Source organism: Bicyclus anynana, chromosome 15 (genome assembly GCF_947172395.1).
Source record: "Bicyclus anynana chromosome 15, ilBicAnyn1.1, whole genome shotgun sequence".
Classification (NCBI taxonomy): Eukaryota; Metazoa; Arthropoda; class Insecta; order Lepidoptera; family Nymphalidae; genus Bicyclus; species Bicyclus anynana.
The window spans coordinates 5,900,183-6,044,361 of NC_069097.1; the positions used below are offsets into that span (position 1 = coordinate 5,900,183).

General features: G+C 36.0%; 9 protein-coding genes across 13 annotated transcripts; 4 read left to right on the forward strand and 5 right to left on the reverse strand.

Annotated features, from left to right (window-relative positions):
- Positions 1-23,232: 23,232 nt before the first annotated feature.
- Positions 23,233-24,842, reverse strand: LOC112044710 (uncharacterized). The gene has a single exon (XM_024080634.2). The coding sequence runs from the start codon at positions 24,299-24,301 to the stop codon at positions 23,324-23,326; it is 978 nt and encodes a 325-aa protein (XP_023936402.2). The 5' UTR covers positions 24,302-24,842; the 3' UTR covers positions 23,233-23,323.
- Positions 24,843-26,740: 1,898 nt separating this feature from the next.
- Positions 26,741-28,345, reverse strand: LOC112044709 (uncharacterized). The gene has a single exon (XM_024080633.2). The coding sequence runs from the start codon at positions 28,052-28,054 to the stop codon at positions 27,077-27,079; it is 978 nt and encodes a 325-aa protein (XP_023936401.1). The 5' UTR covers positions 28,055-28,345; the 3' UTR covers positions 26,741-27,076.
- Positions 28,346-40,777: 12,432 nt separating this feature from the next.
- LOC112044724 (juvenile hormone esterase) lies at positions 40,778-44,071 on the forward strand. Its single transcript, XM_024080668.2, has 3 exons — positions 40,778-41,137; positions 41,917-43,208; positions 43,854-44,071. The coding sequence occupies exons 1-3, from the start codon at positions 41,009-41,011 to the stop codon at positions 44,005-44,007; spliced, it is 1,575 nt and encodes a 524-aa protein (XP_023936436.2). The 5' UTR covers positions 40,778-41,008; the 3' UTR covers positions 44,008-44,071.
- On the reverse strand, positions 44,015-48,977 carry LOC112044719 (juvenile hormone esterase). 4 transcript variants are annotated; one of them, XM_052885696.1, is made up of 4 exons: positions 48,943-48,977; positions 48,344-48,482; positions 46,696-47,981; positions 44,015-46,065 (listed from the first exon to the last, which is right to left on the reverse strand). In XM_052885696.1, the coding sequence occupies exons 2-4, from the start codon at positions 48,473-48,475 to the stop codon at positions 45,903-45,905; spliced, it is 1,581 nt and encodes a 526-aa protein (XP_052741656.1). In that variant the 5' UTR covers positions 48,476-48,482; positions 48,943-48,977; the 3' UTR covers positions 44,015-45,902. The 4 variants fall into 4 exon arrangements, with proteins under 4 accessions (XP_052741656.1, XP_052741655.1, XP_052741654.1 ...); XM_052885695.1 differs by lacking the exon at positions 48,943-48,977 and adding an exon at positions 48,626-48,935; XM_052885694.1 differs by lacking the exon at positions 48,943-48,977 and adding an exon at positions 48,621-48,934.
- Positions 48,978-56,847: 7,870 nt separating this feature from the next.
- Positions 56,848-57,446, forward strand: LOC112044716 (10 kDa heat shock protein, mitochondrial). Its single transcript, XM_024080654.2, has one exon. The coding sequence runs from the start codon at positions 56,991-56,993 to the stop codon at positions 57,300-57,302; it is 312 nt and encodes a 103-aa protein (XP_023936422.1). The 5' UTR covers positions 56,848-56,990; the 3' UTR covers positions 57,303-57,446.
- Positions 57,447-59,018: 1,572 nt separating this feature from the next.
- LOC112044714 (glucose-fructose oxidoreductase domain-containing protein 1) lies at positions 59,019-60,771 on the reverse strand. The gene has a single exon (XM_024080651.2). The coding sequence runs from the start codon at positions 60,605-60,607 to the stop codon at positions 59,402-59,404; it is 1,206 nt and encodes a 401-aa protein (XP_023936419.2). The 5' UTR covers positions 60,608-60,771; the 3' UTR covers positions 59,019-59,401.
- A 7,147-nt stretch (positions 60,772-67,918) lies between these two features.
- Positions 67,919-76,879, forward strand: LOC112044715 (transcription factor 21). Its single transcript, XM_024080652.2, has 4 exons — positions 67,919-68,244; positions 70,736-70,823; positions 71,436-71,583; positions 75,264-76,879. Exons 1-4 carry the CDS (start codon positions 68,154-68,156, stop codon positions 75,549-75,551), a joined length of 615 nt encoding a protein of 204 aa, XP_023936420.2. The 5' UTR covers positions 67,919-68,153; the 3' UTR covers positions 75,552-76,879.
- Positions 76,880-79,363: 2,484 nt separating this feature from the next.
- On the reverse strand, positions 79,364-120,903 carry LOC112044725 (arf-GAP with dual PH domain-containing protein 1). Of its 2 annotated transcripts, XM_052885722.1 has the most exons (8): positions 120,715-120,903; positions 102,032-102,257; positions 99,619-99,792; positions 92,717-92,809; positions 89,350-89,526; positions 88,169-88,404; positions 87,555-87,749; positions 79,364-86,844 (listed from the first exon to the last, which is right to left on the reverse strand). In XM_052885722.1, the coding sequence occupies exons 1-8, from the start codon at positions 120,794-120,796 to the stop codon at positions 86,780-86,782; spliced, it is 1,248 nt and encodes a 415-aa protein (XP_052741682.1). In that variant the 5' UTR covers positions 120,797-120,903; the 3' UTR covers positions 79,364-86,779. The 2 variants fall into 2 exon arrangements, with proteins under 2 accessions (XP_052741682.1, XP_052741683.1); XM_052885723.1 differs by lacking the exon at positions 92,717-92,809 and having other exon boundaries at positions 120,715-120,902.
- Positions 120,904-125,042: 4,139 nt separating this feature from the next.
- LOC112044721 (WW domain-binding protein 11) lies at positions 125,043-142,463 on the forward strand. The gene is made up of 11 exons (XM_024080663.2): positions 125,043-125,271; positions 125,998-126,123; positions 126,706-126,803; positions 127,209-127,355; positions 128,407-128,520; positions 130,016-130,177; positions 131,006-131,334; positions 132,220-132,374; positions 133,823-133,969; positions 141,550-141,744; positions 142,205-142,463. Exons 1-11 carry the CDS (start codon positions 125,208-125,210, stop codon positions 142,414-142,416), a joined length of 1,749 nt encoding a protein of 582 aa, XP_023936431.2. The 5' UTR covers positions 125,043-125,207; the 3' UTR covers positions 142,417-142,463.
- The last annotated feature ends 1,716 nt before the right edge of the window (positions 142,464-144,179 follow it).

The window sequence follows — 144,179 nt, forward strand, 5'->3', positions numbered from 1 at the left end:
ATGCTTGTTAGCCACAAAGAAGGAAGGAAAACAGGAGGGTTTCCTGCATCCAATAGAAAAGGAAAGCATACCATTGGATACGATTCATTTAGACCACGTAGGACCGTTAACCGTCACCAGTAAGCAGTATAATTATATATTGGCCATAGTAGATGCCTTCACCAAGTTTGTATGGTTATTCCCAACTAAGTCTACGTCAAGCAGAGAGACTCTAAATAAATTGGAAATCTACCAGCAGGTTTTTGGAAATCCACGAAGAATTATAACTGACAAAGGTACAGCGTTCACCAGCCACGAGTTCACTGATTATTGTAAGGCAGAGAATATACAACACCTAACAATTACAACAGGAGTTCCTAGAGGCAATGGACAGGTGGAAAGAATTAATAAAATTATTATTCCATTATTAACGAAGTTGTGTATAGAAAATCCTAACCAGTGGTATAGACATGTAAGTCGAGTACAAAGAGCTATCAACAGTACGTTTCAGAGGAGTATAAATACAACTCCATTTGAACTTTTAATTGGCACAAGAATGAGAACAAAAGAAGACTTAAAATTACAAGAATTATTACAGGAAGAAGGAATAAAAATATATGGTGAAAATAGGGAAGAACTTAGAAAACAAGCTAAGGAACAAATACTTAAAATCCAGGAAGAAAATACAAGGAATTTTAATAAGAAGAGAAAAGAAAGTTTTAAATATAATATTGGAGATATTGTTGCTACGAGGAGGACTCAGTTTGGCTCTGGTTTGAAATTAAAACCAAAATACTTAGGACCATATAAAGTGATAAAAGTCAAGAGAAATGATCGGTATGACTTAGAAAAGATAGATAGTTCATCAGAAGGCCCTATTAAGACTTCTAGTGCAGCTGATTATATGAAAAGATGGCCTCAAGGTGAAGATATTCTAGAATAGGTAAATATTAATTGATTTTCATGAAAGGTGATGAATGAAATACAGATTTTCATATTTTAATATTTCTTTATTAGTTGTTATGCTTTGTAGGTACTTATCTACATTAAGAGGTACAATGTAAATTTTAGTATACAGTTTAAAAGTCTTGGTTAACTTACTGTATTTGAAATGGCAAGTAGATTTTCTCTTATATGATTTCTTTTAAGTACAATTTACCAGTTAAAGTTGTTCAGTATTTGTTAAGGTTGTAACACTTGGTACATGAGATTTCACATTGTGTAACCTATGTTTACTGTGTAATATGATGTTAAAGTAACCTAATGTCTTAAAGAATAATTTTGTAAAGGCTGTTTACCTGAAACTTTCATGTATCTTTTGATTGTACTATATTAGTTGTTTAGATGTTAATATTAAATATTGTATGGAGTGCTATGGTGAATGAAAGATGATGATTTTGTATTGAATGATGAAACATAATGAAAGAGACATGTCTGAGGACAGACATGATCAGGATGGCCGATTGTAGGATTGGAGAACGGAACGTAGCATGGAGAGAGCGAGCAAGTGTGTGTGTGTGAGAGGGATGCAAGAGAGGTTTGGAAGATGGCGGATTACAAGCGAACGACGACAGAGTGCTGTGCATAATTAAAATTAAAATAAAGTGCTTAAGACGAAGATATATCCCGTATTTCTTTAAACCAATATCCCACATTAATAATTTATTTATTTTACATGATATAAATTCATGGTTATTTTACTCTTAACAATTGTGACGTCACGTTATGATTTATATTGTTTTTAATTTCTCAACTTTGTGTTTCGATATTTTAATATTATTTTACGATCGTTATAAATATCCTCTAAATAATTAATGTGTTTTAGATAAAATTATAACGTTTGGTTTGTATAATAATACTCCGGAACTATTATTAAAACGTACCTAATTGTATTGTTAACATATTCGTGCTACCAACAGAGGGCACTAACTTTGCAAATATTATAAAATAGAGGGTTGTTTAGCAGATTCATTCATATACTACCATCAGCGTGTAATATAAACATTATAGCGGAAGCTATGCTGATATTGTTATCGAATAAATTTGTGTACAGTGAAACTATTATTTTACTTCTCCCACCTTCTGTTATACTATTTCAAATTGATCGTTATAAAGTCTCGCTTTAAATCCAAATCTTTATGATATTTTTTTAATAGTAATTTGATGGTTCACCTGATGGTAAGATGGTATTCCCATCTCTTATAAACAGAGCAAGACTTCATAGGACATGTACCTAAGGGATGTTAGACCTGTAGGTACCCATTTAAGTGAATAACATACTCGTATACCCAGTGGCGCGCACAAAGTTCTTAACTAGGGTAGGCACTATATGTACAAAATTGAAAATTCCTCCTCCAATACAGGTTCGTAATGTATTCTCAGGGTATGCATTGCGTTTATGCTTCCATGAAGTGCACGCCACTGCGTATACCTATACTTGTAAATAAAAGATAGGTACATAGTGTGTGTAAAACTAATTCTTATTACGAATATACACTATGTCATGTTTCTGCATACGAAGAAAAAAGCTTTTTCGTCGCAATCGTCAATGCAATTAACATCAAAGTAGGTACCAACAGTTTCTTAAATTAAAAGGTGAATTGTAGGTACCTAAGTCGCCTTAAAGTTAAATGCTAATTGGGTAGGCACGGAAAAGAATCTCTAAACTTAATCAAATTCAAAGTTTAGAATAAAGCAACTAACGAGCATTTTCATGTAAAAGCTACAATTTAACAGATGCTATCTAAATGTTTAGTGACTTGACATATTTCTCAATTCGAGTCTGTAGCTGGGGCAAATTAAAATACTTCTAAGGTATGACAAAACAAATTGAACCAAGTAATATACTCGAAGAATGTGACACTTCCATAGTCGAAAGTGTACTGTCGACCAAATTGTAGGAAATCAATTACTTATATATGCATTCAATAATAAGTTCTAATGCCTTTATTTTAAGAGTTATTTTAGAATTATCATATAGACTCAGGATGTTTGGATGGTTAAAACTATGTGAAGGCTTGTACTTAAATAATGTCACAAGTCACAGGTGTCTACGGTATAGAGACTTCTCGTAGCGACTGTTTTAAATCGATATTCATTAAAATATTTCTTTTTAACACTAAATTGGATGTCAGAATATTCAAATAACTTTATGTTATCCAGTGATTTAAATATAATTAAATGTAAGAAGTGGGAATGGGTTGGTGATTAAAAGATGATTGTTTGAAAATTTAAAATACTAGCGGACGCCCGCGACTTCGTCCGCGTGGAATTCAGTTTTTCACAAACCCCGCGGGAACCATGGATTTTTCCGGAATGAAAAGTAGCCTATGTGTTAATCCAGAGTAAAATCTATTTCCATTCCAAATTTCAGTCAAATCGCTTCAGTAGCCGCAACACTTTCACACTTACACACAAATTTTCGCTTTTATAATATGAGTGTGATATTTCACTATGTTAAGTACATTTTCATTTTATTATAATAAGAAAGAAAAGAAAATATAATACAATAGATACAAAAAAATTACAAAACTAGGGTTTTTATTAAGGTAGGGTTAGGGTTTAGGGTAGGGGTAGGGCTAGTTACGCCATATAATAACTAGTCTGTTATCCGCAATTTCTTTTGCATGGAATTAAAAAATATATAATGTATAAGTTTAAGTTACTCCTTGACTTATCGTCGTCTTTATCAACCCATATACGGCTCACTGCTGAGCTCGAGTCTCCTCTCAGAATGAGAGAGGTTAGGCCAATAGTCCACCACGCTGGCCCAATGCGGATTGGCAGACTTCACACACACAGAGAATTGAGAAAATTCTCAGGTGTGCAGGTTTCCTCACGATGTTTTCCTTCACCATTTGAGACACGTGATATTAAATTTCTTAATTTGCAATAATTCACTATTGCTTCTTATTTATTAGGGTAGTTGACTCGTATCAAAAATATAAACAATATTAATTTCGTGCAGTACATTGAATAAGGGTCCGAAATATATCAATATCAATTAATAAAAGAGAAGGATGTCTTAGATAAAACTTAATTTAGGATTTGTTATAGTGACGTCATGAAACAGTTGAAATATATGCTATCATGGCCGACAGGCGTTTTGACTTGTATAATCAAAAACATATTTAAAAAATGAAATGTTCATGTAGTCACGTCTCAAACAGACAGTCTAATAACTATACAATAATAATAGTCTATTATCTAACTAACTAATAATCTAGTAGAATGATAATGACTTGTTGTTAATTTGAGACCATTTAAAAAAAAGTGTCAACTAGCCTATTAGACTCGTAATTTGTATCCTATGACTTTTACTCTTAAATGTGAGTATAAAATATTATAACATCATTAATAAGAGCTGGTAACACTGATCTGTCACTAGTAGTCGGCACATGCTCGCTTCAATTATAAAAAATGCCCAAAAAGATATAAATGTGATATGTAAGTGGACAAAATATTAAACTTTCTCTTTAACAGTCATTTTTAATGAGAGAAGTGTTTTTATGGACACCATTAAATTTCAAGTTATATCTTAACTTTGTTGCTGTTGTATATTAATTTTAATTATGTTTAAATGGCTTTGCATCTTTGTCTCTTATTAATTAAAGACATGAAACCATTCAGAAAAGCGATAAATATACACGAAAGTTGACGTCAATAAAATACGACTAATTTAATCTTAATTATTACCGTTGCATAGTGTTGTAACAATTTTATGTTATCAATGAATTTGTTTACACTAATATTATAATAAAAGATTTTTGGTTTGTTAGTTTGTTGCGAATAGGCTACTGGACTTTTGCTACATGTTAGAGCTAATACAGGGTGATTCGGTCTTTAGTGCGGATATTTTTTTTCGTGGTTCTGTATCATTAATAGAATATAAATCTACAAACAGTTCGATATATTTTATGTAATTTTTTTTTTAATTTATGTCTCTAAAATAACAAAATAATGTACATATTATTACTAAACAAGATATATTCAGCTTAAAAGTGATCTGGTGACGTTCTTTAGGTATCAAACGAAAATAAAATAAACGCACAATAGGGTGACCCTAAAATTCTGTTCAAAAGTAAATAACTTTAGCTAACGATAATTTTGTTATTTTTGAGTTAAAAAAAAAAAGAAAAAATACGTGATCATTAAATTTTGTTTATGTACAAAATATAAAAATATCCGCACTAAAAAAATTTTCTTCCTGTATAAAAGCTTAATCTTAGGGTTCCTTAGTCCACAAGGAACCCTTATAGTTTCGCCGCGTCCAACTGTCCGTCCATGATTTAGCTCAGAGATATATTAGTTATTACTACTAGAAAGCTGTAATTTAGCACGAGTATGTAAAAGTCGACACCTTTTGAGGTTCCTTCCCTACATGTAAAGTGAGAATGATTTATTTCTCGTCTATCCCATAATGTGGGGAATCGTTGGATAGGTCTTAAAAAATATTGTGGGTGTGACACCGTTGCTAAGTGCTAATTTAATCTACGAAACCCTATACTGAGCGTGACCCGACACGCACTTTTTTAATATGTTTATTAATTTATTTTTTTAATTATTTCTCGTATTATACGAACAATAAAACACGTGAATTATACTAACGAGCGGCCATTACACGGGGCCGAGCGATAAGCATCACACTCTCAGGTGTAAGGGTAATTAAGCTAATCTTCACCTTTGACACTGGATTTTCGAGAAACACGATTTGTAACGGGAGGCACACACTGATGTGGTTAAGGTTTATATTTAATTGTACCTATATTAAAAGAATAATTAGTTCCTAATCATCATCATCATCATCATTATCAGCCAATGCACGTCCACTGCTTAACACAGTAAGAACAATTCTCACTCTTCCTCTTGTGAACTTTTTTGGGATAAAAAGTAACCTATGTGTTAATCCAGACTATAATCTATCACTACTTTAATTTTTAGGCGATTCGGTTCAGTAGCCGAGGCGTGAAAGAGTAACAAACACTCATACCATCAAAATCATAAGGTTTTCGTAAATCTCGTGAATCCAAAGATTTTTTCGGGATAAAAAGTAGCCTATGTGTTAAAGAGTAACAAATATCCAAATATGAAACAACCATACAAACTTTTGCGTTTATAATATTAGTAGGATCTTTTGTTTTAATGGATAGATAAATAAAATACATTCATAATTTAATTTACCGATCAAGTCACTGGTGTGTACAAGTAGAAGAACGGCACGAACGAGACATTATTTTGGAGACCTTAGAACTACAACGGTTATCGTCAACAAAATCCGTCTCGCCTAATAGCCTGGCTTCACCGACTTATCGAAGCGTCGTTTGTATAATTACATGCGAGGTAGACATTTCCAACAATTAAAACTTGAGTTATTCTTACGGCTTCCTCGACACCGTGGCAAAGGTACATAGATAGATGGCTTTTACATTTTAATTGATTTTATTTGTTTGATGCTTTCAAATAGATATTTTATACAATACAATTACTGGCATACAAAATCGGACGAATTCTACGACGTCTGAGTCTTTACAAAAAAAACAAAAAAAAAAAAAATTCGACGAATTGATAACCTCCTCCTTTTTTGAAGTCGCTTAAAAATAAAAAAAGAAAATGTCTTTTTTATCAATTCGTCGAATTTTTTTTTTGTTTTTTTATGTATGTTCACCGATTATTTAAAGACGCCTGAACCGATTAGAAAAATTCTTTTTTCGTTTGAGAGGGTATGCTTTCCAGTTGGTTCCATAGTAATCACGTATATGTAGTTGATATGTATGTTAAGCAGTAGGTAGTTAATATAAATAGGCACGTAGTATTGTAAATTTAAGCAAATAAAAACTAATTTACTAGTCTGCAAAATTATTTTTTTTTTTTATATCTGTTATCGCCGCGTTGGCCGCTTTTTTTACATGTTTTTAATAAATAGTGTAGGAAATAGCAGTCTGTGATGGATATGACGTCGCTCGATCTCGTGTTGGCAGTTGGCTTCAGTGTGCTCGTGGCGTTCGAGCCGTCCACATCCCTTGTTGTGTAATTATTTATGGGTTACTTGGGATAGGCGGGGAGAGTGACTTGAGTGGAAAAGGGGAGTATTTCATCAGTCAAAGGATCCTTTAACCCTACACACATCGTTCACAAGTGCGTGACTCCACTCAAGGTCATTCTCTGCCATTCTAGGGTCTTATTTTGGTTACAGTTTTATTTGTTAATTAAGTTGTCCTGACAAGTGCTGTGAATCATAACCTTTGTTCGACATTAGTTTTCTTATATTTGTAATCACTTTTGTGTCTGATAATCGTTAAATATTATTGTAAAATTAAACAAATAAAAACTAATTTAATAGTCTGCAAAAATAAATTTAAAAAAATTTGTATCGTTAAATAATGTTCGCTTCTCTGTATCAAATGTTTTAAATGCTACACCTTAATGCTGTTAAAGACAATTTATTACAAGCTTTTATCTGTTCGCATCCTGTCACGCAACTCAAACTCGTTGGAGAACATTTAAAATACACGATATGATACTTGTAGATGCAAGGAAATGTTTATATGTATAAAGTGGATATGACCTCTGCCTCCGATTCCTTTTCAGTGCTAAGGGTTCATTTACACGAGCAGCAACTGCTATCGACGACTCGGCAGTTGTGACGGCTGTCGCCGACTGCAGTCAACAGCAGACAACGGCAGTCAACTACAGTCGGCTCACTGCTGAGTTCGAGTCTCCTCTCAGACTAAGAGGGGTTAGGCCAAATAGTCCACCACGCTAGCCCAATGCGGATTGGCAGACTTCACACATGCATGTATAGGTTTCCTATGATGTTTTTCCTTTACCGTTTGAGACACTTGATATTTAATTTCTTAAAATGCACTTAACTGAAAAGTTGGAGGTGCATGTACTGGACCGGATTCGAACCTACACCCTCCGGAGTGAGAGGCAAGGTTATATCCGACTAGTGGATCGCCGATCCGGCCGATACGGCTCTCGTTTCATCATCACAACAAAAATTCATCGCTGTCATCCAATTTAAGGACTATTACAAGGCTAGACATTATAAGAGAGGGAAAATGAACCTGAGACCCACCACGATGCTAAAATACAGTTCGGCTTAGGGTGATAATGTTTGATTATTTAACTATCACTATCTAATATTATTGATAATAATCATCGGGGCTCTGTGTGCTCTCCGAGGTAACGTAACACCTGAGAGTTTTGCTGGCTTAGAATTATTAGTGACAATTTCTTGGAAGAAAGCAAAGCTTTCCTTAGCAATATTTCAAAGCCCGCAACAGATCTGAACCTCTCCTTAACACCTCGTGACCCGAAGTCGCATAGGCTAACCACTGGACTATCGAAGCAGTAATTATTCACAATAATTTAAATTCGAAAATAGAATGTTTATTAGAAGTTGAACGCTAAACCTAACCTCAATATACACAAGTACGTAACGTATAACGATGCAAGTGCAGGTGTTTATAATCTCAGCGAGGAATGCAGCGGCAGGTGACAGGACGAGAGTTCTCCGGCGTTAGAGCTCAAATCACGTCTATAAACCGCAGGACTATGACCACCCATAGACTTACGAAGTATAGTCACATAGAATATTCATTTATTCAATACTAGCGGACGGCATGGCTTCGTTTTCATGGACAACTTCAGAGCCGATTATTGCAGAATACATTAAGTTATTTAAAATCGTTTATAAGTGACCTTTAAAATAGACGAAAAAACCAAAAAACGCTGCCGCACTAGCCAAGTGGCACGTCGATTCTCTTTCTACGATCGCTAACGCTTCGAAAACTAGAAAGATGTATGGGAATGACATTTGCTATCGACAGGTTACGTGATCATGATCTGTCATTCCCATACATTTTTCCACTTGAGATTTCCACATGCGGATTTGAGAGCCAACAAACTTAAAAAGTCTGATGCCCAAGATTGGGCAAAGTGGGCGAGATTATGCCGGAAAGCAGACCATACATAGTGGGACCACGCTATGAAGAAGAAGAAGAAGAAGGTCAATAAGTGGTGTCGCACAATTTTCACATTACACAGAAGTCTGGAAGATGGTTTGGAATGAAAACACCTAGGTAGGTGTTTTCATTCCAAACCATCTTAAATTATCAACAGACCATGGTGAGTAGGTACTCACCATGGTCTGTTGATAATTTTAGTCAACTTGCAAAAAGCTTGTCAAGACTCAAGTTCGTTCGATATGCTGGCGACGAGGGAAAGACTGCGCGGGTGTGAAATCGAGCGTGGATCAATCGTGGGTCATCATCGCTACACGCCCCCCGGCCCGCGCGGACCATCAGGAGTGTTACGAACGAATTTGCCAAGCTTATACTTACACGAACTTTGAGCAGTATGATTATGGTGAGTAAATATTTTGTTCTCGGGCCCAGACTATGAATATTATGTATTCTGTGTCTATGCTAATTGCAACATGAATGAAATTAGCGATATTTCATGAATTTTGTCTGCATTGACTCACGTCCAATTTATTACCGACTACCGTCGCTTACTCGTCTGCGTTTCTTCAGCATTTAAATCTCTTTTACTTACTAATCTTCTAAACTACGAGTATAATATACTATGCACAAAAATTAAGGGAGCAGAAAAAAAAACAAAGTTTCAATTCAATCCAGCCAACCGTTTTTTTTTTCCCACTTGATCGAATTTTTGAAAAAATTAAAGGAGCAAGAATTTCGCTCTGAAAATGTCATAATTTTTATCAAAAATGAAAAAAAAATTTTCTTTTCACACTTAACGTCAGTGGTTTCCGCAATATTTTTGATTGGGCGCTTGATTTTCCAAAAAACGACAAAAAGCCCTTTTTTGGATGCTTTTTCAAATTCATGTAATGATTGAAAAAAAAATTTTTTTTTCAAAATTCAATTGCCAATCCTTGTAAAGAATTTATTTAAGTTTTTAAAACCAACCTCAAAATTTCTGTGCGATCATTGGTTGCTGAGATATTGGTAATCAAAGACAAAATGATCTTTTTCCATTCAAACATCGATATCTCAGCGAGAAATGCTCGTATCGAGATTTAAAAAAAACTAAATTAAATCTGAATAAACAAGCTATCCGGTCCATATGGAGGTTGAGTCGAAAAAATTTTTTCCACGTCCGTATATTAAAAAAAAAAAACCAAAAAAATTTCGAAAATTTATTTTCGGTGGTTTTCTTATGATTACTCGAAAAATATTTTCAAAAAAAAATTTTCAAACTCAGATCCAAAAACTAAACACTTAGAGCTACAATTTGCTTTTTTTTTTTTTGCTGTACGACCATTTTTGTATAAGTTAATGCCTGTTGAAAATCCCCCAAAAATTTGTATTTTTTTTCTGCTCCCTTAATTTTTGTGCATAGCATATATTTCCACCATATATGGTGGTTCCATCTACCCCAGGAATCCCTTATCACCGATTGTTCTTGAATTCATAGTTGTTACATCTAAAGATGAATTCATAAGAGCATTGATTTTCAAGAAAAGAGTTCATCTCGCAGTGAATTTATTTATGCCAACATTGGAAGCATTCTTATCATCAAGCATATTTTCTTTCTGTTACTATTTTTCGAGCTGAAGTGGCAATGGGCGGGGCACATAGTCCGAAGAGCCGATGGACGTTGGGGTCCCAAAGTGCTGGAATGGCGACCCCGCACTAGTAAGCGCAGTGTTGGCCGACCCCCCACCAGGTGGACTGACGACATCAAGCGAGTCGCAGGGATTCGCTGGATGCAGCTGGCTCAGTATCGTGATGTTTGGAAGTCCCTACAAAAGGCCTATGTCCTGCAGTGGACGGCTAATATGATGATGATGATGATGACTATTTTTCGTAGGCAAGAAAGTTTCATAGGCAGTATTTCTAAGTCTATGGCAAGTGTAATAGCGTAATTCTAGACGACTACATATATATGGTATGGTAAGTAGCTAGTAACAGGATTAAAAAGTGTCGCGACAGGTGGCCAGCGGGCGGCGGTGTTAGAAAATCGTTAGAACTAAGATAGACGTACACTACGCTTCCTCCACCTTGCTTTGCTTTTAATTTATAATGCTCCACAGACTTGTTTATGGATAGAAAAAATGTACTCATACAGAACATAATCATTTTAATTGGACGTGATATTTTTATCTGTATACATATGGATGTTTTGTTTCATTTGTTATTGTTTGAATAGAAGTCGGGGCCTGTGTAGTCAGGTGTCTTCCATTTTTTTAATTATCTCGAAATTTGTTGTTTTTTGATTAATGGTTAAGTTAGTCATCTTAGTATCTTCAAAACCAAGTGTTTATTGGTATCTTATTCTTGCTATCCTAATGAATTTTCTAGATTACCTGTATTTTCTAATCTTCCTTTAATAGGCTTTTTTTAATATGTTCCTCATATCTTATGATTTTGTATCACGTATAATATGTCGCAGCTTTATAATCTATAATCGTCAGCTAGTACTACTATATTTGCTTTAATACTTACCTTTAAACCAAAGTGTTGATTTGTTGTCGAATTTTCTAAAGAAAAGCACCTAAATAAAAGATTATAGACACGTAAGTTAAGTAGGAGGTTTGGCTGTCTGCCATCTATACTAGTCTATACTAGTATTATAAAGATGAAGAGTTTGTTTGTTTGTTTGTTTGTTTGATTGAACGCGCTAATCTCAGGAACTACTGGTCTGATTTGAAAAATTCTTTCAGTGTTAGATAGCCCATTTATCGAGGAAGGCTATAGGCTATTTTATCCCCGTATTCCTAAGGGAACGAGAACCACGCGGATGAAACCGCGGAGGCCTCTACTAGTTCACAAATAAAATTACAACACTGGAGAGTGGAAGTTGTTTGAGGTATTTTCTAACAATTCACATAAATAACTTTCAAAGGTTTCTTGTTAAAGCAGCCGATGTATGGGCTTCCATAACTTTCCTAACATCATCGTTTATTCAAATGGCCATATTTATTTAAGCGCATCGACATTAATGCTGATAGACGCGTGAAATAAACGATTTGATGAGGACTAACAATGGCTTTTATGTATATCGGCTGTGATTTCCGTTACTTAATGTCAATAGATAAATGAGTGTTGTATTCTATGTGGGCGCCTTGCACCTGCTGGCAAACGCAGGGCTGTGTTCTCGTGGAAAACTTTCTCCAATCATCAACTTTGGAAGAAACATATTGTTTTTTTTTTATTCTTTACAAGTTACTGACTACAATCTCACCTGATGATGCAATCCAAGATGGAAGTGGACTAACTTGTTGGGAGGAGGATGAAAATCCACACCCCATTCGGTTTCTACACGACATCGTACCGGAACGCTAAATCGCTTGGCTGTACGTCTTTGTCGGTAGGGTGGTAACTAGCCACGGTCGAAGCCTCCCACCAGCCGGACCTAGACCAATTAAGAAAATCTCAATCGGCCCAGCCGGGGATCGAACCCAGGACCTCCGTTTTGTAAATCCACCGAGCATACCATTGCGCCACGGAGGCCGTCAAACCGGTGTGGGTTAGAATCCAGTCCTCCAACTTTTCAGTTGTGTGCATTTAAAAAATTAAATATCTCGGGTCTCTAACGGTGAAGGAAAACATCGTGAGGAAACCTGCATACCAGAGAATTTTCTTAATTCTCTGCATGTGTGAAGTCTGCCAATCCGCATTAGGCCAGCGTGGTGAACTATTGGCCTAACCCCTCTCATTCTGAGAGGAGACTCGATCAGAGCAGTGAACCGAATATGGGTTGATAACGACGACAACGAGGAACGAACGGAGTCGCGGGCGTCGGCTACTTTAATATAATAAAGATTTTTGCAGCCAGGTAGGTCCTAGCAGGGTATATGTACAGCTTTTCAAAGCCTAGCAGCCCTAGAGGCACAATAATTACAGAATAGTCTCTCTAACACGATTCTAATAGGAAACGCATAATAGCTGCCCCGGGGCCGCCACCTGCCTCACTTCTCCAATCACGGGCCGCATTGAGCGCCGCATGATCGTACAAAATACAAATAGATATGTCGGTGCTTGATTGTGCAAGCCGAATAGTGAAAGACCTAGGATTTACCAAGTAGGTATGGCCATAAACGAAAAAAAAGTAATATCAAAAAATTAAAACTACTGAAAAATCATTCCCAACAAAATATAGGCATGCCGACTGCCTACGGAAAAACCTTCCCTTAAAATGTGTGAAATTAGAAAATATTTGCATCCGAAATTGTTGTGTAAAGTATTCAATAAATATAGTTTAAATCAACGTATACGTAATATATTCTAATGTATGTAATACGTATTCTTATACAACAACGTATTATGTGGTAGGTACTTAGCTAATGTTCAGAGGATTATTTTTTAATTTTTTTTTATTCTTTACAAGTTAGCCCTTGACTACAATCTCACCTAATGGTAAGTGATGATGCAGTCTAAAATGGAAACGGGCTAACTTGTTAGGAGGAGGATGAAAATCCACACCCCTTTTCGGTTTCTACACGACATCGTAACGGAACGCTAAATCGCTTGGCGGTACGTCTTTGCCGGTAGGGTGGTAACTAGCCATGGCCGAATCCTCCCACCAGCCAGACCTGGACCAATTTAGAAAATCTCAATCGGCCCAGCCGGGGATTGAACCCAGGACCTCCGTCTTGTAAGTCCACCGCGCATACCACTGCGCCACAGAGGTCGTCAGAAGAGTACCTAAAGATATAATGTGTAACCGTGGTCAAATGCCACTTTGCTGTACACTTATGATTTCTTAAACATACCTACTCATAAAAAATTAAATACCTTTGAAGGCGTTTTTATTATTATCATTCTTAACATTATAGAGACTAAAGTCTATGTGTAAGTAAGAGTGTGTATGTTTGATACTCTTCGAGTCGTAATGGATTAAGACATGGGTTTTCTAGTCCAGAAAAAATTGCGTTATGTGTAAAACAGAATTTCAAACGAATAGAGTCGAGACTATTTATCTGTATAAATTAAAATCAGCCAACGTATCGGGTATGAACATTGTAAGCAAAAATCCAGCAACTACTAGATACTAATTTTCTTGTAAATCCTAACTTAGCTGAGAGATCACTATTGTATAGTTCTTATAAAAACAGTAGCTGAGTAGATTGTATGGCGCTTAAAACGCAAAATCTTAGTAGAATCCACTGTCAGATTAGTAAAAATAAATTGTTTATTTCAGTATCATTAATCAGTAACAAATAATAAAAGGCTAGAGTCAATAGATAGAAATAAAATAAAAATCCTGTATAAATAAAGTAAAATATAGTCATCCGCAATCAAGTCAGCTAATTATACGGGAAGTCGCAAACACGACGCAAAAACTGCATTAACGCTAGCTATACGAGTAGCTGTAAACTAGATCGTACTCATTAGATGTAGAAAATGGAATATGAACACCTGCTGCAGGAAAATGATAATTTTCTTGAACCTGCCTCTCTACTTTCCACTGACGTTAATTTGATCAATTAACACCGCAACTTTATTCCAGAAAAGTATCAAGTGGTATTATAAACATCATCATCATATCAGTCCACTGCAAGACACAAACCTTTTGTAGGGATCTCCAAACATCATGATCCTGAGCCACCTGCACCCAGCGAATCTTTGCAACTCGCTTGATTTCGTCAGTCCACCTGGTGGGGCGTCAACCAGCACTGCGCTTTCTAGTGCTGGGTCACCATTCCAGTACCTTAGGACCCCAACGTCTCGTCTCGTCGTCTAATAATTAAGAGATAGGGATAATATATACCAAAAAAATATAATATATAAACCACACATATACTGGAAAAGACAAAAAGAATTGAGCATACTCTAGTCCTGTCACTCTGTGACATTCGTAATCTTGTTGCTCAGCAAAACCTTCAATTAAACACAAGACCAGAGTAAATGGTGACAAGACTTGCTAGGAATGTCGTATATAGTTTGGTTTATTATCACCTTTCTCGGAAATCCGCTGTTAAATATTTACATTTAATCTACAAATCTCATGTTGTCACATAGAATATTACCATAATCATGCATTAAAACATCTTATTTGCAACTAATGTAAATAATATCATTAGCGGTGACTGGTGGTCAAGAACCTTGGTTTATATGTATGAACACGGTTAGGTAGGACGAGTACAACATATTTACTCTACTTTATCTTTTTAATTCACGTATACACAGGGTGCTCCTATAGTTTAAAACTCCACACAGATCAAGCAACAAAAGTCAATGGTACCTAATAGTTTGTACAGTGTAGAAGTATATTATTATTATTACAAACACTTACGTGATATGAAGAACTGATACTAATTCGGAATAGGTACATGGCATAGCTACCCGCGAGTCTCCTTTTATGAGATAAGATCGCGCTTGACCACGAATTCACCTTATAATGAGGGTATGCATCTCCCATGTCTAGACTCCATAAGATATAGATATAGAATGCACCTATACAGACTCATTCTATTTTCCAAAAATTTATCTCGTTAGAGCATTCTAGACCCATCGAAACCATAGGAACAGTAATCAAAGCTTTGTTATTAATGATAAATAACGACTATTAAGTAAACTTCCACCTTAGTCCTTGGTTTGTTACCACTGGGTTAGCATAGAAAAGTTTGTATTAGAAGTGAGCAAGACGACAGTCCGACGGAGAATTATGTATTCGTAGGTTCTTTAGATATTTTGGACGAGTAGGGAATCCGCTTAACCTATTAAAAACCTTAATACTATTAAAAATAGAAAAAAAAACTACTTAACTTATTTTTTTTTTCAAATAGGCTTTCATACGCACTTTTGAAACGTCAAGTTTAACTATTTGTAAATATTCTACCACCGGTTCGGATGGCAATTTCTGCTAATGATGACGATTAGTAAAACAGGAGCACGCTGTATAAAGCTAAGACGGGCCACCTGTGCACACTGCGCCGTTCTCACCACGCCCCCGCGGCCGCGTCAATATTGACACTGATTAAATCAATCCACTATCTCCCAAACCTGTCCGCAGAGGAAGTGCACCTACGCGCTTTCATGTAAAATTCCTAGATTAAGTAATGTTCAAATTCTTTAAAACGTAGTGTAAGTTACTCTACGTTATATAAGCACTAGCGGATGCCCGCGACTTCGTCCGCGTGGAATTTAGTTTTTCACAAATCCCTCGGAAACCATGGATTTTTCCGGGATGAAAAGAGTAAAATATATTTCCATTCCAAATTTCAGCTAAATCGCTTCAGTAGTAGCGGCGTTATAGAGTAACAAACATCCAAACATCTAAACATACATCCAAACATCCATACAAACTTTCGCATTTATAAGGATAGTAGGATGTTATTTCTTCTATGAGTTACCTAATTGACCGTCAGCTGTTACCAGAGGCGTAGTTACCCATGGGCTAAGCGGTGCAATGCCCCAGGGCTCTCGAGCTCAGGGGGCCCTCGATCTTTACCAGAAAATCTCGATTGATCGAATTGAACTTTCGATAATTTTTCCCATTTTCTAAATAAATATGACAGGTTGCAACCTGACTTTAATTATAGCAACAAAATAGACCTTTTATTTTTTTATGCAATATAGGCCAGCGCTTGACTACAATTAAGCCTAATAGTAGGCATGCGGTCTAAGTCGGAGCGCGCTTACCTAGAAGATGCCTATTCACTCTTGCTTTAAAGGTGTTCAAATTATAAGTGTCAGGAAGGGCATTCGTTTAATGCCCTTCCGACGTTCCCTCAATAACTATCATCCAGACATATTCATTGTGATTTATGTCGTTATTGTTTAATATTTTTATTAGGTATCTATCATGCAGCACCCGAAAAAGAGCTGAAGGCTCAACATTTTTAAAGTATTTGTATATTTTTACTTGATAAAACATAACCAGTTTAGAGGAGCCCCATTTTTTTATTTGTACCAGGGCCTTAGTTACCTAGCTTCGCCACTGGCTGCTACTAAGTATCAAGACGTGTAATTAGTTTTAAGTTTTCAATGTGTTGTGTTAACAAATAAAATATTTTCTATTCTATTCTATTCTAAAATAACCTTAAGCCTTTGATGCCATTAGGTTTATCTGAAAATTAGTGAATATCACCGCCCTTGTTTTACCACCAGAGGAGGCGCGGCCTTGCTGGAAATTGAACTTCGTAGAATTTGTTCACTCCTAAAAATTTTAAATTAGGAAAAAACATACTATAGGAAACTGGTTTCACAGACGGAAGCAAAATTTCTTGTATAGTAATAGTTGGTAAAACAGGGAGATGCTTTCTGATGCCGACCTACTTGTTAATTTTCCAACGAATATGTAGGAATCCGCGCCGTATAAATTTCTAGAGCAAAGGCACGTCTTTTCAATTCAACTTATTGTTTTGAAATCATTCCATTTAATTTTTACATGTAAAAATAATTTCTGATAGACAAACTGATACTTACAAGATCTGAAGAGGCAATATTAGGCTACAAAATTACCAATTTCGATTATTCGAGCTTTTTCTATAGAGGCTAAGGCTAAAACTATCAAACACACAATACATTGTTTTTTTAATTACCTAAAATCATGGACCTAATAAGACTAACATAAAATCCTTGCCTAAAATAGAAAGCTATATTTTAAAACTAGCGGACGCCCGCGACTTCGTCCGCGTGAAACTCGATGTAAACTTTCAACTACCTCTACCCTACCCCTACCCTACCCCTACCCAATAAGTATAAAAAAGTAAAAAGTATCCTATGTCCTTCTCCTGGCTCTAAACTACCTCCCTGCCAGTTTCCAAATAAATCGGTTCAGCCGTTCTTGAGTTATAAGTGGAGTAACTGACACGACTTTCTTTTATATATATAGATTTGAATAAAGAACGCCTTTAAAATTCTAAATAGTACCTAGTTAATCATGACTACTTTGCTGCAAGCGGTTGAGTCGTGTCAATCAAATAAATAAAAGTTATAGCACTAATCGGTGTTGGCGCCGCTATTAAAATTCTTATATTTGTGGGAAATTTGAATAACTGGTTTTCTATCGTTTCATTTTATACGTACTTTATGACTGTTAATTCTTGCGACATTATAAGGTAAGTAGTAGTCTGCGAAGGTAGTAGGTAGGCTACCTACCTACCTACTACCTACTACCTTCGCAGAGTAAACGTATGGATAGAAACACTTGTTACGGCTTATTTATAAATTTGAACAATTGAGGTTTCTTAATTGGTCCAGGTCTGGTTGGAGGCTTCGGCCGTGGCTAGTTACCACCCTACCGGCAAAGACGTACCGCCAAGCTATTTAGCGTTCCGGTACGATGCCGTGTAGAACCCGAAAGGAGTGTGGGTTTTCATCCTCCTCCTGACAAGTTAGCCCGCTTCCATCTTAGATTGCAACATCACTTACCATCAGGTGAGATTGTAGTCAAGGGCTAACTTGTAAAGAATAAAAAAAATGAAAAATAATAATATTAGTATAGACTAGCCGACGCCCAACGGTTTCACCCACCTAGCTCCTGTTCCCATGGGAATACGGAGATAAAATATAAAACCATTACACTTACAAATAACGTGGTTTTCAATTGGTAAAAGAATTTTCAAAATCGTTTCAGTAGATCCAGAGATTACCCCCTAACAGCCCCACAAACTCAAAAACACACAAACTCACAAACTTTACCTCTTTATATTATCACTATTATTGAACCTATTAGTAATAGGTATTATCGTATTAGTATAATATATTACTGCAGAGCTGTGATAGCCCAGTGGATTTGACCTCTGCCTCCGATTCCGGAGGGTGCGGGTTCGAATCCGGTCCGGGCCATGCACCTCCAACTTTTCAGTTGTGTGCATTTTAAGATATTAAATATCACGTGTCTCAATCGGTGAAGGAAAAACATCGTGAGGAAACCTACATACCAAAGAATTATTTTAATTCTCTGCGTGTGTGAAGTCTGCCAATCCGCATTGGGCCAGCGTGGTGGACTATTGGCCTAACCCCTCTCATTCTGAGAGGAGACTCGAGCTCAGCAGTGAGCCGAATATGGGTTGACGACGACGACGACGACGATATTACTGCAGATATCTAAAAGATATAAACTAAGAGTGTCTTTACCTAAATGGGTTCTCATAAACCTGTATTTGGCAACCTAACATATGATTTCTTATTTTACTAGCCCGAAGAAAATATAAAAGAATTATAATATTTAGATGATTTGACCTTTGTTACCTACTATCTCCCTCAAAGCCTCTTTAATCCAAACTTCGTAGCTTTTGAAATAATAAACACTATCACAGATTCCGCGATTTACAAAATTAACTTTATACTCGTAATAACCATTCTCGCAGTCAGGTAAAAATAAACTACCTATGCAATTATACATACGAGTAAATAAAACGCACTTTGTCGGTGTATGCAAAATGAATATAAAATCGCCGTATATGGATATTAGGTCTATTTAACTTAACCTCTTAAGTAATATCAATATTTTACCTCCTCATAAATATGCATATATTATGTAGGTACGTATATAAATATGACTGACATCATCACACACACATATTAATTATTAATAACTACTTAAGTACAAAAAGGTAAAGTCTCGCACGCGCTAAGCGTCTATAATGATGGTACAAAATGCGCCTTGATTATCATACGAACCCTCTATTTGTTAAGAGTGAGCAATATGTAATTTGGTGGTTACAAATGGTTCTGGATCTCAGATTCTGGAAAAGTTAGGAACCTGATATTTGGGTAAATGATATTTCAAAGTGTTAGCTTCGTTATGACTATACAAAATACACAATTTATAAAACTTTTCTCGAAAGTTTATTTTTTTGAAAAATACATGTTTTGCTCACATTTTGCTTTCAATCTCAGGAAAAGCAAACTTATTTTCTTAAATTTTTGTTTTGTATGTAAAATTAGGTATATATCTTGAACATGGCCATTTTGTTTTTCGTTATGTTGTTTAATTTACTTGCAATTAGGTAGAAATGGTTATGGCGCTCACGTCATAAAATTTGCGTCGCGCGTCAATCGCTCCGTGCTTTTCACTCACGTGAAAGTCATAATTCGGCGTCTCGTTTGCGCTTCAAATTTTATCCATATCGTACCGACGCGCTGCGCGCTCTTAAATGCTAATGTATTTTTTTTTTGTTGTCCCTTTCAGTGGATCGTTTGTTTTTGTAGCACTTCGTGTATAGTCAATGATGCATGAATATAACACAAATAAATATAAATGGCCCAATTACCTATACTAAAATTATTATATTTTAGTCCTGTATACCCTGTACAGTCCTACTAAAATATTTAAACTTTAATTTAATTGTATTGATTCAATACCTATCGAATTTCAAAATTCAGTTTTAGGGCACAGACACGCCCTAAGTCTTGTTGCATATCGAATAAGTTTACAAAAGTACCAATAAGTATGTGTTAGATAAATCCCTATATTCTTTGGTTACGCTATAAGTTTACCCGACTTCTTTTTGAAGTGATAACTTCTTATAGTAGGGTAAACCGCGTCGTAACGTAACGCGTTACGGCGCCGTTCTGTCTGACTTCCCTTCCTCTCACGCATACAGCAGCAGGTTTAAGTTATCACTTCGTTTTTTGTTTTGTAGTGCTTCGTAGAGAGATGGAAAATTGTGAAGAAAATTGGAAAAACTCATAGGAGTTTGTAGATCCACCAAGCTGTTCAAATGCGGGTTATTGGTATTGGTGGTGTTGTGGTGGCTGGAATGGCGACCCCACCAGGTGGATTGACGACCTCAAACTAACCTAACTACTAACTAACCTCGTTTTGTCGACCATGCAGGACTGTAACTCAGTACCAGCAGGACCCTGCAGGACTGTAACTCAGTACCTCGTGTTACAAAACCACAAAGCCTAACCACGGAACCAACAAGGCAGACCCACCGCTCCTACAAGTATTTCTCAGTTCTTTTTCTCAGAAGTAGTCAGAAATCTATAAGTAGTTTGCCAACGCCTCCTAAGAGATATCATTTATTTGCACGAGTGACACGCTAACCTCCTCGGAGGCGATCGAGGCACGATCTCAAACAAACACTGATCACTACAAATAAGGGGAAAACGCTATTATAGTGATGTATTTACTTAGTATCACAAATAATAGGAAGAACTTTGCTATTGCAAATGTTTTGATGTGATAAGGAGAAGTACATATAATAGGTATGTCAAAGGATTTTCACGTTCTGTAGTGAGTGACTTGAGCACAAGTCTTCTGTTAATATGCCTCAAAGTCATTGTTAAAAGTATGTTACATATTAGAAGAGGTAATAACGTAATAACTTTTCAATATCAAAGAACTACTTTTCAATTGAAAGATAAACTTTGCAATGTCTGGCTCGGCACTATCAGAAGTCAGGTCACAGCTCCTAGAGATTTAAAATAATTCACGTGACAAGACAGTGTCATACTCTTAAGTCTTAACTGTACCTATATTCTTTTGCGCAAATGATCAGCCTGGCTTTCCAGCGTAGAAATGCACTTGCCACTATTCCACGTGGGCATGATTTGTACAGTTATTATGTATGTTATGTAATGAAAAAAAAAACCTACAATTAATATTTTTCTCATCTACACTAATATTATAAAGCTGAAGAGTTTGTTTGTTTGATTGAACGCGCTAATCTCAGGAACTAGTGGTCCGATTTGAAAAATTCTTTCAGTGTTAGATAGCCCATTTATCGAGGAAGACTATAAGCTTAAATTATCCCTATATACCTACGGGAACGGGAACCATGCGGGTGAAACCGCGCAGCGTCAGCTAGTCCTCCATAAAATCAAATTGCCCTCGTCTAGGCAACATGTTGGCGACGCTGTTGAGTAATTGCACGGAGACCCCGGCGACTCAAGATCGACTGAGGAAATCCTTATTACGAGCTATTGGTTACCTACGATTGTTACAAACAATATCGGTACAGTTCTATACACATGCCCATTCAAGTGTTATCTTAAAACAGTAGTTAGTTCAATTGTAAATAATAAACACTTAAGACACGTCACAGATAGGTTATTATTATCTCGCAGTTAATTATCAAACAATGTAAGTATTCATAAGTTGTTTATTTTCTTGAGTGGATGTGTTGTAGTGTCAAATTGATAGTTACAACAGAGCAGCTTGTTTCTTGGAAACATCCCACATCCTTCCCAATCACATCGTCCCCGCCACTTAACGGAACAAACGGACCGATTAAGCTTTTTGCGCCACTTCCCTAGAGCGGTTAAAAAACTATATCGGACGAATTGGCATCGTTCGCCAAAAATTCTAAACGGACAATAAAAATCAAACTGGACAATAGAGTTTGCTCACACATGCTACTAATTATTTTGAATTATTTTTCAATAGCAATAATACTAATATTTATAAATCTGTAAGAACTTAGATACAGGATACAGAAGGCAGTTATTCTTGAGACGAAGAATATTGCGAGGAGGAACACTCTGACAACCAGTTGCTTGGGCATTTAAATGCCCCGAAATGTTATGGCTGATTTTTTTACATTGTTAATAACTAAAAATGGGTATTTTTAGATTGAATAAGTAAAAAGGATGAGATGAAAAACTATTGATTGAAACCCTTGAAAAGAAAATGCTTTACTGCCTTTAAATTATTGCTAAAACCTTTCCTGGAAACTTTGCCTTTAAATTAATAATGAAAACTTCATCCAAATCGCATCATACTCGTATTAATTCACATACGAGCTAAATTCAGAGTACTTTTTGAACTCCCTTGAAAAGTACGCTTAAAAGTTAAACTTGTTGATATTGTCGTCTAAAAGTTCGCGGGTGTACGTAGACTCCATAATACTAACCTAACAACCAAAGATTTTTTAATAATTGGCAACAGCTGCAGCGGCAGAATAGATGAGGTGTTTTTTGCCAATTCTATATGGACATATCCATAATGGCTTGTTGTGAAATCAATGACTCCAAATTACAGTTTCGAAAGTCGTTAGTCGCCGGCGCTCAATGGTTTGCCGACGTTTTCAATAAAACGCAATAAAATCCGAAAGATGGTCAATTGGTCATGTTTTTTATGTGCGATCGTGCACGTTGGATTTAATAGACCATATCATGTTATGGAACTGTGATTAGTAATAGTTCCGATATCCATTAGAGTAGGTATTTTTGACCCTGATAAAGTAATTCTGGATACTATTCAGGTGAATTTGGATTGAATATTCTTGAAGAACTCCTAATCTACATGTATACGAAGTTTTACGGGGTTTTATAAGGAGTTAACTTCTTTATGGGATACTATGAGATACAAGAATACAAGACATGATTAAGAAGGTATGTTTTTATTATGCTTATTATATAAAATACCAATATTTCCAAGACAACTAATAGAAGTTATCCTTCTTTATGTAATCTTATTTCAGATCATCAGGAATAGGAGTGTATTTCAACCCAGTGTCGTTGAGTAACGTCACAACCCAAGCGTCCTCAGGCAGCACACCTGACTTCAACAACTTCACAGCCGCAGCCACGTTTGCACCGCTCGTGTAACCCACAAACAAACCTTCCTTCTCACCAATCAGTTGCTTATATTCTACAGCCTCCTCATCTGTAATACTAAAGGTTCCATCCAAATGGTCGTAGTCAAATAAATCAGGCACCAGTCCATATCCCGAACCTTGCAACAAATGTAAAGGTTTCGTAATCGCTTCGCCTTTAATAGGCTCTGATCCAACCGGCTCCACTACATAACACAATACTTCTGGGTGTACTACCTTCAAAAACTTCGCAGTCCCCGCAAAAGTACCTGCTGTACCCACTGTATCTAAGAAAGCATCCACACGATGTCCAGTCTGCCTCCAAATCTCAGGACCGGTGCTCAAGTAATGTGAACCGGAATTCATTTTGTTGCAGAATTGATTCGTATAGTACGCCCCTGTTTCCTCAGTTATTCTAACAGCTTCCGCTTCAGCAGCGAGTGCATCTGCCAGGGTAACGTTACCATACGTACCTTCAACTTGAGGTACCCTGATGCAATTGGCGCCGAGCGCTTCCATGTGTATAGCTCTTTGCACACTGTTTCCTTTCGGCATCGTGACGGTTAACGGATGACCTAAAACAGCACACACTACTGCGAGACCACATCCCTGGTTTCCCGATGTAACTTCTATGACTGGGTGTCCTGGTTTCAATTTTCCCTCGTCCCGGGCGGCATTTATCATGTATAACGATGACCGGTCTTTGACTGATCCTCCGGGATTCATGAATTCACATTTAGCCAGAATTCTACCGGGTCCTGGCCATAATCGGTCGAATGCAACTAGAGGTGTATTTCCGATGAGGTTTAATGCAGATGAGCAGATGTCAGTATTCTTTTCACTTGAATGAGCCATGTTGATGTGATTTCTTCTCGTCTTGATAAATTGAACGCGGTCTATTTTCTACTGCAGCTATTGATCATTGACATGACTCTTTTATGCACTAGACGTCCACACATCTGCTATTTACAAATCGTTGTTATTGTAGTGCATCATTGTTCATGTTGCATGCATCAAAGACTAATATAAGCTAACAGCTTATATGTATATACCTACTATGAATATTATCTAATGTTATTTATTTTAAGTATCTATTGAGGTAAGTCCGGGGCAGTTGGTCATAGTATTTTTAATAAAAAAATATTACAAGTCTAAGTAAGAAATATTTTTTTCTAATTTTGAATTTGAACCTAATGGACATAAAGCTAATAATTTCTAATAAGATCAACTTAAAAAATATTGTTTTTTAATCTTTTTCGAAATGTCTACCAGTAATGGTAAAATGGTCAGAACTTTATTCTATCCCTAAAATTAGTTTTTTTGATATATTTCCTATTACGAGTGTGGTTAAGCTAAATACAATAGTTTATTCAATATAACCTCAAAGTTCATTAATTTGTAGTTAAATTAATTTTTACATCATTGTAAAGGTGAAAATTTAAGTGGTAAATTTAAAAACAAAACTGAGGTTTTTATTTTTTTAATTCTCTACAAGTTACCCGTTGACACAGTATCTTTACTCTGCCGTTGACTACAATCTCACCTGATCCTGACCTGATCACCTGTAAGTGATGATGCAATCTAAGATGAAGGCGGGCTAACTTGTTACGAGGAGAATGAAAATCCACACCCCTTTCGATTTCTACACGACATCGTACCGGAACGCTAAATCACTTGGCGGTACGTCCTTGCCGGTAGGGTGGTAACTAGCCACGGTAACAGCGGATCCTTGAAATATTTCAATCACTATAGTTCTTTAGGGTCATCTAGCCCAAACTCACCCTTACTATTATCAGTATTATTCAGACGATATTATATCGATATCACGTTATCAGATAATATGAATTACATACCACTTTATCAATACCTAGATACTGAACAACCTCGTAAGTCTAGTGGCATAAGTCTGTATAGTTCATGTAGTTTCAGGTTCAAGAATACATTAAAAGCAAAACTATTATATCAGCTGTAAAGCCGTTAGCGCTGCAGGCATGTGAGATTACATGATACTTGATCGTCTGTGGATGATATTAGGTAAATAAAGACTGCGTTTTTATTCAAGAGTTTTTGAAATTGATAGTATTTCAATTCATGCATTGTAGCTATAGATTTAATAATTAAACTCGGTCATTGTCCAGACATAATAATAAACCCACCAATCCGCGTTGAAATAACATTGTGAGCATAAGCTAAATAACCTCTCGTGGAATAAATCCATGCATTAGTAATTACCCATAATTATGTATTAAGTTACTTGTGATGAGTAGTTAGTTTTGTTAATTTCATTGTAGATTTAATTTTGTATATTATTATTTTTTTTTAATCATTATTAATATATCTTTTGGAAATTACCAATATTCCCCTTTCTCCTCCAATAAACCGTAAGTCCGGCATTGAGACTAAGTGCGGACTTATTGAGTCTTAATTAGCAAATACACAAGATTAAAATGATTTTTATTAATCGTTCCTTGTCAATACCACCTTAGGTACCTATATGTCCCAATAGCTTGACAGAAAGGGGGCTGGACTCATCACAGAGAGGTCGTGATTTGATTCCTGCCCGCCAGACTGAAAAGACTATGTTAGACTTAGAAGTGGATACGACAATAGTACCCACTCCTAACACAGTCTTTTTCCTGCTATTTTGAGGAGAATAGTCATTATAAAATGACTAATTTAATTTGTAAGACAAACAAGGTTGTGAAGCTTTAAAACGATTTATATTTATTTTCTGTGTATATTTTCAAAGATTATAGAAGCACACTCTTGCATATTATTTTTGTAACTCAACTATTTTTTTTTTTTTACAATCAAAGATTTTGCGCGGAATCTATAAAAAGTATAGCCACACGAAGTCGCAGGCAGTATCCAGTAAAAAGTGTAAAGTAAACAAATATATAGTCTAATATTTCTATCTAAGTATACTAATATTATAAAGAGTTTGTTTGTTTGTTTGAACGCGCTAATCTCAACTACTGGGCCAATTTGAAAAATTATTTCAGTGTTAGATAGCCCATTTATCGAGCTATAGGTTATACAATATCTCCCTATTCCTATGGGAACGGAAACCAGGTGATACCGCGCGGCGTCAGCTAGTTGTCAATAAAGGTCAATGTGGTACCACTAATTTGGTGAATAACCTTAAAACTTAGAGCATTACTGGATACAATAACAAAAAAAATAACAGGTAGGTAAAAGGTATAGGTACATTTTACATTTCTAGCCTCGTTGCCTAAACTATTCAGATCCACGGAAAACGGGGATAGGTAAACATAGTTAAATAATAATACTAAGTGTTGATAATAAAGAATAAAATATTTAATAATACCTAAGTCATTACATCAAGAGAGTTAACAAATAACTAGTTTATAAAAATAATTTGCTTCTGTACATCTTACATAGGGAGGTATAAAAAGTAACGATATATTTTTTAATTATATTTGTAATAAATTGTGCTACTTAAAAATCTTAGGTATATGTAAAAAAATAAAATAACTACTATATAATCTTCGAGCATTAAATAATTAATTAATTATTATTGTTAATTATTGTAATAGAAAACAAAACACATTTAATTTCTGGGTTGTATACAAAGAGTATTACCTATTATATTTTACTTTTTTTTTTAATTTACGTGAGCTCCTCGGGAACCGGTGTGTATTTCAAACCAGTATCATTGAGGATGGTCACGACCCACGCATCCTTAGGCAGCTTCCCAGACTCTAGCAGCTTTACAGCAGCTGCTACGTTGGCTCCACTGGTGTAACCCACGTATAGGCCTTCCTTCTCACCAATCAGCTTTTTGTATTGTAATGATTCCTCATCAGTTACGCTCAGTGTCCCATCCATATGATCGAACTCGAATAAGTTAGGCACGCACCCGTAACCCGAACCTTGCAGCAAATGCAACGGCTTCGTTATCGGCTCACCCTTGATTGGCTCAGAACCACTCGGCTCAACAACATAGCACAACGTATCAGGATTCTTCTCTTTTAAGAATTTAGATGTTCCCGCAAACGTACCAGCTGTGCCGACAGTAGCAACGAATGCATCTACTCGCTGTCCGGTTTGTCTCCAAATCTCTGGGCCAGTGCCGTGATAATGTGACGCTGAATTCATTCCATTGTTGAACTGGTTCACGTAAAACGCGCCTGTCTCCTCGGCTATTTCCAAGCCCTTCTTTTCCGCTTGCTGGACGTCCGCTAATGTCACGTTTCCGTACGTGCCCTCAACTTGAGGCACTCTGACACACTTAGCGCCGAGCGCTTCCATGTGTATGGCTCGTTGTACACTGTTGCCTTTCGACATGGTCAGAGTTATGGGGTGGCCGAGCACAGCGCACACGACAGCGAGACCGCATCCCTGGTTTCCTGACGTGACTTCCAAAACGGAGCCGCCCGGTTGCAGTTGTCCACTTTCACGAGCGTTCTGTATCATGTAAAGTGAGGAGCGGTCTTTGATCGACGCTCCCGGGTTCATGAACTCACATTTTGCAAGGATACGTCCCGGTCCGGGCCACAGTCTGTCGAGAGCGAGGAGTGGTGTGTTGCCGATGAGCTCTAAAGCCGACGAATAGATTTCGGTCTTCACTTCACTAGGCTGAGCCATGTTGTGGCGAGTTATTACAGATGTGTCGTAATCGATACTAAAGCGTGTAGACGATTGTATGACTTTTAAACCATTACAAATTCAAGGCGGTGTGGAACAAGCGCACGGTCTAGTCGCGGTCGGAGCCGAGCCGAGTGCAAGGCGAGTGTGTCATGATTAAAAATATTACGTCAACCATTCATTACATTTAAAACTTGTGGCCACTTAATGAGATGACACGCAGATTGTTTGATATCTATATAAGTATCTGCCTAGTAACAAGAGGTCTTTGTACAAATAATGCCATATGTATATATAGAATAATTAATTATTCATTATCTTTCTTCCATATCATAATAATCAGCTTAATTTTATGTAGGTACTAGGATAGAATACTATAATTAGTATTGTATAAATTATAAATTTTTAATAAAGGTTTCAATAATAAAAAAACAATTTGTGTAAACATTTTAAAACATTTCGCGGTGTAAGCCCCCAATCGCACGAGAGTTTTTTTAACGGACGTTAAAAAAGCGTTCAAATACAACAAATGACAACAAGACAGCTTTTTTTTGACGGCCTCCGTGGTGCAGTGGTATGCGCGGTGGGTTATCAAAACGGAGGTCCTGGGTTCGATCCCCAGCTGGGCAGATTGAGATTTTCTTAATTGGTCCAGGTCTGGCTGGTGGGAGGCTTCGGCCGTGGCTAGTTAGGTACCACCCTCCCGGCAAAGATTTCGTGTAGAAATCGAAAGGAGTGTGGATTTTCATCCTCCTTCTAACAAGTTAGCCCGCTTCCATCTTAGACTGCATCATCACTTACCATCAGGTGAGATTGTAGTCAAGGGCTAACCTTGTAAAGAATAAAAAAAAAGTATTGCATTTTCAATTTTGGGCGTTGGGACTATAAATATACCTACTGGAAAATAGACCTTCATACGAATGAGGATTAACCGACTTCGGTTAAAAACAATTAATTTCTCAATTGTTATATTTTAAAAGTGGGTTAATAAAATAACTACAACTGTTAGTTATATCTGATAAGGATTACGAAGATACAAAATTCTTATCTACATGATCCCCAGCCAGGCCACTTTTGACGTTCTGCCAAGTCTCCGTCCCGGTCATTATCACCAACACGTGATATAATTGTTACGTATAAGTTGATCATCATGATGTACTATACTATCAACCCATATTCGGCTCACTGCTGAGCTTGAGTCTCCTCACAGAATGAAAGGGGTTAGGCCAATAGTCCACCACGCTAGCCCGATGCGGATTGGCAGACTTCACACACGCAGAGAATTAAGAAAATTCTCTGGTATACAGGTTTCCTCACGACGTTTTCCTTCACCGTTTGAAACACGTGATATTTAATTTCTTAAACAGCACACAACTGAAAAATTTAAGGTGCATCCCCGGAACGAATTCGAACCCACACCCTCCGGAATCGGAGGCAGAGGTCATATCCACTGCCCACTGGGCTATCACGGCTTCCATGTACTATACTATGATCATCTTTTTACGTCACATGACGGTCGGAATAATAAAATGGTCGACTTTATACTCGTATTAAGTCGGAAACCATGGCTTATAACAGATTTTTTTTTTTGAGGGCTATGAAAAATAATTCATTCGCTATGAAAAATATTTATATACAGTGACGTCAAATTGAGGGATATTTATTAAACCTCATGTGCCTGTAGATTCACAGAAATGCTCGTTTCGTTTGTAATCGTCGTGGTAGTAGGTATATAACAAACCAAAAAAATCCATACTCCCAATTTTTTTTAAGTAGTTACCTAATTTTAAAATAATCGGCGGACCTTCTAGAAACATAGCCTTCGTAGGACATACAAAAAAAGGTCTAGAAATTACCTACAATTTGCCGGCCTAACTCGTCCTATGTCAATCAACCGAAAAGTCACCGTATTTTTTCGAATTTTCGAGTACATTTTACTTATACACGGGGCGATTTTGATTGACATATGTTGTTTAACGGGCATTATCATATTTAAAAATAGATGCCCTTGAGAAGAAGATCTTTTGATAGTATCGCTTGCAAACGTACGTTGTCCTCTGACGCAGCATAATTCGACGTGCAAAACCAAATACTTTGCACACGATAATAATGGTTTCTAAGAATAAGTACCAAAGATTTTATGATAGAGATATGTCACTTGAGAAACTGAGGCAAACAAAAGCGTCTTAATTTCATTGAGTCGCATAGTAAACATGAACAACGAAAGTTATTTAAACAAATAATACCTAAATGTTGTGTACAAAGTCCAGTTGTGTTTTCAGGTAGGTACTTACTATAAAAACTGTATATACATAAATATATAATAGAATTAAATACATAATTGTGCATGTATGTGCTCTGGGAGCCTGATGCTGGATCCTGGATGCTGGCGGCTCGAGATCGTTGTGCTTGGAGGTCCATGCAATGCAGTGGACGTCTATCGGCTGATAAGGAAGGAAGGAAGGTGCTCAATGGAAAAACTAAATTCGGATAAATTTTTGCGGTGATTTTGTAGGTACGTAACATATCTATCAGTATAAAATATCGTGGATAGGTAGGGACTTAACAGTACACTACTAGGTACTCATATAACACTCGTTGGTCCAGTGATTAGAGTTATGTGATTTTTGAACACGAGGTCCTGGGTTCGAATTCTGGATCGGGCTTTGTAATTCTGAGATTTTCTTTCTACGCCCGCATTTGGGAACTTGTTAGTATACACCCCTTATAGAGCACAGTCCACAATCTTTGACAGTTCACAATCTCGCGACTCGCGAGATAGATTATAATCTAATGGTATTAATAATTTTACGGTGACATATAAAAATCTAATCTAAGTGGTAAGTGATTTATGGAACGTAAAATAGATTGTAGTAACTAGGAAGAGATACCCGTATATCACGATCGAATACAAAAAAAACAGATTTACCATTAATATTTATACTAATATTATAAAGCTGAAGAGTTTGTTTGTTTGTTTGATTGAACGCGCTAATCTCAGGAACTACTGGTCCGATTTGAAAAATTCCTTCACTGTTAGATAGCCCATTTATCGAGGAAGGCTATAGGCTATATATTATCCCCGTATTCCTACGGGAGCGGGAACCACGCGTGTGAAACCGCGCGGCGTCAGCTAGTCTATTGATATACAGACTTTCAACTTAACTACCACAAGTCTGTTTTTAGCAAAATGATAAATTCGCGGCATGTCTTTGAATGTATTTTTCAGGAAACTACAAATATTATGAGGTTTTTAAACCTTAGTGTAAATCTAAACTACAAATTGATGATAGATAACGTAGGTATAGCATTATACGTAGGGACACCATGATTTTCATAGGATATTACAAAGTTGTCTTTTTTTATTCTTTACAAGTTAGCCCTTGACTACAATCTCACCTGATGGTAAGTGATGATGCAGTCTAAGATGGAAGCGGGCTAACTTGTTAGGAGGAGGATGAAAATCCACATCCCTTTCAGTTTCTACACAACATCGTGCCGGAACGCTAAATCGCTTGGCGGTACGTCTTTGTCGGTAGGGTAGTAACTAGCCACGGCCAAACCTCCCACCAGCCATAACTGGACAAATTAAGAAAATCTCAATCTGCCCAGCCGGGGATCGAACCCAGGACCTCCGTCTTGTAAATCCACCGCGTATACCACTGCGCCACGGAGGCCGTCAATCTCAATGTCTGTTTTCCAAACCGCACAAATTCTATATTATAGCTAGCTTAAATATTGAAAAGTGGTTAAGTCCATAATCCAATTCAACCTGTATATTTAGGTCTTTAGCTATAAAATTGCCGATTTGTATGAAAAAATTTAAACGTTATTTTTGAAGGCCTCCATTGCGCAGTGGTGTGCGCGGTGGATTTACAAGACGGTGGTCCAGGGTTCGATCCCCAGCTGGGCCGATTAAGGATTTCTTAAATGGTCCAGGTATTACCACCCTACCAAACAATTTCATAAAAAACAATTTCATTTTAAAAACATGGAATTTTTGTTATTGTATCAAACTGTTGTATCAAACTGTGTTGACTTTAGCAATGATATTTGACTTTAGACGATTCCGCAGTCGATTTTTTCTTATTTTGGAAGTTCGTAATGAATTGCCATTTATAACTATTACCATTAGCATGTGTATCTCTAGGCGTTCAAAGGAACTGTGATTTAGAATCATTAGCAAGTCTATCTGAGCATCTACCGAGTCATCGCGCAGTGTTCGTATTTCATAAGCGTAGGGTCCGAGGTGCGAATGCCATATACAAACAGTAGCTGTTTATTAATAAATAATTCATTAACAATCGCTAGTTAATTGATTGACATTTATTCAAATCGCTGTATCTGCTGATTAAGAACTAAAATCGTGGGAAGAATTAACGACGAGCGCTGACAAGCTCCTGTGGCCAAGTGACACGTCGATTCGCTTTCTACGATCGCTAACGCTTCGAAAACTAGAAAATGTGTGGGAATGACATTTGCTATCACGAGATCACGTTATCAAGCGTTTGCGATCGAAGAAAGAGAATTGACAGTACAATTATGTACTATCAGAGGCGGATTATCAGTAAGGCAAACTAGGCACGTGCCTAGGGGCGTGTAGTTACAAGGGGCGCGCGAGCCCAGAATTTTTGAATAAATAAAGTAAATGACATATCGACGATTAAGAACTAAATGCTGATCTATAATCTAAATCTGTAATGATATATTCATAACACACCATCATCTATCAAAATACTTTAAGGCCTATTTAACAGAGCAAAGAGGAATCATGAATTTCGATGTTCGTTCTGTCGTCCCTTTTGATTTCTTCAGTAGTAACGTCATATTTCATTCGCGCATTAGCGCAAGTTTGATGGTACAATGTCATCGTAATTGCAAGAACAGTTAAAATTTATAGTATTTTCAATTTTGATGGCCATTTATGGCCGGTACAGGAGCCCCGATAAAGTGATTGTCTAGGGTGCTCTGGACCTTTAATCCGCCACTGTGTACTATGTATATTTACGGATGCGACTTAAAAATGGGACCTACGTTACAGAATAGTAGTATTGCTATTTATCTATATCTATATCTATACTTATAATAAAACTGGTCAAATTCTCTATATCTATACATTATTTCACAATTTGAGATTTTACCACATTTTACTTATACCATTTGTAACACCAAACGTTACCGTGGCATAAGGTACTACAGCGCCATCTAGAACTTATAATGTAACAACAATAAACTGTAACAGGTACATTTTGTACATTCTGTACATTGAAGATATTTTGATTTTTGTCGGGGGGCATTATATAATCAATACTGAAGCTAAAAATTATTTTTTTTAGTTTTTGTCTGTCTGTCTGTCCGTGTTTTTTTGTTATGCTCATTGAGTAAATAAAAAATAATTAATTAAGTTTAAAGTATATTCAAGATTTCCATATATTTCTTATTTATACCCGTCTACGACTAAACCAAAAGGAACGGTCGTCATCAACCCATATTCGGCTCACTGTTGAGCTCGAGTCTCCTCTCACAATGAGAGGGATAAGGCCAATAGTCCACCACGCTGGCCCAATGCGGATTGGCAGACTTCACACACGCAGAGAATTAAGATAATTCTCTGGTATGCAGGTTTCCTCACGATGTTTTCCTTCACCGATTGAGACACGTGATATTTAATTTCTTAAAATGCACACAACTGAAAACTTGGAGGTGCATGCCCCGGACCGGATTCGAACCCACACCCTCCGAAATCGGAGGCAGAGGCCATATCCACTGGGCTATCACGGCTCTTACCTAAAAAAAAAGGAACGGTAGGTACTACCTATTATTACTATAGCCCTATTTATGTTATATTTGTAATGTCTTTCCTACAGTATGGCCTAAAATAATGAGCCAAGTTTAAAGATTGATGTACCTACTAGGTATATTAAAAAACAATTTTGGCGTCCAGAACAGTTTCCAGTGTTCTAAATAATATTTATTTCTGTATTGTTATTATAATAGGTAGTACTTAGTAAAACTGAACAGTTTGATAAAATAGATCAAAGATAAGCACAGATTACAATGACGAAACCTTGACAGCGACAAGAGAAGAGAAGAGTCCACTGGTGGTTCTCGATTGACACTCATCTTCATTGTCCTTCCGAAGTACTTATCCATATTCCCAAAAATGGAGGGTGGAAGTTTGTATTTTCCGCAATTTTCAAGGTAGAAAGCTAAATTGATATGCAGATTAATTGAGAGTAAAAAAACCGTGCATCATTTTTTTTTTTTTGGAAAATACGCCCCAACCCACTAAAAGAGGGGGTGTTTATATGGGACTTTCGCAGTTTTCAAGGTAGGAAGCTAAAATCGGTACACAGACTTTTTGTTATCCCGAATTTAGTGCGTGCGGAGCCGCGGGCAAAAGCTAGTATAACATATAGTTGAGATAATCGTACGATAGCCCCCACAACTGATGAAATACTTGATACAGCAAATATAGATGTCACCCTCGCGCGATTACTGCGCAAGTAGAATTCCAATGTTTAACATTACCATCCGAAATGCACTAAACGATACTCGCCTACGGACCAAATTGCTCTATACCATTTTAAGATAACAACAAGGAAAATTAAACTTTGTTGCTATGACAATACGAGCTAGTTTTAATTGTGTCGCGATAAATCTCGTGGTACATTTACAATTGAATACCCACCAGATGTCAATACGCAGCCGGTCCATTGTTAACAAATATGGGTACAATTGTGCACAATGCTTTACATTATTGTATTTAGCGAAGGCAAGTAGCCTGAACGAGCCAAATGTCAGCTATTTGATAATTGGGGTATCCGAAGAGCAAAATATGGCGCGCAAGTGCAAAGTGTCACTACAATATCACATTTGTTCACTTATCCACTTTATTGCCGTGTAATCGGACGCAATGTGTCACACTTTGAAGTGTTTTCCAATTGGTAACTAATTTTTGAAACTGCAGCTTGAAGCATGTTTTGTAATTTTTGATACCTTACTGCTGCCAAAATTTTCGTAAAATATTACGAAACAAATACCTAATTGAATTTTGGATGTTTCTAGGTTAAACAGTTGTTCTGAGTAAAGTAGAATAATTTTGTCACATCATTATAATTAAATAAATAAGATAGTGAAATAAATAAATTATAATATATTAGATAAATAATAAATCTATATAGGTGATTATGTATCTATTTTCGTGATTTTTGCGATAAAACGAAATTCGTTGGTGGTTAGGTTTCTATATTTAATAATTCTAATAGTAATAGCAACGGCAACGCATTGATTAATGGCTAAACCCAACTACGAGGAGTTTTTTTTCTTTACAAGTTAGCCCTTGACTACAATCTCACCTGATGGTAAGTGATGATGCAGTCTAAGATGGAAGCGGGCTAACTTGTTAGGAGGAGGATGAAAATCCACACCCCTTTTCGGTTTCTACACGACATCGTACCAGGACGCTAAATCGCTTGGCTGTACGTCTTTGTCGGTTTCCAACTGAGATACCTTATACCTTTCTGGAGCCCTAAACAGTACGTTTCTTCAGGGTTTATTTATAATCTCAAATAACTACGCATTCTTTTCTTCCTTACGGGGAGAAAAAATACTCGCATAGCAGTAAACTACAAAATATCATCATCATCATCATTTTCAACCCATATTCGGCTCACTGCTGAACAGGAATTTCCTCTCAGAATGAGAGGGGTTAGGCCAATTAGTCCACCACGCTGGCCCAATGCGGATTGGCAGACTTCACACACGCAGATTATTAAGAAAACTCTCAGTTATGCAGGTTTAATCACGATGTTTTTCCTTCACCGTTTGAGACACGTGATATTTAATTTCTTAAAATGCACCACGACTGTATTATCATAATATCATATCATTTCGTTGAAAACACAATGTTAGATGATTGCAAAACCGAAAATACGATGAGAAACGATGTAGTGACTGATTGTATGAATGGTACACCGAGTTACATAACAACCCTGCTGAATTGAAGAATGTCAAACTGGCGCGTTCTGTGATTGTCAGAACGCAAGGTCAAACGCAATGCAACATGCGTCAACATGCCCGAGGCTTTAACCCATAATGCCCATAATAACCAAAATGGTTTTCCCACGCGTGCACCTGACGCCGCACAATGGCACCGTTCCACGCCCGCATTCCGCCTTCATCTCGCCTTTACTGCCTTTACACCTAACACAACCCACTTACAATTTACCTACTACATGCTATGCAAACTTTATATTTGCCAGGTAAAAGCTAAGTTGTGATTATGTTTTTTCTGTCAGTATGTCTTTTATAAATCCGTGATAGCCCAGTGGAAATGACCTTCGCCTCCGATTCCGGAGGGTGTGGGTTCTAATCCGGTCCGGGGCATGCACCTCCAACTTTACAGTTGTGTGCATTTTAAGAAATAAAATATCACGTGTCTCAAACGGTGAAGGAAAATATCGTGAGGAAACATGCATACCAGAGAATTTTCTTAATTCTCTGCGTGTGTGAAGTCTGCCAATCCGCATTGGGCCAGCGTGGTGGACTATTAGCCTAACCCCTCTCATTCTGAGAGGAGACTCGAGCTCAGTAGTGAGCCGAATATGGGTTGATATCGACGATGTCTTTTATCAATACTCTGTAATAGTTATTTTTAGTGTATTCACAGAGTGATCAGAGAGAGTCTTTACAAACGGCGTGCTGGAGCCGTTGCATGCAACCCACAAAAAATAAACAAAAAATTAACAAATTGAACCGAACTGGAAATCGAACCCGTTATAAAATACATCTGCGAGAAAGGTTATATAGATGGGTACAAATTAAAACTCGGCATTAGTAACACATTTAAGTTAACCATCTATCTCGGCGTCAAACAATAACAACAAAAAAAGAGAAAGGGAGAGCGTTCGGCTCGCTCTGTGGCTCTGTGGGAATCAAATCACGACGCGTTCAGCATCACATCGCCGTGAAAGGATCTTAGGACACATTTGTATACAGGGTGACGTTATTTTTGTAAGCTTTTTTATCTATATATAGTTATAATGAATCTGTAGAGAGGGTCAATTCTAAATATATTTGCAAAATAACTATCAGGGGGTGATACTGATGCAACAAAAATCCGTAAAATGTTTGTTTATCTGTCTGTCTGTATGTTCGTTATAGAAACAGAAACTATTTGATGGATTTTAACAAAACTTGGTATAATTATTCTTTATACTCCTGGGCAGGTTATAGTATACTTTTCATCACGCTACGATTAATAGGAGCATAGCAGTGAAGGAAAATGTTTGGAAAACGGGAGAAGTTATTCCATTTTTACAGCGATACTACTTAAGGGCTGGATTAAAGAGGTCTAAGGGCAGACGAAGTCGCGGGCGTCCGCTAGTTTTCTAATAAAAAGATATTTAATGAAGTTTTCATTGCCTACGTAAATGCACATTTTCACCGAAGTATAAAAATATATTACGAGTAGAAATGTGTTTCAAATCTCAAATGAAAGCCTCATCTCAAATAAGAGTGCATTCGAAATATTCACTGACGATGTTTTGTATAAATTGACATTGTAAATTACGAATTCGTCTTTATCTCTGTTGTTGTCTAATTCGTTATTACCATGTTTGGCAGTAATAGGTAGAAAATAAATCGAAACGCTGTTGAGTTGAGTTTGACGACCTCCGTGGCGCAGTAGTAAGCGCGTGGATTTACAAGACGGAGGTCCTGGGTTTGATTCCCGGCTGGGCCGATTGAGGTTTTCTTAATTGGTCTGGCTGGAGGCTTAGGCCGTGGCTAGTTACCACCCTACCGACAAAGACGTACCGTGTAGAAACCGAAATGAGTGTGGATTTTCATCCTCCTCCAAACAAGTTATTCCGCTTCATCTGAGACTGCATCATCACTTACCATTAGGTGAGATTGTAGTCAAGGGCTAACTTGTAAAGAATAAAAAAATATATATAAAAAGATAATTACAGAATAGCGCAACAGTAAAACACCCTGTATATCTCCGTGGGCAGCGGCCAGGTACGGATGCACCTGAGTATTTCACGCCGCGACTGGCCGGCGCCGCGCCGTCACCGCCGCAGACGCGCTCCGACATCATTACTGTACACTCTGTGGCGTGCACAGGGGTTTTAACTAGGTAGGCAGTTCGAATCATCAACAACATCATCTTTATCAGTCTACTAGCTGACGCCGCGCGGTTTCACCCGCGTGGTTCCCGTCGGAATACGGGAATAATATATATCCTATTGCCTTCCTTGATAAATTGCCTTCCTTGATATCTAAAACTGAAAGATTTTTCAAATCGGACCTTTAGTTCCTAAGATAAGCGCGTTCAAACAAACAAACGAACTCTTCAGCTTTATACCTAATATTACTATAGATAAACAAATGCAGGTTGGTGGGATTAGGGTTTTAATGTTAAATTAGTTGTAACAGCCACTGTCGGATATTATTCTTTTATATATAATTATACCTAGCCGTGATATATAGTGGATATGACCTCTGCCTGATTCCGGAGTGTGGGTTCAAATCTGGTCCGGGACATGCACCTCCAACTTTTCAGTTGTGTGTATTTTATTACGAAATTAAATATCACGTGTCTCGAACAGTGAAGGAAAAACATCGTGAGGAAACCTGCATACCAGAGAATTTTCTAAAGAGCGCGCAGCGTGTCGGTACGATATGGATAAAATTCGAAGCGCAAGCGAGACGCAGAATTATGACTTTCACGTGAGTGAAAAGCACGGAGCGATTGACGCGCGACGCAAATTTTATGACGTGAGCGAAAAAACTATTTTTTACCATTTCATCATTTACATAACGAAAAACAAAATGGCCATGTTCAAGATATATACCAAATTTTCTATACAAAACAAAAATTTAAGAAAATAAGTTTGCTTTTCCTGAGATTGAATGCAAAATGTGAGCAAAACATGTATTTTTCAAAAAAATAAACTATCGAGAAAAGTTTTACAAATTGTGTATTTTGTATAGTCATAACGAAGCTAACACTTTGAAATATCATTTACCCAAATATCAGGCTCCTAACTTTTCCAGAATCTGAGATCCAGAACCATTTGTAACCACCAAATTACATATTGCACACTCTTGAAGTGAAGTCTGCCAATCCGCAATAGGCCAGCGTGGTGGACTATTGGCCTAACCTTTCCTAGACCTTTCATTCTGAGAGGAGACTCGAGCTCAGCAGTGAGCCGAATGTGGGTTGACAGTTTAACGTGCGTGGTGGGTTTAAACTCCATATCGCCTCTCGTAAAGGGAGGCCAAGGCCCTGTAAGTATTGGGCCGTTAATTAAGATAGTCTGATGAAAGACCTAATTAAGATAGTCTATTTTTGTTTATCAAAATCGAAAAATACAAAAGTCACTTTAAAGTAGGTATCGCACCGACATTTTGGGCTTGATGCATGAACGCGTCTAAATCATTACAGCAAATAATACAAACAGGTAAAACATATACAAAATCACTGCCGGAAATTGATGAATGACAACACTGTAACTAGTGCCTTCGACCATTTTGTTTTCATTTTAAGGTAGTTGAAAAACTGTTAGACAAGCCATCAGATTATTATGACCTTGTATTAAAAACTGTAAAAAAATCTTATTACTAGGTATCAGGTATGTTTTAGTATGACCTTATATCAAAAACTTTTCTCATTACTAAGGTATTAGGTATGTTGTGGAATGAAACTTGGAATACAATATGGTCTCTTCCAGATTTCGGTCTCTCTTCGCCAAATACCTATGCATTATTTTAGAACATTTTTCAAATAGATTATAGTGAGTTATCCTTAAAATATTTATCCTCAGCTGTCGTAGACTTATTTTAAGAACTTATCTTAAGCTAGTTGGTTCATATCAAATTTAATATAAACATTAACTTCCTAAAGTTCTTGGAATAAGGGTCCAAAATAAAGCATTTAATATACTTTAATCAAAAAATACTAAGTTAGTTAGTAAAAATACTAGTAAGCGCAGTGTTGGCCGACCCCCCACCAGGTGGACTGACGACATCAAGCGAGTCGCAGGGATTCGCTGGATGCAGATGGCTCAGTATCGTGATGTTTGGAAGTCCCTACAAAAGGCCTATGTCCTGCAGTGGACGTCCATCGGCTGATATGATGAATCAAAAAATAGTAAAAGATTACTTTAGAAACTCAAATTAAAAAAGGTTGCATATTAAAACGGTAAAGCAGCTAGCCGCTCCTGCATTTTATTGTAGCGCTGAGTACTGGAATACCGAGGTCAAAGAAACGTAAAAATCTATATCTATCTACTTATAATATCTGTAGAGAGGTCAATTCTGTACATGAAATATAACAAACAGGTGGTAATTAGTGATCGATATTGATGCTAAAAATGCAATCAGTAAAATTTTTGTATGTCTGTATGTTCGATAAAGAAAAAAAACTACTTGACGGATTTTAACGAAACTTGGTACAATTATTCTTCATACGCCTGGGCAAGTTATAGTATACTTTTCATCACGCTACGATCAATAGCAGCAGAGCAGTGAAGGAAAATGTTGAGATAACGGGAGAAATTAATCCATTTTTACAGCGATACTACTAAAAGGACTGGATTAAAGAGGTCTAACGAAGGGCGAACGAAGTCGCGGGCGTCCGCTAGTTCATCTTAAAAGGCCTTACTTCACAGCTTATGTAAAATTTTAACAATAACCACAGCGACCTCTAATACTGGTTCGCAGAGCGTCCGCAGACTGCTCTGGGACCATATACGAGTAGTTAATCACGAAAGGCCAAGTCATTAAATATCATACGTACATTTTCCTTATCTACACTCTACAGTGTAGGTATCTATTGTAGCTAGATATCGCATTGAGTTATTAGATTAATTACTATCTGTCCTTATTGTAATATTATAACTCCATTTAATTAGTCTATTTGTATAATTTAACGATAAATAATAAACAATGGCAAAAGTGACTATAAGCGAAGGTACGTTACGAGGATCAAAGGTGACAACAGATAGCGGTGTTGAATATTATGAGTTCTTGTGTGTGCCGTATGCAAAGCCGCCGGTGGGAGACTTGAGATTTAAGGTGAGTACAAAACAGTTTGTACCTTTTTAACCGACTTCAAAAAAAGGAGGAGCTTCCCAAATCGCTCGTATGTTTTTTATTTATTTTAGTTAGGTACCTCATAACTTCGTCATTTCTTAAACAATTTTGTAAATTCTTTTTTTGTTTGAAAGAGTATACTTTCAGATGTTTCCCATTTAATTTTCATGAAAATCGATTCGGTAGTTTTGTGTTAAAATGAAAATAACAAAGCTGCCCTGTGGCCCTTTCGTTAACTATGCTAGGACACACTAAAAAGAGAAAAATGAATTTTTTTTAGCTAAAAATCCAACTAACTTCAAAATCACAAAAATAAACTAAAAAGCGAAGAATGGTATCATATGTGCTACCTTCTGATAATTTTGAAGGCGGTGCCCAGAGTGATGCACCTCAATTCAAGCCGATTAAATCATAAAGTTTTAGGATTTAGAAAGATTTTAGAGAGAGATTAGAGTTCTTTCAGAAACGGCTATAACTAATACGTCTACATATGTTTTCTGTGACTTCAGTGGCTTGACACCGCCTTCTCCGTTATTAGAAGATAGCACTTACGATCTTATTTTTCGCTTTTTAGTTGATTTTTGTGATTTTGAATTTTCCTGAATTGCTGACTTGTTTTGGAATAAAATCTAAGTACGTGTGACGTCATGTCTAGACAGAACGCTAGGCTGTTAGAACTGATTCTACAATGATCTTTATAATTTTATATTTGCTAAACATTATTGCAAATATATACTGAAAATTAGGCATTTCTTTTTCAGAGCCCTCAGCCTGTAGAACCTTGGGATGGTGAACTAGATGTAACGTCTATTGACGAAAATAAAGTTTGCTGCCAAGCAGATATGAAGCTAAATACCCAATGTGGTAGTGAAGATTGTCTTTACCTCAATGTATTTACACCAACACTGCAAAGCACTGATACAAAACCCCTGCCAGTAATGTTTTTCATTCACGGAGGCGGCTTCCTTGTCAGCAATGGCATCATCAAAGAAGACTTAGGTCCGGACTACCTTATAGAAAATGGCGTCGTCGTTGTGACTATAAATTACAGATTGGGTGTGTTTGGCTTTTTGCAATTGGGTATACCAGAAGCTGCTGGAAATATGGGTCTAAAAGACCAAGTGCAGGCATTAAAATGGGTACAAAACAACATAGATAAGTTTGGTGGAGATCGTAACAATGTAACAATATTCGGCATAAGCGCTGGGTCAGCTGCAGTAGAGTACTTAATGCTGTCGCCATTAGCAAAAGGGCTTTTCCACAAAACGATTCATCAGTCAGGGTCTACACTCAATCAATGGACAATAAATTTTGAGCCGAAGAAACTAATTCTAAAGTTGATCGATGCGATGGGATATACAGGAAATACTGATGACGATAAAGCCATATACGAGTATCTGCTGTCAAGTCCTAGCTCCCTAATTGTGGAGGAGTGTTTCAAATTGTTGCGCAAAATTGGAAATATTTTCTTTGGATTCGTTCCCACTATTGAAAAAGATTTTGGAAATAACGATGCATTCCTGACCGAGTCTCCTTACAAAATATTAAAGGAAGGCAGATTCAATCACGTGCCAGTGATAAAAGGATTTTGCAGCAGAGAAGGTTATCTAACACATGTTCTTTACCCGAATACCGTTCGTAATTTGGTTGACAACAAAAGCTTTTTTCAAAATTGGGTCTACGAGATTGAACCTAGCGACAAGCAGAAATGGGAGTCTGAGTTTTTGAAAGCTTACACTGAAAATATACAACCAGACGATGAGTGGGACAAATTCGCAATAGATTTCTTTAGTGATTTCGACTTTGTAGCTGGAACTTGGTTGAGTGGCGAAATGATGGCCGATTTTGGTTTACCAGTATACATTTACGAATTTTGTTACGAGGGAAATATTAACTTTTTCAAGCATTTTTTCGGCATGAAAAGAAACGGCATGGCTCATGGTGATGACATAGCTTATTTCTTCAAACATTCAATAACGAAATTCGCTGAAGAAAAGGATATTGCAGTAAGGACTAAGCTAACGAAACTGTGGACTAACTTTGCGAAAACAAGGTAGGTAATTTGCAGTTAGTAACTAGGTAGGTGTTTTGGTACCTACTCAGTAAATTCTGTGAAGATCTACGAAGATAATTCTCACGAACAGGTACATGCGATGATATTCACGTTATCAATTCTTACATCTTTTGATAACAGAAATGAGTTACACAATTAGGTACTTACCTACCTACTCGTATCTAAATAAAAAAATCCATATTCACAAAATTGAAAAAGTATAAATAGAAAGAGGTCGGAAATGGCGATAATAATATGACTAAACTAATGAACTAAAAACAAATTACACACAGTTAAAGTTATTGGAAAATGCAGGCGCTATTTTTTAACCTGTCTAAAATTGAGTTTCATTTAGATGATCTTTTTCCTTTTATAGGTGTTTAATAAAAACGATACTAAAAATGTAAGATTTGACTGCTTGTTTGCTTTGAATAAGCTCTGAAACTACTGCACCGATTTGAAAAATTCTTCCACTGTTGGGAAGCTATACTATCCCCTAGTGTTATAGGCTATATTTAAACCCCGTATTCCTATGGGAACGGAAACTACGCAGTTAAAACCGCGCCTACTTATTTCGATTAAGAGAAATCAGGGAAGGCTATAAGTAGTGTAGGGGTAATTATCTGTAATTCATCTTGTTTTCAGCATTCCAACTTCTGATGATATTCCGAAGTGGCCAGCGTTCACCAAAAACTCCCCAGACTACATTAGCATCAATGAAGACATAACAATCAAGTCCAATTATGAACCGAAAAAAATGGCGATATTCAGGGAAATCTTTGAAAAGTATCAGAAATGAAACAAAGTTAAATTTTAATGAGTTTTTATATTGGTATAAATAAATATATTAATTTATCATCACATTTACGAAACATTTTATTTTAATTTATTCCATAGACACTGACTTGGTTTGTATAATTTATAAATAGGTACTTCATCTTACACAAAATGATTAAACACAAGTACTTACATGCAAGTATGATGAAAACATCAAATATAACATATTATGGATTTAAATTCTTATTGTAATATAATACTTTTATGTATAAACACAAAGGTACACAAAAACGTAATTAAATTGGTTTGTATATAAGCAATATTAAAGGCTGAGAACTTTGTTATTCATATATGTATAGATTTTGATTTAATCAATAACCTTATACTTAAATGATCCAAAAAAAATAATTAATTCGATTATTATTAAACAATATTTAAATAAATATAATACAAATGTCAAATTCGGACGATTTTAGTACCTACTGGCAGTTTTTTATAGAATTTTTCATTATAAAGTAGGTAAAAAAGTGAAATTTCAATAAGTTTTTATATTGGTATAAATGAATATAATAATTTATCATCACATTTATGAAACATTTATTCGATAGATATTAAATTCGTTTGTATAATTTATTTGAATATCTTAAATAGGATAGGTACTTGGTCTCACACAAATTAAATATATTCAATTACGATGAAAACATCAAATATGACATAATTTTATGGATTTAAATTACTTACAGTAATATAATATTTTTATGGGTAAACACAAAGCTACACAAAAAAATAATTTAATTGTATATAGTTGTAGAAGTTATAATTAAAGTTAAAATAAATGGCAAGTTTGGTTAAGGAATTTTAAAAGCTTAGAACTTTATTATTCATTTATAGATTTTGATTTAATCAATAACCTTTTAAATGATACATAAAAATAATTAATTAAATTACTATTATTCAATGGTTAATGTATAATCTAATTAAATATAATATAAATGGCAAATTCAGGCAATTTTGGCAATAACAGTTTTTTATAGAAGCTTACATTATAAGGTAGGTATTAGCATTAAATCACAAGTAATTCCATAATTTAATCAGTAAAATTTAAAGCTTAGAACTTGGTTATTCCTTGAAGCATTTTGATTTTTAACCTTTTAAAATGATACAAGAAAAATTCTTGATACCACTGAGATTGGATTTAACTAAACCCACTGAACAATAAATGCATAAAAGCAATAATCTCTTGGGAAGAAAATGTCCTCTTAAATGTGCAGAATTGGCACACCTATGACATAGATACTTTTGCATGACAATGACAAAATAATTTGGGCATGCCAATATTATAATTACATGTAAAAACTTGGCTTAAAAATATATAATGTAATGTTTCAAATAAATAAATAGCATGCACCTACCTCGTAGATACAAAAATGCACTGAATATTCTGAGAACTCATTATCTGCCTATTAAAATTTGTTTGTTAATTTTGTACAATTTGTATCTATAGTGCCTACCCTAATTAAAAACCTTGTGCACAGGACTCATGGTCAAGTTGAAATTTTTGTTATACATAAAACGGAGGTGTTATTAACAAAAGTTCATTACCTCTATATTTTTTTTAAAAGAAAAAATATTTGCCATATCTTTTAAATATGACCAATTTTCCCCTCTAAATAGTCGGGAAAGACTGTATTAGGAGTAGGTACGACAATAGACCAACATGGCGGGTATCAAACCACCACCCCTCAGTGATGAGTCTGACAGCTCTTACCGTTGAGCTATTGAGGTATTGCATATTACATTAAAATTATTTATTAATAATTATTATAGTTACTAGTAAATATTTTTGTATGAACAGATAGTATACAGTATACACAATTATGCAATATATATATTACCTCTGTGTGCCTCTAGACGAATTCAATAACATTTCTCATATAGTTCCTTGAACAATTTTGTCCTGTCCGTATCAGTATCATAATTCATAGTCAGCTTGTCATCAATCACCAAACGAGCCATGCCAGTCTTTGCAATTGGCTCCCATGTTGTTGTTATAACATTATCAATTTTTGGAGTTGGATCACTACAACAAAGTACAACAAAGTAAATAGGTATTTTAATTAGTTATACAATATATCGATATGATAATGATGATAATAAATAATAATTATAATGTTAGTTTTTTCTGAGAAATACTTGGAAAATTTTACAGTCTACCTACACTATAATTACATATTGATAAAGTCAAATAAAAAAATAAAAAAATTTATAATACTGTAGTGATTAGAATATAGAAAACATCAATGGGAAACATGCACCTTTTGAATTCCTATTCTTAAAGAATTTTAAGAAAAATAAAAATGCTATAAAATCGTTGACCTCTTATAAAAAAAGGACACACAATCATGTAGAAAATTTCACTTAAAAACTAGCCAATTTAGCTTTGACAGTTTTAGAATTATTGGTAAAGAAAATTATCCCAAAGGCCTCGAAATATAGTCCAATATTCAATGAAATCCCTAATTCAGAGCAAATTCAGCCTTAAGGATTAAGTTTAAGGTTGAACTTGAAAATGCGACTACTTGAATTGAGTGCTAAGTAGTTGTGTTTGGCGCTCATTGAGTGGGGACGTTTTTTGGTTGCTGATTGTGCATCCACTTTTTAATAGGAGATTGATGTATAAAATGTACTAAAACATTGCATTTTAACTTACCCAAATGTAGCAAAGTTAGTCCACATTTGACACATCCTGTCTCTCACCAACTTGTCTGTGTCAGACAGATTTCCCTTGAGCAAGTCACTCTTTACAAGATAGCCTCCATCATCTCCATGACAAGCGCCTTCTCTATCAATCTTCAGTTTCTTTTTCAAGTAATTCAAATTCCCATCATACTTGAATTCATAGAAATACACAGGAGAATTGTTTTTAGCAATCAATGAAGTGGCAACATAAACGCCACCTAGGAAGTCGAGATCAGTAAAATAATCAATTGCAAATGAATCCTGTTCATCATATTCTGTATTCCCTTCTAGATAAACCGTTTTGAACTTGGATTCATATTCAATCTTCTGCTTGTCGTCAAGATTGAAGGGAAGCAAGTCAACAAACTTCTTATCTTTTTCAATTTTTTCGAATAATTCACTATATGGCAGCATTAAAAGACCTTCACGAGTACAAAAGCCACTGATGAATGGCACTTTATTGAATTCCCCTTGTGCCAACAATTCATAAGTCGATTTTGTAAAAAATGGCTCCCAATCACCCTGTTTTTCAATAGAAGGCACAAATCCAAAGTGTAGTCCTCCTTTAACCTTTTCAGATGCTAGAACCATCATGGCGGTAGATATAAGGTCTTCTATAGACATTGTTTTCAAAAACGTAAGTAGGTCCTGATTGTCTGTTATAACTTTTTTCTTTATTACGGGGATCATTGTGGCATATTCTTTAATATTGTTGTTTTGTGCCCAAGGTAGTAATGATGAGCCTGATTGTGCAATAGCTTTATGAAACAGTCCTTTGGCCATAGGTGCAAGCATTAAATATTCTACTGATGCACCACCGGCACTTATGCCAAAAATAGTCACATTATTGGGGTCACCATTGAAGTTCTTGATATTTTGTTGCACCCACTTCAACGCCTGCACCTGATCTTTCAATCCCATATTACCAGGCGCCTCCTTGCAGTCTAGATTCAGAAAACCAAGGACTCCAAGTCTATAATTAAGACTTACGACAACAACATTTTTTTCAATTAGATAGTCTGGCCCATGGATGGTGTCATCAGTTCCATTTCCATACACAAAACCACCCCCATGGGAGAAAACCATCACAGGGAGTAAAGAAGCATCTGCTTGAGGTAGGCTTGGTGTATAAACATTCAAATATAAGCAATCTTCATCTCCTATAACTTTCAATGACTCTCTATCAAACTGGGCACAAATGTTACACTCTTTAGTGGCATCTCTTACTCCTTCCCAAGGCTCAGGTGGCTCAGGTGCCTAAAACAACATCAAAAGTACTTTCAAAAACCTAAGATATTATATATTAAAATATATACAACATTTGACAAAAGAATATCTATCTACAGCTTTTCTTGATGAGTACTGTTTACCAACAAACAAATTAAAAATGTGGGTATAAATCTCTAGTCATGTCACACCTACACATAAATATAATTAAGTTGTTCTTATATGAATGAAAATAAATTTGATTAATTAGCTTAGAACAATTAGTTAATATATTTTATTTAACATTTTCTACACATAACATACATAATTTAAAATAAATAAATGAAGTAATAAAGTCAACTGATTCAATACATTTGATTAACCTTGATTGAGCAAAGCTTAATAATACTTACAGTGAATCTTAACTCGTTGATCGGCGGTTTAGCATATGGAACACCCTTAAAGGATACATATTGCGTTCCATTAGAAGTTTCACGAACATTTCCTGATAACTTTCCTTCTGTTACGGCCACTATCGGGTTCATGGTCTCTCTGGTAATAAACATATGAATCCAAAAATTATCGTATAGAAGTAAAACAGAAGATAAAATCTACAAAACTAGCAGAAACAAACTGAAAGTAACGTAAGTTTAATTAAAACAAACATTTATATAACAAAAACTACTACACCTTACGTGAACACGGAAAAACAACTACTGAGTTGTGCAGTTGTGCTTGTGAGTGTGACTCCAACTTGTCAGGTATACCGTATAACAAATACAATATTAGTTACAGCACGTTACAGCTATGGACTTTGGAGTTTTGTAGAACTATATCACAATCATTAGTGCTCTGTGATCATACTCATAGTAATTTGAATTGTAGTGAGGTACATTTAAAATAGAGGTATGATAATCATATGACCATTAAGGCGCTACTACTTAATTGGAAATTACATTAGTGCAATGCAAATTAAATTGCAAATTACAGTAATTTCACTACGAGTACATACATACAGCCCAATACAGCTGACCGGTCAGATGTCAATTGTCAATGTCATTGTCAGATAGTCAGATGTCAATGTCAACTTGTCAATAATTTTTTTTTTTGACTATGAATAGTGTTGTCAGTAGCAATATATTTTTCTTTTTGAGCAAAAGTAAATTTGCCAGTTTGTACATTACCATTTCACGGTTTATCCCTTTGACCCTTTGACAATATAAGAGTATCTATTTTATCCATTGATCGATTTTAATGAATTTTGGTATATAGCACAGAACATAGAGTAGGATTAATATAGGGGTATAATATTAATACAGAATGAGTCCGTACAAGCCTCAGTCCTAGTCAGGACTACTTTAGCATTTTGATCGAGTAGCATACTAAACTACTTGCTACCACCCAAAAATCGTTCGTACTCGACTAAGATACATAATTAGTCCGAACTAGGCATCACGGTGAGTCCGGTCCGGTGAATGCCATAAAAAAACAAACGTGAGGCGTCTCCTTGTCCTTGACATCCGCATAAACAAACTTATTTTTTTAGTTTTTGTGAACAGTCTTTAATAGTAGATTGTTATACAAGGGGCTAAAAAGGCCCATTATATACGAGGTATTTTTAGGGCCCTAGATGTAAGGCGAGGGCCGCCCAAATAGAAACCGAGTTTATAATGGGTTTAGCCCCACGTGTTACACTCTGCTTTTCTCTACGATTGCGAGAAAATAAAATAGTTTAGTACAATATTCAATGATTTATTTCAATTGAAAAGTCTACAATTTTGGATATTAAGGGAGATGCTTGTACCCAGTAAAATAATTTCCGACTACTGTGAAGATGAATAATGAGTATGTGAGGTAAACGTGGGAGATAATAGTTTAAAAAACCTCCTTTCGTAAGTGAATCCATTCGTTGTTGTTTTCTCCACTTATTAAATTTTTCGTAGGTAAGTACCTATTTAAGTAAATGCGTCTCGACTTTGATGGTAACAGATTGAAAATTGCATCCATCTCCAAATTAGGATCACCATTTTCACTAGATGAAGACAATAATAACAATTATTGTTGAAAAATATGTAAGTTACGGTCACAAATTTACAATTATTCAATCCAATTGTTTTTTAAATTCTCGTTTTTTTAATTTTATTTTTTTCACATGAGAAAAAGGCAAAAGTACACCGTAAAGAATGTCCCATGTCTTCAAATCTCGCTCTATTCGCCACTCAATAAAAATTAAATAAAAAAATGAACGCATTCCACAGACAAGAACGCTGCATTTCATTCTAGTTTAAACTTTTTTATTTATTTTCAAAACAATCAGGGCCTTACCTATAATGATTCTATTTTCGAATAAAACCGATTTTTGAAAAATCTTAAATTACATTATTACCTACCTAACTGCAAGACGGGTTATATTTTTCGCGCGTATCTCGTATGTATGTATGTATGCATGTAGATAATATGTATGTACCTAGGTATGTATCTAACATTCTTTATTACCTCGTAATTTCCAAACCACTGAACGGATTTACGAAATTAAAATATCGTTACATTTGTCTTAATAACCCAAATGTTCTTAACTTCTTAGATAGGTGAAATTAACGACAACTGTTAGACGAGACTCGAGGTGATATTTTTTTTTTTCGAATATTGCGTATCAAATTCAAAACCTCATAAAGAGGATTTCAAAAATCGCTATACAAAATACGCGAGGCGGATGACTAGGTGCGGGATAGGCAAGGGTTTTTTTTTAATTATTGACTTGTTACAAATGTAACTTGAAAATAAGTAGTTTCTATAATTTTTTTAACACCTTCAGATTTTATTTTCGTGACAAAAAGTATCCTATAAGTATAACTTTCTTCGTAATATTATGGTCTTTAATCGCGCTAAGTTTTATTTAAATTCATTCAGTAGTTCCAGCGTGATGCCTGGTCAACAAAATCACGGACAGACAGACAAAAAATAAAAAAAATAATATTTTTTTGGCATCAGTCATCTAAAAAATTTCAAAATATTTTCAATGTTCAGAATTCGACTTATTAGTTTCATTATTAAGTATAGATTAACAGATATACCTTTTAGTACTTAATGATAATTTATAGAGATCTCGTTTTGCTTCTAAAATTACATTAATATAAAAGTTTCGTATAATAGTATCTAGTTAAGGAGAAAGCTCATTAAATGATAATCTTAGAATGTCCTAGAAGCGACACACATAGTCATTTCTCATTTTATTGTACTAAAGTCTACTATGCATTGTTTAAATCTCTATTTTTAATAAGTCCATAGCTATTGCAAGTAGTGGGTACACCTTCTAGATATGAGAGTAGATAATGTTTATGATGATAATAATTATATCGTCTATATTTCACTTAATTCAATTTTTAACTTAGCAATTAGGCAAAGTCCATAAAATTATTATTTAAGTTACGCATGTCTAACAAAAAACATCTACTTTTTGCTACAAACAAATTCCAATCCATTGTTTCACGTATAATTAGAGCGGTACTAAACGATTCCAAATTCAAATCCCGGTGCGTTGGATGAGATAGCCGGATGCGCACCTGTGTGCCTTTCTGTCGTGAGAACCAACCACGATCTCTTTCCATGTGAAGACAATTTTACCGATACGTTTGCATTATACAATGGTACTCAAATCTCAACTCTAATACTAATGTCATAAAGACAACGTTAAATCTGTATGAGTAGGCGGGGAAGTCGTATACAACATATAAAGCTGTATCAGGTGTTTTGCGGTGTTTGTTGTGTTATTTTGTACGCTTTGAACATCCGCGTAAGTCTATTATTGCAACTTTTTACTCTAAACAGTGACCATGATTTGAGGTTTCTTTTAAGATAAAAGAGACACTACATCCAAGTCAAGCTACATCGATAGCTATTAATAAACATACTACATACGAGAGAGGAAGGGGAATATTAGTCTTATTTAAAAAAATAATTTATGATAGGTAAATAAAAAATACATTGGCCTGGAGACTTAAAAAGCTTTTTAACAAAAAAATTAAAACGAGTTGAAAATCACAACAATAGGTAAACTGAAAAGCGAAAAATAACATCGTATGTGCTACCTTCTGATCACACTGCAGGCGGTTTTAAAATCATAAACTAAAACTCAAAATTCATTTAAGTATTTAAATTAAGTAGGTATAGTTTACATGGTCAAGAGCTAACTTCTAAAGAATAGAAAAAACACTACCAACTTCCCAACTGGAGAATTTTTACTGAAAATATCTTAGAAGACAGAAAAGTTCAGTAAGCATTCCATGAATCGAAGCCACAGAAGCTAAGTACTGGACTAACGTGTTGGCTTTATTAAATACCTAAGTATAAACTGCTAAAGATTGATCATTTCGTCACTTGATATGTCAAAAACCGCTAGATGTAGGTACAACGATGGATAGTTGTAGTTTATACTTAGTAGACGTCCGCTTAGAACGGATTTTATGGCAGGGTCAGACTATAGAGGTCTAACGGCAGACGAAGTCGGTAAGAAGGCGCTAGTAAATTATAATAGTCTCATTAAAACCTACAGCATATGACTCCTACAGCCGAACACGTGATATGTTTGCAAAATTCGGCATCGCGGCCGTGTGAACCCGATCACAGAGCCTTTTTACTACATAAAAGCCTTCTTAAATGCCATTGAATTCTTTTTTAGATTCAAAATACCTTTTCTGTGTAGCTCTCTTTATATTAAGACATTAGCTTTTTATGAAATATTTTATGTGATAAAAGAAACCGCTTATAATATAGAATCATTCATTGAGGAATAGTTTTTGTCATAAGGGTTTTGATCATACATACACGTTACATCGAATTTGTGATTATTCGAATCTTGGACTAAAGCTATTGATTTTCCCATCGACTTTCACAATTACTATTTCTATTCATTAATGGAAGCGGAAAATCAGCGCTGTGCACTATGCATAGCACAAGGCTGAGTTTGTGGCCAGTTGCCATATAGCTAGGCGAGAAGTAGTTATTTATTTTATTATTCAATTAAATTTTCCAAACATGGGAACACCCCAGAGTAACCAGAGTGAGTCTTTAAAACTGCGTGCTGAAGCCGGTGAAACCTACAAAAAATTCACGCGTCTTCTTGATATCAGCGTAAACAAATTTTTTTATAATTTGTATTTCAAAATTTAACAATAACAACAATAACGTAAATTAGTCAATAATTACCAATAAAAAAATACTCCATCTTATTTCTTTAGTTTTTGAGAACAGTTTTTAAAACATTTAACAACATAAGACGCTATTTTTCTAGAATAATATTGAAAATTAAATTACTGATGCAACGCTTCGTGTCGTACTGACTCGGGAATGTATTCGTTTTTGAATTTTGTATTTGTGACGGGTACGACACTGTCGTGTTCCGTGCGCTCAATCTGCCTATTATTGATTAATCTATCGTGAACACATATTATTATCTATAGAGACTGTATGTATGTAATGTACATGGTTATGTACAGTAGGTATGTATGTATAGATTAAAATTAGATAAGGGAGGAACATAAAGTCGTTTTTTTTTAAATATATTATTTAATCAAAGTTTCTAACATTGTTATCTTGCACTTTTCCATTTTATAGGTTCATTGTTCTATTTACTAAAAAAACATTCGGACGGCAATCAATAAAATCTTTGAACGTGCTTTAGACTGCTTCATCAGGCTTGAATGTTTTACCTTTTAATATGCTATCTAAATTTCGAAACAAAATGGTAATTTAATGGAGCAAGGTCCGTGGAGTATGCCTGCAAAGAAGCGCAGAAGGTTCCTACACTTAGCTGATCTGATAGACATAGACATGGCACCTATCTATAAGTTTCTACGTACAGGTACGCTTCATAAACGGGAAATCGAAATATGAGGATGGCAAGATCAAAATCAGCATCGATGGTAAGTTTGTCTTACCATCAGCGGACCAGAGCAGACCTAATTTAGAAAATAAATAATAATCCATTGCTCCGTGTCAAACTGGTACATCTACTGACTACGCTACGCCAAAGAGGTCGAACCATTAATTTTTATGCGATATTCGTGGCAAGTAAACTTTAGAGGCCAATTACTTTTGTATTCACAAGTTGTCAAAGCGAGAACAATAGCTGCAGTGCTTTAATGTGCCGCGCTCGAGCGAAGCGCCGTACGAGTTATAGAGTAGATAGGTAGGTAAGGTACATAGGGACTCGACTTATAGGGAAGGGAATGTTTTAATCATAAGACTAATAACCTATAGACCTGCAACACGTACCTAACAATTTTTCACTCCAATCGTAAACACTTCTGTGACTATGTTAGCGTAAAGCTAATTACAGTCGCCGACACGCACACGAGCGTACTTATCGATGCGTCAAGGGCTCCCATTTCGGGGCACATATAACTGCTTACGAATCCTGCGACTACACACTATCTATGTGTTATAAACCTATGGTTCAAACTAGCGGATGCTCGCGACCTCGTCTGCGTTGAATGCGGTTTTTTTAATTTTTTCCCTCGTTAATGCCCAGCAAAATGATAGACTAAAGCGGTAAAGCTTTTAAAAGCTTAAAACCTTATCGATTGGTCATAAATGTCATATAGAAATCTACATTATTTTCAGATAACTTTCTTTCCTTATTTCCGATCTTAATAAAAACAAGTCGCGAGCAATCGGAAAATCGTATGAAAATCCGTTAAATACCTACCTACCTAATAATCAAAGATGTGCGTGAAAATAATATCACACACACACACACACACGATTTTTACTCTCGTAGTTTATAGGTGTATAACAACGTGTAGAACAGTAAATGATAAAGATTATAAGTCATTCTTTGCAATAATTATCGTCAACAACATTTTATGTGGATGCCAGCCAGTGGGAAGTATGAGGAAGGCTGAAGATCGAACATATCGATATTTTGTTCAAAGGTTACAACGACCCTAGTTGAGATAGTCGAGACTCGAGCGTGGTCGAGCCGCTCGCGTGAGTTGTCCTCTGCGGTGGTGTGGGTTAGCGTTGAGTAGGACATACAAGAGGCAGGACATTTGTCCCGTACATGACGTCACAATGTAAGAGCGGCTCAACATTTAAAAATGTACTACTTCACATTTTCTGTCGCGGTAGTTGCTTTACCCGTACGCGAGAGAAAGCGAGACACTATAGTATGCGCATTATCATCTGAGTCGTCCGGTCATAGAAGTCAAAAAAGATAGGAATGTGCAGCGCGCCTACCTGCGCACCCTAATTATCGATAAACGGCTACCTGCGCACGTGCTAATGATGAGTCAATAATGATTTGGACGATTCTGATTGGTCGGTTTCTAATGTAATTGCATTGCGTATTTTTTTTGCTATAAATGTGTTTACTGCAATTAAATAAATACATTCATGTGTTACTCGTTGCGCACTATGGATACTAATATATAATAAATTTGGCAGAAGACGAAGATTCTGATGATGAAGACTCAGATGAAGATTAATTTTATTTAGTTAATAATTATATAATATGAAATATGTATTATATTAAATCAAATATTGTTAATTTTTTTAATTTTGTGAACAAGATACGATAATAAACTTTACTTATCGATAATATGTCTTTCATTGTTACACCCTTCACTAGACGGCTCCATAAGACCCATAAGTGCAAGCGAGATAGATATAGAGAAATGATTTATGGCCCTAAGACTCAGTTGTTAATGCTATTAGTATAGTACAAAAGTCGAATGGGACGTCATTCTGTGGTCCTGTCATATAATTTTGTACTATATCCCATAACGCGACGGAAATAGTAGGTATACGATGCGTTTAGAAATATTATTTTTTGAATTTGGATTTATTCAATTGACATTTTATAAAAATAAAAATTACTTAATAATTTAAAACTGAAATATAATAACCAAGGTGAATCGATCTATTTTATATAGGTTAAAAATAAGTTTGGCATTTAATATCAGTATGTAAGACAAACTATTACTAACATAGAATACTTGTACCGAATCGTAAATCTATGATTACTAAGCTATATTATTGTACTAGTACAAACATGACATTTGTACACGTTGCTTCAAACAAAGTTCAAATATGACATTTGTATTCGTTACTTCAAAATTCAAATGTAGTGCCAAGCTTCAGTACGCCTCGCCTCATTTGAAGTGGGACATTGTACTGCCTCGGTACAAAAAAGAGGCAACACTTACAAACTCTTTTTCAAGTCATGTCCTACCCAACACTAGTGTGGGTGAATGCTGCGCGCGCAGGTGTGTCTGAGACTGGCCGGCGCCGGCGCACATTCCTGCGATGGTCACGGGCTCACGGCGCGGCGCCCATTGACGATTGCGGACGCGATTGCAAAGCCACGATGCCGACCTCAACAATAAAGAGTATCTATATAGTTATATCTCTACAATAAGTTCCATAATTACCTACGCATAATAAAGAAAAGGGTACCTAGTGTTAGTGACTTATTGGTTTACCTGAGACGTCTAAACAGAACCCATTAAATAAACCATTTGGAAAAATAATTCGGCTCGGCAGTCCGTTGAAGATACCATGCATGATTAGTCTATATTGATATTCATAATTTTATAAAGATAAAGAAAAGATAAGTTATTTCTGCAGAAATCTTTACTTTGAGTACTAGTAGCGACATCTATTGAGATATTTTTCATTTAGTAAAACAACGCCATCTTAAAACATTTTGCAGTAACATTTTCTTGGATAAATTTTCTTAGCTACTAGACACTAGATGGCGCTGCGATTGAAATTTTTATAAAGGAAAACCTGCAGCAAAAAAATAATTAAAAAAATTTAAAATTGAATAAAATAAACTTCTATTCAAAGATTTATTATAATTTTAATTATTTTTGACTCAAATCAACAAATTATAAATAAAAATGTATTAAAATGTGGCAACACCACAAACACATGGCAGGAATTCCAGTTTGACCGGCGTACAAATTACGAATATTCTAGATTTTAACTCAAAAGTCACAAAATAAAATCTCTATTCATTTGTTATAAGTTTCGTGCTGATAGAAGATAAAACTCCTAAAAATGTCCAACGTAGTGAAACAGTTAATTCCCTTGCTGGACAGAGTACTCATCAAACGAGCGGAAGCAATCACGAAAACTGCAGGAGGCATTGTGATTCCAGAAAAAGCACAATCTAAGGTGCTCCACGGAGAAGTTGTGGCTGTGGGTACCGGCTCAAGAAAAGACAACGGAGACTTCATCCCCATCCTCGTAAAGGTGGGAGACAGAGTCTTGCTACCCGAGTATGGCGGCACCAAAGTTAGCTTAGAAAATGATGAAAAGGAATACCATCTCTTTAGAGAATCTGATATTTTAGCGAAGATTGAGAATTAATTTTAGTGTTAGTTTTAATTTCCCGCGGTTCGAATTATTGGTTAATTAGTTATTGTAGTGTCTGAACATGATGTGATTGTGTAATATGTTCATTGCTGTGGAACATGATGTTGTCTTTGCATTTATTATAACGATGTTATAAAACTGGTTGTATTCATTGTTACCTCTATACCTTACACACTAACAACTTACACTGAATAACAATGATGCAATGTTATAGGTTATCTTGAAATTGCACTTTGCACTTAACTATAAATGAAACCACTATTGCAAATCAATTTTTGTTATATGTAAAAGAAGAGATGGCTGGATTGTGTGAAAGAGAACATGTGTGTAAAGGGAGTGGATGATGAGTTGACGAGCAATAGAGATTAATGGAAAAGTATGACATAGTTTTCCGACTAGTGGGATAAGGGAATGGAGATGATGATCTCAAGACAACTTTAATTTCATTGCAGCATGCGACTATTAACTATACAGTTTATTAGGTACAATATTATTTTTAGGTTACAACTTAGAGCTTAGTTATTAATTTTATCAAAAATTCTTATAGTAATTTTATATCATTATTATATACAGAATAAAACTCATATTGTTATTTAAAAATTATATGTACTTCGTTTTACTTATATGTACTTTTTATATGTACTTTATATGTACTTTTTATATGTACTTTGTTTTACTCTGGATCCAATCCAAAATATTTAGGCAGCACTTGGCGCGCTACATGCCACAAGTTGTCATATGATTACATGTCAAAGAAATGAAAGAGGAACAATCTAGAATTTTAAATCTACTTTTAGATTTACATACAGTTCCCAAACATAGTGATTATATTCTTTCATAGTTCGCTGTGAAAGTAAAATGGGTAATATGTTTCAGATTTGAGGTCCTGATGTAACTTTTAATCTATTTAATATATGCACCCAACAATGTTGCAAAGGGCTGTTCAGGGCAATACCTATATTTTCTCAAAGCAATTTAATATTATTGTAGACTTTGGTATAGATGATGTCAGAAGGCTCCCAAAGGGGAATGAGTACCAGCCTATACGTCTGCCCAGGGTACCTATATACCCTGTTTAAGATTATGTGGAAATGATAATGATGTATAAATAAGGATCTGGTTAAATAATTGGCCTAATGAATGAAGAATAATGAATATTTTTACCCTTTCTAAGGCAAAACGTTTGTCGGTGTATAAAAGCAGTAAAGTAACATTTGAAACTGTATTTTTTTTAATTATATTTTTTTCTATTACCAACAAACTTAACAAACAAGAAAATGAACAAACAAATCAATCATAAGTAACAAAAAACAAAGTAATCATAATCAAACAATAACAGGGAGGTCCTGGATGCGGGCAACTCTTGACTGTGTTGTTTGTAAGTACATTAAAGGCCTACTTTTAGCAGTAACATCATGATAATGATAATATGTTCACATAAATAAATATCCAATATTAACAGAAGCCTGTCACTTTGTCCACCCTCAATCCTTCCTTATACCGGCCCTGGCGCAAAATCCATTCTCAGCAGACTTCTACTAACTACAAACTACCTCCCTGCCAAATTTCATCTCTGTATGTCAAGTAAATGTACTTTTAGTAACAGCAAATGCAAAGCAAATGTTTTTTTATGTATTGTTATTATTGTGATTACTCAAAACTATTTTATGGATTACTGATGTAGGATATATTTTCAGATAAATAATAAAATAGGAAGTATTAAGGCATTTTACTCTCATTTGTTTAAGGCATTTATTAATATAGCTTTAATTAATACTGATTAAACTAATTGATCACTTCAATCATTCTTTTGCACTTGTAACAGTAATAAACCTGACAGTGATATTTACAAACAATTACATCACAACTGGCCTAGATTCTCTACTGATATTTTAAATAAAAACTGACATAAAATACAATGTTCCAGTTTTTAAGGAATGCAATTAGTAAAACTTATTTATGCATTAAAAATGATTTACACAACTTGTCTTATAAACTAGGAATGTTATAAAATGAATTATATTTATGTACTAATTTGTATAAGCTAAAATATAAAAGGTACATAATAATGGCATTTTAATACACTAATGAGATTACTGCAGAGATATCGCTGTTCGTCTCACTGCAGCAGACAGTGCTGGATTAGGATCAGGTGGTTCAGTTAATAATTGTACTGTTTTCCAACAGCCATCTTCATTAGACTGTCGCAATGCTTCCATTGTCGCTTGGACTCGTTGTCCATCTTCAAATGTTGCTGCGGCTTTAACTGGCTCCTTTATCCAGTCCATTTGTTCCTTTACAGGTAAGAAGGCCTCTTTAAGTGCACTTATCATCTTGCAAAGCCCTTTAATATATGGCTTGGGTATTACACTTGACGCGCAACTTAAGTCCTCAATATCTACATAAATTACTTCTTCTTTTTCATGAGGCCTTTTCCCTTCTTCTTCTATTATACTTTTAGGGTTTGATTTATGTAATCTGCCATGTAGATCACCACCTCGAACAACTAAGTAGCCATTTTTACTACACACATAGATTTCTTGATTGAAACATGGCCCCGGCAAATGGTTGTTCAATGTTGCAGTCACTAACAATCCTTTGTCCATCTGTAATTGGAAAGTGCAGAAGTCTGGTGCTGTAATCTTTCTGATACCATTAACTTTAGATGTCTCCTCTACAAATGTTCTTAGGACACCATGCACTTTCATGACTTTCTGGCCACTGAGATAGGAAACCAAGTCTATAACATGGCTGCCAACCAATGTTAGTGTACCACCACCCATGGTGTCATCACACAACCAATTAAAGGTTTCACCCAGTAATGATCCCATTTGTACTCGAACATCTATCAATGTCAGCTCGTTTGGATTGCCGAGGTAACTATCTAGGATACATTTTCGCATGTGACTAAATGCGGGCAGGAACCTGAGGGAATGATTAATTATTGATATAAGGGTGGGATAGTATTGTGCAGCTCGCACCATTTTCAATGCCTCCGCCTGGCACAAACCTGCAGGCTTATCGCACACAACATGTTTACCAATACCGAGGGCTTTCACAGATATTTGAGCGTGTAAATTCGGTGCACACACAATGAAGACCAAGTTAACGTTTTTCTTCAACAAGACATCATCAATTTTGTTAGTGAAAAATGGTATTTTGAGCTCTTTTGCAGTGTTTTCAGCTTCCTGTAGAGTCACACCCCATATTGCTTCCACTGGGAATCCTTTTTCCCTCAAGAACGGCACCAAAACTTTAGCTACAGAGCCAGTCCCGAATACACCGATACCGGGCAGCATTTTTATTAAATAACTTCCATCTACAACTGGCACATGTTAAAAAAGATTTGCTGATTATATTACCTCATTTATTTTAAGCTTTGTTTTAATATTATTTCATGATTAGTAAACAAAATTAATATTGGCTACAATAAATATTACAGTGGAGAACTCAATGGAGTTCAATTTCAAACTTCAATGTCATTGATGTCAATTGTCATTATTTGTCAATTTGTCACGATTGTCACTGTCTAGTGTCATTTGTCAATAAATAAAATTAAAAAAAAAGAAACGTCAATTTAACATTGACAGCTAGTCTGACAGTCACTTATTTTTAAATTCTTATAGTAAAACTAGCGGACGCCCGCGACTTCGTCCGCGTAAATTTCGATGTCAACTTTACTACTACCCCTACCCTACCACTACCCCAACCCTACCCTACCCGATCCCTACATCTACCCTACCCCTACCCCCACCCTATCCCTACCCTACCCCAAACCTACCCCCATCCTACCCCTACCCTTGCCGTACCCTATCCCTTTCCTACCCCTATCCCACCCGTACCCCTATCTCACGCCTATCCTACCCCTACCCTACCACTTCCCTATCCTACCCGTACCTCTACCCTACCACTACCCTACCTCTACCCCTACCCTACCACTACCCTAAACCCGGCCCTAAACCTACCCTACCCCTACACTACCCCTACGCTTCCCTACCCGTACCCTACCCTACCCTGTAACTTCTCTATCTTACTCCTACCCTTAGCAAAATCGGTCCAGTCCTTCGAGAGTGGTGGTATGACCAAGAGAAATAGAGACTTCTATGCTAATAATATAAAGAGGTAAAGTTCGTGTGGTTGTAGGAAGTAATCTCTGGATCTACTGGACCGATTTGGAAAATTGTTTTACCAATAGAAAGCTACGTTATTTGCAAGTGTCATAAGCTATGTTTGATCCCCATAAATCTTATCTCCATAATATCCTTGTGATTATTAAATAATTTATTTTAATAAGGATTAAAGTTTAGTTGTATAAATAATGACGTAAACCTAAGTATATAAAATTAATCATTTTTAAAACATAAAAGGTACTATATCTGCTAATATATAGAAGATAGATATATGGTGTCGCGGACTTTTTTGTAGAACTTTTAAAGATACATAAAGCCTCCATACATTAATTTCAATTTTACACAATGGTTAAGGCAGCGCATGCGAATAAGTCTGCTTAAGAGGATTTTCAGTCCGACCTGTATGACAAAAACTGTGATAACTCGGCTAATATATATGATACCAATATAAAATATAGCCTATAGCACTCCCCGATAATGTAGCATTCTACTGGTGAAAGAATTTTTAAAATCGGACCAGTAATTCCGAAGATTACCCCATTTAAAAAATGTGACAAACTTACAAACTTACAAACTTTACCTCTTTATAATATTAGTATAGATATAGATATAGATATAGATGTACCATAGATACGAGTTGTACATAGAAAAGAGAGAAGAACGTGTAATATTTCGTTCAATAATATTTATCAAATACTATAGGTATATATTTTTATCTATACTAATATTATAAAGAGGTAAAGTTGTAAGTTTGTCACATTTTTTAAATGGGGTAATCTTCGGAACTACTGGTCCGATTTTAAAAATTCTTTCACCAGTAGAATGCTACATTATCGGGGAGTGCTATAGGCTATGTTTTATATTGGTGTCATATATATTAGCCGAGTTATCACAGTTTTTGTCATACAGGTCGGACTGAAAATCCTCTTAAACAGACTTATTCGCATGCGCTGCCTTAACTATTGTGTAAAATTTAAATTAATGTATGGAGACTTTATGTATCTTTAAAAGTTCTACAAAAAAGTGCGCGACACCATATATCTATCTTCTATATATTAGCAGATATAGTACCTTTTGTGTTTTAAAAATTATTAATTTTATATACTTAGGTTTACGTCATTATTTATACAACTAAACTTTAATCCTTATTAAAATAAATTATTTAATAATCACAAGGATATTATGGAGATAAGATTTGCCCTTTACAGTATGTTAATTACTAAAATAGTTTCGGAGATAATACAAAATTTCTAAAAGTCGCAGAAATTCCGCTATATGACGCCCCGCGCTTTCATTTACGTAGTTCCCGTTCCCGTGTGAATATGGGGATCAAACATAGCCTATGACACTCGCAAATAACGTAGCTTTCTATTGGTAAAACAATTTTCCAAATCGGTCCAGTAGATCCAGAGATTACCTCCTACAACCACACGAACTTTACCTCTTTATATTATTAGCATAGAAGTCTCTATTTCTCTTGGTCATACCACCACTCTCGAAGGACTGGACCGATTTTGCTAAGGGTAGGAGTAAGATAGAGAAGTTACAGGGTAGGGTAGGGTACGGGTAGGGAAGCGTAGGGGTAGTGTAGGGGTAGGGTAGGTTTAGGGCCGGGTTTAGGGTTGTGGTAGGGTAGGGGTAGAGGTAGGGTAGTGGTAGGGTAGAGGTACGGGTAGGATAGGGAAGTGGTAGGGTAGGGGTAGGATAGGCGTGAGATAGGGGTACGGGTGGAATAGGGGTAGGAAAGGTATAGGGTACGGGAAGGGTATAGGGTATAGGTTAGGATGGGGGTAGGGGTAGGTTTGGGGTAGGGTAGGGTTGGGGTAGTGGTAGGGTAGAGGTAGGGTAGGGGTAGTAGTAAAGTTGACATCGAAATTTACGCGGACGAAGTCGCGGGCGTCCGCTAGTATTTAATAGAATATTAGGAATCGGCCTTTTCCTTCCAACAAAGCGAAAAACCAGGTGCTGTAGTAAGTAATCTATATTCTTGGAAGAGGGTAGTTTGAACAATATTAGATGACGTACTTCGTTCCGACAATATACGATATTGTCGGAACGAAGTACGTGCTCTGAGCTCGTGGTAGGGCTTAGATAGTAGGGCTCCTCCTAGATGATGTTGATGGATTTCGTGCGGTGTACCTACCTGGTAATTTCTCGTGCGTCTGAAATCTGCGGAATCTGTTCCCAATAAATCATACTTTACAAATATTATTAATGATTTTACAGAATGCCCAGTAACGTTTAATTTGTCGGTATTAGTAATAGAGCTCTGTAAGTGGAATAAAGAATAATATTTGTTGAAACAACATCCAGGCCTCGTAAGTCACCGGTGGCGTTAGCGCTTAAAACGAATCACCTCGCAGGCCGTAGCTCGCGCCGTGATATCAGCCACCTGGAACAGTAGGGTTGGCACATTGATGAAATCACGGAACTCTCTTTCGACATTTTTTTCGTCATTTTTGGTTTTAAAAAATCTGTAACAAACAAACACACATAAACTGCACATTCCTTACTTATTTTGAAACTAGCGAACGCTCGCGACTTGATCCGCGTGGAATTCAGTTTTTCACAAATCCCGCGGGAACGATGGATTTTTCCGGGATGAAAAGTAGCCTATGTGTTAATCCAGAGTAAAATCTATTTCCATTCCAAATTTCGGCCAAATCGCTTCAGTAGCCGCAGCGTAAAAGAGGAACAAACATACTTACACACTTACACAGTACACACTTATACACAAACTTTCGTCTTTAGTGTGATTATGATGTTGACTGAAAATAAGAAATATGTTAGATATTAATCAGTGTTTGAAAATTTGAAAAATAATAGACTTTAATAGAGGTCAGAGTAAATGTTAGATAAAGTTTCTTATGTCTTTCTATTGCTGAAGCGTTAGCTTTACCATTTATGTTATGTGAATTAAATCATTAAATAGGTACTTTATTTTGCAACAAATACCTACTTACTTTCTATCAGAATCGTCTATCAGAAAGCTTTGAGGCTCCCCTTCGTTACGATACGACGAAATAGAGACCGATATACATCCGGTTCGACCGCCATTGGTCGATTATGCTCTTCACGAGATATTTCGTGGCCCGCTCAGACCAATTAGAAAAGATAGAAGGACCTGTATCGCACTCATAGTCACGAACAAAATTGTCTGTCATTTTCTGAGGAAAACGAGCTTAGATTTGGTATATATCTTAAACTAAACTAGAAGATTTTGCCCGTTTTTTACACAATTCAATTACACAAAAAGGTATTTTTATGGAGCTCTTTAACCGACGAACACGATTGAAACTATTTAACATCGATTCTATAGAGACAGTTTTTATAATCGCATTAGATCATTGATCATATACTTTGACAGAAAAGTAACGTCTAGCGAGGCAGGTCCTATACAATAATTGGTCTGAGGTGGCACGCATGGTATAATGGTATGGTAGGCCTACTGCAACTTCTTTTTGTCGTCATTTCATGCATTTTGCCTGTGGACACATTACGAAGCTCAGTATATGAGGGGTATGGTATTCTACTTATTACCAGATGGGTCATCTGCTTGGTCCATAATTTTTTTCTTTACAACATTAAAAATAAATCTTCTCATGGTGTACCTATACCGCATAGGTCAAAATGCATAAACGAATCAATTGCATTTTTACTTATTCTGATCATGTTAAACAATAAACTTATTACTGTCTTATTTATATCTACAGCTAGTATGTACCTGTTTATGGACAATATAAAAATGGTCCATTAGATTTGGTTGCTAAAATTTCCCAATAGGTGCCAACCCTAAATGAATCCTATTTGAAGCAATCCGTCTTACATCTCAGTTGAAAGCGGCGGCACTTGATCACTTCCACAATTAGGAATAGGTACCCATCTCAGGAAGCCGTGATAGCCCAGTGGATATGACCTCTGCCTCCGATTCCGGAGGGTGTGGGTTCGAATCCGGTCCGGGGCATGCACCTCCAACTTTTCAGTTGTGTGCATTTTAAGTAATTAAATATCACGTGTTTCAAACGGTGAAGGAAAACATCGTGAGGAAACCTAGTAAATTAATTTAAAAATTGTATTTAATTAAGTTAAGTTTTCTTCTTTATGCTATTGTTTTAAAATTGTATACTATTTTATTAATTTTAAATTAGGTAATAATTAATTTTGACATTTAATCCTTCCTATAAATTTGACATATTATAATTAGTTAAGTGTTGACATATAATTATATAAATGTTATGTGCGCCTATTGTTTATATGCATATCAGAACTCTTTAATATGTGTTATCTTATGTTTTAACGTTTAATATGTGTATTGTTGGCGTGCTTTATATAAATAAATAAATAAATAAACCTGCATACAAGAGAATTTTCCCAATTCTTTGCGTGTGTGAAGTCTGTTAATCTGCATTGGGCCAGCGTGGTGGACTATTGGCCTAACCCCTCTCATTCTGAGAGGAGACTCGAGCTCAGCAGTGAGCCGAATATGGGTTGATAATGGTGGTGGTACCTATCTCAAACAAGAGCTCAGAGCAATTTATTTTAAATTCTTATTGCATACAAAACAAAGAAACACATAAATAAAAGAGAAGCTTAAAAGTACCAATCAAAAAAAAAATCATTCATAAGCAGGTAACTGTCTAATAATTTTAGTTAATTAAAGCATCTCTGATAGTAGTAGTGCTAGTTACTCTACTGTAGGTACCTACCCGGTTCAACTGCGAGGTTGGACAAAATCCACGCTTTTCGAGTGTGGATTGGTAGTTCCTGAGATAAGCGCGTTCAAGCAAATATACAACCAAACAAACTCTTCAGATTTATAATATAAGTAGGTATAAATTACATAATAATTTGGAAAATGGAGGCAATCCGAGGCAAGAGCCCCAACCGTTTTCCAAATTCTGGGGCCTGGGATCTTCAATGAAGAAAAAAGACTATTATTTCTTCTCCCCTCCAATTATATAATTATAATTATATATTGGGTTTAGTGGTATATAAGTTACTAACACATTCTATTTTTATTTTTACTAACATAATAGCCTATTGAAGCTTGAAATAAAGTATTATTATTATTAATAGTCTGAAAAATTATGTTAGGACAGCGGGTTAAATATAATTAAAATTATCGGTTAAATAGTCCATCTGACGGGGTTTGAACCCATGGTTTCTCGACGTTTCGGCCTCTATATCGTTGAGCTATTGAGTCCTATTAATTCTGATATGGAAATAGTTGTAGATTTTTTTTACTCAGTCTTAGTTCGTAGGGGATGTTTAGCACGTGTTGTTCACAAAGTATTGGGTGTCGCGGTCGGAAGCGAGACCCAAAGGGCGCGCTGTCTGTCTTTTTATTTCCCACTTTAGCTAATTGTTTACTTAAACCACGGTCTTGAAAAAGTTAAAATTAAAAAAAAGTATTAACATCATTAATGCGCAAATAGATCATACGCTCTTCTCAGAGCGTATGATCTATTTGTTTCTATCCATTAATGATGCTGTTATCATAAAACGTATAGGTACTTAATACCTGATTTTGTATTTACTTTAAAGTCTAACATACTAGCATTTATACTTACAGGGTATCCAATAATAATTTGAATATTTAGGTCGATACCTAAGGTATATTTAACCATTTATATCACGTGCGCTTTTCTTAATTTGTAGCCTAAGTTACTCCTAAATCTGCCATCTGAAAGTTCCGTTAAAATCAGTCCAGTTTCATAGATTAACCGGAACAAATAGGCAGAAGGACAATTTTAAAACTTGATGTTTTCAAGAAGTACTGCGTAGGTTTATACTTTCATATTGTCGTTATCAACCATAATCGGCTCACTGCTGAGCTCGAGTCTCCTCTCATAATGAGAGGGTTTAGGCCAATATTCCACCATGCTGACCCAATGCGGATTGGCAGATTTCACACACGCAGATGTGATATTTAATTTATTAAAATGCACACAACTAAAACGTTAGAGGTGCCCCGGACCGGATTCGAACCCTGACCCTCTAAAATCGGAGGTAGAGGTCATTTCCACTGGGCTATCACGGCAATTTCATATGCATTCAGTTAATGCTGTTATTTTAACATCAAATAGTCAAATACAAGTAGATGCTTCAATTTTCTTCAGTTTTATGATTAAAAATACCTACCTACAGATATACAAAGTTTATAGCACTTGTCAACTTGATTGACCACTTTATTCATGCATAAATTAACTGCGTACCCTAAGCAAATCAGAATAGCATTATAATGAACCAATTTTGTACAATAAATAGTTATACCTACCTATCTAACAAAATAACTATTTTCCATTTTCTACAATTTGTGTGTATAGTGCCTACCCTAACTAAAAATTATGTGCACGCCACTGTCTACGCATTATTTATGTATCCCACCGTTTATTCCCCATTTGTCCGCCGGTAATCCTGAAACATACAGGAGGGGCGTGCGCAAACGCCGCCCAACCGCGCCCGCCTTCAGATCGCATTCTGAAGACAAACGTCATTAGACATGACACAGGTCCCGTATACTGTACCCCTAATGTGGTTTACTTAAAAATTCGGCTTATAAAATTAAAAAAAAATAATTATTTAATTTTCATGAAAAATATTTTTAGTTAATTAAAAAAAAATAATTTTTTTTTATTTTTTTTTTAAATTATTATGAAATTGGGTTTAATGAATAGTGTTGTTAATGTGAATGTGTTAGTGATATTTGTGCAATATGCCGAGAAAGCGTAGATCCTCGCCCGTAGAGAAAAGGGATGAGACGGAGGACGATGATTTTCTGTTTGACGATACTCAGTCCAGTTCTGGTAAGTTGAGCGGAAAAATAATTACCTACAAACAGTGGCGTAAACAAGGTTTAAAACGAGGGTAGGTATTAAACGTATACATTAAACATTATGGGAGACGAAATATCTTAACATTCCATGGATTCACCGTTCGGTTGCCGGGTCCATCGTGAGAAAAACCCCGATCAGATCCCCTGACTTGTGACTTGTGACGTCCTTGACAGTTAATTAATACCATTTGCAATCCAGGATCGCATATATGAGGCTACTGTCTCCAAATCCCATCCATTGTTCTTTATTTAAAATATTCCGTGAAAATATTTACATGAACTCATTTGATGGAGTATGTGGAAAATGGAAAACGAAGTCCCTCGCCGAATTTGTCTCTTTATACCTATTCAAAAGCCCAGGAAATTCGTGATCAAGGTTTTCATGTAAATACATATCTTTTTTTTTATTCTTCATAAGTTGAATCTCACCTGATGATAAGTGATGATGCAATCTAAGATGAAATCGGCCTGACTTGTTAGGAGGATGGTGAAAATCCACACCCCTTTCAGTTTCTACACGACATCGTACCGGAACGCTAAATCGCTTGGCGGTACGTCTTTGCCGGTAGGGTGGTAACTAGCCACAGCCGAAGCCTCCCACTAGCCAGACCTATTAAGAAAATCTCAATCTGCCCAGCCGGGGATCGAACCCAGGACCTCCGTTTTGTAAATCCACCGCGCATACCACTGCGCCACGGAGGCCGTCGAAATTCCTTCTTCAGGATCGTAATAAGTCCTCCTGGTAGGCAATGTATTTTAGTATTTATGAAGTGCACACCAGTGCCTACATATATCCATCCATTGTTTTTCCTTTATTTTATTTCGTAAAAAGACTACCCATATTCGGCCCACTGTTGAGCACGAGTCTCCTCTCAATGTAATACCTACATAACCCCTTTTATTGTAGTCAGTAAAAAGCCCCGAAAAGTCCCTCGCTTTGTTTTTTTTAATGCATAATAAACTCCAATATGTAAAGGTTTTGTGGTAATTGGCTGAAAGATGACGATCATTGTTGAATGTTGAAAATATCATGCCGGCTAAGAACTTTATACTTAATGGCATTTATACAGGGTGCGCGGGAGTAGGTATTTCCCATAACTTCAAGATGTTGACGAGTCCACTTATAGGTGACGAACTGCATAGCTAATAAACTAAAAAATAAAAACTGTTTTATATTTTCATACAAAGTAATTCAAATAATTCCGACTATCCATGTAACTCACGCCTACAACTATGCTTGCATTTTAAAATACGTAAAACTTGGCTACGTTATAATTATAAGGATGCGTATATGAGACACATCTTAAGATCTATTTACAAAAGAAATATTATATACCCCGTAAATATTAATTTTAGAACACATGTTCTTTGAACATTTTTAATTAATTTTCGGTAAAGAATATAACTCTAGAGTTATAAAAAAAAACATACATACAGCCGAACGTAGAACCTCCTCCTTTTTGAAAGTCGGTTTATAAATACTCCCGAGCATCCTGTATAATGGCATGCGTTTGGTTTATTTCCACAATACCTACACTTTTTTATTATCAAATACATAATAATAATAAAAATGAAGTGTCTGAGACAAACAGTGTCCGTATGTGGTTTCAAAATAAATGTTTTATTTGCACGATGCTAGAACACACAAACATTTTTTTTATTTTTGCCGATAAGTCTTTCTGTCTGTATGGACATCTCTGAGATGGCTAAACCGATGGCTGGGTCTGGCCCATGACAGGTCCCTCCTCATAAGGGGAGAGAACAACTCTGGTCCAATGCGGGTTGGAAGGCTTAGTGTAGGTTTGATGTTTGACTATGTATAATTAGGTCACTATCAGATTTCATTGACAAAAACTCTAGCAGAGACCGACTGCTTAACTTAACTTGTTAACTTAACTTGGCTATCCGAAGCACGATAATGTGATATTGCTATCATCATAATTATCAAACCATATTCGGCTCACTGCTGAGCTCGAGTCTCCTCTCAAAATAAGAAGGGTTAGGTCAATATGTCCACCATGCTGACCCAATGCGGTTTGGCAGACTTCACACATGCAGAGAATTAGGAAAAGTCTCTAGTATGCAGATTTCCTCACGATGTTTTCCCTTCGCCGTTTGAGACACGTGATATTTAATTTCTTAAAATGCACACAAACGAAAAGTTGGAGGTGCATGTCCCGGACCGGATTCGAACACACCCTCCGGAATAGGAGGCAGAGGACATATCTACTAATTTCCATCACCGGGTGAGAATTTCTACTTACAATTTCTTGGGAGAAAGAAAGCAAATATTTCATAGCCCGACCCACAAGTTCAATCCAGAACCTCATGATTTGAAGTCATTTTGGCTAACCACCTGTAACAGGACCGTTGGTCCTTACAGGTGGTTAGCCAACAGGACCGTTGGTCCTGTTGCAGTTCTATGTGTATAACTTTAGCACCCTCTTTCCCAATGGTAACAGGTAGAAGTGGACACGAGCCTCAACACAGGAACGCCGCAAACGCCCGGGAACGAGCACGTATGAGGGTACTCTCGAAGGCCTTTTGCAGGTATGATAAACCTTTTCCCCAAAACACGACGTAGGTTTAATTTGTTATAAAAGTATAAATATACTGCTGGATAAGATCAAAAACAAAAATAAAGGCTCGTGTTCTAACTCAGTTGGGAAAATTGTCCAAAATCCGTATTAGAAACGACAATCACCCATCTGTTGACTCTATTTTTTTGTATCAAAAGTACATTAAAAATACTATTGCGAGTTGGTTACCTCTACTACAGGCCAAAATTAATGATAGTTAATTAATGATTATTAGTTATGCCAGGAAATATATATTATATTTTTAACGTACTGAATTTGATATAAAACAATTTTCATCCAATAAACAGATGGGTAAAGGTTGTTTCTAATACAGATCTTCTACTATGAAGTTCAGTTCTTCGAAGTCATATCAATCAATATATTAATAATTTATCCATTATACAAAATGCCTAGCTGAAAACATATACGAATATTAAACGAGTAATAAGAACAAAAGCGATCGGATCCGTAACATTTAAAATACTTATTTATCTGACTCAGAAATATGATAAAAGCTCTTGTCAAAATACAAATAAAGTGCTATTATTTTTAACACAATAAAATAACACGTAACGAATTTCAGGCTGAAAACCACTTTGCCATGGGTGCCGGCGGACACCAAGCTGTCAAAACTGGACACGCTACGGCTGGCAGCGTCATACATAGCGCATCTTAGAGCGCTGCTACACGAGCCGCGGTCCGCGCATACTCCTCCACACCCGTTGAACCTTGTAAGTAATTAGTAATGTCTGTTGAGCATGTGAGGCTAAGACAAAGCATTGAGGGTAGGTACATACTATAAGAAATTGTCAGAAAGGTCTCGCTGCGACTGGCAGCGTCATACATAGCGCATCTTAGAGCGCTGCTACACGAGCCGCGGTCCGCGCATCCTCCTTCACACCTGTTGAACCTTGTAAGTAATTAGTAATGTTTGTTGAGTATGTGAGGCTAAAACAAAGCATTGAGGGTAGGTACATACTCTAAGAAATTGTCAGAAAGGTCACGCTGCGATTGGCAACGTCATAGCACACCTTAGAGGGTTGCAACACGAGCTGCGTTCCGCACGTTCACCTTCACACTTATTAAAACTTGTAAGTACATTAGATATAATAATATGGGACACTTATATTATACATCCACGCCCAATAAACCTACTTAAATAGTAGATAAGGAATTATCAATACTACTCGTAGTCTCATTGCGGCTGGAAAGCCGACTGGCAAAGGTTGTGACTGGCAAGGTAATACACAACACATCTCATGCTAGCCACTCATCAATCACCATCCAATAATGTTTATTGAAGACATTACAATATTGCATAAAAAAAATCATACATCAGTAGGTACATTATTTAGCCTCTACATGGCTAAATAATGTACCTACTGATGTATGATTTTTTTTTAACAAAAGTAATTATTTTTTAAATATAATAAATCCTTCCGTATAAATATTTCCTAACCGATAGAGTCATTATGACATTACAAAGGGACATACCTGACGTTAAATGTACTTGTAAACTAAGCCTACTTGAAATAAATTAATTTGGATTTTTTTAATTTTAAACGGTTACGTCTACTCGTAGTAAAAAAAGGTCAGAGACTCTTTATTATATCAAATTAATTCAATATCATTTTCATCAAAAGCAGCACGTTGTTTTTCATCACAAGCAAGCAGTTGGCAATGCCATCCATTATAAAGCGTGCAAGCATCATTGACGTACAATCTACGCCTTAACTACGGGGGTCGACTTTTAAATCCCACAAACCATAACTTTAAACCACAGGATCACCAAATCACAAAGTTGTTGACAATTTATTCCCCGTCACACTTGTCATCGCGTTAATTCGTCCGTGACACGAGCGGTTCAGGAAATAAAGCCATGTGCTCACTTAGTACGATATTAATCTACGGTTTCTAATGATGGGACCAATTAGTTTTATTGATGGATACGCTTATTATCCTGCTTCTTATTAACTGACTTCAAAAAAGGAGGTGGTTCTCAATTTAATGCGTATTTTTCATGTTAGTTACCTCATTACTTCGTCATTTATTAACCAAATTTTGAAAATTGTTTAACAAATAAATTCAACCGACTTCAAAGATGCTTTACCGTAAAACGTGAAAAATAACATCGTGCCTATGTCTTTTCTATTGATCGGTTTGAAGGCGGTGCCAAAAAACAAAATAAACTGATAGGTACGATGTTATTCGCTTTTCAGAGTAATGCATATTTGAAGTACGTTCGATTTTACTGTATACAAGTTATTATCCAGAATAACTCTATCTGCTAAGATTTGTAAAAAAGATAATTTAACGCGAAAAGAGTCGCGGGCGTCCACTAGTCTATGAATATATTTGAACTTCGCTAAGTAAGCTTTCCATGACCGCAATGAATCAGTCGCATATTTGCCAAAAGCCTCACGACGTCTGCGTAACTCATAGCTGTCATCGGCGGATTAGGAACGTTCCACGAAGGTCTACGTTTGACAAATGGGGTAAAGGCCTGACGCTTCAAACGGGGGATGATTTTAGAAGGATTTATAGTTGTTTGTCCATTATAATTTACTTCTCGTTGCCTGGTTGATTGGTACGGTGGTATTTCGGCTATCGATAATGTCTGGAGAGTACTTCAAACATGCAATAATGCTATGCCTATTAGGACATCGAACCTATATGAGTATTGGAGAGTGAATTATCTATTTTGTAAAACCTGGTTAAACACATGGAGTTTGTGCACTTAAGTATATTTACTAGGTAATACTTTACCGAGATGAAAGTGGTGTTGTAAAGGGGTCATTTACCACTAGAAAGACACATTATTTGTGAGTGTTATAGGCTATATTTTATCCCCGTATACTCGCTTGTACGGGTTTATTGCGAGAAAACTCTAAAAAGGCTAAAAAGTAAAAAAGGTATAAGTTCCTGACCGTTAGTAAGATTTTTTTTGAATCAAAAACTACTACTACTAAACTAGGAACGTACTTTGTACTACAAATCTGTCAGTTAAGCCAACCCAACCAACCAACCAAAAAAGCTAATAGTATAAACGCAAAAGTTCTACAATTCTACAATAAAAGTAGATAAATTAATTTATACGAAACATGCACAGAACAATGAATGTCCAGAACACAGAGGTAATGGTCCAGAATGAGTCTTTACAAGCAACGTGGTGAAGCCAGTGAAACCCATAAAACCCAAACGTCACGCGTCTAATTGACATCCGCATATAGAATTTTTTTTTTTATAATTTGTATTTCAAAATTTAACACTAACAAAAAATACGTAAATTAATATAATAATCAATAATTATCACCAATAAATAAATACTTCATCTTATTTCTTTAGTTTTTGAGATCACTTTTTAAAATATTTAAAAATATAAGACGCCATTTTTCTTGAATAATATTGAAAAATACTGATGCGACGCTTGGTGTCGTACTGACTCGAGAATGTATTCGTTTGTATGAATTTTGTATTTGGAACGGCTACGACGCCGTCGTGTTCCGTGCGCTCTATCTATCCATTATTATTTAATCTGTGAAAACATGAAATTAATATTGTTTGTTTATTTAGTTACATAAATACAAGTCTTATCCGCGACGTCTTGGGGGTTCCGGTGGCAAATCCTCAAAAAACAAACCCAACTTTTTTACACCCTTAAAGCAAGAGGTTAAGCCTTTTGAAACCAAAATAAACACATTGGATATTCGGAATCGGGCAAGGATAGTAACAAAAAGTGTTCAACAATAAACAAGTTTACGCTTTATACGAGCGCTGACCAAAAGTTTGCAGCTGTTTGGAGTATAAATAAAGTTTATCTCCGGACGTTTGAGAGATGATCCAGTTTCATTGTTTCCCGCGATGCGCGTTTGTTTCAACAGTAATTGTACTTTTTTTTTTAAATAAAGAATATTTGCCATATCTTTTAAATATGACCAATATTCCCTTTCCCGTCCAACTAGCCGGGAAATACTGTATTAGGAGTGGGTACGACAATAGTCCAACGGGGCGGGGATCGAACCACCACCGCTCGGAGATGAGTCCGACCGCTCTTACCGTTAAGCTATTGAGGCTCTTTACTGTAGGTATCTGAGACACAGTCTGTTTAGATGATATTAAAATCTGACTACTAAAAAATATGACATTCTTATCCGAAATTAACTTATAGTTTAAAGAGGTAAGATTATTTTTTTTTGTTTGTTTGTTACTGATTCAAACATACTTCGTACTATAGAAATCAATATTAAAAGTCTAAGTCAATTAATTTATTTCAAGTAGGCTTAGTTTTCAAGCACTTTTGAAACGACAAGCTGTTTTAATAATTTTGGTAGGTAATGGCGAAAACTTAGCTAGCCCTCCCAATATCACGAATTCCATACTGTAAATTGTAATTAGATTTTCTTCTTTCCAGGCTTGGCCATTCGCTTTCCAACATGGCGGTTCTCTAAGCTGCAGTATATCGCAGCGGTGGAGTCTCAATCAGCAAAACTCCGACTCGCCGAGACACCAACCGCCGCAGAGGGAGACCCAGAACTGCGACACATACGGACAGGACTATTCCGAAAACGATTATGACGACAGAAACTATGACGACACGAACGAGCAATGCAACCCAGTGCAATACACGAACTACGGTTACAAAGAGAATTATTATGAAATGAGAAACTTGTATTCAGCCGACGGACTGATGAATGTGTGATTTTTTTTTTTTTATTCTTAAGTATCTATTTTTGGGAATGAAATGCGTGGGAATAAACTACTTTCAGCTTCAAAAGTGGATTTAAAAAATAAGAAAACCAATATCGAACAAATATTTGTCAGGACAACTTAATTTAACAAATCAACTGTAACCAAAATGAGACCATAGAACGGCAGAGAATGAGTGGAGTCACGCACTTGTGAACCTTGTGTGTAGGGTTAAAGGCGCCTTTGACTGTTAACAAACACTCCCCTTTTCCACTCAAGTCAGTCTCCCCGCCTATCCCAAGTAACCCATAAAGAAATACACGACAAGAAATGTGGACCGTACGACGAGCACCTTATCTCGCAAGTCGTTCCCGCCAACCGATCGCTACCCCTCTCTAAATCCCTACTCTTTACGGACACAAGTCGCGCCACCTAGCGTCGGCACGAGCCAACACCAGATCGAGCGACGTCATATCCGTCTCAGACTACTATTTCCTACATTACCTACTCGTATGTTTGCATAGGTACCGTGCGCCATTCTTCGATGATTCTGAAATTATAAAAATCGATAAAAAATATTCTAAGTAATAAAACTTGTCATTATCTATACTAATATTATAAAGCTGAAGAGTTTGTTTGTTTGTTTGATTGAACGCGCTGATCTCAGGAACTACTGGTCCGATTTGAAAAAATATTTCAGTGTTAGATGCCACGCGGTTGAAACCGCGCGGCATCTACTAGTCATCGATATTATCCGATGGGCTTTGACTACTGGACATAGGCTTATTGTAAGGACCTATAGTGTATAGATATAATAGCTTGGCAACTTCGTTCGTAACACTCCTGATAATCCGCGCGGGCCGGGGGGAGTGTAGCGATGAATGAAACCCCACGACTGATGCACCTCACTTCTCGCACGCACGATTTCACACCCACGTCTTTCCCCCCGTCGACCGCATATCATGTGAGTGTCATCAACGAACTTGCCAGACTATAGTATAGGTATACCTAAATTCATCGTCAAAAATAAAATTTTGAAATAGGTACGCCATTATTTTCAATTTTATAGCTTTTGATGTTATTGGTCCTATAAATTAGTAAATTAATAGGTTCTATTGGTTCTATAATTACGTTCTATTGGATAAAGGCTTGATTGCACTATTGTAAAAGAATGCCTTAAAGTTAATAGGTACTTATGATTAAGACTAGTTAGTAAGATAATTAGTAATTACTAATTACTGTTAGGAATTTTTTACTTATATTTAAGAAGACTTATTATATAAATATTTATAGAGAATTATATAAAAGTGTGTACGACAACAAACCAAATAAATACAATAAAATAAATAAATACAAGTTTAATTTATTACAATTTTTGACGTGACAACGTCTTATACAGGAAGAAATTTTTTCAAGTACGGATATTTTTATATTTTGTACATAAACAAAATTTAATGAACACGTATTTTTTCTTTTTTTTTTAACTCAACAATAACAAAGTTATCGTTAGCTAAAGTTTAAACATTTAAACAGAATTTGAGGGTCACCCTATCGCTGTACTAAGTAATAGCACAGTAATAGGCAACTACAAAATCAGCTGGTAGGTACTAGGTTAGCGAGCGCCCGCGCCGAGGGCCGTTGACCTTTCTACGTTTATTTTTGTACCTATTATTTTTTATAATAATTAAAGGTCGTCACTTTTGAGTTGAGTATCGATTTTCCCTTCATACTTTATTGGGCTTAGGACCATCAATAATGCGTAGTAATAATAAAAATTATAAACTTTCGATTGGAATAATGAAATACAAATGATGATTATTATTACGCAAACTTTTGCATTAAAGGATGATTCGACTTAAATGCGCAAGCGACGGCAGATTGTCTGTCACTGGTCGCCCATCGGCAATTCGGCAGGCGTCCTCAGGGATTTTTCGATCCCCTCACCCCTGCCACCCCCGTCAGCCGAAGCCGAAGCGATATGACTACTGCCGGTATTTCTTTGTCGGCGTCTTACAAAGTGCCGCCAGCAGTTGCGCAGTTTGTTTAGGAATGTGTCCATTATTTTGTTATTTCTGAGACATAAATTGAAAAAAAAAATTACATAAAATGTATCGAACTGTTTGTAGATTTATGTTCTATTAATGATACAGAACCACGAAAAAAAATGTCCGCACTAAAGTCCGAATCACCCTGTAGTTTGATGAAGCCGGTTGTAAAATTGAAAAAAGATGACGTCATGCGTCGTTCTAGGGTACCAACTATTTTTACAAGAAATAAAGTATATTCTGGTCTATGATCATTGTATGAACATTATTAACCAGTGTTTTAGAAAAACGAACAGTATTTTATTTATTTAATTCTTATGACGTTGTCACTATACCTAGTCAGTAAACCGACTTTACTAATAACCGATTTTTTAAATAAAACTTTATCTTAGTCACCCTCAAACCAATTATTATAGAAGGACCTGTATCGCACTCAGAGTCACAAACAAAATTTTCTGTCATTTTATGAGGAAAACGATCTTAGATTTGGTCTTATACTAAACTAGATGTTTTTGTCCGTTTTTTACACCATTCAACTACACATAAAAGTATTTTTACGGAGCCCTTTAACCGACGAACACGATTAGGTACAACTATTTAACATCGATTCTATAGAGACAGCTTTTATAATCGCATTAGATCATTGATCATATACTTTGACAGAAAAGTAACATCTAGCGAGGCAGGTCCTATACAATAGTTGGTCTGATTAGTCACCTGATACTGATTTATAAAAACGACAAACGGAACGTCAGTCGTCAACCTTTTGATCTAAGATGAAAGCAGCGTTTAAGTGGTAACCCAACACCCCAACACTCCCCGACACGGCGACCTGACAAAACAAACAGATCCGCAAAAATATGTTCACTAATTTCACACGTTTACGACATTTTAAATCAAAATTTATTTTATACGTCCGCATCAAACACGAGGGTTTCGAAGTTTTTAGTCATCATCATTATCAACCCATAATCGGCTCCCTGCTGAGCTCGAGTCTCCTCTCAGAAGAGGGGTTAGGCCAAAAGTCCACCATGCTTGCCCAATGCGGATTGGCAGACTTCACACACGCATAGAATTAAGAATATTCCCTGGTATGCAGGTTTCCTCATGATGTTTTCCTTCACCGTTTGAGACACGTGATATTTAAATTTTTAACATGCACACAACTGAAAAGTTAGAGGTGCATGCCCCGGATTCGAACCCACACCCTCCGGAGTCGGAGGCAGAGTTCATATACACTGGGCTATCACGGCTCAATGTATACAAATACATACAAAAATACTAGCAGTTGGCCCGAGGTTTCACCCGCTTAGTTCCCATTACTGTGAGAATATAGATTAAAAATAGCCTATGCCACTCACAAATGAAGTGGCTAGTGGTTAAAGAATGTTCGAAATCGGTATAGTAAATTAAGAGATTACCACAACACAAACTTTACCTCTTTATAACATTAGTATAGATTTTCATACAAACTATCATCCCCTCTTTACCTTATGGACCCTATATGCAGGTACCTATTAGTGCCAATAGTTTAGACAGTGTGCTAATCTGGGCTGAATCGATTTTTATAAGACTTTCATTGATAATATAGAAGAGGTTATTGAGTGTTGCCCAATAAAAATATAGGCTACTTTATCTTGGAATTCTTGTGAGATCACAATTATCGTGGAATAAACCGTGTTTATTATTTTTGTATGACAGAAATGTCTATGGCAGAACTTATTCCGGGTCAGTATCTATGAAACACTATTGGTATGAGGAACATGAAATAAAAGAAATCTTTTAGCCGGTGAAAAGTTTTATTAATCCTAGTTAAATAGTCAATTACAGTATGTATTATGCCTGGGCACACTAAAATGATATTTACAACAAAAATAATAATAGAAATTTAACTTAAGCGAGGCAACGTTTTGGTAATTTGTTTAAATAATTATACTAAATCACTACTTTACTCATAACTAAAACTATAACTAATCTCTATAGGCCTTAATAATACAAGCGCAGTAGAGATGTCAAAAAAACTTGTGATTTATAAGTAATGTAATTTTTGGAGTTTACTCCTTAAGAATCGATTTGTCAAATACATATAGCCCCCGGTATGAAAAAAATATGGGCAGTAAAATAACGATAAGCGAATGACATATTCTGCGCACCTTTCACCGTGCGCTGCCGTCGCTTTTCAGGCGTAGATATTGAGACGTACATAGTGTATACTGCAAAGCAACATACACCTATTTAGACAGTCGATCTGAATGAGTTAACTCCATTCGTGCGTCGGATCTGACACACACTTTTTTTGGTAATTCGTCCACTCAATTACATGACCGTTATGTTTCTTTTTTAATCATTCGGAAAGTTAGCTTTTGACAGCGAATGCACCTGACGTGCGAGTGCAGATGGTATTGGCAATTTGGAAGAACTATGGTTTATTTAAATTGGCCTTGATTGGTTTGTACACAACAGTTAGTAGAAAAAAAAATCCCTACTTTCATTCTCTTTAATTTAGAGCTCGGGTTGAGGGTTTCTCGAACTTTCGGCTTTACGAACCCCTGTTAAAATTTCCAAGTGACAGCGAACCCCTTACTAACTAATGAAACCCCAAAAAGTAAAAAATAAAGTTGATTGTTGAAGAAAAAAAGGTCTTGTGAAAGTGTCTTTGATTTTTGTCGCAAATGTTAGGAGTAATTTTGGATAATTTTAACCATGATTCTGACTCGGTACCAAATATCAAGCCACGATTACATAAATCTTGTCGCGAAATGCCGTCAAATGGCGAACCCCTAGGGGTTCGCGTACCCCAGTTTGAGAAACCCTGATTCAGAGTGATTTTAGACTCGATTCGAGTGAATCTATTATTATGAAGTAAAAAACTGCATACATTTCAAGATGGCTTAACTTACATGATTTTATCGGAATATAACCGACTATTCTACCGATGCGGGTTTTCGTGATCTTCTTCTTACGGCCAGTTTCTTCATCGCAAGTAACAGTCAAAGTAACGTCATAAATCAAAAGTGACGGTCTTATTCACTGAAAAATAAAGTCTTCTTTACTACTTACTACTTTTACTGTTACTTTAGCTTTGAGAAGAGCACATGAAGAAAGTGGCTGTTAATGTGCCAAATGCATAAGATACAAAATAGACTCCGCGCAACAAAAGAAGTCCCGCGGCTTAAACCTGAACTAAAATTGACAGCGCCTTACACAAATGTCAAGAAGACTGCCATTACCAAATGACAATGAGCGCCATTAAGACATTAGCGCTGCGTGCACGGGACTTGTTTTGCGGCGCGGAGTCTACCAGAAGTTTCGCCAGTGGCGTAGCGTGAGTTTTCGTCGCCAGGGACAAACTGTAAATTCTCTGTCTGGGGGCAGGGGCTGCCCTCTTTCCAATTAACCTTATCATCATTAACAACCCATATTCGGCTCACTGTTGATCACGAGTCTCCTCTCAGAACGAGAGGGGGTCAATTGACAAAATCGTTTGCCGCCGCCCCGTTTCGTATGCCGCCTGGGGCAAATGCCCCTTTTGCCCCCCAAATCGCTACGCCACCGCGTTTTTTTTTAAATTCATGACAATTACTCATGACAATTTAGATATTATTGTATGGTTGATTTATTATATTACTCTACTAAAGTCAATATGTGTTATTATAGTGGCAGTAATATAATTTAATTATATTAATTAATTTATACTAAGATTTATACTATAATAAATAAGTAATAACTATCCATTACATTGATTACTATCATCAGCCTAATTGATATCCCACCTCTGGGCAAACTTAAAGCAAAGTGATGTAGAGTGAAGATTCCACCACCCTACTCCATTTTGGGTTGGCGGATATAAACTAATAATAATTATTAATATTTTTTTCTCGGTTTGTGATGGATTTCGTGTACATTACAAGTTACAACAGTTTACAAGTAGTCATTGAGACGATTTGTAGTCAATTCTACTAATAGGTATAAAAAGTGTTTAACATTCATACAGTATTATACTTCTCATCAAAAAAATCAAAACAGCCCACCTGAATATTACTTGCGAGCTGTTTCGGTTTTCTTTTGTTGAGAAGTATTTTTTAAATATTTATTAATTTATTTAATTCTTACGCAGTCGCGTTTTTAATTCAAAATTTAAAACAATATATCATTAATTTAATCAAACTTTTTGTAAGTAGTAAGTATAAATTAATGTATAAATAACATTTTAAAAAGAATATTAGATGCAGGTATTTAATTACACTTATATCTTGACGGTTTCGCTTTGTTTTTCAAGTGTGTATATCCTTAATAAATAAATTACTTATTAATACCCAAAACATAAATAAACAGTAAACAGAGCTATTACAATTAAATAATATGTATTTGCGACGCTCTATGAAGGTCATCATGACGACTGATAATGTTACATAGTGGTAGAAGTGGCGTAATCATTAAAACAATTTAGCTAAAAAAAAAGTTATCAACTAACTACGAGTAACCCTATTCAAAATATTGGCTCTCAATTTATAAAGATCGCAAAAAGTCGTATATATCGAATATACGACTTTTGCCTGCTTTTACGTCTATTGACCTCAAACAGATTCGACTTCACTATAGAATAGTGTACAGAATAATAAGCAGTTTTATCTTTAAAAATGGGTACTGATTATATAAATCATTATTTTTATTGACACGTCCATGCTGACAACAAAGTTCGGAATTTATAATTTCCTAGAACATAACCGTCAACTGTTTCATAACTTAATTCGCGGCAAAAACATCAAAACGGCCTTCATAGAGTGTCACAGTAATTGATATTTATTGCGTGGCTTATTGAAATGTAAGGCTTACATTTTCAAGAAAGTTCTAGACGAGTACCATGGTTTCGATATTCTAAATAAAATCTTTAATTAATCGTCTCATAATAAATACTTTGTAAAAATAAATAAACGGTCATACATATTTGAAAAAGAGGTCTTTACAATTGAACTTTTATAAAAGTTTCATCAATTAAATTAAAAAAAAATTCATTTGTCTATATGTTACAATAAATTCTCGTATTTATCGGAAACAGTCATTAACAGGAAAACGTTACTTATCTTTTGTTGTTTTAATTTATATTATATATGATTTTTTTTGGAATTACCACAAATCCATAAGGAAAACCTATACGATATACGATATTTTGACATCAAAGCCATTAAATAATAAATAGTTTCGATATAGTGGATAAGCCCGTAATAATCAAAATAAAATAGTGATATGACGTAGGTACCCACATATATCAATAGTTTTACATACATACACAAATATTTAGTTAATATGTCTAATTGTATATCATATGACATCATACATAAATACGTTACCCCCTAAACAATCGTCACATGTTGTAGCGTTTGGAATAGGTCCCGCAAGAAAATTAGCTTATTAAGAAATATATTTTAATAAATATACTAAATTTGCCTATACATGCTTACAGCACTGTACCACAATGTGCTTGCAACAAGCATAACTTAGTATTTGCATTAATTTAATTGATTTAATCATCGAAATTAATCGCAACTAATTTTTAATTAAATTTACTGAAACAAGCAACTTATTATTTTTATTAGTACTTTAAGACAGAAAGTATTAAAATACTTTATTAGCTTTGGGGTAGTTAAGCAAATGGGGGTATTACGAAATAGTAGTGTAAGAAAAGGTAGTCCGAGACTGATATGACGACACTCGACTATCGCGTGTTGCCTCGTCCCGACGCTAGGTGTCGCGAGTTGTTTCCGTGAAGATATTAGAGTGGGGGCACTCGAGCTAGAGATCGCTTGCCGTTTCAGTGTTGCAGTGGCGGTCTTTCAGTCAACATCTCTTGTGGAGTAATCCTTTTCGGGTTACTCTGAATTAGGCAAAGAATCTCTCTCTCTCAAGCAGTGAATTCTGTTTTATTTTGTTTACATCTTAAATTGATTTGGCGATTAAATTGTTCTGCTAAGAAGTTCCACATTGGTGTTTTAAATCCACACTCCTGAGTTTGCTAAATGTAGATTATAAAACGGTGGCACTAAAGCCAAACCGAGGTTTATATTGCAGATATGAGATTTTTAAAACCAAGTAATGCACATGTTTATACTATGTTTTAATGCAATAGGTAACTATGAAACATTTAAGCAAAAGAAAACTGTTACTTGGTTATGTGAATGAAAATCAATCATTTATTTTTGCAAGAAATAAAATGTAAAGAATACAGAGTTACCCAGTCCCATAAAGGAAAACCAATAAAATGACCTGACTTGAAAAGTTGCCACAAAAATTATAATCGAATGATTTAGTATTCCCCTGAGTATTCGGATTTTCGTAATTACCCCAACGCACCTAACTCAAGTCAATTTTATTCCCTTTGTGTTAAATTTCATTGGATGTTCTTTGTTGTATCAAATAGTTTAAAATTCCTGTAATACGAATTATCCGTATCTTATTATTGCTCCCTGTAGATTTACCGAAATCGAAGACTGTTTTAAATATAATTTTCCTATTAATAAATAATAATATACAAGCACATTGCTCTTCATAAAGTGCAGTTTGACCTTAGAGGCTTACACACTACTTATTATTAAATTATTATTATTCACTTATGGCTTACAAAGTAATTTGCATGATAATTTCGCCAAGTTTTTGCTAAGTGCTATACACATCGATCCCGTTAGATTTTACTTAATTATATTGAAAAAGGTCCTAAAATGTCAGCTAGTCGCGTCTGTCACTGCTTTTTCTTAACATTTATATTATACCATGATTGCGATTTATTACGTGATTACATATTCATCATATGTGATGATGTAGGTACAAGTTATTATAATTCGCAGTACTCTAGATTGGTTTGTACCGATTGCCGACTAAGTCGCTTGATGAAAACTCGATATTAGGCTTGAATGCGCGATAATTCTTATCAATAAGAATCTTGATTTTAGAAACAATTACGAAGATGGGCAGAAGTTTGCAGGCGAATAACATGAGCTTTTCAGGTATTTTTTGGCTCTTAAGGCTCCTTAATAAATATGAAAGCCTACATGAAATCGACAATTTATTATCAGTTAATTTATCTCCAATATAGGATCGTAATGAGTCCTCTCATTACGATTTAATATTGAAGAAGAAATTTTGTATTTTATAGAAACTGTACTAGGTACCTAACCTAGTTAAAACCACTTGTCGGCCTAGAACTCGAAGGAAGGAAATGAAGAATCGAGACGTCACCCTTAAGGCCGTCTGTGAGTTGTGACCGTGGTTGGATCGTGGTTGCGGTGTGCATTAAGCTTTATAATGATTTGCCTAAAAATGTTATACTAGTGCCTGTAAAATATTACTACTGATAATAGTGGCATAAATAAACCATGATTTCCTACAACAATATTTAAATCCTATTTTAGATGTTAAGCGTTATTCTCTAATTTTTTTATCAATTTACGATATTTCCCTAAATGATTATATTTAAATATTTTATTGATCTACTTACTGATTTTCAGATTGAAGATATTATTCATTAGGTTTCAGATGTTTTTTTAGTATTTCCCAAGAATTGTATTATCCCTGTTGAAATGCGTTGTGTTGTTGTGGTAATATTCTTTAGCGTAAATGATTAAGGCTCATACTATCATTTATGAGAAAGTAGAACTATATTGTTTATGATAGTTTACATACTAGAATATTAATTGATTACGGGTCATATTATAATTATAATATAGCTTCAGATACACGATTAATTTATTTACTTCATACTTCGTACAAAATCTACCGTTCCATTATAATTTATTTGATTAAGTATAGATTATATGACAATTATAGGCATATCACCTATATATTTCAATTATATTGCTTAGAACACTAAAGCGTTAGAATAAGATATTAATTTAATTCACTGTACGAGTAAATTGTACTACGTACGAATAATTTAACTATACGAAATCCCTGTACAATGTCTTTTCCATATAATCGAGAGAGCAATAAATAAATTTAAAATACGTTTCAGGATAATTAATGAATTTAAAGCAATTTTGTAACACAAACATATGTTTGCTATAAATAAAACGTCACACAAACATATTCAGCATTCAACAGTCATAGCATTATGGAGGGTAGAGTTAGAAGAACCATCTTTGTACGAAAATGCGGTGAAATGTATGAACGGTGGCAGCACTGTAGCGTAGACAAATAAGTCTATAGACAACTGATTCGTGTTCCGTTGGTAATTGGGCAGTACAATATAATAAAACCGCCCTTAAGTAAAACTGCTAGGTATATTTATAAGTGCCAACCTTTAGGCCTATGAAGCGCGCTAAAAGATCAGGGCCTGTAGCCTGTATTCTTTTTCTGCACACGCTAACGCATTATAAACTAAAAAAAATGTATGGGAATGACAGATCCGATCGATAACTTGATCACGTGACCGTTTGATAACAAATGTCGTTCCCATACATTTTTGAATTTTCGTAGCGCTATCTATTGTAGAAAGAGAATCGACATGCCACATAACTACAGGCCAAGCTATAACTTCGTTATCTCTTTCATACCATCGCAACGAAAGATAGAGCAATATTTACGGAAATATATTTTTACTTTTTCTCCTTTGGTCTACCCTCCACACACTTGTAAAATTAATAAATATACCTACTGCATAATAAATTTCCTACGCAAGCACAATACTACAAAGGTATTTTAAATATTAATGATTTTTTATTCAACTAGGTCTGATATATTGAGCATGCAGTCTGGTTTTAAAATTTAAAAACAAATTTTTGCACCTGCATATTATACAATACACAGAAAATGTACTTAAAAACACAATAATAATAATTTATGTATAAAATACAGATTCAGTCCCTTCGCTATTGTTTATATAAATTATATAATTTTAAAAATTAAATATGATATAAATTATTTACAATTAAATCTTATTAACATTCAAATCTTACTGTAAACTTATATTCAACAAAATTAAATAATAAAAAAATATTGTAATGTTGAAATGAAACAATTTATTTACAAATAAAATATTCTAAAAATACGTCTGTGGGTAAAATAATTTTCCATTTAACATAATTTAATTTTCAATCGAAAATATTGTATAGAATAATTAATTATTATTATTTTTTAAAGCAATCAAAATATAAAGTTATCTGTAAGTTACATTGTGATGCTTAAAATTAAAAAATAAATTAAACTACCTCCCTGAAAATATGCTGATAGAATTTGACGTGGTGCGTTTGCGTACGAGGGTAGCTTCAACTGAAAATAAATGAACAAACTATAAACATCAAATTAATAAAACAAATAAATCAAAAATATACCTAAAAAAACGAGTGTGTAGAACACACGATTAAAGTAAAATTTTCAAAAATCAAATAATACATGAAAGAGAAACTTAAAAATTAGAAGCGGTTAGCAGCGCCATCTCTCGTATCGGACTCGCCGTTAGAAGACTAAACAGATTCGGCGCTGGGGTTACTTGTGTACACGTTTAGCAGTGTTACTACAGATGGCGCTTTTAAAGTTAACGGTACGTCATTTCGATTACACTTTTCGTAACACATGCATCAGCTTTAAATAAAAGAAAGTAAATATAATTTTTTTATTCTTGAAGCGTGTTTCTTTTACATTTTTAGTCACTCAAGTATTCTGAGGGCCTAGTGACAGTTTGATACTGTTACTATCGCGTTAACGTAAACGCGAATTTCTAAGGAATTAAAACAGCACCATCTAGTGGCACTACTGTACAACTGTTCTTTTCCATATAAATTCGCGTTTACGTTAACGCGATAGTAATAGTATGAAAATATTGAAAACTTAAATCCTACCTGCTGCGCCTGCGCCAAAAATTCATTTTATTTGGAATTTTCACGTTCAATCAATATAATCGCTTCTTATAGTCCGAGAGCCCTTTAACTAATAGTCTAAGAGGTCACAACAAAGTGTTCTCTCGGCTTAAAAATACTTACTTGTGGATTCTTGTGGTGTGAGTGGTCTCTTCAAGGTTTGCTGTATGACCGCGAGCCAGCCAGCTCTGTCCTCGTGTGTGGTGGCAGCGAGACAGAACGTACGCTCCGGCGTGATGAGGTGGAAGGGAAACCGTGCTTCCTTACATCCATTGCCTGTGTTTGATACTTTGATATGATATCCGCTTGATTCGTGTCCTGTAATATGTAAAGGGATATTTGTTAGAAAAAACCTTTTTATTTTTTTTTATAGAAAGACGCGCGTGACTTGGCTAAGGTTTGGTTGTTGGATCTTTAAGATGGCGCGCATTGTACGAAGGTTCTTTCTTCAGCCCTGTGTGCCGGTTACTTGGGTCCTCAAGCACAGACTACATAGTAGGTCCCAAAACATGGCAGGGAGGTAGTTTATACTTGGTAGGCGTTAGTAATAAAGGATTTTGCGACAGGGCCGGATTAAAGATGTTTAAGGCCGGATGAAGTCGCGGGCGGCCGCTAGTTCGATAGCGTTTAATAAAACGACTTATAGAACATTAACCGTTGACTTAACATTCCACATGTCAGTAAACTGAGCACAGTCAGCATTTTGGTAGTTTTTCATGAAACAAAAGAAAGCTTACCAATGAATATTTCTCCTTTGGGATAAGCGTCCAACGGTTCGTCGTGATACATCAGCTTCCTGTTGTCCAGAGTGAACCAGCGCCGTCGGTGTACGTCCGACGGTCGGGGCCCTGTCTTCCATAGCCAGCCTTCTCGCGCGAAGTCCTTCGGCAAACGCAGTATGAGATCCGACTGGGGTGTTGACGGGAACGCCACTTGGAGTAAGTGGAGCTTCGCACAACGGATTGAAGTGTACCTGGAAATAATAGACAGATACTCGTAGATAGAGTAGCGAACACTGAAATTTTCTCGTAGGTAACCTGTTCATGTGGTTTTTTAGGCTGAATGTGTTTTGGACTGAGTACGTTAAATCAGGTATGTCTGTTAAACTCGTGGATTTTTAAAAGGTAACCCGATAGAAATCGGGTTGTTAGGAACCATCGCCCCTGGTAGATAGATAATTTTTTTATTGCACACAAAAAATATATAAGTATACAACTACAATCTAAAATAGGTACATATATTATATGCACAAAGGGGGTCTTATCGCTAAATAACGATCTCATCCAGACAACCCGCATTATAAGATTTTTTGTAAGAAAACCGATAGTGCAATAATTTTTGATACAATTCAATTCTTTATTGAGACTGTGAATTGTCGAAAGATTGTGGATCGATGGAGAGTCGAGTCTCAAGGATGGGTCGTTGGATACGAATCGTGGCTCAGGCGCAGTATCGTAATGTTTGGCAGTCCCTACAAAAGGTCTATGTCCTGCAGTGGACGTGCATCGGTTGATATGATGATGATGAAGTAGATGGAATTAATGAGCTGAGGTATATTCTTTAATTTCAAATATAGGTTTAGTAAAACGTCCCTTGTTGCAAATCGTGCCTTCTTGACTGCTTCGTTAGTCCAGTGGTCGGTCTATGTGGTTTTCGGATCACAAGTCCTGGGTTCGAATCCTAGGCGATACAGTTTTCCTTTCTCCAAAAAAAACATTTTTTTGGGAAATTGGTACCAACCCCCGAGTTTAGGAGAGCACGTGAAACCTACGATCGTTGATGATTTAACATTGTCACCGACCAATACGCTTTGAGGCAGCTTGGTGAGTGTAAGTCATATTCCATCTGCTATAAGGAAAAGGCTTGGGCGTATAATAAGCCGTTTAATAATAATAATATTGGTAATTGCAAATCTTACCAGCCGTTAATGACTTCGGGATCATCGTGATACACATAGATGTGTCTCGTGGAGCCGTCCTTCAAGAAGGTCAGTTGCATGGAGTTCATGTGACCTATTTTGGCGGGAGCGAACGATACGTTCAGCTCAGACAGCTTTAGAACACCTTTAGGCTCCTTATTTTCCTTAACGTGGTACCTAGGAATGAGGACAAATTATTTTATAAACAAGGATTTTCCCACGTACAAATTCCACACCATATCATACCATAGATAGGAAATAATATGTTAATACAAATATTTTTGTATCTATGGAAACCTCGTTGAAGCACTTAGGTTTTAAAATTAAAAAAAAAATTAAAATCACTTAAGAATTTTTGAATTTTACAAATTTTAAGGACTGTCTATCCTAACTAAATTCGTAGACAAAGAAAATATACAATTGATGTTATAAGTAAGTTATTTGTATATTTTCTTTATTTTCATTAGTATCCTTAATGCAATTTAGTTAGGATAGATAGTAAGTTAGTTAGGAGAATACACACATCGCTATCTAGGTTAAATAAGGGTTGAAAGTTTACATCGATTTCCACGCGGACGAAGTCGCGGGCATCCGATAGTATATGATAATATAGTTCCATCATAGAATAGCCTTGTCCGTCTATAGTCGACGGCCTCCGTGGCGCAGTGGTATGCGCGGTGGATTTACAAGACGGAGGTCCTGGGTTCGATCCCCGGCTGGGCAGATTGAGATTTTCTTAATTTGTCCAGGTCTGGCTGGTGGGAGGCTTCGGCCGTGGCTAGTTACCACCCTACCGGCAAAGACGTACCGCCAAGCGATTTTGCGTTCCGGTACGATGCCATGTAGAAACCGAAAGGGGTGTGGATTTTCATCCTCCTCCTAACAAGTTAGCCCGCTTCCATCGTAGACTGCATCATCACTTAACATCAGTGATCACTTAACTGGTGAGATTGTAGTCAAGGGCTAACTTGTAAAGAATAATAAAAAAAAAAAAATAGTCATAGAAATGAAATGGGGTATGATCTAATTTCCTCCAAAATCCGATCCGTTTGTATCTTTAAATGTACGAGTAACTTTAAATTACATTGTTTATTACGCTAGAGAGTATGCTATAGCGGCTGTGGTTTGTACAAAGAAATAGAAATGCCTGAAAATAAAGGAAAGCCGTTCCAAAGAAAAGAAAATACGTATGTAGGTATACAGCGTTTCAAACTATTATAGTACCTATGTGGTTTCGTACTCTTTGAAGCAGTAGACAACTAAATTCACAACGAGTATTTGAAATCACCCAGAAAGAAGAACCCATCATTTTATTTTTCACTATATTCACGAACCAGGGCTTGAACCGGTGAGTTTCATGAAGCTAAACTATCAATGAGGTAATAGAGGCTATAGGTAAAAATCTTTACTAAATAAATCATAGATTTAAGAGTCGGTACAAGTAAATAAACATATTAGAAAAACTGACAACATTAACACGTTGACGGACAGTACTGCCTGTAGGCGTCAAGCCAGTCAGAAGTAATACGACAGTACGCCCTTCGACGTCGATCTTTTGACTAGTTTAAACACAGTACGCCATACGACGTAAAATTTTACCGGCAATCATAAGGAAGGGCATGTTGTACTGTCACCGAAGATATATTTTAGACTTTGTACTGTCACCACACAATGTTAAAAAATCTGTTCAAAGAAAGTACCTGCACTCACACATCCAAATTTTATTGGCACCACCCTTACACACACTACGCCCATAGCCGTCGTGTTTTCATACATTTTGTTTAGTACTGCGCCACGGCGGTGCGCCGACAGGTCGTTACGTGATTTCGCGCGCAATTATTTTTTCGAACGTAAGTATTGTTTGTTTTCAACGTAATTTTATTGTTTTATGAATACAAAATACTAAAACTAGTATATTTGTTTATGCAAATAACTGATTTATGTTGCTAATGTATGTTTTCAATACCATTTAGTTGTAACACATTGTAAACTAATATTTTTGCAGATGGCATTTTCTCGCAATTCATATGAAAAAGAACAAAAGCGGATTCAGGACCTATTTGACGCTGTTTTGACTTCTGAATCGAGTCACGACCCCTTCGAAGATGATGGAGAATTCGGATCCGATGCCGATTTTCAACCATCTGGTGAAGTATCTTCGAGTTCCGAGGATTCACGTCTATATCCGTTCTGTCATATCATGTGTTATTATAATAGTTGCGCTGTGACGCTACGCCTATGGGCAATGTATGAAAAATAGTACTGTCTCAGCAACCATAACATGTGAGAGAGTACTGTCCGTCAACGTGTTAAACACATAAGCATAAAGACAACCTAGAGTTAGTCTATCAATAAATTACACTTGTTTTGTACAAATTATATTACCTAAATAACTTAGGTAAAGTTTGGCTAATGAAAGTAGTGACTGAAATCGCCCGCCAAATAAAAAAAAATCGGAGGAAATTCTCAAAATTATAGTGCAAATATTGGAATAATTGAGTTTATTGCTAGTATAGGTAGTAATGTATTCACAAACAAAAAAATTATTTGAACAAATTATGAAAACGCATGTTTTTTCATTTGTTTAAATTATTTTTTAAATTTGGCGGGCGATTTCAGTCTCTAGTTTCATTAGCCAGCTCTATGTTTCTAAACGAATTTTGTACGCTGGTAAAATGTCTTTTTTTTTTTAATTCAAGCTACTAAAGCTGATCACACACTAACACAAGACACAAACAACACTGAAACCCTCAATACCTTCTGAAAATGTGAAATTGTCGAACGTGCGATGAAGTTTAAGGCAATGAAATTCATGATAAAGCAGAATTGTTTGTGATGGATGATAATAGCTTAATGGTATAATGTTTTTTTATGATACTCATAGCCGCTGCACTGTACCACAAAGGTGCGATTTTATGGTAAAATTCCCGTTAATACTCTATAGAAATCAATATCTTCTCGGAAGATTATTAATGCATCTGAGGATATTCTGATCGAAATATTGCACTTTCTTGGCAGCAATGCATAGTGGTTAGTATTTATTACGCAAGATTACTTTGATCAAGTTAAAAAAATTTATACAAATTAACTCATGTAAAATTAAATTATGGTTAATTTAAATCCTTAAGGTAGTTTATTACTTATATGTATAGTATTAATGTTAAAGATGTTGTATGTAAATCAAATGTACGTAATGACAAATAAAGCGCAGTGTAGTCGGATATAAGTATACGTGAAGTCGACCGTTTAATTTCGGTCGAATTTTCTATAAGCTTAATTAATATTAATATAATACAGATTACGGTTTTAATTATAGGAAGTGCTTACATAAGTTTGTGCTTATTACCGTTAAATTCACGCTTCTTACCTCAAACGACCCAAGTTTTTGAGTCGGAGACGTTCGAAAATCCGACCGAGACAACCGGAAGCACGGCCGCAGCCGTCAGAAGCGTGGTGATACCTACGAACCATTCCGGATTAAGAGAAACTAAATTATTTACCAAAATACAAATACTATTATTTAATTTAATTTTATTTTATATCATCATTATTTCATTATTTTTTATTAATTTTATTATTCGTTGAATATTAACTACGGTTGTGTCTCTTTAAGAGTATATATTTATTGGAGTTTTTTTTTTTATTTAGAATGTTTTACCCGTATTTACAGATGCGCGAACAGCTTCACAAAATCGGGGCATTTTCCTGTTTATGATATGTTATTATAATCTTATATAACTTTATGGGAATAATTAACTATAAGCGTAAATAATATTTTGTTTCCGCATTAATATGTTTCGGATACTTTTTATTTATTTTTTTTTAAATATTTTTTTTGTGCACCTAACTTAGTTAACGAAGCAACGAACGAAGTCCAATCTTTAATTTGACAAGATTTGGTTTTTTTAACACCCACAGATTGCGTGTTTAACACAGATTCTTCAGACATTCTCATAAGTTTGGCTACGTCATTATTATAAGGATGCGTATAAGGAATACATTTTAAGATCTATTTTACAAAAAAAAAATTACTCCTATATATTCATTTTAGAACATATTGTTACAAGTTCCTCGATTAGAGTTGGCATTAATATTCATTATTTATGTTATTGTTGTGGGGAGGTAACACCGTCACGCTGCCAGTCGCGTTGGTGATTTTGTGCAATAATGTTTTGTGTTATAATTATTGTTTATCATAAATTGTTTTGTGTGGGTAATGGAAAACATATCGGGCAGGGAAGGTTATGTCGATGATCTAAAGGGATCCCTTAAACCTACTCCCAATGTCGCAAGTCCTGGGACCTGCGGCCTGACCGAGGTGGTTTCTTTGCCACAAAATGGTATAATCACTGTTGCTGCTACCCGTCACATCACAACATGTTCCGTGAACATTTTGAATTATTTTTGTTAAAGAATATAACCCCAGAGTTATGGGAAATGCTCCCTAGCACCCTGTATAACAAATAATAAAAACATTGTTTTTTGTTTTGTTTGTTAATTGGTCACCTTCGAATTGGCCTTGCTATTAGCTAAAACAAATATGCGACAAGAAATTAAAAACACCTATACAATAATTCAAATTCAAACGTGTCATTTGTACAAATACGAATAACTGCGTATTTTGCATATTTATACAATATAGACAAAAGCCACTTTTTAATCCACGATAAAACGCATAATGGAAAGACTGTTCAACGTCTTTAATGATATCTACTCATTACCATGATATGAATAATTTACGAGCTAAATTGATTTAATGTAATAAAAACTTTAAAGAAAATTAAATATTTCAACGCGTAAACAAAGGAAGAATACTATAATTATTATGTACGCAAGAAATGATTTGAATTAATGAATAATTAAAATAGGGAGATGTTGTTTAAAGTCCGAATTGACTTACTATAGCCATAGAGCGCTTGTAGAATGAATTGTAGCTTACCCAAGCATGGTTTTTAATTAATGACCTCTGCCTCCGATTCCAGAGGGTGTGAGTTCGAATCCGGCCCGGGGCATGCACCTCCAACTTTACAGTTATGTGCATTTTAAGAAATTAAATAAACCGTGTCTCAAACGGTGAAGGAAAAAACATCGTGAGGAAACCTGCATACCAGAAAATTTTCTTAATTCTCTGCCTGTGTGCGTGACATTGGCCTAACCCCTCTCATTCTGAGAGGAGACTCGAGAGGAGACAAGCTCAGCAGTGAGCCGAATATGGATTGATTATTTTTTTTTATAAACTCCTCATCAGCGATCACCGAAGTCGCGTTTTAGTTTTAGCGCAACTAACGAATAAAGTTTTTTTGTTGAACGAACTGGATTCAACACTGAGAGTCACGGGTTCGATGATCGACCCCGCCTGCTATCGTCATACCCACGGAGTCTTTTAGACTAATTGACGGGCAAACGGACTATTGATCATATTGAAAAGATAAATAATAAAAGACAAAATATAGGAAATGAAAAAGAACGATTTCACTTGTACAATCTATAATATAGTTACACTACAATTTAATCTAATCCCCCAAAACACGTTTGACGCCCCTAACCCTCTGTTATGCACGCCATTGACGGTCAATTATTCTCACGTTTCTGCAGCGCAAACGGTAGCGAAGACGTTTCATAAGTCGAGCCGCCTTGCACGCAGCGACCAATACACGATCAGTTATAGTCGTGGGTGCTGAAGAAACGTGAGAATAATTGATCGTCAATGGCGTGCATTAGATTGAGTCAATAAATGTTACTGGGTAATAGGTAACCACGTCGAACTACAAGATACTAATAATAACAATCATCGTGATACTTACCTTTCGTAAATTTGTACATGTATTGTGTTTTACGCGTTTAATAGAGCTGTGAGTGTGCATCTAGCCATGTTACATTCAATTCTCTTTCTACAATAGTTAACGCATGTAAATAGAAAACGTATTGGACTGACATCCGTTATTGATAGGTAACGTGATCAACATATCATTGTATCATTTCCATTTTTAATACTTATTTGCCCCATCTTTTTTTTTATACATAACCAAGCGGACGCCCGCGTCTTCGTCCGCGTGGAGTGCGCGTCTGTCTTTTTCGGGATAAAAAGTAGCCTATGTATTAATCCAGACTATAATCTATCTGATTGATAGGTGATTCGGTTCAGTGGTCGCGGCGTGAAAGAGTAACAAACATTCATATCATCAAAATCATCAGTTTTTTTGCAAATCTCGGGAAATTTTTTTCGGGACACAGAGAGCCTATGTATCCAGAGTAAAATCTATTCATTCCAAATTTTAGCTAAAACGCTTCAGTAGTAGCGGCGTTAAAGAGTAACAAACATCCAAAAAACATACAAACTTTCGCGTTTATAATATTAGTAGGATATAGGAAGGAATAGAATAGAATACCTGTTCCTCTACATTTAGTCGAAAAGACTGTGTTAAGAGTAGGTACACAATAGGCCAGCGGGCTGGGATCGAACTACCTCTCAGTGACGAATCCGCCCCCTTTACCATTGAGCCATTGGAGCTTTAACTTCTCGAATTGAAGTTCTCGAAGCGTTAGCGTTTGTAGAAAGATTATCTATACATATATGTAACATGGTTAAAGGCCTTAAACTTCTAGTAAATGTAACACTTGCGTCAGAACATCTCGATTTTTTTCTAAATACTTATAAATAGCTGACGCCGCGCGGTTTCACCCGCGTGGTTCCCGTTCCCGTAGGAATACGGGGATAAAATATAGCCTATAGCCTTCCTCGATAAATGGGCAATCTAACACTGAAAGAATTTTTCAAATCGGACCAGTAGTTCATGAGATTAGCGCGTTCAATCAAACAATAACTCTTCAGATTTATAATATTAGTATAGATATATTTTCCCATAAATTCAATTCTCAATATTACTTTCAGTTTACGAGTAGGCTTATCTTTTATGTAGCAAAGGAAAATACCTACTATTCTCTAACATGGTGTAACCATGGCGTAGAATGTCTTACGTCTATGGCAATCACTGTGCAAGGTTTGCGTAGGCACCGCGTAGGCTAACTGACGTCAGTTTTACTACTTTTACGAGTACATAGTTATGTGTAACTCTTCTACACGTCAGTACTATGTAGTTAGGCGAACGTAATAACAAGTTTACAGCATTTCTGCGCACGTCTACATCAGAAGAATGTAGGATCTGACGTGTGTTTTTTTCACCTGATTATAATTAATTTGCCAAGCCTAGCAATAGATGTTTGCGTCATTCGCAGTGATGTAAAAACATTGCTTTCTTGGAAATTTTGTTAAGATTTTCTTGTGTTTTCTTGATAGTTTTCTTTGCCCTACATACATATCAACCCACTACACATCATGAAACTTTATAACCGACTTCAAAAAAGAGGAGATTCTCAAGTAGATCGGTATGTTGTTCTTTTTAACACGGATAAATTAGCTTCACTTGTAACTAACTATGTATGTAAGAAAATCTTGGAATCTTAATATGACCCGCTTCCCAGTCTTCGATTAGGATGAAATTTTGCACACGCTCTGAGTTCTGACTAGCTAAGAAACGTCATTACAAATCCAGTAAGGTTGAAATACACCCCCATGATATGGATATCAAATAAAAGGCTTTGCAGTCAGGAATACGACAAAAATAGTCACGTGACTTAAATCCAATATGACGGACGTCTAAGACAGTGCTAAAAGCGTTTTTTTTAGTTTTTTAAACTAATAAATTACTTATGTATGTACACCGATTACTCGAAGACGTTTGACGTTTTTTCGTTTAAAAGGGTATACTCCCCAGTTGTTTAGCACTTAGGATTTTGTAACTCCTAAGGCGGTGAAGGGGATGGCACTTGAAATTTCAAGCGAAGTTGCGAAATTTATATTGTAACAATTATACGCCTACGACTTAGTCCGATGTCTATAATCAATAACTTGTTTCTCCTACGTAATGTAGAAAAGAAATCCTAAATAAACAATTGATGTGAGCGAAATGACAAACAAGCGTTTTAAAATTGGATCTGTCTAAGCCAGTTTTTGGTATTATTAATAAATGTATTAGTACTCAACATAATACCTCTTACAAATGTTAAAAATTCCTAGATATTTAAAAGGAGATGGCCCAAAATGTATGGAGCCCAGGATCAGTCATTGTACCCTGGCGGAAATAAAAGAAAATATTTTTTTTAACTATTTCTGATTATACAAATCTACGAATTTACTTTAATTCTTTCGAAATAATATTCAATCTCTCTCAAGAAATGCAACACTAATATGGGTATTAATAGCGGATTGATGACGTTTTCAATGCAGTAGTCGTTTTGACGTTTGTTGTGAATTGTCATGTCATAGTTGCTTTAAAGGCGCCATCTTGATATCACTCAAAACTTTAGTTTTAATTTTATTTATTTCTTTTTATTAAGTTATAAATATTTACTTATTTAGATTTTAATAAAATCCTTGTATTTTTTAAATTTTAATGATACGGAGTACAAGAGTGGACCCGAAATGGACCATCTCCTTACCAATCCAAAGTGAAACGTAATAGCATTTTATTGGCACAGTAGTACGAGTAGGTACTATTTCTTGCAAATAATTTGTTGTTTATCGTCTTTGTCGGTCGCATATTCGTCTTGTTTGTTTTAGTCAGTTAACAAATAATAAAAAATATATAAGTTACTAAAGGCCAACTTTATAGGAACGTGACAGACCTTTTTATCGTAATTGTGATAGGTTTTTTAAATTTATCAATGAATATTTGAATGAAAATATGCATTATCTTTATTGAGCTGATAAGGAATTTTTGGAATTTTTTATTACAACCACAAACATTGCTAACCGGCTTAGAGTTTGTTAAAATTTACTCGAATGTCGTATGGAGTAATTATTACAAATTTCGTTACTTCGTCTCCGTTATCATGATTAATACGTGCTCTGATTGTGTGCAATAAAAATATAATAAATCTAAATTTCATAAGTATTTCGTAACATTGAGTAATGCTAGTTTCACGGGCGATATTTGCGCATAGAGCAGTCATTCTAGTTAACCTAGGAGAATTACGTAGAGCGAAGACAAATATTTGTAGGCTCTTGACGTAGCCACAGAGGTGTGGAACTTTTCGTAAATCGTACGTCACAAGACACCACAGACAAATGAGGCTCGTTCAGAGTCAACGCCCTTGACGCCGCACGAAAGTGCTCCTTAACGTCAAACCATAAATCTCATTTTATCAAGCCCATGATAAACATTGTAACAACTGTGACAAAAGTACAAAACGGACTTTACACCTTATCAACCTTATCAACGCGAGAATTTGGTAAACAACATTCGCAATTGTTGGCAAGAGTATTAACAGATTAAATAACAACTCTTTACAGTTTATTTAACTATTTCATCACTTGGCGAAATCGCATTGTGAGCGCAGTTTTCTGTAGTGGCTAATATCGCGTAATAGATACTTAGTTAGAATGTATGTCAATAAAAAGCAATTGGATTAAGACGGATTTCACAAATACATGTCGATGTAAATATCTCTGATTGCGTGTGATGGGCAAACATTGAAATGATATATGGCGATGAACTAAACAGCATGCATGTTAAATTGACATTAAACATCATAATTGCACATTGATTCTACAGTTTCAAAAACATCCTGTGTCATGTATAAGAGAATAAGATAATTTAAGCCGGATTTACATTGCGAAACTACTTTTATTACTGTATACATACTGTAAGCTTTCAGGAAAATTCATTAGCATTAAAATTGATACAGTAAAATGTTCAGTATCGGAATAAATATGGCATTATCAAATGTTCGAACTTCGTGAACAAATGTTGCTGGTATTCTGTTTCAATATTGCAGCTCTAATAACTTAATAAGACTGTTTCATTATTTTGTTAAAACTTTATAGTATAATATGTAACTGACAATGAAACTTGCAGTCACAAATTCCAGTAAAAATAAATGCGCTATTGATAATTTCGTGAAAATATCAGGAAGTTTACAATAACCGTTGGTAGTATACCATTACTAGACACTGTCGTTAACATAACTACCAAAAATCTGAAATATTAATTAACCAGCATCAGAGCAGCATGAACTCTCAATTGGTCAAGGTATCAAATAGGTAAAAGATAAAACTGAAAATTCACCGATAAATCCACGAAATGATTCTGACGTAATCATAAACAACAGAATTTATGCAAGCTTGTTTTGATATTAAACTAAATTTCGCAATGTAAATCAGGCATTATTCGTAGAATCAACAGCAAAGTTAAAGTTTTTGCGGCTTACTTCAAAGTGTCCTCGTTTTCGTTGAGAACAAACTTTCTCAGTTGGTATCGGCTGTCTTCTTTGCCTCTCTTCATGAGGAAACCCTCCATTGACCCTGACAGGTAGTTCTGACGTTCGGGGTGGCAAAACTCTTCACGCTGGTACTTAGCCCGGATCCATTGTTCGATCAAAACTCTGTAATAATCGAAATTACACATTGAAAAGACGTTGGTTTACACGAGTATATATTGGTTTTACACTTACGTCTTTACATTTTTTTACACGTGTAGTAACAATTCAATTGACATTGTTTGAGTTACACAAATGAAGATGTTTGAATAACAATATAATGATGGGCTGATTTGTGTCGGTTTCTGTGAATTCAGCTACAAATAAAATTGTTGTCAGCCGAATATGAAAGAAGGCTTTTAGAATTTCGGTTTGATTGTTACGGTATTACGTAACTCAATGACAGAATTTTGATGATTTTTAGCATGTATTTGTATTTTTAGAGGCCTCTTTGTATACATAGATAAATATCTCTCTATCTAGAGTTCGAATTCTGGGTCGGGCTATGAAATGGCGATGTTTTCTTCCGAGAAATTCTCAGTCTGGAGTTGGAAAGCTGGGGTAATCCCCGTGCTTCAGTTATACACCCTGAACCCGCGAACTTGCATTAGAGCAGCTTGGGGGGATCTAAGCTACCAAGAGAGGGGATATGAATCCCGAATCCCCTTGCCTATAAATAAAAAGGCCTAGACTTGTAGCTATCCTAGGCCTGGGCCATTAATAAGAATAGATCATTAGTAAAAACTAATGATTGAAGCAGAAATTTCCACCTGGTAAAGTGGTATTTCCTTCGCCTCTGATAATAATCACATAACGGAGGTAACCGAGATTTGTATTATGAAATATAATTATAATCATAGTATCATGAATTCTTAATCAGAAAAATATTTTATTTTATTTTACACATAAAAAAAGTCCTAAAATTCGCACAAACACAATTTTTTTTTTATTTATGTTTTAAGCAATTTTACCAATTTTCAGCTTTATGAGAATTTATGTAGTTTTACATATATTTTAGGTGTTAAATTGACCGGTCTAACAACCACAAAACAGAACTTACAAGATAAGGAGTGAGTTTATTTTACTCTGTTTTCACACTTATCGCTCGGTAAAGTTTCTATGGGAGTTGATAAATTATGAGATAGTGCATTATGTAGGTCAAGATACAATGATTTATGTCTTTTATGTCTATTTATTGTTTATTGTCCTAACAAAAAAATACAGATTTTAAAGTTCATTTTAATTTTACGAAGGCCTAGTTTACCGACAAGCTCTTTTGAAACGTACACCTTTGACTATTTGTAGAGACTCTACCATCAGTTCGAAAGCCTATATTATCTCTATTAGAGGATTTTCATGTTTAACTACTATTGAGTCTCAATACCTCCACGGTTAAACACAGACTCAAAACTGAGAGATCTTAGGTTCAATCCCCACCGTAGAAGTATCATCGCGTATTTACAGAACCGATTTGGCTGAAATGTGGTATACATTAATGGATTAATATCCTGAAAAATAAATCCTGCGAGATTAGTGAAAACTGAAATTAATGTCAGCCACTGCCGATCACACACGATCAGTTTTATCGGACATCAAGCCGTTAGCGCTGCAGGCATATGAGATTATTTGATCGGCAGTGGCTGACATTACGCAAACGGAATCATCGAACTGGTTTGACATTGTTAAGAGGTAAAGTTTGTGAGGTTGTTGTGTAGTCTAGATATCTACTAAAACGACTTTTAAAATTATTTTTCAATATAATCAACTTTGTTTTATCTTCAGGTAGCCAGGCAAGGATTAACTAAAATGACAGTTGTTTACGCAGTTAAAAATGTGGCTCGAAACATCGAAACAATCGACCGATGTCAAATAAACTTACACTTTTTTCAAATAAGCCCGCTTCCATCTTAAACTGCATCTGAGATCGTAGCTAAGAACTAACTTGTCATTCATCAACATGCTCATTTAACAGCCGATGGACGTCCACTGCTGGACATAGGCCTCTTGCATGGATTTCTAAACACAACGATCTCGAGTCGCCTGCATCCTAAAACCGCTTGACGTCCACGGTCCACCTCTGCACTATCGGGTGCAGAGGTGGACTATCGGGTGCAGAGGTGGATTGTCGTTAAATAAATAAAAAAAAACTAATCAAAGAGTTACTGTGCATCATTCTTCGTGGGTCGTCTGTAACAGTCTATATACACTTCTGGACATAAGCCTCTTGCATGGACTTCCAAACACAACGATCTGGAGTCGCCTGCATCCTAAAACCCGCCTGATGACCCCGGTGCACCATTGCGCTATCGCGTGCGGTGTGCACTTTGTCGTTAGATAAATTAAAAAAAAAAATCAAAGAGCTTACTGTGGATCGTTCTTCGTGGGTCGTCTGTAACAGGGCGGCACTCGTTCCTCATACTTGTTCTTTGCAGCGATGTTGCCAACCTCCTTCATGCGTTGCACTTGCGAGTCCTCCCATCGGTCCAGTTCTAGATGCTTCACCTTGCTGATATGGGCCCCCATGCCGCGGTGGATGCTAGCACATCGCATGCAGATGAATATACCCAGATTGTATGACGCCCAGTCGGGATCTGGAATAGGGATGATGACAAAGTTACAATATATCGATTTTTATAATCGGTTTTACCCACTTGGTTCCCGTTTCCGTAGGAATACGGGGATAATATAACCTATAGTCTTCCTCGATAAATGGGCTAACTAAAACTGAAAGGATTTTTCAAATTGGACCAGTAGTTTCCGAGATTAGCGCGTTCAAACAAACAAACTTATTAGCTTTATAATATAAGTATAGATTCCGGTAAATAAGGTCTATTAACTAATTAATTTTGAATTTGTATTTATTTTTAACTAGCGACTTCGTCCGCGTGTAATTCAGTTTTTCACAAATCCCGCGGGAACCATGGGATTAGCCTATGTGTCGATCGTGAGTAAAATCTATTTCCATTCCAAATTTCACCCAAATCGCTTGAGTAGCCGCAGCGTAAAGGAGGGACAAACATACACACTTACACACAAACTTTCGTCTTTATAATATTAGTGTGATGTGATGTGATACGAGTCTCCAGGATAGACATCATATTTTATGATGTGGACACCACTGTTGCAGAAATTATATTTTATCTAACCAAAAATTCAAGTAAAAAGTAAATAGTAAAATCCTAGATATCTAATACCTACCGTTAATTTAAAGTCTATCAAATGACTATTACGGGACCAGCGAAGGCCTCTGGCCTTGTGATAATGTGTTATTGACTTTCCATTCATTGCCAAAATATCTATCGCGTGTATTGTGAGTTATCTATTTTTATGTAAAACAGTGTTGTTTTATGAATACTTTTCTCTTTTCCGAAATGTTTGTGTTAAGAACGTACTTTCTTATGCTAGCCACTCACCATCCAACAAGCCCACATGCCTGCAGCGCTAATAGCTTGACATCCGATAAAAATTAATAAATCTGATCGTGTGGTGGTCGCGATGTGCATGACATCATGCACATCGCGATGTTCTTCAATATATAGCCTTCTAGGCTTTAGATCTCAGCGGGGCCCTGAGTTCTTGGCTCAGAACAGGAATCTATTTCTATGGTTTGAATCGTAAGTCGGGGGTAACTAAACTTTTTTTCTCAGATCGGAATTGGGAAGGTTACACTCCCGTGCCTCGCGGAGCATTTTATGCCATAGATTTCGGTTATTATCATAAGCATTTGATAGTAATCGTTAAAATTTATTACCCCTAAACCTACCAACCCGCATTGGAGTATCGTGGTGTGTAAGCTCCATATCCCATGTACTATAAGAATAGAGGCCACGTAGTGGGTTTTAAAATAGGCAGGTAATGAAGATGCTTAAAACAATTCTAACGTGCAAGATTGCAGGCAAAAGAGTAGAAAGAAGGAAGAAGTCCTGCCAGCGAAATATAAGGGAATGAGAATATAAAGGAGAACTTTTCTGCCTAGCAGTAGTCAAGGAGAAGTTTAGGAAGCTGACCGCCAACCTTTGGTAAAGGAGAGGCACATTAAGAAGAATAATGTTGATCTGGTATTAAATGTATCTAACGGGCGGCGGTAATCATTTAAAATCAGCTGACCATTAGCATTAGTATAGCGATAAAAAGGCCGTTTTACGTGGTTTTACAACACAACGAATAGTAAGTAGTGTCCGTCCCCAGCGGTTCACATTAGAGGAGAACAATGGAATGTGTTCGTCACGAGGTTGTTTACCGCAGACGCGGTAATGTTATTATATTATCGCACACTCCACATCTAATCGCCAATCGGCCAGCATAATTAAAATTCCTCAGCCTGAAGACGAGTCTTCGAACAGTGCGTCAGTAATGACATACTTATCCGATTGATCGCTGAATTGAAGACGAAAGTCTCGTAATTGAGCGTGATGCCAATGATGACATATGGACCCGATTGATCGCTGAACTGAAGACGAAAGTCTCGTAATAGAGCGTGATGCCAGTGATGACATATGGATCCGATTGATCGCTGAACTGAAGACGAAAGTCTCGTAATAGAGCGTGATGCCAGTTATGACATATGGACCCGATTGATCGCTGAACTGAAGACGAAAGTCTCGTAATAGAGCGTGATGCCAGTGATGACATATGGACCCGATTGATCGCTGAACTGAAGACGAAAGTCTCGTAATAGAGCGTGATGCCAGTGATGACATATGGACCCGATTGATCGCTGAACTGAAGACGAAAGTCTCGTAATAGAGCGTGATGCCAGTGATGACATATGGACCCGATTGATCGCTGAACTGAAGACGAAAGTCTCGTAATAGAGCGTGATGCCAGTGATGACATATGGACCCGATTGATCGCTGAACTGAAGACGAAAGTCTCGTAATAGAGCGTGATGCCAGTGATGACATATGGATCCGATTGATCGCTGAACTGAAGACGAAAGTCTTGTAATAGTGCGTGATGCCAGTTATGACATATGGATCCGATTGATCCCTGAACTGAAGACGAAAGTCTCATAATAGAGCGTGATGCCAGTGATGACATACGGATCCGATTGATCGCTAAACTGAAGAGGAAAGTCTTGTAATAGTGCGTGATGCCAGTGATGACATATGGATCCGATTGATCCCTGAACTGAACACGAAAGTCTCGTAATAGTGCGTGATGCAAGTCATGACATTTGGAGCCGATTGATCGCTGAACTGAAGACGAAAGTCTTGTAATAGAGCGTGATGCCAGTGATGAAATATGGATCCGATTGATCGCTGAACTGAAGACGAAAGTCTTGTAATAGTGCGTTATGCCAGTTATGACATACGAATCCGAGACATGGTCGCTGAACTGAAGACGAGAGTCTTGTAATAGTGCGTGATGGCAGTAATGACATACGGATCCGAAACTTCGAGACGATCTGATTGATCGATGAACTGAAGACGAAATTCTTGTAATAGTGCGTTATGCCAGTGATGACTTAAGGATCTGGTTGATCGCTGAACTGAAGACGAAAGTCTTGTAATTGTGCGTGTTGCCATTGATGACATATGGATCTGATTGATCGCTGAACTGAAGGCGAAAGACTTGTAACTGTGCGTGATGCCAGTTATGACATACGGTCTCAATAAGGACAGTTACTCAGTGTGCGATTGTGCTAACACAATATTTTCCGGCGAGTTGGAGAATAAAAGGAATAATTGCCATTTTTTTTTTAATCTATATATTTAAAATAAAACTCTGCGTGTTACAATCAGTAATAAAGATATTCGCAGAAGAACTAAAGTTGATACACCAACGAGTTGCAAAGCTTAGGTTGCAATGGCCAGATACCTAATTTGGAAAGCCGATGGACGTTCGGGTCCCAAGATGTTATTAGATATATACATAGTGTTGGCCGACGACATCGAATTAATTGCAAGGAGCCGGCGGCTCAAGACTAGTGTAAAACCTCTACTGTAGTACTAACATGCGTCCAACGACATTTCTCGTGATGATAAATAGACAAATTGATGTCTATTTAAAAATATTGGATTGGGACAACTGGCGGAGTTGTGGAAATTTTGTCCATTTTTCTTCACTTCTTCGCATGCTAGGCCCATGGTCTTGTCGGATTAATCTTCTTTTTTTCCAATAAAGTTAAAACTGTATAGATAACTCATCTTATGTTAAGTAACGACAAAATGCCAAACAATATACAGGTACAAAATGCCAAACTCTATAGTGAAGATAGTATAGGTAGAAGTAAGTTAAATAACAAGTTAGTCATAGGATTTTGGGAACATGACGAATTCTTTTTAGTCATAAGCTATTTATGCAGTGCGTCTGAGAGAATTTAGATTAAAAAAAATTGGTTGCCTGTAAAGTCGGTATACGGGCCAAAGTTTTACGTGACAACGACTTTAAAATAATTTTAATGTAAATATTAATTCGTATAGTAGGAAGAAGGATGAAATAATAGTAACAATTTAAAACATTTATTTATACAAAGAATTATATTTAAAACATTAATTTATACAAAGAATCTCGCACTGAATTTCATATTAACAAAATTTTATTCACTCGCTCTCATTGTGAGCGCATAACGTGAGCGGAGCGTAACGCAGTTTCTTGAAGTGTCACCCGGCAAACCAATTTATAAGACGTTGTCACGTCAAAAGTTAGATCGAATCTGACTGTATGAATTCACACTGCGTATGGCTGGAAGGATATTTTAATTGACATAATTAATCCACAAACTATGAAATGGTTGATGAAAATCTGTATGATGCATATTATCATTTTTATACAGTACATATAGGTATATGAAATGTCATATACTTAAACTAGCTGACGCCGCGCGGTTTCACCCTCGTGGTTCCCGTTCCCGTAGGAATATGGGGATAATATATAGCCTTTAGCCTTTCTCGATAAATGGGCTATCTAACACTGACAGAATTTTTCAAATCGAACCAGTAGTTCCTGAGATTAGCGCGTTCAATCAAACAAAACTCTTCAGCTTTATAATATTAGTATAGATAAAGTAGACACATTTTATGTAATATTACCTATATTTGAAAAAAAAAGAATTGAACGAACGAATTCGCAGACTATTATATGACGTGTATTATACATATAGGTAAATTCCTATGTAACGATACAGTAAGTTTACTTGTACGGTTATCGGATAAACTGCCACATAATCTACAACAACACATTTCGTGACGTCAACATAAAGAACCAAGTACGTTCGAGTACGATATCTTAGCAAACAAATCAATAAAAAAATGAACGCAAACGCAAGCCACATCCGCTGGATACGCGTGTGTGCGTAAGCTACCTTACCTATGAATGAAGTGATTATAGTGTAACGTGTCCATACGTCGCGTTTTTGACAGGACTGTCCCGCTTTGATACTTTTACTGTTTTTTTGTAATAAACACATAAGTGGCATAATAATGCCTCCTCTGACTGAGAGTAACATATTTGTACCTTTTGTCGTAAAGACCATTGGGCCATGGAGTCGCAGTGCCAAAAAAAAATACCGAATCATTTCTACGCGGCTAGTTGCGTCGACTGGTGAGTCAGCAGAAGGGCTGGCTCATTTTCAGCCCCAGCCTGGCTGTCCAGCGCGGAAATGCAGCCAGTATTCTTGCCACCATTCCACGTGGACATGATTTGTATAGTTATTAGGATAAGTTAGTTAAGTTACTTATTGTATTCTTTTTCAATAATAAAAAAATAAACACATTGTTCCAACAAAGAGAATGAAATGATGCAACGGCACAAGTTTCCATGGAGATGCCGGATTCACCCAATATGCACTGAGGGGATTTTAGTATAAAAGTGCCAGGGCCCGCTGTCTCTAGCATCTAATGCGGGCTAAAGATCTTCAGTTTTATATAATGATATTTTGATTAGATTGTCAGTTCAACAGCACTGTTCAGTTTTCAGTTTTGCTTACACACGGACCATTTAATCGAACAGCCCGGGTATAGAAGAATTCCTTTAAATTCAAGAATATTACTTCCCTGTTTTTATTTCATGTTATATGTAGGTAAATTGTTGTACTCCAGAAATGGCCGAACATGTGTTCTCAGCAAATAAATAAAAAAAAAAATACATGTGGCACTCGGGAACAGCCGCGGTAAAGCTATTGCATATCATTTTTTATCAACATAAGCAATTATAATTATCTATTTATTTTATTTATGCAGTATTTTTTTCTTTAGAAAATAATAAAAAAGTGCGTGTCAGCTCCGACGCACGAATGGAGTTTACTCTTTCAGATCGACTGTCTAAACCATACACCTAGTATGTTGCTCCGCAGCACGGTAAAAGGTGCGCAGAATAGGTTGCGCACAAAAAACGTAACACTGTCATTCGTTCATCGTATTTTACTGCCCATATTTTTTTCATACCGGGGGCTATTTAAGAAAAATCGATTCTTAGGGAGTAAACTCCAATAAATAAATAAATAAAGAAAAATAAAGAATCTCATTACGTTGAGCTGAAATCAGCTGTCCAGTTGAGTCGATATGACAACGTCGAATAACTTGATGCACGGCTTGGGTGTTAGGTTTATTTTCGTTACGGAATTTCTTGATTCGAAAGCCCGCGATAAAAGCTAAGCAATAGCTTAAAATCTATATAACCGTGTCCCGCTTTGTGGTAAACATTCATGGTAACATTATCGCGGTTGTGGACGTGAGGCAAATTAAAAGTGTCTCACCGCGAGGGTCCATTGGAAATAGAACTTCTGTCCTGCAGAGTGCAGCCCCACTCCCACGACGTTCCATTTTACTGCCGCGTCACACTGGGACAGGTTTAGTTTGGCCAAAATAGATTTTGCATCATTATGCGTCTACTGTGAAACTTGTCATGCGCTTGTCTGTACGTTAATCCGTACTTATTTAATGCGAAGACTTCTATCTGTCACTGGTGAACTACTGAACCTATTTGGCTGTCAAAGTCGAAGTCAAAAAATATTTATTTAAATTAGACTTTGTTTACACGCACTTTTGAAACGTCAGGTAATTAATTGGTGAAAAAAACATTAAAGTCGAAAAATTAAAATAAAAGTTACAAGGGTTTCCGAGGGTTTAGAACCTACCTAATGTAGGGGTAGGGATTCACGCGGACAAAGTCGCGGGCGTAAAACAAGGCCAATTCACATACGTCAAAGTCAGTAAATTGGCCTTGTTTTACTACGCACAATAAATTTTTCTGATTGTGTTTTTCCTGGTTCCTTAATGAGACTGCAGTCTCAGTGCGATGATGTTTTACTAACGGGTCGGCTAAGGGACTTTAAACTCTGCTAGAGTCCAGTGCGAGGATTGTAAGAACATATTAATAGATACTACATGGGGCACACTAAAAGTTTTGCACTTCTATGTAATCGGAGCTATTTGAATTTTGTATGATACTTTTTTTTTTTTTTTTTAATTTATTTTATTGATAAGATATAACAATTATTTTACAAATCGATACTCTCGCCAAACTGTACAGGCAGTTTGTTGGCGAGTTGACGCTCATTATTCTAGTTATTTTTTAAAAGTAATTGCTAAATCTAATTTTAATAAGATAATTAAAACTAAGGTAATTAGGAATTTAATATTATAAAATGAAATAATACAAAAAAAAAATACAAAAGGTGCAAAACAATTTCTATTAAGTAAATCCATCAGTGATGGGGTCCCCAAGGAAAACTTTCTTTAATTTCTTCTTGAGGACTCCTTCACTGATCTCCCTTTCTTTTTTGAGCCACTCAATTTTATTATATATTTTAGGTACCATGTAGCCGGTAGTTCTTTCACCATAGTAATTATTGGCTTATTACATTACATATACATTTATTTAAACGTTGCAACCTTCTTTGTAATATAAAAAATTGGCGGGAAATCATTTGTCAATAGTTTTTTATCACATTAAAGTTCTACGTACGCAACGAAAATGGAATTGAGTCGAAAAGATTTTTCATGATTTTCAAAGTATTCTCTCTCCGCAAGACTATGCTACTCGTTTTCAAAATGTTTTTGGGAGAGAAGCACCTTGTTTTAGCAACGTAAGGCGATGGTATGCTGAATTTGAGAGAGGTCGAGTTTCTTTACATGACGCTACTGAAGTACGACCCCGGACATTCTAATGCTGTTCATGACATTGTCGCAGGAGACGAAACGTGGATTTATTGTTTTGAACCCGAGAAAAAAAACAGTAGCTTTGCGAATGGGTGAAAATGAGAACAGGCCAACAAAAGTGAGGCAGGCGAAAACGTTGGTAAAAAAATGATTGCGTTTTTTTCTCAGCTACGGGTCCCATCTATACAATTCCACTTGAAGATCAAAAGAGTGTTAATGCTGAGTGGTATTTGTTTACCCAGTTTTAGCGGACTCTCAAGTTACTCTCCCCGCCTATCCCAAGTAACCCATAAAGACACACAACAAGAGGTGTTTAAAAGCAATAAACATAATATTTTGGATAAAACATGTTATTTTAAGTTACGCAAAACTTGTAGTGTGACCTAAAAGAACATGGTACTATAGCTTCAATAGGTACACTATAAAAGATCCGGACTCATCACCATGATTGTGATTCGATCCCCGCTCGCTGGACTAATGTTGTAAACCTTTCCTAACACTTTATTTTCCGACTTGGCACATACTCGTATTTAAAAGATATGGTAAATATTCTCTCTAAAAAATCTTTCTTCCCAAAACGTGTGAGATTTAATAGTGACTGTTGGGGTTGGTGAGCAAAGATTATAGGTTGGCAAGTTCGTTGATGACACTCCCATGATTTGCGGGCGACAAGGGGAAAGGTCTGCGCGGTCCATCAGGATCAGGAGTGTTACGAACGAATTTGCCAAGATATATATGCTATAGACATGACACTCCCTGCCCATTGAAATCGACTTATGTGATGTAAGAGGCCACTTTTCGCGTTTACAAGATAGACTAAACCGGATCTAGCCAGCAAAGCCGCTAGTACAAACTAGTGTTACATGTGTTTACTAACTCACCGACACGACTACGTCACGGCGCACGCACACACGCGCAGGTGGCCTCTCTCTAGTCTCAAACGTAAATAACACGGTGTTTTGGTCATAACAGTTGTAGGTGGATCGTCTCGTGTGATTTTCAACTTGTATGCTTCCATACAATGTTAGTGTTTCGTGAGAAAATTGTAACAATGGTCTTACAAATGCCTGCTTGTAGTAAGGCTCTTATATCCCTCTAAGAGACTGATAGCCAGACATGCATCATACATGCGTTATCAACCCATATTCGGCTCACTGCTGAGCTCGAGTCTCCTCTCAGAATGAGGGGTTAAGCCAATAGTCTACCACGCTGGCCCAATGCGGATTAGCAGACTTCACACACGCAAAGAATTAAGAAAATTCTCTGACATGCAGGTTTTTTCTCTAGTTTTCCTTCTCCGTTTGAGACACGTGACATTTATTTTTTTAAAATGAACCCAACTGAAAAGTTAGAGGTGCATGCGTCGGACCGGATTCGAACCCACAAACTCCGGAATCGGAGGAAAAATTGATGCATCATCAATTAATTCAAGCATCATTATATGAAAGCTGAAAGTTTGCCAGACTAATTTATTTATTTATTTTTAAGAAAATTTTCCACCATAGGAAAGTATGGTAGCCAATTATGACGTTTGGATCTTGGTGGTTTAAGTTTTATAGGATTTAGATAATGTCATAATATGTCATTTGTGTTATAGTCCTTACAGGAGGCCTGATGTCTTCAAAAAGACGACCGAAAATAACAGCTGTTTCTAAATAAGACGATAGGTATTATGTTAACCTTAGTTAAAAGTAAAAGACCTTGTGCTAGTAAACAAATCGACTGATATAATAAGGAACATACTCGCATGCATAGACGACTTATAGTAAACAACAGTCGGACAAACTGGCAACATCTACTAGTAACTATTGTATGTTTACAATATGAATCACTTTATTTTACACTAGCTGCACGGCTCACCCGCATGGTTCCCGTTCCCGTAGGAATACGAGGATAATATATAGCCTGTAGCCTTCCTCGATAATTGGGCTATCTAACAATGAAAGAATTATTCAAATCGGACCAGTAGTTCCTGAGATTAGCGCGTTCAACCAAACAAACAAACTCTTCAGCTTTATAATATTTAATAGATAATAGAAGTAGAATTTTGTATAATATTGCTTTCTTGTTTATTGCAGCATTTTTGAATAAGATATGAATAATACTAGTGGACGTCCGCGACTTCGTCCGCGTAAAATTCAGTTTTTACACAAATCCTTCGGGAATTTTGGATTTTTGCAGAGTAAAAAGTAGCCTATAGCATATGTGTTAATAAAGGATATTAAATTTTAGCTAATTCCATTGAGTAGTTTCTGCGTGAAAGATTGACAAACATCCATACAAACTCTACACATGGATGGTTAATATTCTGGTGGCCAATTCGTTAACTATAGACTTAGATGACATAAACGAAATATACCAACTGTAGAACCTACTGTTAGTAATTCTCCAGTGACGTTATTTAGTATTCACTATTTATTTAACCGTGATAGCCCCGTGGACATGACCTCTGCCTCTGATTCAAGAGGGTGTGGGTTCAAATCCGGTCCGGGGCATGCTCCTCTAACTTTTCAGTTGTGTGCATTTTAAGAAATTAAATATCACGTGTCTTAAACGGTGAAGGAAAACATCGTGAGGAAACCTGCATACTAGAGAATTTTCTTAATTCTCTGCGTGTGTGAAGTCTGCCAATCCGCATTGGGCCTGCGTGGTGGTCTATTGGCCTGACCTCTTATTCTGAGAGGAGACTCGAGCTCAGCAGTGAGCCGAATATGGGTTGATAATTATGATGATTTATTTAACGCTTGTCATCACTAATGACAAAACAAACAAATACTATTGTATACTTTAACATAAAAAGTTATTATAAAATTGTTTGCGCGTACTAACCGCAACCGCAAAGTTATTTTAATAACAAACTTATTGAATAACATTGGAATATTTCATTTTGGTTTAGTAGTTAGTACTAATTTAATAAATAAGGATGTCCTGTCTGACATTTTACTGTGCTTTTACCTTAATCAATGACGCAAGTGCGATTTTTCATACCATCACCGTGAAATTCCTGCGGTATAATTAATTCGGATGAATTTTCATTTCAGTTGAAGTTGAATCGTAATAACTTTAATTAGTTTAAAAAAAATACGTTTTAAGCACGCACTAAAAATTATAAATATTGGTTTTAAGTCACGGGACGTTTTTTCGTATTCCTGACAGCAAACCCTTTCTTTCATTTGATATCCATATCGTGGGGTCGGATTTCAAACAGCCAGTCCACCATCTTGGGGAGGCCGCTATTCATGTATTGTCATCAGAACTCAAGAGCGTTGCAAAACTTCATCCTACACGAAGACTGGGAAGTGGGTCAAATTAAGATTCCAAGATTTGTCTTTCCTACATAGTTAAAGTGATTGGGGAGGCCGCCATATTGGATTTGTAATGACATTTCTTAGCTAGTCATGTATTGTCATCAGAACTCAGAGCGTGTGCAAAATTTCATCCTAATCGAAAACCGGGAAATGGGTCAAATTAAGATTCCAAGATTTTCTTACATACCTACATAGTTTTACAAGTGAAGCTAATTTGAACTTGCGTTTGTTCACATCATGATGCAGCTATGCCTATAATTCTGCTTCATATGTTTAAACTCAATGGTGAAATTATCGTTACGTCCAATTTTCATGAAGTAAAAAATTCCTCGAAGCTTTTCATGATAGCAATAGCTGAATCGTAAAAAGTAATTCCAAACGTCAACAAAATCTAATCTGCTACCAGCTTAAATATAAATCGTAAAAGAACTGAATCATGAACGTTCATACTTAGATCTAATCTACTTAGAAATATTGAATAAAGGCAGGCGTTACTTGGCGAAAGATTATTAATCAAATTATAAGTTTACATTATCATAATATTGTAGAGTCCATCTTTTGACGATGTTCAGGTTACAAAGAGAACCTTAGCACAGAATACATTGCGGGGTCTACCTTACCACAGAATACAGTGACATTGTCACCTGGATTCGTCATTTCGTTGGAAAAAAATGTTATTTGAGATAAAAAATAGATAAATAAAGTTGTTCCTTCTAAAGAATAAAATTTGCTCTGTTTTAAATAATATTTTTTAAATAATATGGTGTTGAATAATAACAATTTTTACAACCTGAACATAAAAGGTATTTTTGTAGTTTCACGTGGTTTCACTATAAAAGGTTATTTATTCAGCTTTAATACGTTTAATACCTAATTTATAATTTGATATTCTTTTTTCATATTCAGAATATGTAGAGCTCTTTATGAATACATGCCATGTCTTTAAAATATGACCAATAAGTATTCCTCTTCCTCTCCAACTAGTCGTAATGACTTTATATCTACCTGTTCGCTGCCGTTTGCGCTGCAGACTTCGAAAATCGGAACTAGAAAGATGTATGGGATTGACATTTGCTATGGACAGGTCACGTGATCAAGATCTGTCATTCCCATAAATTTTTCTAGTTTTCGATGCGTTAGCGATCTTAGATCGACGAGTCACTTGGCTAGCGGGGCAGGATTGTCAGAAAAAAATATCGTCAATGGCTGAATATAAGAATGAATGGGTAAAATCCAACAGGCAGGGCTTTATTTTTTCTGTAACCTCAGGCAAGTTCATCACAGATACTCATAATGATAGATAAGTTTTTGTACGTGCAGGCCTTATTTGATAATCACGCCTATTATTATGATTTTTTTTTTATTCTTTACAAGTTAGCCCTTGACTACAATCTCACCTGATGGTAAGTGATGATGCAGTCTAAGATGGAAGCGGGCTAACTTGTTAGGAGGACGATAAAAATCCACACCCCTTTCGGTTTCTACACGGCATCGTACCGGAACGCTAAATCGCTTGGCGGTACGTCTTTGCCGGTAGGGTGATAACTAGCCACGGCCGAAGCCTTCCACCAGTCAGACCTGGACAAATTAAGAAAATCTCAATCTGCCCAGCCGGGGATCGAACCCAGGAATCTTGTAAATCCACCGCGCATACCACTGCGCCACGGAGGCCGATCACGCTTTCAGTATGAATTAAATACCCCAACGTTTGACCAGTTTAAAAGTGGAACATCCACTCCATTCAACAATACTGTCACATTCGGAGCAAGTGAAAGTGTTCAAGGCTATGTATCAAGTTTAAAATTGCTCTATTCAAATTGATGATATCTTTTACCTTATTTCGTGACGTTTCTTTTGCTCTATGACAGGTTTAACGGCGATACACAATAGCTTGTAACTTTTTGCACACCATTGATGGGAACAGTTGGTGGGAAATGTCAAGTATGTGCAATTACACGAAGATATCTAATAAAAAAGGTGTAGATGAATACGTTGGTCTATTAAGTGTCACGTGGAAGCTGAGCAAAGTAGCGTGTTTTTATGATCTTCGCTCCCATAAACGCTGTGTTTCGACGCTGTACTAAAATGTATTCTGTGCGCTTTGTAAGTTATTGTGCCATTTATGGTCATCTAATTCAGTGTAGATATATCTAGATTATAATTGCCTGGTGCAGCTACACATTTATACGTTGTGCATATGTTTGTCTATGAATGAAAGCCATGTCTTTGCTCCATACACACAACTACACAAGCAGTGTATGTGTATGGACCGAAAATTGTGTTGCCAGGTAAAAAAATACACTATACACTATAAATATAACGCAACGTAAGCAAACACAGAAATATCTTGATATCTATACTAATATTATTAAGAGGAAAGATTTGGTTGTTTGTTTGTTTGCATTAAATATGCTCTGAAACTACTGATTTGAAAAACTATGTCACTGTTGGGAAGATAGTTAGTTAGTTAGGAAGATAGAAAGATCCCCGAGTGATATAGGCTATATTTTATCCCCGTATTCCTACGGGAACGGGAACCACGCGTGTGAAACCGCGCGGTGTCTGCTCGTAATAAATAAATTAAATACGAATACATGTATTTCTTTTTACTCTCCTAATATTATAAACGCGAAAGTTTGTATGGATGTTTGTTTCGATGTTTTTTGCTCTTTTTAACGCCGTAACTAATGAACCTATTTGTCTGAAATTTGAAATGGAAATAGAATTTACTCAGGATTAACACATAGGCTACTTTTCATCCCGGAAAAATCCATGGCTCCCGAGAAATTTGTGAAAAACTAAATTTCACTAGTTAAATATACATAAACATAACACACATTACTAAAATAATAATGTTTTTCAGCCATTATTATAAATTTAAATTCAATAAAGTTTAACGAAAGTTTTTTTTACGCGAATTTTTTTTGACCTCACAATCACAGTCACATGGATATAAAATCACAGGAGACATATTTTTATCTAAATTTTCAATAGATTGATATTATTTTTTTGTGATTTTTTCAAACGAAAATGTTTTTTTTTAAATTATTGTACGCCAGAAATAAACATTTAAATCTGCTAATCTATGTATTCTCAGCAAATAAATATAAATTGAATTTAATCTTTATCAACAAAAGTTATTTGATAGTTACTTACTCGTACAGTTACAATAGATAAGTTGATAAAGTTTCTATTTTTCTGTTTGTAAATGATAGGTGTGATACTTTCGATACGGATCCGAGGCTGACAAGGCCGTAGTAAAGGCGACACTTCTACTATGACTCATATATTATTCAAGTAAGTATAAAGTGGGTCCATCGCACCCCACGACTTATAAGTGTTTTTATAACTTGATGAATGACTCAGTCACACTATAAGGAAAACTGTGAGGTTTTAGTAAAGTTTAACACTTGTTCAATAAGTGCGAAAACTTTCGAATGCAATTTTAGCTTAGACTTTTATAAACTTAGCAAGCTGACGCCGCGCGGATTCACCCGCGTGGTTCCCGTTTCCGCAGGAATATGGGGGATAATATATAGCCTATAGCCTTCCTCGATATATGGGCTATTTAACACTGAAAGAATTTTTCAAATCGGACCAGTAGTTCCTGAGATTAGCGCGTTCAATCAAACAAACAAACTCTTCAGCATTATAATATTAGTATAGATAATCGCTAACCAATAAAGCATTAATTGTTGACCTAGACTTGGTCAAACATTTGGTAACTCGTTTTTTTTTCATTTTTTTATTATTTACGAGTTAGCCCTTGAATGCAATATCACCTGATGGTAAGTGATGATGCAAAATAGACGTAGGATGTAAATCCACACCTATTTCGGTTTCTACACAACATTATACCGGAACGCTAAATCGGTAAATGTCGGTAAGGTGGTAACTAGGCACGGCCGAAGCCCCCTCCTCGAAAACCTCAATCGGTCCAGCCGGGGATCGAACCCAGGACCTACGTCTTGTAAATCCACCGCGCATACTATTGCGCCACGGAGGCCGTCAAAACAAAACAATTATTAAACAACACATACTGCGACGTTTTTTTTGTTTGAATGACTTATTCCAAATGCTGACGTATTTTCATCTGGGTGAAAGTCTTATTGGTTGTTATTGTAGAATTGCAGTAAATTAGGTAAAAACAGCTTAAGAAGATTTAGAAAACAGTAACTTTATTGTCTGCAATTAATATAATAAGATACAATTAATAATGCTCACAAATCTAGGTCAAACATCGGTAAATACTCGTATACCGAAAGAATTTGACCGGAACTTATGTTGAATAACTCTTGATGTTGGTATTTTTACTGTCTTTTTATTTTAAATCTAAAGATCCGATTTCGCACGGGAAGAAAACTTTGGTATTATTTAACTTAATGACATAGGTAAGTCAATCTTTATATGCACCGCATGTTATTTTTCTTTTCCAACATTTCAAGAATCATCATTTATTTCAGCCAGTAAGTAAACATTTTTCATGGATAACTCAATAAAATTTTTGAAAATCGTATGAAAATCCATTCAGTAGTTTAAAAGTTTATCGTAAATAGACAGGCAGACAGACTTTGTTTTATAACACTTGCATGTAGTTGTATTTTAATGAACGGGACTTTACCGAGAACACTTTTACCATATAACTCTTTGCGAAAACTGATTTCCATTTCCCAGTATGACTCATTCGAAAGTATGAAAATGGACTACCTATAGATATGTAGTGTAGGTGTCGCACCCCAACTAGACGTGCCTCAGTGTGGAATGAGTCAGCCGTGCCATGAGGAAAACCATAATAATTTGGCACGATTTAAACCGCTATGTTACTGTTATTACTGTACTCGAAAATTAAACTGATAGACTGTTAGAGCTTAATCCGAATACTTTCGTAGGTACCTACATCGCTAAATAATGGTATGTATTGTAAAAAATAACGGGGTTTAGGTATGTTTGTTTGTGTTAATTTTAAGTTAGTTCAGGAATCACTCAAAACTCTTACCTATTTTGGTAAAGTTCGGTATTTTGACCATCTTTTCGCTCGTAAAATATTAAACCACTTTTCATCTAATCCCAATTAAGTACACAGTACACAACTGACAGCATAGATAGACACAGACAGATGGATAGATATACACATTGGATCCGAAATCGAATTGAAATGGTGCATAGAATAACAACAAACAAAGGTAAACAACTCAAAAAGTAAAACTGTTGCAAATACTTAATATACAAAACAAAAATTCTCGGTTTTTATAAGTAGTAAGTAAAAAATGTACCTTGACCTTTGTCATAATTTATTTACGAGTCTGTTAAACGCATCTCCGACTACGTAAAAACTATAATTAGTCTAATGACAAATGTTTGTTAAATAAATGAAGATACATATTTACACAAAATATTATAACAATACTGTACGTATGATAACAATTATTATTTTGTCCTTGACCATGATCATACAAATTAAAGTACATTGTAGTTGAAATATGATTAAAATAAGCGCAAATCCGAAATTTATGAAGATAAACTGTTACTGGAAACGTATTTTTTTTAAATAAATAGAACTTCTGATATGGCCAGTGCCAAACACTGTTAACAAAAACCATTATATTTTTTTTTCATGATATGCCGTAAATAATTTAAACGTGAAGTTATTAGGTCCACTAGACAACTTCATGGCAAATACAACACTGAAAAATCCTATATTGCCTGTTATATGCCAAAATGTCGGGAGATCTTGCCAAATCTTTTTTACATTTGCTATTTATTGCGTTACTTACAGGCTTTAAAGTAGGTATTTTTAAAAAGGGAATAATAATTAATGCCATATAGCCCACATATTACATTGCTTCTTCACAATAAAACGTTATTTTCAATCTTTTATCATGCTATAAAATTAACGACCGGTGTGGTCTTATTAAAATTTTAACGAATTTTTGAGTTAACTACGTACCTATAATCGAATATTAAATTTTTATTTGCATGCGTATCTCTTTAATTATTTATAACTTAATCAAGTTACCGTAAAGTTAAAATTCAGGAAACTTATTTTTTTTAGTACTAAGCCCTTCGATAGCTCAGTTGTCAATTGGTGCAGTGGGTTAGCTGAAATTTCAAGTTCTGTGTATTTCGAAAAATCAAGGATTGGATGAAGTCGTTTACATCACAACATCATTGTCAGGAAGTTGTAAAGTTGTAAAAAAGCAAGTTATAAAAAGTAATTTTCCTCAAAATATAAATATTAAATAGTTCAGATATTTCTTAAAAATATCTTTTAACAATACCATAATACCTGCTAGTAGGTAGGTAGCTTTTGTTAACCTATTGTTACTTTTTGTACAATTTCGGCATATTATTAATAATTATGTTGCTGCAATCAAATGGGTAGGTTTTATACTTTACAACATAAAATGCATTACGAAAACTTAACTTAATTGAACCATAATAATAATAATATAATGTCTGGAGTTCCTCAGTGATTGTAAAAGTATTTTTATCTTTTATTATGCTGTAAACGTAATCTCCGTGTGGTCTTTTTTATGTTTCAATGAGTCTCTTTCCCTTTATAAACAGTTAAATTTTTTATTACGACCTATAACTCCTATAAGCTATATTTATGTAGATGTACCTATTTAGGCCATATACTATGTAAACGTACCTATTTGGGGCAGACCTATTTATGGCATGTCTTATGTAAACGTAATAAATATATATAAGGCATGTTTTATTAATTTAGATACAAGTCGTAAGTAGATACTTGAACGATATAGATACTCATAGGATAGTGTACCCTGGAATTCTCGTTATTCAAAAAAAATCACATTAAAAAAATTAAAAAAATTTGGCGACTCTACATGTTTCCTTGTTGGCTATTATGTTTATCTACCCTGTAATACTCAGTTTTTTAAGAGGGTAGGTATTATTTAGATTGTTAAAAATCTATAGAAGTAAGTAGATAGTTACCTACCTAATAAACAAACGAAAAGGGAAATAACGAATAAAAGAAAATATACGATAGAGGGAATTTAAGAATATAAATACGCAAATCACGCAAATATAAAAATTTAAAGATATTTTTTTTAACTTATCATTACGATTTACATAAAATATTTTATTTTATTCTATAGTAATTATGAATATTTAATTTTCCATAATAATATTAATGTTTGAAAGGATAATAAGACTTTTTATGATGACTCTATCTATAGGATATAACCAATTTACGTATGGGAAAACATGTTGTAACTATATCCTTCCTGGGTTTTCCGACACACGAAGTATCGAGAAAGCTTCAGTTGCAATTCAAAAGCTCATATAGTTTAAAATATCGCGTAAAAGCACGCCGTCGGCCGATGGGTCTGTTAGTCATACAAAATTAATTTTCAATTAGGCAAACCTTATTACTCAGTTGAGAGACTAACCGGAATGGGCCTCACAGACGTATTCTTACGTTGCCTACTTACTATATCCGCTTGATTTCATTGTTATTGCGCTCAATGTTGATGATTTGTTTTCATTGAATGCATTTTACGTCGAGGTCACTGAACTCCAGCATGGACGCACTCACGGCCTCCCCCCGCGTAGCCACCCCATGGAAATACCACGCTTACAAGGTAAATCACTAGAACAACACTATGACATACCCTCGCTTCCACAATCGGCACACACATTATTTCCGGGTTTCTTTAGCAACTCCTGCAACAGTTTCTCGTTGTGATCAACCATCGTGGAAGTTTAGCATCAATAACGAACCAATGAGTCCCGCGAGTCAAACGCTCAACGCACGCCGCGAACGTCTCTCTCTACTGCGCGAGGGAGCAACACTTCGCTTCGACCGACGCGCGACGCGGCGATTTGGTTCAACAAACGCCATTTCGTACGCGACGTCACCCGTTCCACTCGCACGTACGGTGTTCCCGTTTGCATGAATGAGATAGAAAGAGAGGTCTAGTTTCTGTATATGAATGAAATCAGTGAGTAGTGAATACGAATATAAGTGTCTGCGCGTCAATGTGTGGATGTCTCGTAAAGCTCCGCGCGTGTGTGTGTGCATAGTACGTGATACGACGTAATACAAACGTCGCCGCCGTCTCGCGTAAATACTATGTAGACATGTGCATTACCTATACAAATTGCACTACATACCTAGAGCTATACAATATATTTTCAACGATACCTAACTTTTTTGAAGTCTTCGTAACGCGTTACGGCGCCTCACTGTCTGGCTTCCCTTTCTCACCCATACGACATCTGCAGAGCGTCCCGAGACGCACAAGTTTTTTTTTTTATCAAACTTAAGCTAAAATGTCTTAATTACTAATAGAATTATGCCCACGTGTAATGGTGGCTGCATTTTAGCTTTGGACAGCCGACTCTGGGCTCTCATCTGATATGAACCAACAATGCTAGATTGTAGGACGTCTACTTGATGGGGGAGTAGCTTATTTTATATATTATTGGCAGCGACCGAGTATCAGTACGCTAAATCACTCGGCGGTACGTATTTTCCGATAGGGTGGTATTGGTAGTTTTTAGTACTTAGTAGGGCTCTATCTGATAGAGCTCGTCTGGAGAAATATTACTGTCCTAGTTATTTCTGCTTCCAAGCAGTATTGCTCCGGTCCAGTGGCGTAGTGTGCCTCAGAGGGGCCCTGTGTCAAAATTAGTTTGGGGCCCAATTGGAAACTAAACATTTCTCAGAAAAGAAACAAAAATACTTGATTATAAAAAAATATGACAGTGACTGCACATAAGTAGGATGTTTCCAATTTTTAGGCGCTCGCTTACACCCGGGAAAAAATAGATTGCTTTTAATGAGTCTTGTCATTTCTGAAGTGTCACTGTAGTTTTTATGTTTTTTTTTTTCTGGAAGCATTACGTGAGATTGTGGCTTACATTTTAGTAGTTTTTGCTGCCACACGTAAGGAACCCTTGGGATCCGACGGTCCCATATCCGCCGTATCAGACGTATCTATGTCTGATACGGCGGTAGCTACGCTCCTGCTTCGGTCTGAAGGGCTGCTGCCCTGTCTGTACCTCGCTTCACCCATGCTTCCTCTTCTTCGAAAAAAAATTACAAAAAATCGATATACCTATTATTCAGAAGAAACTAGCAGACCCTACAGGCTTTGATAAAATCCGCTTTATCATGAAACCACCTATCGGGGTTCAACCACTTAGGGACTCGGCCAGAACTTACTCCCAAAATTTCACCTAAATCGCTTCAATCGTTTAGTGTGACAAGCACACGTACAGAAGGAAGGATGAGGTAGGTAAGTTATAGCGTATTAAATGACTCTACAAGCCCGTAGAGCTTCAAACCAAGGAGTTTGCACGGGTTTGCGCTTCCTTCCGGATATAAGGAACTCGTTGGTCGAGAATCAGGCAGAATACACACAAAACCCTTGAGCTTCGTGTAGATGCTCACACTAATTATCTGAGTGTAGATGATGCTGCAACCTGCAGCCGTACCGCCCCTTGCACTCGATTAACGCACTCATTTGTATATGTCTTGGCTCTTGTATGCATAGTCCAGAAGCCGAAGGGTTTTTACCTGTCTACAATGTCCATAAACAGACTTGCGATGCGAATGTGGCGTAAACTGCACGAAGCCTTAGTAGCTAGCTAAAAAGTAGGTAGGTCATCTAAGTTCAAATTTTTGACACTTGTATGTAGAGCCAGCGTTAGACTAACTGCCTCGTTGGTCTAGTGATCTAGTGTTTACTCTATGTTTGGAATCCGAGGACCTGAACACTTATTTGTACACTTATTGAATCGATACTGCTTTGCTGCCTACTATGAGTAACTAAATCTTTCTTAATCGAAATCACAGTAGATATATGCTGACATAAAACGCTTTGTTAAACATTAGATAGAACAAGAGAGTAGGTATATATTCTTTGCTAGAAAACACCGCAATGTGCATTTGTTTGCACACTTACTTGAACAAAGATTCAAACTCCAATGCCAGATATAGCTAATCGCTTCCCAGTATTTAGTTTTTTGAAGCTATAGGTAATGTAGCGCCGGCATTATGAAATATCATTGACCAAAATTCGGATACGACATCGTCTGCCAGTTCCTCTATGCTAAATACTCGTAAATAACTGTTCTTTACAAACTATTTGTATTGTTTTGTTATGCAGGCAGAGTTTTAGATAATATCTGTTGGGAATTTCGACAACAAAAACAAAGCAAAGCAACATTTCTTATCGATTGCGGTCTTCTTTTATCTGGGATTTTAAGACTTTAGATCCCTATGGACTTATGGAGCAGGTACGAAGGACAACTGTAGTCTCAAAGCAAAAATAATCTTATAAAGGTTAAAATATGTAGTAAAACTTGTACAGTCCCTTGCAAATTACTTGTTAATGACGTTTCGAAAATTAGAAAATTTGCGAGACTCGAGATTCTGGAGGGTGTGGGTTCGAATCCGGTCCGGGGCATGCACCTCCGACTTTGCAGTTGTGTGCATTTTAAGAAATTAAATATCACGTGTCTTAAACGGTGAAGGAAAACATCGTGAGGACACCTGCATACCAGAGAATTTTCTTAATTCTCTGCGTGTGTGAAATCTGCCAGCGTGGTGGACTATTGGTCTAACCCCTATCATTCTGAGAGGAGACTTGAGCTCAGCAGTGAGCCGAATATGGGTTAAAATATGGTTACGAACACGGTGTTCTAATTTCTCACAGTCTGTAAAAATTAGTCCTGGATTTTGGACATCATCATATTCAAATCCTAGACTGAAATATTTTAGGCAACCCATTGGCAATACATCTATATTATAAAGCTGAAGAGTTTGTTTGTTTGTATGTTTGCTTGAACGTGCTAATCTCAGGAACTACTGGTCCGATTTGAAAAATTATTCTAGTGTTAGATAGCCCGTATTCCTACGGGAAAGGGAACCACGCAGGTGAAACCTCGCGGCGTCAGCTAGTACCAGTAGTAGCGACCATAATACGGAGAAGGTATATAGAATACTTTTTATTGCGAAAATAAAATAAGAAGGGGTTGAAATAGGGGTTGACTTTGTAAGGAAAGTCCTTCATTTTTAAAAAAATTATAAAAAAATACAAAATATAATGTGATTCAAATTATTTTTAATTCTACCCCTAAAGAGGTGAAATAGGGCTTGAAAGTTTACATTGAATTCTACGCGGACGAAAACGCGGACGTCCGCTAGTTTGATATAAAATACTTTTCATCCAGTTACTCGTAACAGATGGGTGAAGCTCGTTTCTAATTCGGAACGTAGACTAATAAGCTTGCATCGTACTGTAACTCGGTTTTATCATAAAAAATCTGATAGTGAGAGTTATACATTTTCAGTTTTCATTCATAAGCCCGCGAACCAGTACGGGAGAGGCATGCCAGGTCCTCTCCTGTATTAGGCCATTCAAATAGTACGTGTAGTAAGTTTTATTTCAGAACATTACAACAAATAAGGAATTTCGAAGAAAACTCATTACTCTACTACTAGTAGCTGAAAACTACAACTCACGGAGAGAGAAAGAGAGAGAACGGTGTGCCTAGCCTATTTCAATATTTTCATAGTGTGACGATCGCGTTACCGTAAACGCGAATTTCTAAGGAATTGAAACAGCGCCATCTAGCGGCACTACTGCACAACGTAAGTGTAACGTTGTTTGTAGAGGAATATAACGTCAAACTTTTTGTTTTTTTGAATACTTTAAGGCGTAGTACGAGTATTTTACTCCCTTTTTTGTGGAACTATTATTATTATTTTTTTGGTTCCATTGTAGGCGTAACAATTAAATAAATCATAGATTTACGATTCGTTACAAATATAATTCTATGAATTAAGTAAAGTCTTTTTACAGCTTTTTACAGATAACATAACTCCTGATAACGTCTACGAATTTATCAACTTCACTTTTTTAAATATATAATCTGGTACGAATTTTAATCTGTTCCTTATCAACTGTCACTTGCCTGAATTGACATTGACATATGACATTTCGAAAAAATCGGAATGCTTGTAGTTTGCGGCTTCGATTTTTGTTTAATTTGTCATAATTAAGATTTAGCCCATGTTTAATTTAGTGATTGACTCTTAATAAAACACGAGTGTTATTCCTTAGGTTTACCGTGAATAAGAAAATAATTCGGCAAGATGGGTCGCCGTTCCATAAATACCACCAAGAGTGGTAAATACATGAACCCCACGGACCAAGCGCGTATGTATTTAAAATATCCATATTACTATTCTATCCAGGGTTCAATTATTGATAAAGCACACTCGTTTTACTTGTGTAAAAATATCATAACCTAAGTTATCAGTTGTACTTATTAGATTAGGATAACCAAGGTTCCTGCTTCTCACTCTTCCTCTTCAAGTCCGTAACACGATGTAGTCAAGAATGACAACAAGATATACCTATCATAAAGCCATAATTTTCTCTACTAGGGGCTGGGGCCACTTTAAAGTTTCTTTAGGACACAACTTAACAGAAGACTAAATAAAAATGTCTACTTGGTTGTCTATTTTAATTTACGTGACTTCATTCATGATGTGGATGCTGAGCGTTGTTTTATTAGATACTATAATAGGTCTCAGTTGTTTTTATTTCATTGCTAACTTAGAAGTAACTTACAATTAGCCATTCTATTAATATTGTCAATACTCTAAGAAGTATGTGAGAAAAATCACTCATTTTCCTTGGAATAGTCTCTAACAGTTCCTAAATATCAGGTCATACCTACCATACCATCAGGTATGACCTGAATTATCTAAACAAATCGGATTAAGACCGATCCAAAGATCGGGTTTGGATCGAATTGGATCGGGAAAGTCGGGACAAAAATTAAAAAAATCTCATATGTGGTGTATTATGTAGAAAACATAAGCTATAAAATTATTTTGAAATCACATGTACATATAAATAGTGATGTATTGATTACAGGTAAGGAAGCCAGGAAGAAAGAATTGAAGAAAAATAAAAGACAAAGGCAGATGGTGAGGGCAGCTGTGCTTAAAATGAAAGATCCCACACAAATACTAGAGGAGTTGCAGAAAATTGATGAAATGGGTTCGTTTTATTTAGTAAATTGTTTGAGCCAATAGTATGAGAACCTTCAATTTATAACTTGACTAGATAAACTGTGGTTTCACCTACATATTTATATAACCTACTACACTTGCATAGCTTTCTATTTTTGTTCTTTGAACATTCTGTGACATGGTGATCTACTTATAAGCAATAAGCCAAGTATGTATCTGATAGCATCATATAATTTTTTAGAATTTTAGCTACACCTAACTAGCTTCTGAAGAAATCCTTGAAATAGCTTTCTATTAGTTAGTAATAAAATTTTCAAAATGGGTTCACAAACTATATACCTCTTTGTAATATTAGTATATTTGTAATAATAATTTAAATATAATGAAATTGTAAATGTTTTCAAATAACTTTGCATAATTATGCTCACAACTCATTTCATATGATATTCTGTGTTTTACAAATCTAAAAAAAAGCATTTGTGTTAGTTCTGGGTGTATCTCTGTTTCAAATTAGTTTAGTAGTTGTGGTGTGAAGGACTAACAAACTTACATGCTTCCTTTTGCAACTATCTAACATAATGAAGGATTAATTAGAATGTTTTATTTTCAGAGTATAATGTATTGCAACCATCTCCTCTTAATGAAAAGGTTTTGAAGGAAAAAAGGAAAAAATTAAGAGAAACTTTTGATAGGGTTTTAAAGATGTATGTAAGTATAATGTAATCCTTAGAAATGTATTTTTTTAAAGACTGATTGATCTTTCAGGTTCTCAATAAACTATACATTAAATACTATTAATAATATGACTAGGTATTTATTAGTTAACCTAAAAAAGCTAAAGGAGCTAGAATCTTATATTTCTTCTGTCTGATTATTATAGCCCCTTTGGACTATTGTCATACTAATTCTCAAGTGCAGGTTTCATTTTTTAGGAAAGAAAAGAGGATTTTTGGGTTTAAGGAGTTGCCTAAATTATATTGAAAAAAGTATATTGGATTTCAAAAATACATGTGTATTCTCTACAATGTACAATTCTGGCATTTATTTAAAAAATACTAAAAAATAGAGTTATTATTTTATTAAATTAAAGATTTCTATACATTATTTTTTCAGGACAAGGATGATTCTGAAAAGTGGGTAGAACTAAAACGCCAAGAGATGGAATATGAAAAGAGCAGGACTCATCTGATATCATACTATGAGTCAGTCAAACATGCCCAGTCAGTGCAAATTGATGACATCCCGCTGCCTACCTTACAAGTAAGATATATTATTAATTATTTACTACTCTCTTAACTAACCCCTCTCATTCTGAGAGGAGACTCGTGCTCAACAGTGAGCCGAATATGTGTTTATATAGTATAGAAGTAGATTTAAGTAACAAACACAATTATTGAATGAAATCAAGTCTCGCAATGTAACCAATAAACCCTCGAGTGGCAGAAAATAACCTAGAGCAGTTTTTTTTATATTCTTTACAAGTTAGCCCTTGACTACAATCTCACTTGATGGTAAGTGATGATGCAGTCTAACATGTTAAAATGAATTGCTGTCCGTTTGTTTCTCTATATTCCAAAATTGCTTTACCAATTTGATTACAAATGTTTTTGTTGCTTGCTCTAATGAGAGGGTGTATGAAAAAAATTTGGATTTGAATTTTACTACTCCCATTTCGTAATCTACTTGATGTAAAGCCTCAAACCATATCACAAAGCTATTCATTCTTACAGATCTTTTGATAATGTATATTACCACATGAGTAAACCATGCGACAATGTTTTTTTTTAATTTTTAAACAGTTCCATGGCATTGGCTACAAAAATTCTAAAAAGTTTCCTTAAAAGAGAAAAATCCTTGAGGGCACTCCAATACAAAATCAAGGAGGCCATGCCCAACAATAAGTTACATGATTTTAGAAAAAGTTCAAATTAAAATCATCATTATCAACTCATATTCAGCTCACTCCTGAGCTTGAGTCTCCTCGAGTTTTAGAGAGGTTAAGCCAATAGTCCACCACTCCCGCCCACTTTACACATGCAAAGAATTAAGAAAAATTCTTTGGTATGCAGGTTTCCTCACAATGTTTGTCCTTCAATGTTTGAGACACATGATATTTAATTTCTTATAATGCACACACACACACACAACTGAAAAGTTGGTGGTGCATGCCCCGGATTGGATTCATACCCACACCCTCCGGAATCAGAGACAGAGGAGATATCTACGGTGCCGCTAAATATTTCATTTTTATTTAAATTTTTTATAATTAAATTACTATAATTAAACAATATTTTCTTTGTTATTTTTACAGATTCCTGAAAACATTATATACGGAAATGTACCATCGCAAATACCACTGCCTTTGGACACAGTGCATCCTAATTTACCAGTCAGACCCATTTTAAAGAAGGATTCAGTTTATAAAGTAAGATTTATTTAATTTACACCTACTACTTAAATACCCTCAGAATGTGTCACATTCAGTTAGTAGACTACCAAAATTGTGGGACTTGTTCCAAGAAAGACTGTTTATTGAACACACTGTGCCTAGTGGGAGTTTTCAATGTTTTCATACTGTTACTATTGCGTTAACGTAAACGCGAATTTCTTAAGAATTGAAACAGTCGTGCAGTAGTGCCACTAGATGGCACTGTTTCAATTCCTTAGAAATTCGCATTTACGTACATCAAACTGCCACTAAGCCTTCAGTACTTAAGGAGAAACCCAGATTTTATACAAACTCTGGCCTAAAATTACATGAATGTTATAAAACTAAAAATTGGTCATAAATTAGGACATCTAAAGATCTCATGAGTTAAATTTTCAAGGAATTCTACAATCAGTAACATGTTACTTATTGGCTTTTTCTGTCAAAATAAATTTCAGTGTTTTCTCATGTTTTCTTCCCTGTCTTGCTAAATTTGGATTCTACTGAAGCTGTGAAGAAGCTTTGGATACCCATTACAATATTAGCTGCAGTTCTAGTCAGACCTTCTAGTTCTAGTCAGACCATAGTTTTTAAGCAGGTTATTGAGATATTTTGTTTGTATGCCTCTTGCACCTACTTGTTACGAGTGTAAACTGCATAAAACCACATAGCTATTATAAGCTGGTTTGATTATTTGGTCATAATATTTATTACATTTAATTGTGTGGTCTAGGATGTTTAGTTTTCATGGTACAGTAATACTGTAATACCTTGTCTATAAAAATAATTAGGCTTCACTACCTTAGTTCACTACCAGGCAACAGCTTATTACATTTTGTCTTTATCATCTATATCTAATATATAAAATTCTCGTGTCGCGGTGTTCGAACTTGAACTCCTCCGAAACGGCTCGACCGATTTTGATGAAATTTTTTGTGCATATTCAGTAGGTCTGAGAATCGGCCAACATCTATTTTCAAACCCCTAAATCCTAAGATAGGGTAGTGGTAGGGTAGGGGTATGGTATAGGGATAGGGTAGGGGTAGGGTAGCGGTAGGGTAGGGGTAGGGTAGGGGTAGGGTAGGGTAGTGGTAGGGTAGGTTTATGGTATAGGGATAGGGTAGGGGTAGGGTAGTGGTAGGGTAGTTGTAGGGTAGGGTAGGGTAGGGGTAGAGTAGAGGTAGGGTAGGGGTAGGGTAGGGGTAGGGGTAGGAGTATGGTAGTGTAAGGTAGGGATAGGGAAGAAGTGCAAATAAATAAATTAATAAGTCAAAGCGAAGCTTGAGCGAGTCCGCTAGTATTTGTATAAAAGAAAGTCATGTTAGTTACACTTTTTGTAAGTCATTGAAAATTGGTGGAGATTTAGCTTAGAACAAGGAGACAGACATAGGATACTTAGAAAATGACAACTTATGAGTAGACTATCTGATACTTATCAGAAGGTGGTGCCATGTCTATTATTAGGGCTGCTAATAATAGACTTTAACTGCAGGAAAGGCCATCTGGCATAGAACCTCCCGGAGTACCGCCCGGTCCACCGCCGGACTACGAAGCGCTTCTACAAGAGGCTTCCAAAGCTATCGACAAAATGCACAAGGAAAAGAAGACTTTGCGCTTCTCTGATCTGCCAGACGAAGGCCCACCCGGGGAAAGTGTAAGATTTCTTTTTTTTTTTAATAATACTTGTCACATATTTTAGATTTGAACATTATCCCACTCATTTAATCATACTAAAAGGTAAAGAGGAATAATAATAATAATAATAATAAATTACGACGACCAACACCTTAAGAAGCTTTCGCTTAACTGTTGGATCAAGAGTCGGATACAGAAGGCAGTGATTCTTGAGACGGCGCGTATTGTGAAGAGGTTCCTCACTCTGGAGCCCTGACCACCGGTTGCTTGGGCACTCGAATGTCCCGCAGCGGAAGGGTGAATTTTTTTTATAAATTTTTAATAATGTTTTGTATTTTATACTTATATTGTTAAAAATTTAAAAAAAAGAAGTAATAAATAAATGAGAGACAAAAAGAATCTTGCAATTTTGGCCTTAACCCATAAGTCCATGACCTTGTGGGTTAAGGCCAAAGGCCATGTTCTTTTGAGTTATTAATATTAAGGCTTTCATATTTGATTTGATTAATTGTAATGTATCTGGTTTTTCCTAAAAAAATAGAGCCATAATATTTTTGCCGTTAATAAAACGATTTTTTAACTTATTTTAGATAAAATTTTCTTAAAATATAAAAATAAAGTGTGTGTCAGCCCCGACGCACAAATAGAGTTTACTCTATCATAACGACTGTTTAAATAGGTGTACGTCTGAATACTAACGCCTGAAAAGTGAAAGGTGCGCTAAATAGGTTTTTTCATACCGGGGGCTATATAAAAAAAAAATCGATTCTTGAGGAGTAAACTCCAAAAATGCTTTTTTAATTGATTCATTTTATTTTTAATAAAATACAATATCATTTTCAACCAGAGACCAAATCAGCTACCTCAACAACACGCAGTACAACCGGCGCATCAACCGTCACAACTACCGCCACATCAGCCGGTACATCAACCGGTCCATCAACCAGTACACCAGCCAGATGTTGAACAAATTGAACCCGAAGATTTGGATGGAGAAGCCATGGACGAAGACCACGAGATAGAGGCGCCAGCGGCGGCTCAACCAGCGCCAAAGCCCACGTCATTGCAGCAGAGAATGTTGGCGCTGTCCGGACAGAATATTGATGATTTTATGAAAGAGATGGAAGAAGTTCACAGAAAGAGGGAACGAGACAGAGCAGCTGATTTAACTGCAAGGTGAGTGTCTTCCAATGTGGCTGGTGGGAGGCTTCGGCCGTGGCTAGTTATCACCCGACCGACAAAGACGTACCGCCTAGCTATTTAGCGTTCCGGTACGATGCCGTGTATAAACCGAAAGGGGTGTAGATTTTCATACTCTTACTAACAAGTTAGCCCGCTGCCATCTTAGATTGCATTATCACTTACCATCAGGTGAGATTGTAGTCAAGGGATAACTTGTAATGAATAAAACAATAAATAAAAAAAAATGTTTTTTTTTAAAACTACAGTAGGTACTTACCGACTCCAGTATGGAGATGATAATATGCAGTGGCGTGCACTTCATAAATGCAAAAAGCACTACCTACCCTAAGCACTCAATACACACCTGTGTTGGACTACAGAATACATAGTTGGACAAGGAAATTTCCAATTTTTACTTATAGTGCATACCCTAGTTCAACACCTTATGCACACCATTGATAATATGATGTATAAATAATGATCTGGTTAAATAATTGGCTTAATAAAAGTATGTTTCTCATAGAAAACATGTCACAAAAACAACACTTGTAAAATATAGCGATTCTCCCAACTTGGTTTTCTACCGTAAAAAGTAGTGAGATCCATGTAATTCTAAGTCAGTTACTTTATTCTGTCTGTAATTTAAGGAGAGACGAATATCTTAGCACCGTGCAGGTGCCTGGTCCTACGCGTGGTAGAGAGAAAAACTCCGAACAGAATCCTAGAATTGTGACTACAGAATGTAGGGTTAAGGAATTCCTTGACGATAGATCAACACTCCCCTCTTCCTTTCGTGTTGTTCTTCATTTTTATTTTAGATTTTAATATGTAATAATATTTCTCCATAAAATTGATTTAAGAGTCCTTTTTTGTCAATAGGCTAAGTGCTCTGAAGCGCTCGGGACACGGCGCTCGGGACAGCGACTCTGACAGCGACACGGAGCCGCACACCGCGCACCACAACCACCACGACTTCGCGCTGGAGCCGCCCGGGGCCGAGGTCAGGCAGATACCGCCTCCGCTGCTGCCGCCAGGTCAGTGCTCCCCGGTGCTCCCCAGTGCTCCCCAGTGCTCCCCAGTGCTCCCAAGGATCAATAGGGATGATAACACTTTTTTAAATTGTATATTAAATAAAGCATTTTTATAAAAGTAACAGGGTATCTGCGATCATTACTTTCGGAGCTACAGGGATTTAAAGGGTCAGATTTGCTGCGCTGCCGCGGGTCCCTGAAAAACGCCCCATACAAAATGGTACGATCTAATGACGTCGTAAGTCTTAATGATCGTTAGATTTGTATGGGCGTTTAAATAAAATTACTAATATCTTTGTTATTTCTGCGTTTATGTTTATAGTTCATATATTAAAAAATGTCACATTTAATGTAAAGCTAAAGTATGAATTTATCGTATCTAATTACGATAAAATATTTTTAATAGATTTTGAAATTTTATAATCTTATTTATTTTAAAATATCCAGTCAATCTATGCTTTTTATGTATAAATTAGTTAACATTGACCTTATTTACCCGAATGTATCGTTAAAATCAATATATTCAAACCTAGTCATCATCCCCATTCTCGGTCTAACTCTTTGGATCTATACGACGGGGTATTCCGGTTGAAACAGGAAGAGACTATTGAGCTAGTGGGTTTCGCCGACGATTTGGTGCTATAGCTTGGCAAATTCGTTCGTAACACGAAGGATGGGGGTAGCGATTCCCCGCGCGCTTCATACCCGTACAGTCCTTTCCCCCCGTCGCACGCATATCATGGGAGTGTCATCAACGAACTTGCCAAACTATAGTAGTTTTTGATGAAACAGAAAAGTCATGACCAGCGCCAAACTATAGTAGTCTTTGATGAAACAGAAAAGTCATGACCAGCGCAAACGCAGTACTCCCACGAATCAACATTTTGATGCAGGAAAAGAAGCTTTCTCTAGCACCAGAGACTGAGACTGAGAGGATATTGCCTTTAGCGGAAGACGAAAACTGGTCCCTATATTTGCAGTTGAGGATACACTAGTTCTTCCAAAAGACCATTAAATGCATTGGGGCTTGGCTAGATAATAGCCTGAACTACAAAAACATGCTCGATCTATTGTTGGAGAGTCTCGATCTAAGGTAGAGAGGTAGAGAGGGTCAGCGATAGTTTGGCGCGAGCGACTTGCGCTCGTCGTACGGTCGGCTTCAGTATGCTCGTGGCGTTCGAGTCTTCCAGTTGTGTAATTCTTTATGGGTTACTTGGGATAGGCAGGGAGAGTGACTTGAGTGGAAAAGGGGAGTGTTGTTAACTGTCAAAGGATCCTTTAACCCTTTAACCCTACACACAACGTTCACAAGTGCGTGACTCCACTCAAGGTCATTCTCTGCCATTCTAGGGTCTTATTTTGATTAATATTGTGAATGTCGACATTAGTTTTCTTATTTTTTTAATCCTCTTTTGAAACCTTCTGCTGAAAGTTCGATATTTCCATTTTAGGTCTTCGGCCGCCCATGTTGAGACCGCCCGGTGCGCCGCCAGGGGCGCCCCCAGGAGCCCCGCCAGGCTTACCTCCGGGCATTCCTCTAGGGGGGCCTCCCGGACCACCGCCCGGCCCTCATCCCGGACTTCCACTGGGAATGCCAGGTAATATTACGACAAGATAGTGTTCTTCTTATTTTATTTTCTTCCTGGGCCTTATCCGCACTTGGCCACTAAGGTTTGGCCGTTGTACGTATATAGTGGTGTAGTTACCTGTATAGTTGTAATTCGTAGTTTCTTTATAATTATTACTCAGGTATATTTATGTTTATATATATATATATTTATTTATTTATTTTATTATATATATTATGTATATTTTATATTTATACATGTCATTATTAACAGTGTGAAAAAAAAAAAAAAAAAAAAAAAAAAACATGTTATTAATGTTAATGTTAAATAAAAACTCGTTTAGCACTACACTCTTTTATTGTTATTACACTGTGTACAAATATAATTTTACTAGTAATCAATCACGTTTTATAAACTCGTATCAAAATCCTCCATTAATTTTTCACAAAATCATTTTGCCACAGACAAAAGAGAAGGTTATGTCAAAAGTTGACATAACCACAGATGTCATCACTCATCATAGATGAATCGTTTTAGACATTCCGCCCACCAAGGACTTAGTCCTTTACAAAATCTCTAAATTTAAAGTTAAACAGAATTACAAAGTTTTACAGTTTCAAATCAAGTATACATAGTCTAAAATAAGTACAGTCTAACATCAAGTATAGTTTAACATCAAGTAAAGTTTAACATCAAGTATAGTTTAGCATCAAGTAAAGTTTAACTTCAAGTATAGTTTACACATCACATATAACATCAAGTATTGTGTAATGTCTAGTATAGTATATCTCACGTATAACATCAAGTATTGTATAATATCTAGTATAGTATATCACATATAACATCAAGTATTGTGTAATATCTAGTATAGTATAACATCTAGTATATTGAGCAATATCGCCCACCGTAATAGACAAAAATATGTAATTGAGCAAAACCAGTCTATGTAGAACATATAATACGAACTCAATTACAGGATTAAAAGTAAAAGAAAATCAATAACAAAACATATGGCATGAGAGTTAGTGTAGTATGTAAACTAAACTAGTTCTAGTACAAAGTTAATTGTTAGTTTTATAACAGCTGCAATATACACAATCCAGTAATTATATTTAACTTGTACCATGTAATGAAATAAAGAAACAAAATAAAAAGAATTTATAACTAACATTACTACTACTATATGTAGACAGGTTAACCGCCCACCGTGATAATGTGAATCAAGCTAGTTAGAATGTGTTAGTACACAAAGTTTACTCACATGACGTTTTAAATAACCTCCTTTAACTTTTATAGTTACAACTCGTGTCACATTATCAGGTCCAGGGTGTTTATTTACAACTTTGCCCAAAATCCACTTCGCAGGTGGAATATTATCATCCTTTACTACTACAATATCATCCATTTCAATTTCAGGTTTTATGGCACACCATTTATTTCGTTGATTTAAATTACTTCAAAAACTCTTTTGACCATCTTTTCCAAAATAAACTAACCATTTTTTGAATCATTCTCCACCTATTTAAACCAGTAACATTTTGATCTGAGTAGTCTACATCACTGATATTTATCAAAGGTTCACCTACTAAAAAATGTCCGGGTGTCAATGGGAGAGGGTCATCTGGGTTGTCACTCAAAACTGATAAAGGTCGTGAATTTAAGCATGCCTCAATTTGTATTAGTAAAGTTGATATCTCTTCAAATGTTAAAGTACTGTCTCCAATTATCTAGTATTTAGATCGTACAAAATTCATCATCACCTAAGGGCCGCCATGGAGTGTCTTTTTGTGAGCATCTGTAACTATCAGTTGACTAAGGTGATTCTTAGCCAACATGATAATAGGATGTTTTCTGTCAAAGTCCATGGTTGTGTTAGTCGTCCACCTACTCTTAAAATTCCATTTTTGTCTAAAAATGGACAAAGAGTATATAAAGCACTTCGTTTTGTAACACAATTTCTAGTCTACAGCGATAGTATTTCTTCATGAAAATCCTGATCTTGAGCTCGGTTAATGCAAAGGTTTAATGTACACTGCATCTCATTTACTGTTGCAAATTTTGGATAGGATTCTCTTTGGGTAGAAGGCAATCTTAGTTTTAAAAATCTTCGACATATAGATATTACTTTTAACATTCGGGTTAGGTCTGAAAATTTTGTCCATTCATATTCATTGACTGTCTTCGTCACTGTAGCAAAAACTTTTACTCTTTCTTCTTCATGTGTGTCTTCTAGTTTTATTTTTTCTATACCAATATCTCGTTTAGACAGTCACTTGGGTCCGTTCCACCAAAGTTCAAAAGTTTTTAGTTCTGTTGGTTTAAGTCCTCTAGACGCACAGTCTGCAGGATTTAGATTACTAGTTACATGATTCCATTGTTCAAAATCCATTATTGTTAGAATATGTGACACTCTATTGCTTACATAAGTAGCCCAATGATTAGCTGGTCCATTTAACCATGCTAAAACCACTGTAGAATCAGTCCACCCATATAAATTCTCCTTAGGTATGTTCATGACTTGTGAGACTTCACTTAATAATTTTGCTGCTAAAGTTGCTCCACATAGCTCTAGCCGTGGGATTGATAACTCTTTCTCAATAGGTGCGACCTTAGTTTTAGCAGTAATAAGCTTCACATACACTTGGTTGTTGTCATCTACTACTCTCAAGTAAATAACCGCAGCATAAGCCATGCTTGAAGCATCTGAAAATGCATGTAGCTCTAGCTTGCTTCTCTTTGTGCAATTTAACCATCGTGGTATTATAATTTCTTTTATATAATTTAGCTCATGTCTATAATTTATCCATTCTGTCATTAAGTCATTGGGCAACTCATGATCCCAATCCAAACCCGCCTTCCATAACTTTTGTATGAATACTTTTGCAGTAATGACTACTGGAGCTATCCATCCAATCGGGTCATATAGTCTGGCAACATCAGATAGAACATTCCGTTTAGTGAAGGGGTGATGAGTTTCTTCAAGATTCACCACATATTCAAAATTATCTGTTAGTCTGTTCCAACGTATGCCCAAGACTTTCATCATATTGTCAACTTTAATTGTTAAAGATTGTTCAGTATTTAACTCTTCCTTTTCTATATAGTTCAAAAACTCTTTACAATTGCTGCTCCATTTTTGAAGCTGAAAACCGCCAGATTTCATTAGTTTACTCATCTCGTTGTAAATTTGTAAAGCTTCTTCCTCTGTTTCACATCCCGTCATTAAATCATCTACGTAGTAATCTCTCTTCGTTATTTCTGCTGCTAGTGGATATGAATCCTTTTCTAGTTCTGCTAACTTTTGCAGAGTTTTTACTGCAAGGTAGGGTGCACAAGCAGTACCAAAAGTTAATGTTAGCAGTTTGTAGTGTTTAATTGGTAATTTTGAATTAACTCTCCACATAATTCTCTGAAAGTCGGTATCTTCCTCATGAACAAGTACTTGCCGATACATCTTCACTAGATCAGCAACAATGCCTATGGGATGTTGACGCCATCGAAGTAGCAGATGACGCAAATCTTGTTGGATTTTAGGACCCACTAGTAGGTCGTCATTCAGTGACACGTTATTAGTCCCTTTGCTCGATGCATTGAATACAACTCTTACTTTAGTTGTCTCTTTGTCCTCTCTGACCACGGCATGATGAGGCAGATATACAGATGTAAACTTATCTTTCTCTTCTTCAGTGACTTCTCTCATGTGGTTTAACGATGTATATTCTTCTAACACTTTGTTGTATTCAATAGCTAATGTGGGATTCTTGTTTAGTCTTCTCTCTAAAGCATGCAGTTTTCTCGTTGCAATGTCACATGAGTATCCATACTGACATTGGGGATCCATATTTTTGAATGGTAGTCTCACAATAAATCTTCCATCTTCTCGCCTTCTTGTAGTTTCTTCATATTTCTCTTCACATAGTTGCTCTTCTCTAGTTAATTTTCTCTCAATAGTATTAGGCTCGTTCTCTATTTCCCAGAATTTTTTCAGTAACTCGTCCTCGTTCACTTGTGCATGTAAAAACCTTTCCAGTGTTTTGACGTTGTGCTACCCTTCCAGACAAAATCCAACCAAATAATGTGTTTTGTGCTATTAAATTTCCATGAGGACTCTTCTTTACACCACTCATCAATATTTCTCCGTAAACATCTGCTCCAAGTAAAACATCAACCTTTCCGGGCAATGCAAATCTAGGATCAGCAAGAGGTAAGTTTTTCAGCTCCAGCCAATCAGGGACAACTACTTCGCGCGACGGTAATAAAGAGGTAAGTGATTTTAAAACATAAGCATTAATAGTTATATTATTTTCAGGTTCGTGATGTGATTTTATCTCCATAGCAACAGCATATTTGACACTCAGTTGACCGTCTCCCAAACCAGACACCTTACCATTTACAATAGTACGCTTAAGACCTAGTAATTGTACAGTTTCCTCACTTACAAATGAGGCTTGAGAGCCTTGGTCTAGCAACGCTCTAATAATGTAAGAACCGTTCTTAGAACTAGCTTTAACAACAGCAGTAGCTAATAACACATTATAAGTTTTCAAATCTTCTCTGGAAAAATTAGCCACAACAGTGCTCTCGTTCATTGATGAAGTTGTTCTGTTACTAGATTGTTCTCCCCGTGTTTCATTCTGTCTCATTCTAAAAGCTTCTTTATCTACATTCTCAAAATGAAGAGTTGTATGGTGTTTACGGCCACATCGACGGCATGATGTCTTCTGAGCGCATCTAAAAACAGGGTGTGTAGGGGCAAGACAATTGAAGCATAACTTTTTACTTTGTGCTATTTTCTGCCTTTCCACCACAGGTTGTTTCTTAAACTCAGTACAATAATAAATGTAGTGAGAACCATTGCACATTGCACATGTTGGTTCAGGTGAACTCTTGTTTTGATTTATTGCAGAATGAAATGTTTTACTTTTTACTTCTTGTATTTTTAATCTAGTTGTATTGTTTGACTGTTTTCCTGTGTTGACCATTTCTAAACTTCTAAATCTAGTTTCTAGAAATTTTTCTAGTTGAGTCCATTTGGGTAATTCATCGGCTATACTCATGTCACTTTCCCATAGTCGGTGAGATTCATTGTCTAATCTCGATACAACCAGATGAATAATTATAGCATCCCACTGATCGGTTTTAATGTCAACATTGTTTAATGCCTTTAAGCATGATGTTGTTGTATCCAGTAAGTGTTTAATTGCAGTTGCAGATTCAACTTGTATTGATTTTTGCCCAAATAATGTTTTCATAATAGCATGACAGTTGTACCTTTTGTTACTATAGCGTTTGGTTAAAAGTTCCCATGCTTCTATGTAGTTTGCGGCTGTAGTTTGGAAGTTTCTCAATAACATCTCAGGTTCTCCTGTTAAATTTGATTTTAAGTAATGGAGCTTTTGTACATCTGTCAATGTTACATTTTCATGGATTAGCGACACAAACATATCAAAGAAGGTTTGCCACTCAGTGTAATGACCTGAAAATTTTGGAAGTTCAATCCTAGGTAATTTTATGTCCGAACTGTAGCTGCTGGTGATTGATTTCTCATGATTGCAAGCTTTGTGAATGGGGGCGTTAACCAGTGCAATGTGATCCATAAGCACAGCTTTGTATAACAAGAATGATTCCTGAAAACTGTCCTGCAAATCGTCCTTAAAGTAAGATGACTGTACTGATTGCTCCGCAGTAACTTTTGCACATATCTCCAAATGTGTTTGATTAAATATTTGTTCTAATTTATTTAAAGCTTCCAATCTAGATGTCAAATATGTGTGTTTAGACCTTATCTCTTGATTAGATTTTCTAAAATTGCGTTCTGCCTTTTTTAACTGTTCAAACAATTCCTGTTGTCCTTTAATTAAACTTGCCAACTCCATTTTGTTTAGGTAATAAATTGCTTCAAAGTATTGATATATACTACTATGATATTTGTGAATAGTTCAACTGCACTGACAAGTATTTCAAATTAGGCAGGTAATAGTAGTAATGCAGGCCTAAAGTTCAAGTTAAAAGTCCATATTTATACACACAATGTTTCATAAGTTCAAAGAAATGTTCACGTTTTTTGTAGGTTATGTGTCACAGTAAAATAAATGTCCAAACTATTTAGCGTTCTAGAATGTTCAGAGATATTAATCTTTTTATTGTTTAATAAAAATAATACGAACTTATTACAGTTATAGTCCACTGAAATGAAGTTTTAGAACACAATTTTTAAAGTACGAAGTAATCTTTGGTGTAATGTTCACACGTTTTCTACGCGATTCTTTTTGGAATCTAATTTTATTGTAATTAAAAGATTTCCAAACACACTTTTTCTCCCGGGTTTCGGCACCATGTTATTAATGTTAATGTTAAATAAAAACTCGTTTAGCACTACACTCTTTTATTGTTATTACACTGTGTACAAATGTAATTTTACTAGTAATCAATCACGTTTTATAAACTCGTATCAAAATCCTCCATTAATTTTTCACAAAATCATTTTGCCACAGACAAAAGAGAAGGTTATGTCAAAAGTTGACATAACCACAGATGTCATCACTCATCATAGATGAATCGTTTTAGACACATGTAGTATATATAAATATACTATTTTTATTATTATATATATATATATTTTTTTTTGTTGCACTAACCCGCATTTAATTACATTAATTCCTTTATCCAAAGGTTGTCTGGTAGATATTGCTATAGTAAGCAATAAGACCGCCTTTGCACATAATTGTTTTCTATGTTTTCCTTTGTTTTCTTTGTTATTGTTTTTGTTTTGTGCAATAAAGTATAAATAAATAAAATAAATAAATAAATAAATAGTGGGTGTTTTGTCATATATTGAAATAGAAAACGGTTAAACTCAGGTGATAATAATGTAAGAGTATGTTTAACTAGAGGGTATGTGGGTTCGAATCCGTTCCGGGGCATGCATCTACAACTTTTCAGTTGTGTGCATTTTAAGAAATTAAAAATCACGTGTCTCAAACAGTGAAGGAAAACATCGTGAGAAAACCTGCATACTAGAGAATTTTCCTAATTCTCTGCGTGTGTGAAGTCTGCCAATCCGCATTGGGCCAGCGTGGTGGACTATTGGCCTAACCCCTCTCATTCTAAGAGGAGACTCGAGCTCAGCAATAAGCCGAATAGGGGTTGATAACGAATGTTTAACTAAACTAACTACAGTCCGGCAAGTTCGTTTATGACACTCCCATGATATGCGAAATCGTGAGCACGGGGAAGTGAGGTGCATCAGTCGTGGGCTTTTCACTCATCGCTACACGCCCCCGGCCCGCGCGGACCATCGAGAGTGTTACAAACGAAGTTGCTAAGCTATTATAATAATAATAATTGTTTATTTGCAAGAATTATTGTTTTTTACAACATTCAATTAAATTAATAGTGTGCAAATATTAAACATGGTAAAAAAAAATAAAAAAATAGAAACAGTCACAATTACCAAAATAAATTAAATCAAATTAAGAAAAAGATAAATACAGTCACAATTACTAAATTAAATTAAATGAAATTACAAAGAAAAAAGAAAATAAATAACACCAACAGTCATAATTACCAAATTAAATTAAAAAATATAATGTATCATTGCGTCGGTGCAGTTCACCCCGGCGTGCCAGTGATGCCGAGTGGGGTGCCGCCGGGTCCCCCGCCGGGCCGCGGCCCCCTGCGCCCCCCGGGCCCCCCGCCGGGCGCTCCGCCCCGCCTGCTGCGGCCGCTGGTGCCCCCGCCGCCGCCGCACGTGTCCGTCCTCACCGCCGCGCCGCAGCTTATATCCAAGAAGGACGCTGCTCAGGGTAACTATGGATTATGATTATACAGGATGTCCCAAAGATTTTTGTTGAAGAAAAACTTTGGGGAAGGTCGAATAAAATCTTTATTTTTCTTAAAAGGCCCGGCCACAATAAGCTTGTTAAAACTTTTTTTTAAAAGTCTTAAATTGTTCATTATCGTTATACTAGATTAAAAAAAAAGCTCGAGACCGTTTTGTTTGGAAGTCCATGCAAGATACCTATGTCCAGCCGTGGACGTCCATCGGCTGATAATGATGAATGATGATGATATTTCGGACCCTTATTCCATTTACTACACGAAATTAATATTGTTTATTTTAAATTTGATATCGAGTCAACTACCCTATTGTCTTGATTTCATTTAGTCCCATAATAAATCACAAATTTTTTGGAATAGGCATTTTCTGGGCATACCCACTTATGTCTCCATTATCACTAAATCGTGCTAATATTTCATGAACAGGTGCAACAATAAGCGCAAAGCCACAGATAAGAAATCTCTCAGCCGACGTGACACGTTTCGTGCCGTCCGCTCTGAGGGTGAAGCGCGAGGACAAGAAGGCCAAGCCGGAGATGAAGTCCGCGCTGCAGAGGCCGGCTGAACAACCAAAGCAAGCGCCCAGCAAGGACGACGCTTACATGCAGTTTATGAAAGAAATGGAGGGTTTATTGTAAAATAATTAGATTAAGTGATAAATAAATAAATATTCGTATATAGTTGCTATGGGCTGTTTTATTTGATTTGCGGTTATAGCTTTTTCTCTAACATGCTTGGAAAAGGATCGTCCAAAATTGTATGGAGCCTAGGATCAGTCATTGTACCCTGGCGGAAATAAAAGAAAGTATTTTTATTAACTATTTTTGATTATACAAATCTACGAATTTACTTAAATTTTTTCGAAATAATATTAATTCTCTCCCAAGAAATGCAACATGGGTATTAATGGCGGATTGATGCTGTCAATTGTCATGTCATAGTTGCTCTTGCTGTATGGGCGCCATCTTGATATAACTCAAAAACTTGGGTTTTAATTTTATTTATATAGTTAGATTTATTCACTTATTTAGATGTTAATAAAATCCTTGTATTTTTTAAATTTTAATGATACGGGGTACAAGAGTGGACCTTAAATGGACTATTTCCTTTGAGCATTATTTTGACAACCTTCTTCGAGATAAATCTAACTTGATGTACTGGTCGGCGGCCGGCAATCTATACTTCTATACTAATATTATAAAGAGGTAAAGTTTGTAAGTTTGTAAGTTTGTCACATTTTTTAAATGGGGTAATCTTCGGAATTACTGGTCCGATTTTAAAAATTCTTTCACCAGTAGAATGCTACATTATCGGGGAGTGCTATAGGCTATATTTTATATTGGTATCGTATATATTAGCCGAGTTATCACAGTTTTTGTCATACAGGTCGGACTGAAAATCCTCTAAAACAGACTTATTCGCATGCGCTGCCTTAACTATTGTGTAAAATTGAAATTAATGTATGGAGACTTTATGTATCTTTAAAAGTTCTACAAAAAAGTCCGCGACACCATATATCTATCTTCTATATATTAGCAGATATAGTACCTTTTGTGTTATAAAATTATTAATTTTATATACTTAGGTTTACGTCATTATTTATACAACTAAACTTTAATCCTTATTAAAATAAATTATTTAATAATCACAAGGATATTATGGAGATAAGATTTGCCCTTTACAGTATGTTAATTACTTAAATAGTTTCGGAGATAATACAAAATTTCTAAAAGACGCAGAAATTCCGCTATATGACGCCCGGCGCTTTCATTTACGTAGTTCCCGTTCCCGTGTGAATATGGGGATCAAACATAGTCTATGACACTTGCAAATAACGTAGCTTTCTATTGGTAAAACAATTTTCCAAATCGGTCCAGTAGATCCAGAGATTACCTCCTACAACCACACGAACTTTACCTCTTTATATATTAGCATAGAAGTCTCTATTTCTCTTGGTCATACCACCACTCTCGAAGGACTGGACCGATTTTGCTAAGGGTAGGAGTAAGATAGAGAAGTTACAGGGTAGGGTAGGGTACGGGTAGGGAAGCGTAGGGGTAGGGTAGGTTTAGGGCCGGGTTTAGGGTAGTGGTAGGGTAGGGGTAGAGGTAGGTTAGTGGTAGGGTAGAGGTGCGGGTAGGATATTGAAGTGGTAGGGTAGGGGTAGGATAGGCGTGAGATAGGGGTACGGGTGGGATAGGGGTAGGAAAGGGATAGGGTACGGGGAGGGTAGGAGTAGGATGGGAGTAGGGGTAGAATGGGGGTAGGGGTAGGGGTTGGGTAGGGTTGGGGTAGTGGTAGGGTAGGGGTAGGGTAGGGTAGGGGTAGTAGTAAAGTTGACATCGAAATTTACGCGGACGAAGTCGCGGGCGTCCGCTAGTAGTTGTATATATGAAACTTC

What these genes read in the sequence shown, in the direction of transcription:
- LOC112044710 (XM_024080634.2), bottom strand. Translation starts at nt 24,301, where the DNA reads ATGGCTCATTCAAGTGAAAAGAATACTGACATCTGCTCATCTGCATTA.
- LOC112044709 (XM_024080633.2), bottom strand. Translation starts at nt 28,054, where the DNA reads ATGGCTCAGCCTAGTGAAGTGAAGACCGAAATCTATTCGTCGGCTTTA.
- LOC112044724 (XM_024080668.2), top strand. Translation starts at nt 41,009, where the DNA reads ATGGCAAAAGTGACTATAAGCGAAGGTACGTTACGAGGATCAAAGGTG. An exon ending in TGGGAGACTTGAGATTTAAG is followed by an intron (nt 41,138 to 41,916) that starts GTGAGTACAAAA and finishes TTTCTTTTTCAG; the next exon opens with AGCCCTCAGCCTGTAGAACC. An exon ending in ACTAACTTTGCGAAAACAAG is followed by an intron (nt 43,209 to 43,853) that starts GTAGGTAATTTG and finishes TCTTGTTTTCAG; the next exon opens with CATTCCAACTTCTGATGATA.
- LOC112044719 (XM_052885693.1), bottom strand. Translation starts at nt 48,496, where the DNA reads ATGTTTATTACCAGAGAGACCATGAACCCGATAGTGGCCGTAACAGAA. An exon ending in TCAACGAGTTAAGATTCACT is followed by an intron (nt 47,982 to 48,343) that starts GTAAGTATTATT and finishes ATGTTGTTTTAG; the next exon opens with GCACCTGAGCCACCTGAGCC. An exon ending in ACTAACTTTGCTACATTTGG is followed by an intron (nt 46,066 to 46,695) that starts GTAAGTTAAAAT and finishes ACTTTGTTGTAG; the next exon opens with TGATCCAACTCCAAAAATTG.
- LOC112044716 (XM_024080654.2), top strand. Translation starts at nt 56,991, where the DNA reads ATGTCCAACGTAGTGAAACAGTTAATTCCCTTGCTGGACAGAGTACTC.
- LOC112044714 (XM_024080651.2), bottom strand. Translation starts at nt 60,607, where the DNA reads ATGCTGCCCGGTATCGGTGTATTCGGGACTGGCTCTGTAGCTAAAGTT.
- LOC112044715 (XM_024080652.2), top strand. Translation starts at nt 68,154, where the DNA reads ATGCCGAGAAAGCGTAGATCCTCGCCCGTAGAGAAAAGGGATGAGACG. An exon ending in CGATACTCAGTCCAGTTCTG is followed by an intron (nt 68,245 to 70,735) that starts GTAAGTTGAGCG and finishes CAATGGTAACAG; the next exon opens with GTAGAAGTGGACACGAGCCT. An exon ending in CTCCACACCCGTTGAACCTT is followed by an intron (nt 71,584 to 75,263) that starts GTAAGTAATTAG and finishes TCTTCTTTCCAG; the next exon opens with GCTTGGCCATTCGCTTTCCA.
- LOC112044725 (XM_052885722.1), bottom strand. Translation starts at nt 120,796, where the DNA reads ATGGTTGATCACAACGAGAAACTGTTGCAGGAGTTGCTAAAGAAACCC. An exon ending in GAAAACGAGGACACTTTGAA is followed by an intron (nt 92,810 to 99,618) that starts GTAAGCCGCAAA and finishes AATGGTTCGTAG; the next exon opens with GTATCACCACGCTTCTGACG. An exon ending in CAAAGGAGAAATATTCATTG is followed by an intron (nt 87,750 to 88,168) that starts GTAAGCTTTCTT and finishes TACATATTACAG; the next exon opens with GACACGAATCAAGCGGATAT.
- LOC112044721 (XM_024080663.2), top strand. Translation starts at nt 125,208, where the DNA reads ATGGGTCGCCGTTCCATAAATACCACCAAGAGTGGTAAATACATGAAC. An exon ending in TCCCGCTGCCTACCTTACAA is followed by an intron (nt 127,356 to 128,406) that starts GTAAGATATATT and finishes TTATTTTTACAG; the next exon opens with ATTCCTGAAAACATTATATA. An exon ending in AGAAGGATTCAGTTTATAAA is followed by an intron (nt 128,521 to 130,015) that starts GTAAGATTTATT and finishes CTTTAACTGCAG; the next exon opens with GAAAGGCCATCTGGCATAGA.